The 144,179-nt window shown below is 48.3% G+C and overlaps 1 pseudogene; it reads right to left on the bottom strand.

Annotated features, from left to right (window-relative positions):
- Nucleotides 1–82,410: 82,410 nt before the first annotated feature.
- On the bottom strand, nucleotides 82,411–84,305 carry LOC147729757 (uncharacterized; annotated as a pseudogene).
- Between the last annotated feature and the right edge of the window lie 59,874 nt (nucleotides 84,306–144,179).

Raw genomic sequence — 144,179 nt, forward strand, 5'->3', positions numbered from 1 at the left:
CTTTATTATGTTGCGTATTTCTTTGTGTTGCTTGCTAAATTCCATAATTATTCTAAATTCTTGTTGTTTAGGTGACAAAAGGAGGGCCTGTTGTTCCTTCTCAGTGCTAACTTTTTTATGATTGCCCTGTATCAGATCTAAGCGTTCTGTTGTCTTGGATTTAGTAATGGCCCTTTCAATGGTTTTGGAAGAATAACCTCTTTCCAGAAAAATTGGTGAAATGGGGCATTCCCCAAACATTACTGAATGCGCTAATTGCTTTACATACAGATACCTGGGTTAAAATAAGAGTCACCTCGAGATGGTCATCCACTAACAAAATCTATACCAACAGAGGACTAAAGCAAGGATGCATTCTTGCACCTCTACTATTCAATCTATATCTTGCAGACCTCCCTGAAGGGCTGTCCCGCTGTCGAGCCTTTCCACCAAGAATTGGCCCTATAAAAATCCAAGCCCTGCAATATGTGGATGACACCATTCTTCTCGATCAAACCCAGGTGGGTCTGCAAAGACTGTTTGACTCCCTCGCTTCGTACTGTAACATCAATACATTAGAGATCAATGCCACCAAGACCAAAGTAATGACAATATCCTCTTCGAAAACAAAAAAGAGTACTTGGTTTATTGAGGGGAAAGCATTGGAATCAGTCACTGCATATAAATATCTGGGTGTTTGGATAGACCATAAAGGGAGGCCGACCACGCATATCACTGCAATGCAGGGTGCAGCTCGAAGCCTTGAGGGAGCCTTCATAAGAACAAAGAGACCCCTCAGGACTTTGCCCCACTGATAAAACTGATAGGTGCCAAATTTCTTCCCACAATATCTTTTGGCGCTATAACCTATACAGATAAAATGACCAATTGGTTAGATAGAGCTCAATCATCATGCTTCCGCAGAGTTTTCCGACTGCCAAACTCGACCTCTCACGCCCAAATCTGAAATGAATTTTCTCTATCTTCCCAGCACTGGATCATGAGTGCAAGATTCATTGTTTACAGCCTAAAAACGCAACTAGCCCGCTCCAACACTTTAAAGAGTTGTATATGGTCATTGCTTAGTAATCCCGCCACATCATGGAGCAAATATTTGACCTTTTGCCTGGAAACCTTAAAGGCTAACGATATATGGTCAATTTCACTGCCCATAGAGGCAAAAATCAAACTTTTAACTAAACAAGCAAACATTCTTTCCTACGACCACGATGCAAAATTAATACTAAAACTCTTCCATGGCAGTTGGGCCTCTAAACTCTACGCCCCAAAAATATTGCAGCTTTATCTCTCATTGTCTATGAAACCATATGTAAAACATCAATTAATGAGACTACGTTTTGGCCTAATCCCATTGACGCCATATAAGTTCGGCCAAGGATATAAGAAGGCCGCTTCCACCAAATGCCACTTTTGCAACCAGGAGGAGGAAAACCTGATTCACATTTTGTGCATTTGCAGATGCTTACTAGCCCAAAGAACTTTCTGGCTCCGCCCGAATTGGATTTTTCTCAACATCAGGACATGCCAAGAAGCATTGGAAGCATGTATGAGGGGCGATTCACCCCAGATGGCCACTCGCTTTGTAAAATTTATATCTGAAATCAACCTTTTGCTACCACCAGATGATCAAGAATGAACTCTAGTCTCTGAAAATCTATCTCTTCTCTTTTATCTTATGTATCTAGTGTTTTTATTAGAATTGACTTGTGTATCTCACTAAACCTTTTAACCACGACTGTGCAATTGCAATGCTTTTAATTAATTGTGCAAATAACATTTTACCTTACCTTACCTCTTTTCAGAAATCTTTTCTTGCTTTCCACCTGAGCCTGCTTGAGAGTAACTGGATCGCTATTTACTCTGTCGAGTCTCAGCATTTTTCCATAGGGGATGCTGTGGATTAAATGCCTTGGATATGAGCTGCTGGCATGTAGGGTCGCATTGCCTGCTGTTTCCTTCTAATAAAGCTTTGTTTCTATCTTGTTGTCTTTTATATACACCTGCATGTCTAGAAATGTACTGAGTCTGTACTGACCGTGGCAGTGAAGTGTAAATTCAATGTGATCTCATTAATGCTATCAATGAATTCCTGAGCTTCCTGTTGTGTACACTTCCATATTACAAAGAGATCATCCCACCTGGCCATGTGAAGACATGCATAGCTGAGGAGAAGCTGACTGCCATGGCTACACCTCTGGTTTGCTTACACAGCATATTATTAAACATAAATACATTATTGTCCAAACAGAATGACACCATTTCAGCTAACATTTGACTATGTTGTTTCTGTGGATCCGGTCTTCTGCACAAATAATGTTTGAGTGCATTTAATCCATCACAAAGTGTTATGCTTGTAAAGCGAGCTCACATCAAGTGCTATTAAAAGATAGTTGCTTTGCCAAGTACAGTCATTCAGCTTGTTTAGAAAGTCATTGGTGTCCCACACGTATGATGGTAAAGTTTGGACAAACCCTTGTAGAAAATAGTCAATAGATGTGTGCTCTAAAAATCCATTACGGGCTGATATGATTTGCCCCTTCCTGGCGGGTGCTGAGAATCTTTATGGATTTTTGGGCTAAAGTAGATTGACGGAGTCACTGGGTGATTGTTTTCAAAAAGTTATATTCTTCATTAGTTAACAGTATATATATATCCACAGCAATCACCAGTTTTCCTTAAAAAACCGGACATTGACATTGCAGACTCAGATAGGATTAGGATTTCGACAGCATCCCCTGCCTTTTTCACACCTTATATAATATATATAGACATGTTAATTTCAATGGCCCAGTGTCCGTCTGTGCACCAAATGCATGCCACTGTGGCAGTAACTATAGGCCGTGCTGCATTGCCTAATGTCCTTGTTAGGGTTCCAGGGTAAGTTTCAATGCCTGTGTCCCTAGGGCACTATCTCGACGTCAGTGTCCATGTATCTCACTGTCAGTGACCTATGTCATTGATCACAGGTCAGAACCCCAGTGTTGTGTCCCCAGCGTCAGTGCCTTTGTGTTAGTGTCCTTGTGTCATCTTAATGTCTTACTGTTGTGTCTAAGCACCAGTATCTTAGGATCGGTGTCCTAGCATCACTGCTTCAATCTCTCCATGTCACTGCCCCATGCCAGTGTCACAGCATTATTGATGCGCTCCCTGTCACTGCTCCAGTGTCGCTGTTGCCAAGTCAATGTTGGCAATGCTGTGCCAGTGTTCCAGTGTCTATGTCCTGGTGTCAGTGTCCTTCAGTCAATGTTGCCATATAATTGTTAAGTGCTGTTGGGTCAGTGTCCTAGTGTCAGTGATGGTGCCCCTGTGTCAATATCCTTCAGTCAATGTTTATCAGCCATGTTCATTTTCCAGTGTCACAATCCCCATGTCACCATCCCTGTTGAGTGTTCTAGTGTCTGTGTCTCAGTCGCAATGTCCGTACCTCTATGTCAGTGTCTCCATGTCAGTGCCCTTGATTCAGCTCCCCCTGTCGGTATTCAGATCAGGACACTAATGTCTTTTTCCATCAGTCAGCGTCCCTTCGTCAGTGTCTCTGTGCTGTGTGATTGTTCCAGAACTGTGTCCTAGTGCTCCTGTCTCAGTATCAGTATCCTTATAAACCAGCGTCCCTGTGTCAGCGTGCCAATAAAAGTCCTCCATACCAATAATTCATAATGGTAAAGCGCATAGATATCACCTCTTAAGGTTTCAAGGCGCTGAGGGCCGCCAGGGAGACTAAGTGAGCTACTGCCCAGAGTCACATGATGATGATGAGCCGGGCTCCGAGTGGTTCGAACCGCGAGCCCCGAGCTCCGGAGTCAGCAGCTCTGGCCGCTGCGCCACACCTCTCCCACCCATATCAATGTCCCTGTATTAGTGCAGGCGGCCCATGTTAGTGTTCTAGTGTAACTCTTCCCATGTCAGTACTGGTGCCCTTGCTCGGTGCCCCCTCTGCCAGGCCAGTCTGAGTGCCATTTACCGGTGCCCCTGAGTCAAATCAATGTCCATTTGTTAGCATCCTACCGTCAGCGCCCTTTTGTCACTGTGCCCACATTAATGTCCCCATGCCAGTGTTGGGCTCCTGTGGTAGTGTTGAAATGGCAGTGTTAGTGTACCCTTGTTGTTGGGCCATTGTTATATTTGGTGCCTCTGAGTCAGTTTCTTAATATCAATGTCTGCCCCCTGTGTCAGTGGACCAACCACAGGCCAAAGTAAGAGTTGTGCAGAGCAAAATTCTTGTGTGGAATTCTGCTCTGCACGATTATAAATGGGTCAGTACCCCCACTCTCCGATTTTATTAGCCAAAAAATAGGGCCAGATAAACCGCATTGAGGAAGGGCTCCAGTTCCCACCCCTGGCACCTGGGCCCATCCTGACCATTTGCAAGGTAGGGGGAGCATATAATGTTCCTCCCACCTGGCAACATCGTCCCTTTTCCTCAACCAAGCTCCATAGCCACCCACCTGCACCTCCTTCCTTACACACATTCACCACACAATCCACATACTTGGAGCAGATAGTAAATGTGTGTGTTAAACCCCATACAATTGGGAATTTCACGCAGAATTGCACCGGGCAAATCTAGGTCTGCACTGTTATTCTCTGTTTTGTGGGGTTTCAATCATAACAGGAGGAAGAGTGTGGGAATATCAAATGGTAACAAATTCTGGCCGCCTGGAATTTCCACACATATTTCCTCCTCACTCGTAACCAGGTTCATGACGTTCCACGATATCACTGTTTCTTTATAACCTTCTTACCCTGCGCTGAGTCCACTTCAAAGCACTAAGGAGACAGAAGAGGTGTAAAGGTTAAGGAAACACATGGAAGAGAGATCAGAGATCAGAGATCTGTTGATCTAAAAATGGACCAGGGGTGATAAGTGTTTCACGAAGATAATGTTAAACATTTGTGAAATTATATTTTTCCTAGAAGCCCGTTCGAAAAAGGGAGAGTTGGCAATTCAAATATGTATTTCATAAATGTATACATTATAAGAAATCTTAATGCATTATGAGTAGCCCCCACACCAGGCTAATTTTTGTAGGTGACCAGGCAGGAACAGTTTTACTTGTCATTTGGCAATTAAAGAAAAGGTTTGAAGTAGGCCTGGATGGCGAACTCCGCGGAGCATTGTTTTTTCCTCGCTCCTTCTTGCCAACGTTACGTTGACGAGTGCAAGCGAGGAAAAACCAACGCTAGACGCCCTCCCAGCGCAATTTCTCAATGCAGGCGGTCGCGGATGGTCGCAGCTGCTCGCATTGAGAAACCTCAGTTCGCGTGGAGGAAGCTGCCGCTCCAGTAGAACATATACTCGAGCAGCAGAAAGTAGCAGTGCCCTCTTGCGCTGCACAGGGTGCCGTTCGCGCTTATTTTACAGCGCGGGACAAACACCCAGCGCTAAAAATCAGCTCGAGCGACACAACCGAATGCACCCCTTATAGTGCTGCGCAGTTTTTGGGTCACTTCAGACTCCACCAGGTCTAGTTTGAAGTTCATTTCACAATGCACAATGTGTTTAAGCTTGCTAGTTGAACATACTCAGAGGGTTTTGAAGAAATCTTTTGACCATAACTTGCAGCCCTTTCTGCTGCTAGTCGTATTTAGGGCGTGAAAGCAATATCGTATGCGTGCCTAGTCCAACCAGATCCTTTGTGGGTTTGTCCCTGAAAGGGAACACTCAAATACAGGAGACGTGGAGAGCAGACGTGGAGAGCAGAGACATTCTACAGTTCTTCACACTTTCATCTTGGGCACTGCCAGTAGTACTGAAGCCTTTCCATATGTTCCCCACATTCAAGGCCAGGATATCTTTAGGGCAATGTTGTTGGGATGACCTGCGGCATTGCTTGTAGTCTGCCCCCTGTTCAATTCACAGCAACAGAGGAGTTCACTGCAAAGCTAGAGTCTACCCCTGGTTCTTGACACTAGTGTGATGTCCTGTGTCCTGTCCAATCTTTCCTCTTGCAAACGCACGGACCTTTGCCAAAGTAAAATATGAACTGTCTCCTGCACCAGATTATATGCAGAAATGTGGCAGTGGGTGGCTGCCCAGCCACTGAAAGTGCTGAGCTACATTTCAATAATTGGAGGAAACAAACCATGACTTAACTGTTCTTCTCTTGTCAATATATTTGGGGAGGTTAGTGGGCAGTTGGGCAGTTGCATGGGGACCCCACCTGTTAGCACTTGCCAGCTTCATGTGGACACTGCCACTTTGTCAACTCTGCTGTGTACTGGCACATGTGGACTTAGCAGTGTGACAGTTGCCCTTGCTGTATTTTGATCTGACTATCCTGCAGCTCTTTCTGTCTCTTCAAGAGCTAACCTTGACCGCACCTTGAGGTGCTCTGGCTAACAAGATTTATGTCCCTCCCTGTGTCTCTGACTGCTCCCCGCTTCCTAACAACCACTCAGTTCTATGAAAAAAACCCTTGTGCACTGCTCTATCTGCATGCAACCATCTTAAAATAATTTTTTTTTTTATTTCAATTTTTTTTTATTGAAAATAAATTTTGACATATACAAAAAAGCAACCAACAGGTGTCTCAATTCTTGGCATTTTCGACAAATGTGTACTGTTTGGCTTACAGTGGAGCACGAGAGAGAAGAAAAGGAGAGAGAAAGAAGAGTCGGGGGGGTTCTTACTGCCTCAGATGGGCGTCAAGGGCTTCCCACATGTCTCCTCTGGCTGTGTGGTTCGCCGCCTGGTGGTTGGCGGTGATGTTGTCTGCCCCCCGTAGGAATGTTACCCAGTTGAACCAGAGTTTGAAAGTGGCTTTGCTAGTGTTTTTCCAGTTCCCCAGGATTGTTTTAACGACTGCTGTCAGCAGTACATCGACTAGTTCGCGGTTCTCCTTGGATTCAAGCTGGGGGGCTAGGAAGGCCATGGCTATGCCTGCTAGGCCACGTTGTGTTTGGCAACCTGTGATCGTGTCTATGAGGTTGTAGACTTTGTTCCAGAAGGTTTTGACTTTGGTGCAATCGTATAGCATGTGAGCTAGGTCTCCCCTTTCCTTGTGGCAGTTCCAGCAGGTGCCGCTTTCGCCCGCACCCACTGTTTCTAGCTTCGCTAGTGTCCAGTGTAGCCTGTGTAGTATCCAGTATTTTGTTTGGGCTAGTTGTGGGGTTACCTTGTTCTTGGATGCCGATGTCCATAGTCTGGCCCTCTCGTCATCGTTTAGTGGTCTCTGTATTACCCCTTCCCAGAAGTTATTGTTTTGTTGTTTAGAGTAGTGGTGCGTGGTGTGATGAGTTTGTAAATATGCGCTGTTTGGTGGCCTGTCTTGTTTAGATTCTGTGAGTACTGTATGATGGTGGGTTTGTGTTTTGAGAGGTTTGCTTTGGTGATGGCCACTTTGATTCTGAGGAATTCCTAGAATTTTTTGCTTGGTAATTTGTGCGTCTGCTGCAGTGCTTCGAAAGTGAGTGGGTTGCTTCCCACCTCTAGTTGGGCCGGCACCGTGATGCCTCTGCTGTACCATTCTTTGTTGTCTAGAGTCTTCCCTTTGTACGTTACATTGGGGTTGTGCCATATTGATTCCCATTTGGAACCTTTGATGCTGACTTCTAGTTCTCTGTCTATTCTTAGTAGCGCCGTTTTTGTGTTACGGAGTATCGCGTTTTTTGCTTCTGGGTGTCTATTGGCCGTTAGTGCCATGATCGGGTCCGACCCCTCCAGGATGCCTCTTTCCAGGTCGAGCCAGACCGGCACATACTCTGGTGTAGGGGCGACCCAATGTATTCCCTGTTTGGCAAGGCATGCCATTTGGAAGGCCTTGTAGTTCGTAGGATTTAGTCCTCCTTGTTCTTTCTTTAATCTGAGCTTTGCTAGGCTGATTCTGGCCTTTCCCCACCCGCCCCCCAGAGGAACGTATTGATTGCTTTATCTATATGTTTGTGAAAGTCTGTGGTTAGGGTGAGTGGCAGCATGCTCAGCAAGTAATTTAGCATTGGTGTGACCATCATCTTGACCGTCTCGATTCTGCCCCACCAGCTAATGAATTTGGGGCCCCATGTCTCTAGCTTGGTCTTGATATTTTTCAGCATTGCCTCCTCGTTGTGATCTAAGGTAGATCTAAGGTCCCTTCCGAAGAGGAGGCCCAGATATTTCAGGGGTTTTGTTTGCCACGCCAATCCAGACGCTCCTAGGACTGTCCTAGTTGTATGGCAGTTCATAGGCTTGCATTCGGATTTGTCCCGGTTAAGTTTATATCCTGAGACATGCGCATACTCCTCGATTGTTTGTACCAGGGCTTCTATTGATTCTTCTGGGTTGCAGGTGGTGATCAGGATGTCGTCAGCGTACGCCGCCAGTTTGAAGGCCTGTCCTTCTACTCGCACTCCTGTTATTCGCGGGTTAATCCTGATCATGTGGAGGAGCGGCTCTAGTGCTAGCAGGAATAGTCCCGGTGATAGTGGACATCCCTGCCTAGTCCCTCTCCCTAGGGTGAATGTTTCAGACGTGGATGCGTTGACCACCACTCGTGCACGGGGATTTTTGTATAGTGACATGATCATGCCTCTATATTTCTCCCCTAGCCCGAATTTGCGCATACATTGGTCGAGGAATGGCCACGAGACTCTGTCGAAGGCCTTTTCCGCGTCAAGCGCAATCATAACTACCTTCTCCATGCTGTTTGGGGTGCGGTTTATTAGGTGACAGAGTAATCTGGTGTTGTCTTGTGAGAGTCTGTTTTTCAGGTAGCCCACTTGCGATTTGTGTATGAGAAGGGGGAGATATGTGTTTAGCCTTGCAGCCATTACTTTAGCGTAGATTTTACAGTCAACGTTTATTAAAGAGATTGGCCGGTAGTTTTGCGGGAACTGAGGGTCCTTTCCCTCTTTGGGGATGACAATAATGTTTGCCTCCGCCATTGAGTTGGTCATGCTGCCCCTCTTCACGCACGTCTGGAAGACTCTAACCATTGTATCTTTTAGCAGTGGTTGGAACTGTTTATAGAATGTCGCCGTGAATCCGTCCGGCCCCGGGGCTTTGTTTGCTTTCAGAGAGTCTATCGCCATACCGACTTCCGCTCTGGTTATTTTTTGCTCTAGCGCCTCTCTCTGTTCGTTGCTAAGTTTGGGCAGGTCTAGTTTGTCCAGCAAGCTTGCCCCACCGTCCGCTCCTAGTGATGAGTCTGCTGTGTACAGTTCCTTGTAGAAACCCCTGAACGTTTCAAGGATTTGCTTGTTTACCATGTGTGTTTTGTTATTTTTGTCCGTAATTGCTGCGACCGAGTGCTGCCTTTGTTTGGCTTTTAGGTATCTTCGGTGTCTTTTGTGTCATTAAATGTTAGATATTCTTTAATAGCCTCTTCTATTTCGGTGACATTTGTAGGGTTTTCTAGTATGTCGCTGTTGAGGCGCCAGCTACGGCTTGGTGTTTCATTATGTTTCCCGCTTATGGAGAGGGAGATGTGAGCATGATCTGAGATTGTTATGGGGCCTATTTCCGTTGTGTGTGGCTGACATGAGAATATAGTATATTCTGCTATAAGAGCTGTGTGGGTTCGAATAGAATGTGTATTCTCTGGCGCTGGGGTGTTGTAGTCTCCACGGGTCTGACAGTGCTAGTTTGGCACATAGGTTTTTGAGTGTGTTCTGTTCTTGTGTTGTATGGCTTGGTCTATGTGGGTGTCTGTCTGTGGCATTGTCCATAGCTTGGTTCATGTGTCCAACTGTGATTAGCAGTTCCCCAGTGGGATGTTGCTGAGCTCGCTTTCTATCTCTTCCCAGAATTTTTTGTCTGTAGCGTTCGGTCCATAGATGTTTGCTATGTGCATGGTCTCCTCCCCTCTTTTGATGCATGTGAGTAGCCTTCTGCCCTTTGTATCAGCTTGGTGGTCGTGGGCCCTAAACTTTGCTCTCTTGCTAATGCTAGTGATCACTCCCCCCTTCTTATTCACAGCTGGTGAGCATACTACCTTGCTTATCCAGTTTGCCTTGAGCCGGTTTTCGTCCTCTGTGGAGACTCTGGTCTCTTGGAGGACGTATATGTCTGCTTTTAGCTTCTTTAAATATTCTAATGCCTTCCGTCGCTTGACGGGGTGGTTGAGGCCTTTGACGTTCAGGGATACGATCTTGATGTCTGCGGCTATTTGTGCTAAGCCCTGTGTGGCTGGTGTGGTCATGGTTCTGTGGGTACATCGCTGCTTTCTGAGCTGGTGCTTAGGTTGGTGCATCGTTCCAGGTGTGGGACCGCAGATGCATCCTCCCACCTCGAGTATTCAAGCCCCCCCGGGGTGTGTCTGGGATTGGGGATGTGTGCCGGGACAAGAAAAAGAAGGAAAAAGAGAATAAGTAACTCCACACGTATGTGATTGTCTGTCCTGCATGGCCTCCCCCCCGGCCCTCTACTACCCCACACCCCGCCCCCCTGTCAACGTATTGTAGATGTGCAACAGCAACGGTCCTCCCCACCCGCCCCCTCGGGTTCTTTAGTCCCCCTGCCCCCTTATGTGCTGTGCGTTAGTTAAAAGGATATTCTTTGTAGATCACTGGGGCCTGGCCATCAGTGATTCCATCGTGAGGATTGCATAATACTGTAGGTAGTAGTCTCTAGTTGAGAGTTCAAAAGATAATAAGATAGTTCAGAGTACAGTGTTCGTTGAGGTGGATATGTTGTTAAGAGCGTTGTGCCCTTGCACTGCTGCAGAGAGGTTTGGTGCTGATCAGATCTCTGGTGTGTTGCTTCTGCTGGTCTTGAGGTAGGTATTTGTTTGTAATTGTCCATAGCGCCCCTGCGCTTGACGTATTGAGGTAGATGTTGTTCAGGTAATCGGGTTTGTGTCTGAGTCTCTCATAGACGCCCTGCTTCTGCATTTTCCCCAGTTTCCGGGCCATCAGATGATGCCCTTCTTTTTGCTGTGCTTGGGCTAGTTTGTTCCATCTCCCCTGGCTCCGGTTCTTGGAGGTATCTGCGTAGCTCGGCAGGGTCGTCGAAAGTGCGCGTGCCTCTTCTGTCAGTTATCTTCATTTTTGCTGGTCTTGCAAAGCTGCACGTGATCCTGGTTTTCTTCAGTGTGTCTCTCAGTGCCAGGAAGCCTTTCCTGGTTTCTATTGTTCCTTTCGAGAAGTCTTGGGTGATAATTATTTTTTGACCATTCCATTTGAGTGTTTGGCCTTTCCTCGCAAAGGCGAAAATGGCATCGGTGTGATTTGCTCGCAGGGGCGTGCAGATGATTGTACTTGGTCCTTTCATGTGCTGCTGCTTCATGGCCGGTACCCTGTATGCTTTATCTATCTCGAAAGCTCTTTCGAAATTGAGGCCTGTCAGTTTGGGGATTAGGGTTTCAAGCAATGCTGCACACGACCCTGCGGCCTCTTCCTCATCTTCTAGCACCCCCAGGATCCTGATGTTTCCTTTTCTGTTTCTGTCCTCCTGTTCCGCTAGCATCCTCTGCATGTCACTAGATATCTTGGAGATATAGCGTACGTCTCTGTCTGTGGTGACTGCTTTGTCCTCTATGTCGCTTATTCTTCTCTCCGCCACTCCTACTCTGCTGGCGATTCTGTTCTGGTCTACACGTATTGCAGTGAGTTCTAGCTGGACGTTATCCATAGAGTTCTTGGTGGCCTTGGCCAGGTCGTTGGCTTCCGTTATTTTTTGAGGAGCATGTCCATTGCTGCATCAGTATTGTTCTTTATTTTGATTGGCGAGTCTACCAGGTCTTTCCTTATTTTTTTGTTGTCGCTGGCCACTTTGTCTTCTCTGCCGGATATCCTGTCAAAACCTCTTCTTTCCAGGTAGATGGACAGCCTGTCCTTCTTTTGTTGGTCTACCTGTTGGATTCCGTGTTGTGGGCTGATGTTTGTCGGTCTTATATCTTTGTCTTTTGTGCTGCCCCCAAAGGCGAACCTGCTTGGCCACCTCACTGTCCTTGTTCTTGTTTTCCCAGACGCCAGGACTTCTGCTGCTCGCGGTTATTCTTTTTCTGCTGCTGCAGCTGTGTTGGGTGGGAGTGTGGCTGATATGCCTGGCTCCCTGCTTGTTGGTTTTGGGAATGGCTATGTATTTGCCGCTGCTAGGTGTATGTGGATGCCTTGCCACACGCTCGTTTGTCGTTTGTTTGTTTGTTGTTTGTCGCTTGGTGTTTTGTCTTCTCCGCCTGTTCGCTATTTGCGCCACTCCTGCTTTCCGTGTATGGCCACCACCAGGCTACTTGCTTGGTGCTTGGTTGTTTGTTCGGAATGCTGCTACTTCGGGTCTGCCCCCTCAGAGCGTACTTCCTTTTGTGCTTGTTGTGCTGTATGGGCGATATGCCTTCTGCTTCCTGGTTCCTGGTTCCTTATAGCTCTGCTCTTCGACTTGGCCTGGTCACTCTGACTCTGTGTTCCCAGGGTGCGCGTCCTTTAGCTTGTTGTTGTTGTTTTTACATGGCTATTCGTCCTCCCCTGCCTCTCCTAAGATGGCCTCCGGTGATGACGACGAACTTCGTAGTGGCGCTCGTGTGCTCCTTGGTCCTTTGCCTATTAGTTTTATTCACTTTGTTTACGTAGATTGGCACAGAGGGGGGGCCTGGTTTATGCAAAGCGCCCCTTCCTTCCTTGCGGATCTCCCCCTGTGTGCTTGTGCCGCCGTGTGCCCCACTTAAGATGGCCGCCGCCGTTTTGTCCGCTTATTTCCGTTTTGTGGGTGCGGGTTCGGGTCTAGAGCATCTTTCAGGGTCTAACGTTCGCTGGTATGCCCAAAACGAGGGATTTGGCCCTGCGTGTCTGCGCTTTTATTTGGTTTTGCTCTCAGTCTCTTTATTCGCTCCATCTGCCGTCACCTTGTGAGCTCGTTCTACCCCACTTAAGATGGCCGCCGTCCTTGTACCCTTGTTTTCGGTGTACGGGTGCAGGTCTTGAGCCTCTTTCGGGGTCTAGCGTTTGCCGGTGTTCCCAAAAAAACGGGGGCTTTGGCACTGCTTACCTGCGCTTTTGTTCTGTCTCGCTTTCTGTCACTTTTTTTTTTCCGCTTCGTCTACTGCTCCTGTTGGAGTGCAACAGCTAAAATGGCCGCCCTCTGGGCTCGTAAGATTCGGTTTCGCTTTCTCCTGTAGCGGAGTTTTATTTTGCTTGCTTTGCTTGCCTGCGGGGATGTTGCTTCTCAAGATTTCTGCCCCTTCCGCCTCGCCTTACCTCCGCTCTTGCTTCCAGCGTCGGCGGATTCAGACAGTGTCTGGTGTCGGTGTCGCGGTGGCTAGCCTTGTTCCCTTCTCTCCTTCTCAGTGCTCCGCCATGTTGATCCGCCTTCCTCCTTAGTCCCCTCTGAGAGATCCTTACGTTTCCTTCTCCTTGCTGTTGCTGCGATGGCGCAAGATCTTACTGCCTTCTGCCCCCTATGTTCCCACACCTTCCAATCTGCTTCACGTGGGGATTGGGGCTATTTTCGCTGTGTTGCTCGCCGTTTTCCTCCCAGGGTTACGGAGCTCTGGAACTTAGGCAACCACCTGCGTTGCCACCCAACCCACGCCCCCCCCCCCCCATCTTAAAATAGTTTTAAAGCCATTCCATGATGGCCATCTGTTCATGCTCATGTGCAGCAGCCATTCTGGAGTGGGTTTATTTATGTTTCAAGAAAAATCACTCCAGGGTGCTCACGGCGCATGCACAAAATTATGCAGCAAATATTTTTGAATGGTTTTTCATACAGCAAAAGAAAAAGCATTCCAAGATGGACGCCTTGCAGCCAGATAAATGTGCAGCGGCCATCTTATCATTTGTATACTTGCGTGCCCACATGTTTCGGCCATCTTTTTCTAAACGCTTAAGAAAAACCATTCCTAGATGGGTGCCGTGTATGTGTGTGCATGCACAGCAGGTAGGTTGGAATTATTTTTATAGCTTTAAGAAAACCCATTACAAGATGGCTAGTGTATCCACATGCATACGTTCGGCAGCCACACGGTTACTAAAATAAACAGCATCAGCAAAGTCTTTAGGTGCCATGAGCAAGACCTATTGGTGTAGCAAATCCTTGTTTTTAACTGAGGCAGGGTGATAGGAAACCAGAGAAAATTAGAGGGATTGTCTGAGGTTTTGCATCTGCTCATCACAAATGTATGAATGTCACCCCCCAGGAACAGGCAAAACTGTATTTGTGCCATTGTAGTGTGAAGAAGCAGAGGGATTCTGGCATCATCCATGACTTCTCCTTAAGTGCACATTCTGCGTCTTATTCTACTAATGTTTCTCTGTTGTAAGCTTCGATAATGGGAACAATGAATTTGATTTACAATTTACACCCACAGACATCCAGGAAATAAGGGAACACAGCAATCAAAATAAGTGAGTATTGGCACTCATTTGAATAAGGGTATCTTCTATAATACCAAAAACATGTTTAATAATGCAAGCATTAGGGGCCCAATCCACAAAGTACTTACATGTAGTAAAGTTCTGTAAAGTTCTAAGTGTGCAGTCTCCGTACTTGTGGCCGAATCTCGACATGATGCACTGCAGAGAGTCCGCCATGGGGAGATTCCACCCTGAGTGCAGAGACTTCGCACTCGTAACACGTTAATATTAGGGGTGGGCGGAATTTGCGTAATAGCGTTACGTAAATCTCAGAAAAACAGTAAAAAATCTTCGCGAACACGCAGAAATTCCGCGAACACGCAGAATTGCTTGTTCGCGATACTTTTTTCCTATTCGCATTCGCTGCTTGCGTGCTCGGGGGGAAATATCCTGCAAACACGCATTTTGAGAACACGAACCAGCAAAACATTTCACGAAGTTGCGGAACCAGGTTGACCAGACTAACCAGTCTTGTCGGGACAGTCTCAGTGTTTGAAGAACTGTCCTGGCGCCCTAACACTCGTCTAAAAACGTTTTTTAAGAAAAGGTCGGCTGAACCTGCACATTAATCATAATGTTGTTTAGGTACCGACCCTCTTAGACACGGGACCAAAGTTTACTTCTTTAAACTCTCCTCCTGTGTTGCCTCGCCTAAATCAAGCAGCACGGCAGGAATTCATTAGGTATGAATCAGGGCTGCAGAGCCCATAGGTCAAGGATGGGCCCACCCATAGCCGGACGATGGAGCTCTTCATAAAAGGGCAGGACTCAGGAGGGAATGTGAAACATATATGTATATATATATATATATTCATTCACTAAGGTACGTAGGTAGGGCGACCTGATTTTCGGTACAAAAAACCGGAATGGGCACACACATAGAAATTGGACTAAATGTCCTATTAGATTTCAGGGCATCCTAAATAAGTACATTGGGCCCTATGTGTGTAATATGGGCCTTGGTGATCAGGTACCAGTTTCTTCAAAAAGAGGGTCTTGTGCTCCAGCATATGCAAAGATGCTTTTTTAGTTGCGAAAATTATGCTTTATTAAGAGACAGAAAAGTTCCAGCACACTCTCATCCTTTTGACAGAGAGAATACTTATGCCCAAAATGTATTTGCTAATACACTGAAGCCCTCCCTTAAAGCCCCGTTAATTTACAAGCCCACTCTCCCGTTTGGCTACAAGGCAAGCCCTCCATCCTTTTTCCCACTTCCCAAATCCTTATGGCACTCTTAAACATTGACAGCAGCTTACCTGTTTACCTTGGGTTACCTGTTCCCTTGCTTCTTGATCTACCATCTCTGTTTCCCTCTAAGCCTACCGGTACCTTGGAGAACCCCTTGCCAAGCCTCCCAGTTTAAGTCTCTATTAGAAGGTCTCCGTTAACTATGTGGGCGCCATGGGTGGCGGAATTCATGATTCCTGACAGTATCTTCCTGTGAGCTAAGGAGATCATGTCTATAGAAGGAGCAATAGGTTTCCAGAACCATGATTACAGTTCTATAGGGCATGTTTCCCTGATTCGAGGGCTTAACTCAGATATTTACCACCTGTTCGAAACAGGTGTTGAAGATCTGAGGGGTGGCAAGACAGGCTGTTAGTCTGGGGACAGAGGAGACATCTGGGGCGAGGGGAGGCTGTGCCTTGTCTCCAGCCTAGTGCCAGAGGAGTGGGCAGAGTGGGCAGGGAAGGGGTATGCCTCTGCCCACAGGTCTAGCTCCTCTCTCTGTTAGGGTTTCACACCCGTGTTTATACACCAGAAAGTTCAGGGCTGGAAACACCGACCCACTCAGAACTGTACAGAGCAGAATCCCCTTGAGGGATACCCTGCTCCTGGCAACTAGTGATGGAGTCCTTAATCTCAGAATTTGCCTAAAGCTCACAGTAAAATATAACTGATATTTTCTCGACAATTTTCACTCTTCCCAGCTCTCATAATGGCCCGGGAATAAATGCGCGAAGTCCCTGGCCACCCTTTGGCCTCCAGCCGTGTACACGGCGCTCAGCCGCTGGCTTCTCTGTGCATCTCTCTGGCAGGCCTGTGGGACTTGCATCAAAACTGAACAGAAATGATGAATGCCTTGTGTTAATGTCATCACGATGTGTTAGTGTTACTCACGGGTCTCTCCTACTGTCTCTGACATCCACGGGGTCTGGCTGGAGTGAAACAAAACTACAAGACATAAATAGGATTGACTGGTAAAGATGGCGACTCGTCTTGAGAATGTGGTTCAACTTGGTGATAGGTCGTTTCTTGGCTGGAGAGAAGCGTGGCCTGTGGGCGCAATGCCAGTCACGGCTTTGCCTCACGGTCCCTCCACGCTCAGGCAGGACCAACCCCAGGCATCCGGGCTTTCTTCCTCCTTCTCAGCTTTCCTCGTTTACTTCTCGAACTTTCTCAACGGGCTTCGGTTTGAGGTTTAACAGAAACTCTTGGCTTGTCCTGGCCTTGCCTCACTGAAACAAGGAACGAAGCGTTGCTCAATGGTAGAACCCAGAACCAGCTTCAACGGCTGCTCGGCGGGGGCTGTGGACACCCCCATTTGGCAATGATGGGTCTCCCAGCGATTGTGAGAGCAAGTGGGGGCGAGGGAGATACAGGCAGCACTGGCCCAGCCTAAAATGTTAACTACTGCTGTGCCAATCACAAAGACATGCAAACGCATCTGTTTTTAAAGCACATCAGTAATAAGACCATGTTAACCAGGGAAAATATCCCTCCGTATGAGTGGACTTTGTATATTTAGAGGGAATGAATATGTGGCTATATCTAAAGTTCCTGCATTATGAAACATAGACATGTGGCAAAGTAGCTCTACCTTTTTGTCACGATATGTAGCTGTTTAGAAGTCTGTGCTATGAAATGATACAATTAAATTGAAGAATGTTCTTCCAAATTAGCAGTAAGCCCTCAAACTGGAAGCTGCATAATGCACTCATATTAAGTTCTTCCATTTAAACTAAAATGTACATATATAACAGTCTTTTCACTGGCTTCACTTCATGTGTGGTATGATATGGTATGGAATTGTATATTGTGTCACTTTATAGTATGGCATGGGCTATTATTGTATGGAATGCTATGGTATAGCCTGTTATTGTATAGTATGGTACAATATGATATGGTGTGGACTGCCATTGTATTGTAAGGTATAGTATGACCTGTTATTTTATAGTATGGTATGGTATGTAATGAATGGTTTGTTATAGTGTGAGCAGGTCTACTGGATTTTTGTGGCAAAAGAGGGCTACATTATGCAACAGGTTGAGTAAATCATGCAGCAAGAAAAGACAAATTCTGCAGCATTATGCAGCACATTTTGTAATAGTATCACTTTGTTATTCCGGTTGCACCTCATTAGTAACGTTTGAATACCCAAATATAGCAATAAGCAATAAAAAGGTGAAAAGTCCAGCTTTGCAAAGGGCCTTTCACTAAGCAGCAACATGTGTTGCTGCATTTTTAGTACCTTTTGAACCGTTTGATCTAGAAACAAATTTGTATTTTGATAAAATATGCTGCTTATGCCACAGAAGATGTCTCATGTGGCAAATGTGGTAAATCTATATTTTTGTGAAAATTGCGGTGGAGGCCCAATCGCATATTTCCAGTGGACCTGAGTATAATATGGTACGTTATGGCTTGTTATTGTATAGTATATACGGTGTGAGTATTGTATGGACTGATATTGAGGCATACAACCCATGAAGTGCTAGCAGCATGCATACACATGCATTTTACCAAGCGCTGATATCACCAGTTGGTACAATTTAAAAACATGAAACTTAAGTTGGCTTTCCCAAATTGGAAAGAAGGCAGCTTTACACGGATGAGTCATAAAAACGAACCCTAAGATGAATTCTGGAACATTTTACCTTCTCAAAATATAACAAATTATGTTCCTGTTGTATTATGTGGCTTGGAAAAGACTGGCCGGGGGAAAACTGCAATGTGAAGTTTTGAAAATTCCAGAAAGCAAACAACAAAGCAAAGGGAGTGGCGGGCTCAAGACAAAAAAGCAAAAATTAAGTGGCATAAAAGCAGCCCAAAAAAGAGATACAGTGATATAGGAGGGTGTCAAAAGTACACACAAACAAATAAAATATGCTCACAAAAAAAGTAACACAATTTGACCCAAGCAACGTTGAAGAACTCTAATGAATAAATCACTTGCTCCATACTCCGAGGGGTGTAGTTTCAAGGGGGTATCTGGGGTATTTCAGCCCCCTAAAAAGTGTAGTCTGTAGTAAATAGTTGGGTACAGGTTCTTACAGTCGGCTATGGTTCGGTGTCTGTTGGATTTAACCCTGAATTTTTACTCTCGCCTCTGCTTTAAAACTTGGTTATTTTGAAAACGATGTTGTTTTAAGTACCCCTAACTATCAACACTCCTCTCTCTTTCCACTGCCTCTTACACCTTCCCTTCCACCCCCATTCCTTATTCTCACAACGTATTTTAACAAGATATGCCAGTGTGATTGTTTTGGGAATTTTGAGGCTTCCTTGCACCCCTGCCCCCAATCTTACTGACCAAGCTACTCCCCTACATACTTCAATGGAAATAAAACAAAGACATGGAGGTTAAGTGAAGACGACATGCGCAGGCACGAGCTCACCAATGAACAGGAAAAATATTAATTTTAAAGCCCCTAAATCAGGGGTCTCCAAACCGGTCCTGGAGGGCCGGATCCATTCCAGATTTTTGGGATATCCCCATTGAGATACATGTAGTAATTTTAAAAATCTGGCATGGATCCGGCCCTCCAGGACTGGTTTGGAGACCCCTGCCCTAAATCATAACAAGCGAAAGGGCATTCATGCTGTCTCAGTCGAGACCTAACAAAATAGTACCCTACTGTTCGGAGTTGAAGGAAATAACTTGTTCAATTAAAAGCCAGAGTAAAACAAAAATGCTTCAAGGCTTGGAGAATAGGGAGAGAAGCAATCGGAATCAGGAGCAGGGAATTTAAAGGGACAAGAAAGCCAACTAATCATGAGCAAGGGGATGACCCAAAGCCCTCTCAATGTAGTTTGTAATGCTAGCTGTGGCAGACAGGTAACTGTGTGAGTCTTCAAGCATCAAGTATATTTTGTTAGTTTGATCTTATGCCAATCAGACAATGCAGACCACACATCTAAAAAAAGACATTAATAGTAAAAACAGGAAATAATAATCTTGGAAATTCATTAGAGCAACAAGATAAACAACTAATATTCACATGCTACTAGGTTCCTTCAGTTCAGAAGATGTAGGCCATGGGCAAAATAGGGAAAACATGTACACGTAACACATGTTGGAGTAAATACAGTACATATACCCATAAAACATGCTGAAATTGATACAATACAAAGCTCTTACCCTATTTTAGGTATAATGCTACTTTTGTAAAACAGCCCAACCCAGACTCAGTAAATTCTTTCCCGGGCAATGTTAGCAGCAGAGAGAAAAGTGATTTGACAAAGCAGATTGTGCAATGTTAGCAAACTGTACAAAAATGTTAAAATTCACACGTATTATTTAAAGAGGATTCATGAGGGAAAGAGTTGTGTACTGACCTCAAATGATGCAACACCGACAAAAATTCACACTCTTTGAAATAAAAAGAGCAATAATAGCAGAAGAAATATAGCAAAACCCCCTGATCCACACAATTTTGCAAAAAAACAAGTCACATTGTTAAGAAAGGGAACAGGGAAGCTCTCTGGCTACAACGGACAAAAAAAATTCCAAAGCCCAACAAACCGCCATATTATTGCAATGCTAAATTATATTCATGAAGTCGATGATTTGATAACGCTGCAGGTCTCTAAACACAGGCAGTAGTAGGCAGCGTCTTATGTTAGTAAAAGAGTCACAAAAACAATAATATGCGAGAGTGATAATACATTGAGATTACCAAAAGGGTAAGATTTCCTGCCCCTCCCCACCCGATTAGACCGCACCCATTTAATGAAGGCGGGAACCTGGCCCAACTGGACCTTCAGAGCCCATCTCCTCTCAGATCTACTCTTGATGTCCCTGAAAGCGGCTGAATTAAACCACAATAGTCAACTTCTACTAGGTGCTGCAAGCTGCCTCTCTTACTCAGATCAGTTGAATCCCTGCAGAGTGAGTGCTCTTTTATTAAGCATTTTAATGCTTGTGTCTGTTGGGGCACTGACATGTCTGGGGGGATACCAGGCACAGAGATTCAGGGACGCTTCCAGAACCTGTAAGTTGTCCGTTGGGTTTCCTTGCAGGTGAAGTAGTAATACCTCAATGAACCTGTAGGAGAGTAGGGTCTGCAATCCTATGATCACCCAGATTTTTTGCTTTTGTTTCACTGGTTTACGACTTTCTCTGGCTGTGGGCCTGCCATCAGACCCACAGCCTGGCTGTTCTCTTTCTAAATTACAACATGTACCCTAGGTGCATTTACCAATTGGTACTGGGCCACCTTATCAGACCCTGTAACTCAGGGCATAGGTGTACCCAGGGCTGCCAGGGGCTGCAGCATGTATTATGCCACCCCTGGCTGGCCTCCTAAATTTGACACAACTGGCTGCATGACAGCTGGGGCAAAGTCGTGTAATCACCCTTTGCTGTAGGTGTAGTATACCTATACCTAACCCTAAAATGGACACACAGATTCCTATCAGTCACTCCTATGGCAGGCCTTGACAATCCTGAAGGCAGAGTGCTTGGAATCGTGTGAGATGGTGCTCTGGCATGAGCTGAGCCTGTCTGCAGCTTGCGGAACCAAGTCCTAATAGCTGTTCCATGATATCGCATACCATATACTCTTAAGTGCATTATAATCCTCGCGGTTAAATGCTATCTTTGGTATTGCTTTATCAAAACATGTCGAGTAAGGTGTCATACGAATTGGAATACTAACCCCTCGCCAATTCTGGCGACGGGGTTAGCATTCCACCCTTCTAGAGGGACACGACATGTATGTAACTGTGAATCCCGGTTAAAGTTAACTGAAGCCTCAGCTCCACAAAATGGATGCTGCCACCACAGACACGAGTCTGACCCCCTGCAGCTGGGAGTCCTTCCAGCGAGGGGAGCCTGGACAAAGGGTTTCCTGTCAGGGGCGGTGCTAGCACCGTCCCAGACATGGTTTTGTGTATCCTGGGTAGGCAGGGCTTTACAGGAAGGTGACTGCTGAGTGGCACCCCGGTGCTCACTACGCATAGGCCGGTCTGAACCAGTTCCAGGGGCACACCAGCCCCTGGCCTGGGGAAGTCCGGCATGGCAGAGGGGTGTAGCCACCCCCCTCCTAGTCCCACCCATAGGCAGGACCTAGTCACCGGGTCAGCCCCCTTTTTTAGTATAAAGATGGGAGCGGGCCCCCTGTTCAAATTAGATCATCTTTGGAATCAAGACACGACTTTCTGCGAAAGGACTTCAAGATTTCTTCATCAAGATTCTCCCTTGTGGCTACCGCAGGCACCATCCTAAAGAACACTGCGGTCTGCTGCAAGTCCTTCATCACGAATCCGACGACCCAGCTCGACGAGACCCGGCTTCCCTGGCACCTCTGACCTCTACTCACCTCTACAGCAAAGCTGAGAACCGTGAGTGCGACGAGACCTCGAGGGACCGACGATCGCCAAGACTGCACGACTTCTTTACAAGAAGCCCACCGAGTCTTCCACTGGTGAGTGCTTTGGGGTCCGAGAAGCCCCAACCCTGCGCAGCTCCAGCACCCAAGATCAGCCTCCCTGCATCTCCACGATCTGCGTGGGGCCCTTCTGCTGTTTGCTGTGCACCGCGTTGTTTGGCTACTAGCCGGCTGGCTTGTGGCCTTCTGAACGACGCCCGACGACATCACTGCTTCTGGTCTGGTTGCTCCAGACTGGCCCTTGCTTCCTTCTTTAAGAGAGGCACCCCGGACCCTCCTGGTCCACTCCAGACGCCAGTTTAGGTCCACCGCGTGGGCTTGAATTTGCCAAGGCTTTGTTGCCCAATCCTGGGTCCAGCGACGCCGACAGCTTCTATCTTCGTGGGACAGCTCGATCCTCCTTCCTGGTCGCCGACAACGCCTCCTGGTCCGTGAGATCTCCGAGCACAGCGTCACCCACACGCCTTGTCGAGGTGGCTACCATCCGGTGCCCTCCTGGTGCCCACTGACTACTGGCTAGTAGTCTCGAACTTGGTCCCCTCTGCTTTCAGGTGTCATCTTCCATCGATCCAGGCTTGGATCCACCGAACTTTCTTCACTGGTCGCCTGCCAGCAACTTCTTTCTTCCAGGCTCCTGGTCCGTCAACGAGGATTCCCGACGTCTTTTGAGTCCTATGCAGCTGCAGCCCCTGGGCTAGGTAACTTCGGCATTTCGGTGCCCCAGCATAGCCTCACTATCCAAGGGTCAGAATCTACTTTCGTTTTCTCCCTACCAGGTCGGGTTCGCCCGAGAACACTAACTTTGCAAATTCTAGCTACCATAGACTTTGTCCCGCATCTCGCGTGAGAGTGCACACACTGCACCCGAGTCCCCTAGGCCTCCTATAAGTATTCTGAAGGTTCTATAGTCAAGTCCTAGCGATTCCTAAGCCTATTAGTACTGTACTTACCTGCTAGTAATTTCGCATTCCACTTTTCAAGTATATGGTTTTCCGTGCCCCTCGGGCATTTGTATATACTGTGCTAACTTAAGTATTTTTTGTAAGAGTTTTGGTTGGTGCTTAGTACCCTGTCCTCATAAAGAGTACAGGGCTGTTGTGATTCTTAATAAATAACTGTTTATTTTCATAACACTTGTGTGGTGTCCTTTCACTTGGTGTTCAAGGGGTATATGTGGTATAACAGCTGGCTTAACACGCCCTCTCGAGTCTTTAGCCTTAGACTGCTCGTATCCACGCTACTAGGATAGCTGGTCTATAAGGTTGACTTACAACCAATCATCAATACGGGTTGCTGGACTGATACATAGTGTTCCCTAGAATAGTGAGCACTGCATATCAGGCCACCTTCTCACATTGGTGAGCAGCGGTTGGGATTTGAGCTTGCTGTTGTTTTACCACACGTATCCTAAGAATATCTTGCTGAAAGATCACATAAGTACTGTTAGTACATATAACCAAGCTTAGAATACTCTGAGTTCTACTGAACCAGCTGTTGCAGCTCCTCAAGGCCTAGCACACCTTGGCTGCAACTCTTAGCAAGGGATCAGTAGGGAAACACATAGTGTAGGTAGGTGCATCACTTACACCACACTAGAAACAGTATGTCGGACAAAGGAGGAAACACTGAGTCTCCCCTTGTGTCAGTTGACCCTCCTCAGGTCATCCCTTCAAGATATACTGTGCTTAGCTTCCATGAGTTACGACAAGTATGTACCTCTAGGAAGATTAAGCAAGGGGCTAACCCCACCACCTCCTTTCTGATTGGTCTCCTAGAGACTTATGATGCCAGAAAGGCTGAGAGGACTTCTTAGCCCTTCTACTCCAGAAGGAGGCATGCCTCCCCTTGAGGGAACCAGAGGAGACCCTGACCTCATCCACCTCTCAACTGAGAATGAAGATGTGGAGGAGGATGAGAATGAGGATCCCTCTGGAGATGAGGCAGACAAGGGACAGGTAGAAGTCGTTAGACTAACCAGGTCCAACTTAAGCAAACATGACAGTGGTACTGGGGGACCCCTGGGGCCACTATCAGGTCAGCTTAACATTGGGAATGGACGAGCCAGATCTCTATCAAGAGGCTCTGGCAGATCCCTTCAAACCAATGGCTCTCGCAACTCTTCTCAAAGAGGGATGACATCCCCTCAGAGGAGAGTGTATGAAGCTAAAGAAAGGGCAACCAATCTGAGGATTGAAAGGGAAGAACTTGCCCTGGCCAAAGAAAGGCTTGCCTTTGCTAGAGAGCAACAGTTAAGTGGGGTAGTCCCCACTGGTGGCAGCATTGTACCTAGCAATAGGGAAAGGAGTTTTGATACAAAGCACCTTGGTAAGATAGTGCCCCCCTTTAAACAAGGGGATGACATCCACAAATGGATTACTGCTCTGGAGAGGGCCTGCACTGTGCAGGGTGTTCCCCAGACTCAGTGGGCAGCTATCTTGTGGCTCTCCTTTGAAGGTAAAGGAAGAGACAAGCTCCTCACCACAAGGGTAGAGGATGCTAACAATTACGAAATCTTGAAGAATACACTGGTTGAAGGGTTTGGCCTAACCACTGAGCAGTACAGGGTGCTGTTCAGGGATATCCAGAAAACTCAGTCTCAAGATTGGTCTGACTTTGTAGATTGTGCCACTAAGGCTTTTGAGGGCTGGTTGCTGGGCAGTAAGGTTACTGATTATAAAGGATTGTATAAGTTGATGATGAGAGAACAAATTTTAAACAATTGTCAGAACCAGTTGTTGCATCAGCATCTTGTTGACTCAGATCTGACCTCTCCCCAAGAATTGGGAAAGAAGGCAGACAGATGGGTTAGAACAAGAGTTAAACAGAACCAGGGCCAGAATCAAGGTGGTCAGAAGAAAGCAGACCAGAAGGGTAAAGATTCTAAGGGGGAACAAAATGACCAGAAGTCTTCGACAGGTCCCCAACAACCCAAAGAGGGTGGGGGTCAGGCTCCCCAAAAGAAGAAAGAAGGCCAATCTAAAAGGTGGTGCCAATACTGCAAAAGTAAAACTCACTGGTTTAGTGAGTGCACCAAGAAAGGAGGAGGGCAGACTCCTGCCACTGCAGCCCCTAAGGCACCTGTGCCCCCTAGTACAGTCAGCAGTGGTAGTGCACCTCCCAAGGGTTTAGTAGGGTTAACCCTGGGTTCTGAGGGGTGTGACAACTTAGTTGGTACACTCACTCAGGCTGTCCTTGTCAGTACAGGGGATATGGACATGTCCCCTGACATAAGTCCCAATACTTTGGGCAAATACAGACAGACACCTTTCATAAATGGAAAAATGGCTCAGGCCTATAGGGACACTTGTGCCAGTGTCACAATGGTGACACCTAACTTTGTGGACCCTGGACAGATCATGCCAGGTACAGAATTCCTGGTGACCAATGCAAGCAATGTCACTACCAATCACAGTATGGCAATTGTAGCTTTCTCCTGGGGAGGGGTAACTGGCCAAAAGAAGGTTGTAGTTAGTTCAGACCTCCCAGTGGATTGTTTGTTGGGCAATGATTTGGAGTCATCACAATGGTCAGAAGTGGAGCAGAGGACTCACATGGAAATGTTAGGCTTGCCAGCACATGTGTTTGCTGTGACCAGGTCACAGGTCAGGAAATGCCCCACTGAACAGGTGCTGGATCCTGGAACAATGGACCAGACACCTTCCAAGAAAAAGAGCAGTAGGGTTCAGGCTGTGCCTTCTCCCTTGCCCCAGGTTGAGGATCAAGTCTCAGAGGAGGCTGACCTACAGGAATTGAGGGAAACTGAGCCCAGAGAGTTTGAACTTGATCAAGTTGAATTCTTGGGTTCAGGGGGACCCTCAAGGGAAGACCTGGGGAAGGACCAGTTAGGCTGCCCTTCTCTTGAACCCCTCAGACAGCAGGCTGCTGCTGAGGCTGCTGGGAACGCCACAGGTACCCACAAGGTATACTGGGAAGATGGACTCCTGTACACTGAAGCAAGAGACCCCAAGCCTGGCATGACCAGGAGGCTGGTTGTACCCTTGTCTCAGAGAGGTTTCCTACTTACCTTGGCCCATGAGATTCCCTTAGCAGGTCACTTAGGCCAGACAAAGACTTGGGACAGGCTTGTCTCACACTTTCACTGGCCTCACATGAATGAGGATACCAAGGAGTTTTGTCGCTCCTGTGTCACTTGCCAAGCCAGTGGTAAGTCAGGTGGCACAACAAAGGCCCCCCTTATACCAATGCCTGTGGTGGGGGTGCCCTTTGAAAGAGTGGGGATTGACATTGTTGGTCCAATGGAACCCCAGACAGCATCAGGGCACAAGTTTATACTGGTGGTAGTGGATCATGCCACCAGGTATCCTGAAGCTATTCCACTTAGGACCACTACAGCACCTGTAGTGGCAAGGGCCCTAGTTGGAGTGTTCTCCAGAGTGGGCTTCCCTAAGGAGGTTGTCTCTGACAGAGGTGCAAACTTCATGTCAAGCTACTTAACTGCTATGTGGAAGGAATGTGGTGTCAATTACAAATTCACTACACCCTATCATCCACAATGCAATGGGCTTGTTGAAAGGTTCAACAGGACCCTAAAAGGGATGATTCATGGACTACCTGAAAAGCTCAGGCGTAGATGGGATGTCCTGATTCCCTGCCTTCTGTTTGCTTACAGAGAGGTCCCACAAAAGGGGGTTGGCTACAGCCCTTTCGAACTTTTGTATGGGCATCCTGTGAGAGGCCCCCTGTGTTTGGTGAAGGAAGGATGGGAGAGACCACTCAAAAAGCCTGCAACCAGCATAGTGGACTATGTACTTGGTCTCCGCTCCAGGATGGCTGAGTATATGGAGAAGGCATCTGAAAACCTTAAGGCCAGTCAAGAACTTCAAAAAGCTTGGCATGACCAAAAGGCTGTCCTGACTGTCTATCAGCCTGGACAGAAGGTGTGGGTGTTGGAGCCAGTGGCCCCAGCAGCACTCAAAGACAAATGGTCTGGGCCCCACACAATTCTTGAGCAAAAGGGAGAGGTCACCTACCTGGTGGACCTTGGAACTCCCAGGAGTCCCCACAGGGTACTCCATGTCAACAGGCTCAAAGCATATGTCGACAGGAAGGACATGAGCTTGTTCATGGCCATAGATGAGGGACAGGAGGAAGAGAGTGACCCTCTCCCAGACCTGCTCACTCAGAATCCTGATGATGGGTCAGTAGATGGTGTTGTCTTTTGTGGCAGCCTCTCTGAGCATCAACAGAAAGACTGTAAACAGGTTCTTCAGTCTTTCAGACATATGTTTTCTCTGACACCCAGTCAGACCAATTGGTGTACCCATGAGGTTGACACTGGTGACAGTCTGCCAGTTAAGAGTAAAATCTACAGGCAGCCTGATCATGTTAGAGACTGCATAAAAACTGAAGTGCAGAAAATGTTGGAGTTGGGAGTCATTGAACCCTCAGATAGCCCTTGGGCTAGTCCAGTAGTTCTAGTGCCAAAGCCTCACACCCAGGATGGTAAGAGAGAGATGAGGTTTTGCGTAGACTACAGGGGTCTCAATGCAGTCACTAAGACTGATGCCCACCCAATACCAAGGGCAGATGAGCTGATAGATAGATTGGCTTCTGCCAACTACTTAAGCACATTTGACTTAACAGCTGGGTATTGGCAAATCAGGTTAACTGAGGATGCCAAGCCCAAGACAGCATTTTCAACCCCTGGTGGGCATTATCAATTTGTGGTAATGCCCTTTGGTCTGAAAAATGCACCTGCCACCTTCCAAAGGTTGGTGAATCAAGTCCTTACTGGGCTGGATGACTTCTGTGCAGCATATCTAGATGATATTGCTGTCTTTAGCTCCACCTGGGAGGATCACCTGGTCCACCTGAGGAAAGTGTTAGAGGCTCTGCAAGCAGCAGGCCTCACTATCAAGGCTACCAAGTGCCAGATAGGGCAGACACAGGTTGTGTACCTGGGCCACCTTGTAGGTGGAGGCCAGGTTCAACCACTGGAGAGCAAAATACAGTCAATCAGGGACTGGGCTCCTCCAACCACCCAGACTCAGGTTCGAGCTTTCTTGGGCCTGACTGGATACTACAGAAAGTTTGTCAGGAACGATGGTTCAATTGTGACACCATTAAATGAACTGACAAGTAAGAAAATGCCAAAAAAGGTTCAGTGGACAGCAGGCTGTCAAAAAGCATTCGATGACCTAAAGCAGGCCATGTGCACAGCACCTATCCTTAAGAGTCCAGACTACTCCAAACCATTCATTGTCCAAACAGATGCTTCTGAGTTGGGTGTGGGAGCTGTTCTTTCACAACTGAATTTTGATGGTCAAGACCAGCCCATTGCTTTTATAAGCAGAAGGCTGACCCCCAGAGAGAAGAATTGGTCAGCTATTGAGAGGGAGGCCTTTGCTGTGGTTTGGGCCCTGAAGAAGCTGAGGCCATACTTGTTTGGCACTCACTTCAAGATTCAGACCGACCATAAGCCCCTCTTGTGGCTAAATCAGATGAAGGGTGAAAACCCCAAACTGCTTAGGTGGTCCATTTCCCTACAGGGGATGGACTTTACAGTGGAACATAGACCTGGTACTGATCATGGCAATGCCGATGGGCTCTCCAGATATTTCCACTTAGAACAAGACGACTCACCTGGTCAAGGTTAGCTTATTGTCCCAAAGTTTGGGGGGGGGTCATGTAGGAGAGTAGGGTCTGCAATCCTATGATCACCCAGATTTTTTGCTTTTGTTTCACTGGTTTACGACTTTCTCTGGCTGTGGGCCTGCCAATCAGACCCACAGCCTGGCTGTTCTCTTTCTAAATTACAACATGTACCCTAGGTGCATTTACCAATTGGTACTGGGCCACCTTATCAGACCCTGTAACTCAGGGCATAGGTGTACCCAGGGCTGCCAGGGGCTGCAGCATGTATTATGCCACCCCTGGCTGGCCTCCTAAATTTGACACAACTGGCTGCATGACAGCTGGGGCAAAGTCGTGTAATCACCCTTTGCTGTAGGTGTAGTATACCTATACCTAACCCTAAAATGGACACACAGATTCCTATCAGTCACTCCTATGGCAGGCCTTGACAATCCTGAAGGCAGAGTGCTTGGAATCGTGTGAGATGGTGCTCTGGCATGAGCTGAGCCTGTCTGCAGCTTGCGGAACCAAGTCCTAATAGCTGTTCCATGATATCGCATACCATATACTCTTAAGTGCATTATAATCCTCGCGGTTAAATGCTATCTTTGGTATTGCTTTATCAAAACATGTCGAGTAAGGTGTCATACGAATTGGAATACTAACCCCTCGCCAATTCTGGCGACGGGGTTAGCATTCCACCCTTCAAGAGGGACACGACATGTATGTAACTGTGAACCCCGGTTAAAGTTAACTGAAGCCTCAGCTCCACAAAATGGATGCTGCCACCACAGACACGAGTCTGACCCCCTGCAGCTGGGAGTCCTTCCAGCGAGGGGAGCCTGGACAAAGGGTTTCCTGTCAGGGGCGGTGCTAGCACCGTCCCAGACATGGTTTTGTGTATCCTGGGTAGGCAGGGCTTTACAGGAAGGTGACTGCTGAGTGGCACCCCGGTGCTCACTACGCATAGGCCGGTCTGAACCAGTTCCAGGGGCACACCAGCCCCTGGCCTGGGGAAGTCCGGCATGGCAGAGGGGTGTAACCACCCCCCTCCTAGTCCCACCCATAGGCAGGACCTAGTCACCGGGTCAGCCCCCTTTTTTAGTATAAAGATGGGAGCGGGCCCCCTGTTCAAATTAGATCATCTTTGGAATCAAGACACGACTTTCTGCGAAAGGACTTCAAGATTTCTTCATCAAGATTCTCCCTTGTGGCTAAGGAGTAGTCACCCTGCATCCGCAGGCACCATCCTAAAGAACACTGCGGTCTGCTGCAAGTCCTTCATCACGAATCCGACGACCCAGCTCGACGAGACCCGGCTTCCCTGGCACCTCTGACCTCTACTCACCTCTACAGCAAAGCTGAGAACCGTGAGTGCGACGAGACCTCGAGGGACCGACGATCGCCAAGACTGCACGACTTCTTTACAAGAAGCCCACCGAGTCTTCCACTGGTGAGTGCTTTGGGGTCTGAGAAGCCCCAACCCTGCGCAGCTCCAGCACCCAAGATCAGCCTCCCTGCATCTCCACGATCTGCGTGGGGCCCTTCTGCTGTTTGCTGTGCACCGCGTTGTTTGGCTACTAGCCGGCTGGCTTGTGGCCTTCTGAACGACGCCCGACGACATCACTGCTGCTGGTCTGGTTGCTCCAGACTGGCCCTTGCTTCCTTCTTTAAGAGAGGCACCCCGGACCCTCCTGGTCCACTCCAGACGCCATTTTCGGTCCACCGTGTGGGCTTGAATTTGCCAAGGCTTTGTTGCCCAATCCTGGGTCCAGCGACGCCGACAGCTTCTATCTTCGTGGGACAGCTCGATCCTCCTTCCTGGTCACCGACAACGCCTCCTGGTCCGTGAGATCTCCGAGCACAGCGTCACCCACACGCCTTGTCGAGGTGGCTACCATCCGGTGCCCTCCTGGTGCCCACTGACTACTGGCTAGTAGTCTCGAACTTGGTCCCCTCTGCTTTCAGGTGTCATCTTCCATCAATCCAGGCTTGGATCCACCGAACTTTCTTCACTGGTCGCCTGCCAGCAACTTCTTTCTTCCAGGCTCCTGGTCCGTCAACGAGGATTCCCGACGTCTTTTGAGTCCTATGCAGCTGCAGCCCCTGGGCTAGGTAACTTCGGCATTTCGGTGCCCCAGCATAGCCTCACTATCCAAGGGTCAGAATCTACTTTCGTTTTCTCCCTACCAGGTCGGGTTCGCCCGAGAACACTAACTTTGCAAATTCTAGCTACCATAGACTTTGTCCCGCATCTCGCGTGAGAGTGCACACACTGCACCCGAGTCCCCTAGGCCTCCTATAAGTAATCTGAAGGTTCTATAGTCAAGTCCTAGCGATTCCTAAGCCTATTAGTACTGTACTTACCTGCTAGTAATTTCGCATTCCACTTTTCAAGTATATGGTTTTCCGTGCCCCTCGGGCATTTGTATATACTGTGCTAACTTAAGTATTTTTTGTAAGAGTTTTGGTTGGTGCTTAGTACCCTGTCCTCATAAAGAGTACAGGGCTGTTGTGATTCTTAATAAATAACTGTTTATTTTCATAACACTTGTGTGGTGTCCTTTCACTTGGTGTTTAAGGGGTATATGTGGTATAACAGCTGGCTTAACACGCCCTCTCGAGTCTTTAGCCTTAGACTGCTCGTATCCACGCTACTAGGATAGCTGGTCTATAAGGTTGACTTACAACCAATCATCAATACGGGTTGCTGGACTGATACATAGTGTTCACTAGAATAGTGAGCACTGCATATCAGGCCACCTTCTCACAGAACCTTCATCTGATTTTAACAGACCTGCCCAATAATTCAGCACCCTCTGGCTATGATTTAAAAAACAAATTTGTGAGGCCCAAATCCAGTCTAAGGGCGAAGCTCATTGAGCCTGTGGGCAAGCCCAACCATTTTTTTCCAGAAGGTTGTTTCAATGATTTGCAAGCGCTTGACATATTTTGGCAGCAAAACTTTGCACCCGTAGAGTAAGAGGGAGACTCTTCACATGATATGCCTCTCTCAGCACTTCTACCGACTTATGTCCCAAAGTCGAATTTAATCTCTGGAGCGAACCTTCGATGGCCAAGGCACTTGTGTCTTGCTACAAGACATGTACCCGGAAGTTCCGGTGCAGGCTAAGTAACACACCAAAGTATCTGTATTCCTTAACCACCTCCATTTGGACACCACTCAGCCACCTCCTGAGCTTCGGGGACGCCTCATACCTTTTGAAAAAAACATTACCTTCTTTAAATCATTCCCATTACAGTAATGAGAAAAGGTGTCCATTGCCGCTGCAGCCCCACGGGCATTAGATCGAGTAGCACCGTGTTGTCACATAGAACAGCTATGGGTTCTGTCCCTAATTTAGGAGGACAGACTCTAACCTGCCTTAAACCCTCCAAAGCATCCGCTATATGGATTGAAAGCAGGAGTGGGGACAACATACACCCCTTCCTCAACCATTGGGTGTGCTGATCTTTTTGTACTGGGCCTAAGTTTCACTCTAGTCCAGGAGCCCTCATGCAATTGGACTATCAGACTCAAGACTTCCGGGGGACACTTCAGACCGACCATCTGTTCCCATAAAATGGATCTATTTATGATGTCAAACATTGTAGACAATTCAATCTAAGCTGAATAAATGGGCGGTTTCCGTGAGAGGGCATAATCGTCCAGCAACAAGTTTAACATCACACAGCCCTCCGCCGTTGAGTTCCCTTTCTAAAAGCCCGTTTGAGTCAAGAGTAAAGTTCTAGCTGCACTCACGCAATCCAGAAGGCCTGACAGATGCCTTGCAAAAATGTTACTCATAATATCCAGCAGGGTAATCAGACGATAATTAGATGGCAGTGCCCTGTCGCCCTTTTGGATCAGAGTTACCCTAATACTCCCTTTCCAGCAAATTTTGTCCCCCAATTATTTCTCCAAAGAGTGGAGCCAAGGTCCGTGCTCAGAGAAGAGGGATGCTTTTAATAATATCAGCCGGAAAACCATCAGGCTCTTGCACCCTAGGGTTTGTCAAGCCTTTCATCACTGCTTCGATATCACAAACAGACGAGAATGAGATGCCTCATCGGCCCCCTTCACCTGCGGGCTTACCCGTGAGTAGTAGATTTTTAAGAAATCGCTATTTCAGAATCGCAAATTGGTATGTATGTAAAAATTCGCTTTTTTTTGGCGAATTCTTAGTATTCCTTAATTGCGATTAGCAAATTGCGAATCGCAATTAAGGAATACTTTCCCATTCATTTCTATGGGCCAGGAGGCCCATAGGAATGAATGGGAAGGTATTCTCAATTTTGCAATTCGCAATTTGAAAATCCCAATTTGAGAATAATTTCAAGGGTGCAGGGGTGTCCAAATGACACCCTGTTGCACCCCTGAAATATGCATGGGTGCACATGTGGTGCACATACATGCCCTAAGGGCATGTATGTGCGTCACATGGCACTTTCAAAAATGCTGAAATGTGCATTTTTCAAGGAAATCGCAACTTACCACCAACTAGAACTTGGTGGTAATTTGTGATTCCTTAAGGGCATTTTGCAAATTTTTTGGGCTTCATACATTGCATTTAAGGAATCGCAAAATTTGTGATTCCTTAAATGCAATTGCAAAATTAGGAATCGCAAATTTTGCGATTCCTTATTTTGCACTACATTTTACTTCATACATATCATTTCGCTAATTCGCATTCGCAAAGAATGCGAATTTGCATGATAAATATGGCCCATGATCTCTTTGTGCCAGAAGTTCGCAATCCTGGTGTTTGCAGTAAGTGTACACAGGAGACAACATTTCAATGATTGCTCTCTCGACCACAGACGAATAGCTTCCTTGGTCTCATCTCAGTGCTATGCCGCGCACCTGAATGCTGCAGCGCATATCAGGAAACATAATGGCCCCTTAAACAAGCTTGTGTGAAGCTCGCCTTCCACATTGGCTGCACACGATTTCAACGTCACTGGACTTTTTGGAACACTGGGTAGTATGAAAACTGTAGACAATCCTGCTCAATAGGTTACACGGTCCATGTACTGAGTGATTTTCCAAGTCTGCATAATAAAATCTGTCAATCCTCTGCTCTGTCAAGTAATTGACTAATTACAGTGCAACCTAGCAGACAGCAACGTAAACAACAACAAAAAAGGGCTGGACTACAGTTTATAAAATCGATTGCAAATAGGCGGAGACTGGTGTACTGCAATCTGTATTCTTTGCATAACACGTGCAAGATAATGAAAAGTGCATAGTCATTTGTGGTAAGCAATTAAAACATGAACGAAATGCCTCAACCTCTTGCTCAAAATCTAATTCATTAATACAAACCATATCGGAATAAGCCCCAGCATGTGTTGTCATAGCATGCTTTGCGGACAACTAATACCTTTTAGGCAATATCTTTTAGGAAACAGACCTAAAAGATCTTAAAGGTCTGAGAGGCACAACATGGCTTATCCCCGAGTTCAGCGGCACAATGTGCAAAGGACCAGTGATCAGGAATATGGCTCCAGCATCCCACCCATCAGCTTTGTGCTTCAGTGGGACACTGGATGGGACCAGACGCGGGTGCCATGCTTGCTGTGCCAAGATGCGCCTAATCAATGAGGCCCAACAAGGCTGAAACCGGTTTGTCATGCTTGGATTTGGCATGTCCAAGCGTCCCACACCTAATGATGAGACCCCTGAAGAGGGGCCGCCGAGGCAGGCGGTGCTGAAGGAAGGGTGTCCATCATGGACAGTTTCATGATCCACTCGGAGGTGGTATCGATCAGTCAAAATGTGTGCCCGGGGAAGGTGGGTGAGTAGGATGGTCGCATGGAATTGTGGGATTGCTGTGGCCTGGTTGGAGAATCAATGGTGGGATTGCTTCCAGGTGCGAGGACCAGGGTGAAGGGCAGAGGTCAGGCAGAGATATACTGATCCGCTGGTCAGAACAGGAGACCCCACGTTGTTCCGAGGAAGCCAGTTAGAGAGGTGCATGTGTGAAAGGTGCTGGCTGTGGGGGTGCTCTGGTCCAATGGTGACCTGTTGTGTCGGGTGATCTACGCTCAATAAGGGACATCTAACCCTGACTAGGCCTAGCACGTGGTCCTAGAATAAACTCAGCCAGACACTGGGAATAAAGTTGCTTGGTCGGTCGGCGCGCGTCTCTGAACGCCCTCTCACGTGCTCGACCTCCTTTTTATTATAGGGCGGTCACATGACCAACTTGTCCGTCCCTCCGGACCTCGGGGGCGGACCCTCGGGGACACAACATTCCTCCTAAAACAAGAAAAACAACAAAAACCAAAAACACACTGTACTATCGCAAATATGGTCTGATCGAGCCCACTGTCTCATTCGCATCGGGACCGGTACCTTCAGCGTCTTTCACAAATGCTAACGCATTCAGTTCAAAACCTTGCGGGCACACATATACATTAGAACAGTCTTACGTAAAGTAGTCTCTCAGCCAGCTGGAGGGGGTGGGGTTAGCACGTAGCTGGCGCTGGGACCCTCGCTGAGTCATCGGCTCTGCTCCAGTCTCCACCTCTTGGCTTGGCGCCTCGTTGTCGGCCCCCTCCGGATCTGGGGCCTCATCCAGGGCCTCCGGGTCTCCGCCCACATCCTCACCAGGGACCGGCTGCTCGGCACGTGGCCGGACCTCGTGCTGAGATGTTGATTCACCAGGCGGCACCATTGTTGCAGTTTCGGTTTCTCTGTCGCCTTGCTGGCGCCTTGGCTCGCTACTCGCCGGGTGGTAGAGTTTGAAATGAGATACGTTGCGAGTCACCTTGTCTCGTCCTCGAGTAGCTGTGATGCGGGTGCCCTTCACGCCACTGACTCGCCATGGTCGTCTTTCATAACTGAGTTTGAATTTTCCCCCAGTGGCCCGATTTTTTATGAGCACTAGGTCACCTCTTTTGATATGGGGGGCCACCGCCCTCCGTTTCTTGCTGATCTGATCATAGGCGGCCCGCCTCCTCATTTCTACAGTCTGTTCCTTTATCAGTTCAGGGGCCCACTGGGGATGATGAGGAATGGAGTCCGTTATTACTCGTCCTAGGAGAAGGTGTGCCGGAGCTACCCCCGTTGTGGAGTGAGGGGTCTGGCGGTAGCTACGGAGAAAGGTGAAAATGGCCATCTCCACAGACTGTCCTTTATCATGCGCAATACGGATTACTTTGTTTAAGGTTCTCATGAACCGCTCGGCCTCTCCATTGGCCTGAGGCCACCTTGGGGTGATGCGCCTGTGGCGAATTCCTTGGGATGAGAGATAGTCTGCAAAGTCTTGGCCCTGAAATGGCGGGCCATTGTCCGTTCTGAGTTCTTTCATGGCTCCGTGCGTGGCAATGATTTTCTCTATCTTGGGAATCACACAGTCGGCGCTGGTGCTGGTGATAATTTCGACTTCCGGGTACTTGGAGTGATCATCGATCATCACTAGCGTGTGCCGTCCATCCGGAAGGCTGCCAAAGTCCATGCTGACCCTTTCCCAAGGGCCTCGGGGCCTGGGTTCCACGATTATGGGTGCTTCGCGGGGGCTGTCGCCTGTGGTTTGGCAGGCCGTGCATGTGCGCACAGCAGTTTCCACCATGTCGTCCATTAGCGGAAACCACACCTTTGTCCGCAGCCGGGCCTTTGTTTTAACCATTCCCTGGTGCCCTACATGCGCCAGCTGAACTACTCGGCTCGTCAAAGCCGTCGGGATCACCAGACGATGCCCTCGCAGGAGGCACCCTGCCTCGTCTTCGTTCAGTTCAGCCCTCACGTGGTACAGACTGTCCATGATTTTCTGTGCCTCGGGGGTGAGCACCTTCCAGCTCTCCCTAGCTTTCTGCCAGTTGGCTGTCCGGAGCAGATCTTTGGCCCGCTGTATGCAGGCGTCCTGAGCCGTGGCGCTCACCACCTCTTCCAGGGATATGGGGCGCGGGCATGATCTGGCCACGACCCATCGCACATAGGCCTCCGTCTCTTCAGCTTCCTCCATCTCCTCTGGGGTGGCCGCCCGGGGGTGTCGTGACAGATAGTCCGCCGGATTCTTTGCCCCTGGCTGGTACTCAATGGCACAGTTGTACTCCTGTAATTGCAAAATCCACTTTTCTATTCTGGGGGGTGGTTTGGATGAGGTACCTGAGAACAGCGACAGCAGTGGCTTGTGGTCTGTTACTACTGTGAAGGGCTTCCCGTATACATACAGGTGGAAGTGTCGGCATCCCCAATGAATCGCGATGGCTTCCTTTTCAATTTGGGAGTACCTTTGTTCGGTGTCCGTGAGGGACCGGCTGGCAAAAGCGACGGGGGCCCAGTCTATCTCGTCTCGGGCTCTCTGCATCAGGACGGCCCCCAATCCCGCCGGTCCAGCATCTACTGCAATAAGAGTGAAATGTCTGGGGTCAAAAAACGCCAGCGTGGTGTTGCTGGACAGCGCACTCTTGATGGCTTGGAATGCTCTTTCCTGCTCCGGTCCCCAGTTCCATGGTGTGGAATCTTTGGTTAGCTCACGCAGAGGGAGGGTCAGGTTAGCTAGGTCTCTTATGAAGCGACCACAGTAGTTCACCATCCCGAGGAAGCTTCGGACTTCCGTGACAGTCGTGGGCGGAGGTGCATCTTTTATGTCTTTGACCTTGTCCGGATCAGGATTAACGCCATCGGCCGAGAATACGTAGCCGAAGAACCCCAGCTTGGTCTGAAGGAACTCGCATTTTTCTCGGTGCAGAGTAAGTCCAGCGCTGCGGAGCCTGCGGAACACCTGTGCCAAGCGTTGGTTGTGCTCAGGGATTGTCCTTGCGTGCACCATGATGTCGTCACTGACATTGATCACCCCCGGTATGCCAGCAATGAGCTCTTGGATGACATTCTGGAATACCTCGGCAGCACTGGAGATCCCGAAACTCAGTCTGGTGTACCTGCGCAGTCCGATGTGAGTGGAGAACGTCGTGATGTTCCGGGACTCTTTATCCAGCACGAGCTGATGGTACCCCGCTCTGAGGTCCAACTTGGAAAACCACCGGGCCCCAGCCATCTCTCCGATCAGGTCGTCGATCGTGGGGGTGATGTGTCTTTCCCTTTTGATGGCCGCATTGGGGAGGCGCATGTCCACGCATATCCGGACCGCTCCCGGCTGCTTGGGTTTTCGAGTGACCACGATGGGCGATACCCAGGGAGTGGGTCCGGACACCTTCTCAATGATGCCCGCTGTTTCCAACTTCTGTAGCTCTTCTTCAACCAGGGGCCTCAGATGAAATGCGACCCGCCGGTGTCGCAGGGCCACCGGTTGGACAGTGGGGTCCACATGCAGGTGTATTTCCCGACCCTTGAATCGGCCAATCCCTTCAAACAGGTCCGAAAAGTCTGCGATCAGTTGCTGCACTGACTCCTCGTGCACCCCAAACGCAAAAGAGACCACTCCCAGGTCTTCTGCCGTCCGGCAACTCAGGAGCATACCTTGGCCTTCCTCCGACACAAAGATGTTGGCACGCGTGATCTTATCTCCGTGCCGGACTGCTGCTTTGAACTTTCCTCGAATACGGAGGGGCACATCCTGGCCATAGGCAAAAACGGTGATCGGAGTGGGGCGGAGGCTGGGTGGAGTAGCCATGTCTCCATAGAGGGACGCACTCATCAGGTTTATTGAGGCGCCCGTGTCCACCGTCGCCATGATGTCCTGATCAGCCACTTGTATTGCGCACTGTGGTAGTGTCATTGTGCGTCGGGTGGCTGTGCCGATCATGTGTACCTTGTGTGGGGACCTTTCCTCCTCGTCGTCGTCCATGTCACTGTTGCTGGGTCCTCCTTCCGCGCCTTCAGGCTCCGCCACCGCGTGTACTGTCTGGCGGGGCTTGCTGAACTTTTTGGATCGACACACCTTTTCAAAATGGTTCATTTTCCCGCACCCGGAGCATATCTTGCCCCGTGCTGGACATTCTGGCGCCGGGTGTCTCGGGCCTCCGCAGTAACCACATGATTGCGCCGAGGCTCCGCCCTGCGGAGTTGTTGTTCTCTTCACCCATTTGGGCTGTGGGCGGACCTGCAGTTTGTTCACCGGTTCCACTTTCATATTGGCCTGCAGAGCTGCTTCCATGTGGGCTGCCCTGGCCTTGGACAGCTCCTTCGTGCGGCCCAGCGTGAGAATGTCTGGGAGGGGTTTCCCGGACTCCTCTAGAATTCTCTCGCGCAGTTTAGCAGAAGCGCAGCCCTGAATGATCTGGCCTCTGATTTCCTCCGTGACATCCTGAAATCCACACGTTAGTGCCAGTTTCTTCAACCGAGAGTGATAGGCGTCCAGCGATTCTTCTGGCAGTTGCCGCGCTTGCCTGAAGATGAACCGTTCATAGTCTTGGTTGGCCATGGGTTCAAAATGCGCATTGAGCGCGTTTATGAGCGTGTGGTGGGTTTTGGGAGTTGCTTCCGTGAGGGTGCGGGCGATGGAATGAATGTCCTTGCCACCAAGATGGAGGATCATGGCACGCTTCTGCTCCTTGTGGACCTTGGTGGCCTCAAAGAATATGAATAGCCTGTCCACCCATTCTTTCCACTTCGGTGCGAGAGTGGACGGCGCACCTTCCACCACGAACGGCTCAATGGGCGGAATGTTGGCCATCGCTTTGGACGCCCGGGAGGATGTCCGTGGGCAGCCGGGATGTGATCCAGCGGCAGCCGGAGCGCCGGACGCACTTCGCGCGACCAATCAGACTCCTGTGCGCCGCAGAGAGAAGCAGGCCAGCGCTGCTCACCTGAGGAGAGCCAGGGATCAGAGTGTTTCCTCCAGGCAGGCAGAGCGGGGGGGGGTGTGTGGTGGCAAGGCACGAGCACCGCGGACACGTGGTAGTGCCCGCAGCCGCCTCACCCCAACAGGGACACACACACGCACCCCGAGCGGGGAATCGATCACCACCCTCGTCGCCAATTGTTGTGTCGGGTGATCTACGCTCAATAAGGGACATCTAACCCTGACTAGGCCTAGCACGTGGTCCTAGAATAAACTCAGCCAGACACTGGGAATAAAGTTGCTTGGTCGGTCGGCGCGCGTCTCTGAACGCCCTCTCACGTGCTCGACCTCCTTTTTATTATAGGGCGGTCACATGACCAACTTGTCCGTCCCTCCGGACCTCGGGGGCGGACCCTCGGGGACACAACAGTGACCTTAGATAACCCGTATTGGTTTCCATGAGCGTCCTTCTTGTTCAGGCTATCTTTTCACACCAGTGCCTTTACCCCCTTTCTATGGCGTTGCTTCACGGAGGGCGACAGGGCGGACACTGCACCAAAGCCACAGAAGTGTTCCCTTCCGGCACCAGGGCCGCGAGCTGCTGCTGAGTGAGGCTCCGGCCCGCTGTGGCGAAGAACGGGCTGGGGCATTACGTTCAGGACTGTATGCAGGGCTCTGGTGGGATGGTGGGACTTTGCCCTGGCTCTGCGGGGGAGGGTAAGTCTCATGGTAGAGCTCCCAGGAGGGGGATGTTGGAAGGGCGTCGCCAAGTCAAGAGCCAGATATACAGGAAGGAAGAGTGGACAGGGCGTCAGGTGAGATGATGGGCAGAGTCAAGCTGAAGGGTGGGAAGGGTGACTGTGGCAGAAGGGCTGTGGTGCATTGAGGTATGGGCAGAGCTGCAGGAGGGGCTTTACCCTGGCTGTGCAGGGGGAAGCGGAAGTCTATGGTAGAGCTCTCAGGAGGGACATGTTGGAATGACATCACCAAGTCAAGAACCAGAGCTGGTACAGGGCGACGGGGTGGGCATGGAGTCCGATGAGAGGATGGGCAGAGTCAAGCTGAAGGTTGGGAGGTTGTGACCGTGGCAGACGGGCGGCCGGGTGTTGTGGGACATGGGAGGCGCTGAAGGAACACCTGAAGCAAGATGGCCACCGGGAGGGCCTGGTTGTGAGCAGAGCAGTGCCAGCAGGGAAGGAAGGGCTCCTGCCTCTGAGATGGAGATGAGGTGCAGGAGAGGCCAGTCCACTTCAAGGTGACACTAACGACCCCTCCAATGCCACCAGCATTGTGTGGAGGGCGGACTCGGGGGCGATATGAGCGGGAGGCGGCAGCGAGCAGTGGGATCTGAGTGCAGAGGTGTCGGCCTAGCCTAGACTGGGTGGAAGCTGGGGAACGGGACAAGGGGGCACCATAGTGTGGTTTTTCTGTTACTGGGGGACAGGCAAGGTATGCCACAACTTCCTCACTTCCCTTTGTGGTGAGAACACAGAGAAACATTCCGCTCAACTCACACGAGTCTGTTTGAATGAGTTTGACAGCTCAGGTCACTCTGCAGGCGCATGTACGCCAGGTTTGCAGATGTAGCTGAGGTCTCCTTGAACATACAATAGCCTTGCATTTGGCACAGCTCAGTTCTCCCTGAACTCTCACACATCTCCCCAATCAGCACAGACAGCTGAGGTCTTACTGAGCTCACACAAGTCTTCCTCATTGACACAAATAGGCCCCCCTGTGAACTCACACGTGTCTCACACGTGTCTCCTGGACAGTCACAGACAGATGAGCTCGCCTTGTACTCACAATTGTGTGCCCAATTAGCACAGTTTAAGTCTCTGAGAACTCACACATATCCCCGCAGTTGGCAGTGCACGGACTGCTTCGGTCTCCCTGAACTCACACACATCTTCCTGTTTGGCACAAATAGCTCTGATCTTCTTGAACACAGCCACATCCCCATGATTGGCAGACAGCTTAGGTCTCCCTGAACTCGCAAGAGTCTACCCTGCTGGCATATGCAGCCCTGTCCTTTCTAAACTCACTCTAGCCTTCTCCATTGGCACACACTCTCTAGGTCTTCCTGGAGTCACACAAGACTTCCTGCTAGATGCAGGCAGCCCAGATGTTTTTGGACTTATGTTCCTTCTCATATGGCCAAATGATGTATTATCCCCAAATACCCTAAAGTGTAAAACACCAACCTGGTGGTTTTTGTATGCCCTTGGTCATGGCGTGCAATTAGAACGTATTTATTGTTATTGTCAACATGATCATACAAATGAAAGTTTAACGTCAAAAACTTGTAAAACACAATACCAACTTTGAAACCAACACCAATCAATTGCAGGGTATATTGAGACCAGAAAGATAGCGACATTATAGGTGTGATTCTTGAACTTCCTAATGCCATGTAGGTCTATCAGAAAAAAATCAGATTCCTCCAAAATTAGCTGACTGCCTTATTGCTAAGTAACAAAATATATTTTACACAAAGCGCCAGTGTGTAAATAACAGGTAGTATTTTTAGTTACTCAAAACAAATGGAACTATTGTGTAAAAGTTAGAGGTGTGAAAACTTGAGTTATTGTTCTTATTTGACATTTGACAATTTAAAAATTGTAAATATCTTAAGAGTGGCTTTTTTTAAAAATCGGACACTGACCGCCTGCATGTTTTGACGAGATTAAATCGTCACAGGGGTCCCGATCTTCATTTCTCCACCGGTGCAGCCGAGCACAGCGCTCTCGCCGGCTGGGTAAAGTGGAACCTCCATCTTGGGGGGAGGCAGGGTAGCGCTCCAGCTCCTGGACGCATCCCACCCTCCTCCCACCCCCTGCAAGACACGGATATAAAGAAGGGACTCTCCCGTCCGCGCAGCGGACGGGCGCAGCGGGCGCGCCGATGGCGCACCGAAGGCGCGCCTAAGGCAAGCCCGTCTACAAGGACTGACCTTGTCCCAATTAGTTTAAGGCCCAACGCATAAAGCTGGTCACACACTAGACCTGATTTTTTCAAATCATCCTTGCATAACGATCTCTCCTTCTCTTCCCCTTACATGGTCTGACCACTTTCTTATCCCCTTTCATATTGACAGACCTCCCCTTCCCCTTACCTTTTCCCTCAACAGAGACAGTGGTCGCAAATGGGCCAAGGTTACCTGTGAGGCTATTGATTCTCGATTTCAGTTCCACTTTAATCAGACGGAGGATCTGGACAAGGAAACGGCAAGATACAACTCTGTCCTTACCTCAGCACTTGATTCCATTGCTCCTCTTGCTCCCTTGGCGTCTGCCAGATCTCGTCCATCGGCTCACTGGTTCACCCCTCTGCTACGCGAGGAAAAAAGCAAATGCAAAAGGCTGGAACGCATTTGGCGTCAGAAGTATGATCCAGTGGCTAAACTGGCTTACAAATCTGCTCTAAATAAATTTCAAATGCTCAAACGTTCCTCCATGAGATCATATTTCTCTAGCCTTATTCAACAGGCGCAGAACTCGTCTAAAAACCTCTTCTCGATTGTGAAAGATTTTGTTTCTCCTTTGGCCATAAAAACCCAATGCAGCCCTACTCAAGATCTTTGCAATGGTCTCTCTGATTTTTTTCAGGACAAAATTACAAAACTTGCCTCCTCATTTGTCTCTGTCTCGCCCAACCCAATTCCAGATTCTTCTCACATCACTCAATGCTCCTTTAATTCCTTTAGTGAATTATCTTATGATTCTGCCCTATCACTTCTTCAGCAAGTCAAGTCTGGCTCACCCTTAGACCCTGTTCCTGCTAAAGTGATGGGCATTCTTGCCCCAGTTTTAATTTATCCCCTCCTCTCCATCTGGAACTCCTCCCTGACCCAGGGTAATTTTCCTTCGGCTTGGAAACAAGCTAGGCTTCTTCCTATCCTTAAGAAACCCAACGCTGATCCCTTCCAATTTTGCAGTTACCGACCCATCTCGCTTCTGCCCAAGCCAGCCAAGGTACTGGAGAAAGTTGTTCAGAAACAACTGGCCCAGTTCTTGGAAACAAACAAACTGTTACACGACTCTCAATCTGGGTTTCGAACCGGTTACAGCACCGAGACAGCGTTGCTGGAAGTTTCAGAGTCAATCAGGGAATCAGTGGATAGGGGTGAGGAGGCCATGTTGGCCCTCCTCGACCTATCCGCTGCATTTGACACGGTCTCCCATGTTATTCTTTTATCTCGACTACAACAGATGGGGATTGAGGGCACTGTCCTAGCGTGGCTCAAATCCTTTTTGTCCGGACGGACCCAAAGGGTTTTGTTACATCCATTCCAATCCGAAGACAAACCCCTCTTGTGTGGCGTGCCCCAGGGCTCAGCTTTGAGCCCTTTATTGTTCAACGTTTACTTGGCCCCTCTTGCCAAGGTAGTTGAGTCTTCAGGAGTCAGGGTGGTCTCTTATGCTGATGATACTCAGCTTGTTTTTTCATTTAGAGACCATTCTGACTCCCTTTTCTCCAACTTTCGAAACTGCCTTGGCAACATTTGCACCTGGATGGCTGCTAACCATCTCGCCCTCAATACTGATAAAACAGAGGTCCTCTTTTTCAACCAGAAAACCGCTCCCCCTACAACTCTTTGGTGGCCTACCATTCTTGACCCACCTCCTATACCAGTGCAATCAGCCCGTAACCTGGGCTTTTTATTTGATAACACCTTCTCCGGAAAAACACAGGTCAATAAAGTAGCGGCGGCTTGTTTCAATAAACTGCGCATGATCAGGAAGATTTTTTCCTATCTCCCCCAGTCTTCCCGTAAAACAGTGGTCCAGGCACTCATCACGTCACACCTTGACTATGCCAACAGCCTCTATGCCGGGGCCCCCCAATATCTCATTGATCGACTTCAAACTATACAAAACGCGGCTGCAAGACTCATTGGCAACATCCCCCCCCCGCAACTCGGTCAGAGCTTACCGAGAGGAGCTCCATTGGCTTCCAATAGCCCGTCGCATTGACTTTAAGGTTCTGATCCTTGCCTTTAGGGCAATTAATGGCATTGGCCCCGGCTATCTGAGCAAAAGGCTTAAGATAGCCTCTTCAGTAAGGCATTTGAGATCGAATAGTCTACGCCTGATGACTGTCCCTCGTTTCAGACTTACGCGTACTGGTGGCAGAACCTTTACCGTCACGGCCGCTAAGCTTTGGAACAGTCTTCCCCTGGATCTCAGGTTTTCCGAATCCGAACAAGTCTTCCGCCGCAAACTGAAAACATGGCTGTTTTCTAAGCACTAGCCAGCAAAACTCTTGCAGACCTGCTTATGTGACAGATTTTCATGAACTCGGCAACCCCCTCTGTGATAAACTAGTAGTCTTAGCGCCGGGACACCCCCTTTGGAGGTAGCCGTGCGCTCTATAAACTTCTTAAATAATAATAAATTTGTGCATAATACTAGTAATCCAAACAATACCCTGACTGTGATTAAATACCAATATAAGTAGGTATTATGCTAAAAAATGGACTACTTTTTATCTTTCTACATTTTTCTTCGGGGACCAAACTCCCAGAATCAACAGTGCTCCCAAACTTCCCTTGCAAGCCAGGGGCAATTTGTACCTTGTATTTACACCCCAACTCTGTTACACTTCACAAGTGCACTGTTCCCCAGTGCCCTTAATATCACCACCATTGTAAAAGTTCTACACCAGTGACTGACCTTGGCGTCCTTTGAGTATGACTTGTTTAAGGACAAATTCTGCTCTGCAGTGCACTATTGGCCCTGTTTTTACAACATTTAGGGGCCGATTCTGATTCGGTAAAATCCCTTACAAATAGCTGTACGGTGCATATTTCCCGTACAAATCATACCCGTAAACGTTCCCATACGTAAAATGAAGTACGATTCTTATTCAAAGCAGATCTCCGTGCGAACCGTACAAAACACCGTACAACAAGAAAATACGTGCAAATTGTATCCGGAACACGCATTACGCAATGTCTGTACTTAAGCAAGTAGCAGTTTCCGTACCAGCAAGTACGATTCGTCTCTGCGACACTCTGTACTGTAGTGTAGTTCCTAGTTTCCCACTAGGCCCTGCGCATTGGAATAACATAAACAGTAGTATCGACGTGGAACTGCTTATATTCCAGGCCTCCACTGACTATGCTAAACTTAATTGGGTTGTGTTACCAACTAGCTCAGAGGTCACTGGAAACTTTCTTCTCTGCATAGGAAGTGATCAGCTTCCTGGCACAGACAAGAAGGGATTCAGTTTTCCAACAACCGTGCAACATGACAACTTTGCTCCTCAGATCAAGAGTCGATCTCTAGGGTCGTGTGAAACAATAGACATAGATTTCACTCAGTCAGTCTAGTGCAGTTTACTTTCACAGATGTAGAGAATAGAGAGACGGGCGTGTATCAATAAAGGTTAACATTTATTGAACAGTCTTTCTTCTCATACAAGAGAAATGTATTGCCACAATTGCAATAACTGTTATTATGAAAAGTACGTACAGTAAGATAAGTATTGCGAAATAGAACTGTAAAAGCATTGATATGGTTTCTTAGCCATACAATGGTTTAAAAGTAATAAAACATATATACAGTCATATATACATTAGGCTAACATACTCAACTGGTGCTTCTAACTAAGCCTACCCCAGTGTGCCTGACCTAAGCCTAACACGTGAGAAGGGGAGTAAGTAAGTAGCTTTAAGTTAAGTTGGTTTTGCCAAGGTTTGTTTCAAGAATTCTCGTCTAAGGGTTTAGTCAACACCATACCTCTGAATAGAATGATGGAGGATTGGTATCTCCTTCAGGGGTCTCTCTCGATATCCCAGTCACCCGCGAGGGTAAACCGGAAGCGCCGGGACTGGATTTCTCTGCACGAGAAAGGCAGCGGCTTCTCTTCAGCGCGTCGAGGAAGGAGGGGTGACAGCGTCCGCGGGCAGCTTGAATCGGCTGGATGTCTTCGCAGAGGACGGCTGCTCGGCTCCTTAAGCGTACTGCACCATAGTTCGCGCTGTAGCGGCGATAATGGTAATCAGCAGCTTCACCACCACAGGATAGCAGGCTGCAGCGACAGAGTGCTAGTTTTACCAACACAGGGTCATGCAGGCAGCCAGCATCAGCAACAGTAGCTTGCAGCTCACAGCTCACATTGCTTAAGGCAACGTTGGTAATATTTATACCTGACAGGTGCCGGGTTTGACGCAAGTTTGCTGGACATAAGACGTCAATTAAAGATGTCACTAGGAAGTGACAGTTATCAGTTGCTCATTAGAGTTCCATTACTAATCAAAACATAGCAAGCGGGGATTTCCAGGTTTGCTAAGTTTTTAACGTGTTGAAGAACTCGGAGTGTTATCTAGGAATATCAGATAGTGACTTCTGCTCTGTCATTGCACTAATTGGTCGCAAAGGAAGTAGCAGAGAGTCATGCTGGAATGTGGCTCTGTTCGTGTGAGGCCAGAGATGACTTTTCAGAAAATCGCACTTTGAACGGTTATGCCAATATAGGGAATAAATGGATTTATAGCCGAATAGGGGCATAAGGTCACAGTATCGATCAGGAACCTAGATAAGCACGCAACACCCACTCCACGTTTTCATGTCCATCAAAATTACTAAAACTAAGCAATAAGATGCATGTGTAACATTGCCCACCCCAAAATACATAAATGCATACGAAATAGGCGTACTTGTAATACATGGAATTTAGGTACTGTACGTTTTTTAAAGCATAGTAACCATTCAAAAAATTATTGCATATGAAATCAATGAACGATTATGCATAAAGAATTACACATGAAGTATCTCTGACAGAAGAAATGCGAGATAAATCATCACATAAAAATGCATTGTAATAGCATGTGTGCTAGAGGCTGGTGTTATGTTGTTATGTCTCCAGATGTGTTTAGAAATAGAAGTGTGAAGCTTCTGTTCTCTAAGAATAGTTTTTACGTTAAGCAAAGAATTGTTCGTGCCAAAAAAGGTCAATATTAGAAAAAATTGTCCAATTCAAAGAAAATAGATTTCCAAAGCTCCTGGCAGTTTTTGTTGATCAAAACTGAAGGCCGAATTCAGAGTTCATGGGAACGCTGTGTGTCGGAAAGCTTCTCAAAAGTTATTGTTTCTCTATGGGTGAGAACATCGTATCAGACAGGCTCGCAAAGAATTGGTCTACAAAATCAGGTGATAGTTCAACCAAATTAGATAGCGCTGTAACTTGGCAGGTGTGAGAATGATTGCTGTTATCGAAGGCAGGACCAGCAATGCTCACAGAACGTTGTACCTGGATGATGTTGCTTTTGTCACTCGCTCCACTGTTACCACTTGGCTGTAGTACAGGAGTCTCCACGAATGCCGTCATCAGGATTGGTAGCCGCTGGGGACAACACAATGCGTGAGCCGTTATTGGACTGAGCAAAGTATCGACGTCCATTGGTACTGCTGATGGAAGTGAAAGACAGATGTCCAACACGCATTCATCGCCGCAAAGCATACACCGTAGCACAGGTAAAATGCAATTTTGCCATATCGGTCTGAATGAAAGGAACCAGGTCATGTTTAGATCTCTCAGCCTGGCCAATCCGAGGACGTTAGTTATCCTGTCCCTGTAGCGCATTGCTAGGATTGTCTCTTCCATTCCCATGGGAGCTATGTCTGAGCCGAGGCTTGCCATAACGTAGCAGGAGGGTCAAAAATAGAATCCCTGCAACGAGTCCCAAAAATAGTGGTGTGCCGCCAAAAATGGAGTGCACAAAATTAGGAAAGATTCCCAAAATTGCCTGGAAGGGTGTTAGCAGTCCCGTAAAGACTGTCTTAAATATGCCTGGGATGCTTGTTGCACTAGACATGTTAAGGAGTTGGCTGAACATTTCCACGAAATGCACGGGGCAATTTGTTGATAAAAGGTCATGGACTTCAGTAGCCGTCCTTGCGACTAGAAGATCATACGTCTCTTTAGATGACGTTATAGGCACTGTTGTCTGTAAAAGCACAGATTTCATTTTGCTTAATGTATCAATTCGTATAGAATAGAGATTCAGACGAGGCCAGAGGGGAGTCACTATGTCTGGAGGCCCGCTCGGGAACAATGCTTGCATACAACATTTGACCATGGACGTTACTTGTACTAGATAACTTTTCCCTGGCGCGAGGCCACAACACCTGTGATCCGTTCTAAGAATGTAACTCCCGTTTGCGAGAGAGAGAAGGGCTCTATCTGAGTTGCAGGTGTGACTAGCTGGTGGCATGAAAGGTTGTTTGAATTTCCATCACATGCTCCGTGTAAATTAATACCCTGACACAAAAGTATACCGCTTAGTGAGCGTTTACAGTTGTCACCACTAAGAAATACATTTTTGTCGCTGTCACTATAGCAAGAATGAGTGTATGGTAATTTCCATATAGATTTAACATATCCTTTACCCAATTGTTCATATTGGCCAGCAGGTATGTACTCAAGGCATTTATGAAATCGGAAAGTTGTTATCGGAATTGTGATAATTCCGTGTATTATCCATTCAATGACAGGACTCTCTGACATTGTCAATGATAATCTCTCGAGTTTCTCGATGCTCAGGATTGTATAGTCTGCTCCTTTTTGTGCCAAACTGATCTGTTTATCAGTAAGGTTAAAACTGGAAAATAATGACGTTGTGTTGATTAAACGCCAAGGCACATAGCCTGAACGAAGATTTTGCAGCGTCCAGCCTAGTTCTATAATAGAGCGTAATTGAGACTGGCCATGTTGTAACATTAGCAAATCTCTGTCTATCACATCAAAGGCAGAGGATACAATATTGTCCAAAGAATATATTCTGGAAGACAGAGTCATTAACCCATTGTCTACCACAGAAAGTGATTTCTCCAAATTAATACGATCAATTTCTCGTATTTTTTCAGCAGTTTCAATTTGCTTTACTTTCCAAGCCTCGTCGTAAGCAGCATAGATACTGGTCGCTATGAAACGCTTTTGACGCTGTTTGCGTGGTCCAAGAATGAAATCGCGCAAATCAGCACCATCTTTTAATAAAGACAAGTGTTGCTTAATTTCAGCCAGTGTGGACGAAGTTAGCCATTCTAGGCAGAGTTTCCCTACACTGTATGTTGTTATAATCCCTGGATGTTGTCTCTGGGAATATCTTGAGTCTAATCTGGTCATTTTTAAACCCTGTGTTTTATTCAGGAATCTATTTTGACAGCTATTTGTGTCTGTAGGCCAGATTAACCACTTTTTCCAATCAGGATGTGTTCTGTTGAAATTTAAAATATGTGACACGTCTAACTCAATATCAGCGGTTGCATTTTCAGGTATTGGCTTTGGTATAGACGGTGTTTTAAGGTCTTTGATCTTAGCTAGGCCAAGACAAGATGTTTGGTGTATTGTGTCATTTAAAAATAACATTTGTTCAGGTATCATGCAGGTTCTAAACAGTGCTTCTATGCCTTGCACCTGCCAATCTTTTGTACCCCAAATTGTTTTCGTTTCAATATTATTTTTCCAATAATCAAAACCAAATGTCATCATTTTGTCATAAAATGCTTCTGAATATATCAATTTAGAATTTGTCAGCATTGTTTTCATTCCTGTTTTATCTAACAATTTGTAATAAAACGTTTCTGCATCACTGGTGTTAAACTCTGAGAAGTATTTGAATTTCTCAAAAAATGCTTTAGAACTGCTTTTAGGTGGTGTTGAACAATGTTCCCATTGATTATACATAAAAACATTTCTAGGCTGTGCAGATTTATGCAAGTAATGATCCCCATAATGGGTGTAACAGAATAACTGCTCATAACTAGATGAACCTTGTAAATAATCATGATCTGTGAATCTAGCTGACATTACTAAATCAGACATCATGTCATTAATACTGTTAAAGTCCCAATCATCAGAGAATGTACTTGGTGCCATAAAGTCACTTAAGGAAACCTTTAGTTGATGAGGATACTTCAGGATTTCGACCGGACCATAGATCTCATAGTCTGTTTTCTCCCATACTACCCCACCAGGTATTGGAATTGCTGTGACATTTACTGTTGACAGTTCTCTTTTCTTCACGTGGGATGATCTGTGTGGTTTCAGGACTAGGTTGATGTTCTGACTTGCTGTGTCCATTCAATTGTATTGAACTTTCCTAAAATTAAAACTAAAATTAGGCATAGTAGGAGTATGAATACCCCTGAGATAATCCAATGCTCAATCAACGGTGAATCCAGATATAGTTCTTTGATTTGTTGAAGGAGTCCTGTTGTATTTTCTTTAAAAGACTTTTTTGTTTCTGGCATCACTTCGGGGTCGTTTAAATCTTCAGAGAAGTTGTCGAAGTTGATGAAATAACCAGAGGCAGTTCTGTCAATTGATGGGATTGTTCTTTCAATCTGTCTTTCGGTAGCACTTTCTGATGCCACATCATTGTAGACTGGTGTTGTTTCTTGACGAACTGTTTCAATCTGTGTTTCAAGAGGCACGAGTTCCATGGCATTATTGCATAGTCCTTCATTGTGCACTGCAGGCTGATCGAATGTGATTAGTCTTTCAGTTTGAACCTCTAGGATTGTTGCAAGTTTGGGTATTCTGTTGTTTCTTGGGAGTCCACTGGGCCTACTGTTGATTATAGGCCACATGCTTGTGGTTTTACCAGATCGATGGACACGATTCTGTTCTCCTTTTTACCAGCAAGGGGCGGTAGCACAACTGATCTTGTTCCGGTGACTGCTAAGACAGGTACTGCTTTTCTGTAAGAAGGCCCAAATTCCTTCTTCACCGCGATCTTTTCTCTGACTAGATCCCCAATCTTTGGAATCCAGACAGGCCTTGCTGGGGCTGTTGCGGGTGGTGCCTCGTCAGTGGTACTTGGCTGTTGCTTTAACTTTATGTTGCTTAATGATTTTCTTGTTTCATTCAGTTCCTGTAAAACAGCCAAACGGTCTTTTACATCAAAGTGCGTTTTTTCTTCTTGTACCACTGACATCTGACTATCGAGGTCCTGAACGTTCATTCTAATTCCGAACAATAGTTCGTATGGGCTGAAACCTTTTAGAGAATTTCTTGGCATGTTGTTAAGACTAGTCTGGACACTTATTAAATGTTTGACCCACCCAGCGCCTGAACCTAATACCTTCGCTGTTATAGATTGCTTTATGTCACGTTTTTTTCTTTCTACCACACTATTCCCTTCGGGGTGCGACGGACAAGAATACCGCAACCCAATTCCCATGCTGGCCATGGCCTCCTTATAGGCTCGAGAGCTGAAAGCAGGACCCTGGTCAGAATGGAACGTGGTAATTGCGTATGTGCCGATATTGACTCGCAAATCTTTTATAACCGTTCTAGCGTCAGCCGAGCGCTGGGGGCCTCATTTTTTAAGTGCTTTTCGTCTTAACTATTAATAGGACGCAGGATGGGGTGTAGGCAGCGTTACGCTCTTTCTGACTGGTAGCCGGTAGCAAGGTTCGCTACTGCGATCCCTATTACAGTTTTCACAGTTGTTTGCATATATTTGGTGTTCTACACTCATTCCCGGCCACCAGAATACTGATTGTAATTCAGTCAGTGATTCCTTGATCTCTCTGTGCCTTAGACCCAAACCCATGTGTGCGTCTGCTATTAAAAATATTCTCCTGTTCATGTTTGGAATTACTCTATCCCCCACTCCAGGGATTCGAGCAAAAGGAACGGAGTTTGCATCGATTATGTATGCATAATTGAGTGGATAGTTTACGGGTAGTGCTGCACAGTCGCCTTTTACGGTCGTTTTTACTGCCAGCATGGTTTCCCCGTCTATGTACTTATCTGTACGCTTTTTTGTGGCTACGGAAGCCGGTTTAGTTGCTTCCGCTTTTGCTGTATTAGCCAATGAATTCCCTGCAACGTGAACGCCATCACGTTGAAGACTCTGTGCGTGAATCACGTGAGTCTTTTGTAGTTCTTTGTGTAAAAGAGCTACCTTGTTCCAGAGCTTTTTATGCTTTATTGTGGCACCTGTGTCATCTTTGTAGTCGTTTTCGATCCAACTCTGCAGTTTGTTATTGTAAGAATTGACGCAAAAATGAGAATCGCACACTATAAGTGTGGGGAATTCGCGTTCTGCATTTTCGAGCGCCATCTTTAAAGATCTGATTTCAGTTCTCTGAACCGAACAGTACTTTACTGATTCAGTTTTTGTTATTTTCGGTCTTAATTTACCGCACAGCCAACGACCTTTAATGATCGCACATGCTGCATCGTAGGATTTTCTCTCTACGTTGAAATGCTGTACAAAGCTATCTGTATAGATTATACAGGCGTATTGTGGGAGAGGCAGAATTTCGATTGGCAGAGGATATTCTTCTTCATATTCTAAATCATTCAGTTCTTCAAATTGCGGGGCGAAATAGTATTTCACGTCTTCCGCTCCTAGAGAATCTATGCACTGTATCCATTTCGGATCCAGTGACACTGTAGGCAGGTTTACTGGGCTGAATAGCGCCTCGAAGGCGGATTCCGCTGTAAGGATATTAATCCGTTTGCCGTGTGCTAGTTCTCGTTCATTCGCTAATGCGATTTGCACTGCGTTCACAGTTCTTTCTGTGGGACTGAATGTTTTTTCTGCTTGTGTGTACAAATCAGATTTAATTGAAATAGGTACCTTTTCTCCCTCATTAGAGGTCAGGTACGTGAATCCGCATCTTCCTGGGATGACTCGGATTACAAGATCGATCGTGTTGTCACGTGTATCTAATTTTGTTTTTGCTAACATGTCTGTTTGCAGTGATCTCAAAATTTCTGTGTGTTTTTGAGTCCAATTGATTTGTTGTAAATCAGGTTTTATTAGTTCGTAGAGAGGTTTAACCCTTTCTGCGTAATTTAGAATGTAAGTTCTTCCGAAATTCAGAAAACCTAGTATTGATTGTAAATTCTTCAGCGTTTTTGGAGCTTGGAGTACAGCGCACTTCTCTAAGAAGTTGTCCGCTAGGCTTTTCCCTTCACTTGATAATTCGTACCCTAAAAATAGTACTGTCAGATGGGCAATTCGGGACTTTTTAAAGTTGAATTTGTAACCCTCTGCTGCGAACCCAAGTATAATGGTGTTCACTCTTTTCAAATGAGTATCCAAGTCGTCGTCTGTGAGATAAATATCATCTACGTAAGATAATGCTTCATCATCATAGATTTGTAGTAACTCTGTTACCCTAGCTGAGAATAGTCCTGGGCTGTTCTTGAACCCCTGTGGGAGTCGACAGAATTTTTCCTGTGACCCAAATGCGGAGAAAGCGGTTAAATATCTGCTTTCTGGTGCAATGTTTTGACAAAAGAAACCATTAGATATGTCTAATGTCGTTTTATATTTTTTCCTAACTATGTTATTCATTAGGGCTGCACTATGCGAGTTTTGTACTGCAAAGGTTTTGCAACATGTATTAAGATGTCTGTAGTCCAAAACTAGACGATATGAATTGTCTGGCTTGGAGACAGGAAACAAAGGATTGTTCATTTGAGAGGTGCATGTTTCAATCACCCCCTGGTACTCAAGTTGATCTAAGATCTCCCTGACCTGTTTTTTAGCTTCTTGCTTTATGGGATACTGCCGTTGGGCAGTTGGTTCACTTTTTAGTTGGATTTTGTGAGGCGGTGAATCCTCATCCCATCCTACATGATTTTTATATAATGCAGGTGCCTGGGCTACTGCCCATTTCCTTGCATATGTATATTTTTTGTGAATCGGAATGTGATTCGAGAAGGCAGGCATAATCACTTCTTCGCCACGAGGGCACTCCCTGACAAACTCCGGGGGCCAATCTTTTTCAGCTAACAGAATATCATAGCCTTTTGAGAGCTTATCCCAAAATAGACCCTTAATTTTCCTAGTCTTATCACCCTCTATACGCAATGTTATTTCGTATATTTTATGGGGCTCGCTAAGTCTGGCGTCGGCAGTTTCAACCTGAATGTATTCATTCGTGTCCACTGTCTCCAGATGACTCATCAAGATCTTGCGCGCTATACTGATTTCTGCTGCACTGTCCAACATTGTCAATGCCCACTCCCCGTTTTTCAACTGTGTCCTCAGTATTCTAGGCATGGTTGATTACTCTAATACTGGCTACCTTCTTTGTCTGAAATTGAGATTTCTTATTTTGAGCAGGTTCCTTGTCTTTGGACTTGGTGTGCTCTCCTGGGTCTGACCGTCCTCTTCTTTCCGAATTCTGTGGAAAAGATCGAGAGGGACGTGTATCAATACTTTGATATCTATCAGGTTTTTTTATATTATCCCTATTTCTAAGGTTATATCTTTTCTCAGAGGGCTCCCGCTGGGGAGACTGGCGTTCTCGAGTCGGAGTTCTTTCCCTCCATCGAGGAGACCTTCCTCTGGACTGGAAAACTTTTTCCTTGGGAGTGGATTGTTTATTTCCATCCCAGCTCTTTTTAGGAGTATTTAAATTATTTTTTATAAATAATTTTTCAGGATTTTCGAGCAGTTGGGGCTTTACTGGTTTCCCACCCAAGCTGTCTCTACCTAATTCTTCATAGCACTTTTCTATGATTTTTGCAAGCTCAACAGGATCTTTTATATCTGTTTCCCTCAACTTCTGGCGGATCGCCACAGATGCTGCTTCTCCTTTAATGTTGGCTAATAATATAGCCGTGACCTGCTTGAAGTCTTTCAGTAATTTCATACCTAGATTTAAAGCGGGCTCTGGACCGAATTCATTTTGAATCTGTTTTAGCACTTCTGGTATTACCGCCATAGACGGAACACCGTGTGTTTTTGTGTAAATGGAAGCAAAGACTGTACCCCAAGTGTCGCAGTCCTCCACGTGTGGTGCGATTCCCATAGGAAGGCAGATGGTCAAGATTCTGTGTTTCTCAATAGGGGTAGTATCAGGAAATACTGCCTCTATTTGAGTGATTTTCTGGGCTAACCAGAAAGGAATTTGTTCCCGTTTTACGGGTGTTTTACCAAGACATGACTGTATGTTCTGTGGTGTAATTTTATTTGTGTTCCCCTGATGAGGGGTCAGCTGTGGTGTATTAACAGCTGGCTGGACTGTTGCAGTCCGCATTACATATTGGACTAATTGCCTATGTATTTTTATTAATGTGTTTAGCTGTACTAACAGCTCTTCTCTAGACATTTTTGCAATGTCAGGATGTGGTGTGTAGCTGGCTAGAACCGGCCACGTGGCTCCTGGTCTACCTAGTGGACCGAGCCTAGTTATGTGATCAGTATGTTTTAGGGCGCCATTAAACCAGAGCAGGTGCTCTTGAAATTTAAGTGGAATTTCAATCTCCTCGAAAGGAGCGTACTCTTCCGGAGGTTTCTCTATTTTGTAATAGTGAAACTCTTGTGTTATAGCGTTTACCGCTGGAAAGTTTATCCATGAATAGAATACCTCTGTCTGCCGATACTCGTGAGCCTCTATCACGAAAATTACTGTACCACCTTGAGGTGTCAGTCCGTGTTCTATAAGTTTTAAAGTTATAGATCTTCTTAACTGGACCGGGATGATAATAGCACCCGGGTCTGTGTATTCGGGACCTTGCTGAGTCGCATCTGCTGCGGCCCCAGTGGTGCCGTTGTTTTCTACTGACATTGTATAAATGCAGGTTTTGCAGAGTAGGTCTCCAAGGAGACAAAGATTAGATGCACAATATTTTGGAACACTGTATCCTTCAACGTTGAATAAACCAGAGCTTTACATAGGAATCTCTTCCTACTAAGGTCGGGCGGATTTTAACCTTTCACCCACTCCAGACGTCTATTGGAGTATTTACGGGAGAAAGGGGTGTGAAATATGCACGACTGAGTTACTCTATAAGTCTTGCGTTAGTTTATCGCCTTACCAAACGTTAGGGCGCCATGTAGTGTAGTTCCTAGTTTCCCACTAGGCCCTGCGCATTGGAATAACATAAACAGTAGTATCGACGTGGAACTGCTTATATTCCAGGCCTCCACTGACTATGCTAAACTTAATTGGGTTGTGTTACCAACTAGCTCAGAGGTCACTGGAAACTTTCTTCTCTGCATAGGAAGTGATCAGCTTCCTGGCACAGACAAGAAGGGATTCAGTTTTCCAACAACCGTGCAACATGACAACTTTGCTCCTCAGATCAAGAGTCGATCTCTAGGGTCGTGTGAAACAATAGACATAGATTTCACTCAGTCAGTCTAGTGCAGTTTACTTTCACAGATGTAGAGAATAGAGAGACGGGCGTGTATCAATAAAGGTTAACATTTATTGAACAGTCTTTCTTCTCATACAAGAGAAATGCATTGCCACAATTGCAATAACTGTTATTATGAAAAGTACGTACAGTAAGATAAGTATTGCGAAATAGAACTGTAAAAGCATTGATATGGTTTCTTAGCCATACAATGGTTTAAAAGTAATAAAACATATATACAGTCATATATACATTAGGCTAACATACTCAACTGGTGCTTCTAACTAAGCCTACCCCAGTGTGCCTGACCTAAGCCTAACACGTGAGAAGGGGAGTAAGTAAGTAGCTTTAAGTTAAGTTGGTTTTGCCAAGGTTTGTTTCAAGAATTCTCGTCTAAGGGTTTAGTCAACACCATACCTCTGAATAGAATGATGGAGGATTGGTATCTCCTTCAGGGGTCTCTCTCGATATCCCAGTCACCCGCGAGGGTAAACCGGAAGCGCCGGGACTGGATTTCTCTGCACGAGAAAGGCAGCGGCTTCTCTTCAGCGCGTCGAGGAAGGAGGGGTGACAGCGTCCGCGGGCAGCTGGAATCGGCTGGATGTCTTCGCAGAGGACGGCTGCTCGGCTCCTTAAGCGTACTGCACCATAGTTCGCGCTGTAGCGGCGATAATGGTACTCAGCAGCTTCACCACCACAGGATAGCAGGCTGCAGCGACAGAGTGCTAGTTTTATCAACACAGGGTCATGCAGGCAGCCAGCATCAGCAACAGTAGCTTGCAGCTCACAGCTCACATTGCTTAAGGCAACGTTGGTAATATTTATACCTGACAGGTGCCGGGTTTGACGCAGTTTGCTGGACATAAGACGTCAATTAAAGATGTCACTAGGAAGTGACAGTTATCAGTTGCTCATTAGAGTTCCATTACTAATCAAAACATAGCAAGCGGGGATTTCCAGGTTTGCTAAGTTTTTATCTTGTTGAAGAACTCGGAGTGTTATCTAGGAATATCAGATAGTGACTGCTGCTCTGTCATTGCACTAATTGGTCGCAAAGGAAGTAGCAGAGAGTCATGCTGGAATGTGGCTCTGTTCGTGTGAGGCCAGAGATGACTTTTCAGAAAATCGCACTTTGAACGGTTATGCCAATATAGGGAATAAATGGATTTATAGCCGAATAGGGGCATAAGGTCACAGTATCGATCAGGAACCTAGATAAGCACGCAACAGTACGACCCTTTTTCTACGGGAGCTCAAAACGTCCGTAAAAGCAGAGTCCAACCCGAACCGTATCCCCAGTACGCGACATACACGCCATGAACCCCATCGTCCGTGTCATCCCAGTCCTGTATGCCTGCGACCTGGTGCACAAAAACCGACGATGGCGCATACGGTGAGAACAACGTACCGCAACAATGGAAGTGTACTTGTACGGTGCGTCTTATATGCTTGGGTATAGCACCATTGCAATAGTAATTCGAGCCACGCACACAATGTTGGGGTACGGTGCATTTCACGCGCTCGCGTATGGCACCATTGCAATAGTGATACGATGCGTCACATATGCCATGAATGTTGGGGTACGGTGCGTTTCACGCGCTTGCGTATGGCACCATTGCAATAGTAATACGATGCGCACACAAGCCAGGAATGTTGGGGTACGGTTCATCTCACGCGCTAGCGTACAGCACCCTCACAATAGTTATACGAGGCACACACACGCCATGTGGCTAACAATATGGGGGTGGATGAAGAGGACTCCCAGCAGTGCCCAAACACATGAGGGGTGGGTGCAGAGGACTCCCAGCAGTACCCAGACATATGAGGGGTGAGTGCGGAGGACTCCCAGTAGTGCCCAGATATTTGAGGGGTGGGTGCAGAGGACTCCCAGCAGTGCCCAGACATATGTGGGGTGGGTGCAAAGGACTCCCAGAAGTGGCCAGACATATGAGGGGTGGGTGGATATGACTCCCAGCAGTGGCCAGACATATGGTGGTTGGGTGCAGAGGACTCCCAGCAGTGGCCAGACATAAGAGGGGTTGGTGCAGAGGACTGCCAGCAGTGGCCAGACATATGAGGGGTGGGAGGATATGACTTCCAGCAGTGCCCAGACATATGAGGGGTGGGTGGATATGACTCCCAGCAGTGCCCAGACATATGAGGGGTGGGTGCAGAGGACTCCCAGCAGTACCCAGACATATGAGGGGTGGGTGGGGAGGACTCCCAGCAGTGCCCAGACATATGAGGGGTGGGTGCAGAGGACTCCCAGCACTGCCCCGACATATGAGGGGTGGGTGCAGAGTACTCCCAGCAGTGCCCAGACATATGAGGGGTGGGTGCAAAGGACTCCCAGAAGTGGCCAGACATATGAGGGGTGGTTGGATATGACTCCCAGCAGTGGCCAGACATATGAGGGGTGGGTGCAGAGGACTCCCAGCAGTGGCCCGGCATACGACGGGTGGGTGGATATGACTCCCAGCAGTGGCCAGACATATGAGGGTTGGGAGGATATGACTCCCAGCAGTGCCCAGACATATGAGGGGTGGGTGGATATGACTCCCAGCAGTGGCCAGACATATGGTGGTTGGGTGCAGAGGACTCCCAGCAGTGGCCAGACATAAGAGGGGTTGGTGCAGAGGACTGCCAGCAGTGGCCAGACATATGAGGGGTGGGAGGATATGACTTCCAGCAGTGCCCAGACATATGAGGGGTGGGTGGATATGACTCCCAGCAGTGCCCAGACATATGAGGGGTGGGTGCAGAGGACTCCCAGCAGTACCCAGACATATGAGGGGTGGGTGGGGAGGACTCCCAGCAGTGCCCAGACATATGAGGGGTGGGTGCAGAGGACTCCCAGCACTGCCCCGACATATGAGGGGTGGGTGCAGAGTACTCCCAGCAGTGCCCAGACATATGAGGGGTGGGTGCAAAGGACTCCCAGAAGTGGCCAGACATATGAGGGGTGGTTGGATATGACTCCCAGCAGTGGCCAGACATATGAGGGGTGGGTGCAGAGGACTCCCAGCAGTGGCCCGGCATACGACGGGTGGGTGGATATGACTCCCAGCAGTGGCCAGACATATGAGGGTTGGGAGGATATGACTCCCAGCAGTGCCCAGACATATGAGGGGTAGGTGGATATGACTCCCAGCAGTGCCCAGACATATGAGGGGTGGGTGCAGAGGACTCCCAGCAGTGCCCAGACATATGAGGGGTCGGTGAATATGACTCCCAGCAGTGGCCATACATATGAGAGGTGGGTGGATATGACTCCCAGCAGTGCCCAGACATATGAGCGGTGGGTGCGGAGGACTCCCAGCAGTGCCCGGACATATGAGGGGTGGGTGGATTTGACTCCAAACGGTGGCCAGACATATGAGGGGTGGGTGGATATGACTCCAAGCAGGGCCCAGACATATGAGGGGTGGGTGGATATGACTCCCAGTAGGGGCCAGACATATAAGGGGTGGGTGCAGATAACTCCCAGCAGTGGCCAGACATAGGAGGGGTGGGTGGATATGGCTCCCAGCAGTGGCCAGACATATGAGGTGTGGGTGTAGAGGACTCCCAGCAGTGGCCAACTGTATGGGGGTGGATGCAGAGGACTCCCAGAAGTGCCCAGACATATGGATGGTGGGTGCAGAGGACTCCCAGCAGTGCCCAGACATATGAGGGGTGGGTGCAGAGGACTCCCAGCAGTTCCCATACATATGAGGGGTGGATGCAGAGGACTCCCAGCAGTGGCCACACATATGAGGGGTGGGTGGATATGACTCCCAGCAGTGGCCAGACATATGAGGGGTGGGTGCAGAGGACTCCCAGCAGTGGCCAACAGTATGGGGTGGGTGCAGAGGACTCCCAGCAGTGCCCAGACATATGAGGGGTGGGTGCAGAGGGCTCCCAGCAGTGCCCAGACATATTAGGGTTGGGTGAATATGACTTCCAGCAGTGCTCAGATATAGGGTGGGTATATCATCATCATCATACCACAACTACATGGGGGTATGTGCACATCCCTAACTTGTGACTATAATGATAGTGCCATAGCAACACATCACTTACAGCAGTGTCCCACTCCCTGGAGGATGGATTACTTTCACACACTGCGTGACACACCACATGTGGGTGTGATGTCAAATTCCACATGCATATACACCCATGGAGGCTGCAGGCAAAATACACACCCTACTATCATGACACAATAGTGTATAGTGATGTAACAACCTACCAAACAAAGAGAGCGAAAGGGAACACACACTGTCACGCACATCCCAGGACTGATAATAATGTCCAGGTGGTGGTCACACCACCAAGATGTAGTCTCTCATGGAAGGAATAGGGTTTAAACCCCTTAGATACAATGCACAAAGTTGTGAGTCATGTGCCCAAATACCCTGCATAACAATCCCCAACATCGGGGTAGGCTGTGATTACGCACATACATAGTGGTGAAAAGGGTGAATGTGTCCATGAAGGCATTTGTACATACTCAAAACACAAGTACAGTGATTTGCAAGCATGGCACAGACGAATGAGCAGTAGAAATCTGTGAGCAGGCATGGCCATTGTTGAAGTGAACTGTCACCAACAAAGGAAATGTGCACACATGTCAGCACAACAATTGTGCAACTGTCTGTAGTGAAGATGTCAGGTGCCACAGAGGAAGGAACACTCCTTAGGACAATGTCTCTAGCCAAACTGAACACACACAACCAATGATTAATTGCTGAGACATTGTGATGGCACCCAGAGACCATGGTCCACCTCAAGACCATCAACAAAAAACATCTTTCAGAACCCCAAAACATTACCATGACACCAACTCCAGGCCCCTCATCACCAACATCAAGTACCTGAAAAGCAATAGTGTTGAATGTAAAATAAAAGGCTTTATTCAGCAGGAAAATAAAAGATGTGCAAAAATGAGTCCTTTCTCAAAAAAGGCCAATGGCCAGTCCACACAAATGTCCCGGTAGGGGGACGTTGGGTAAGCCGTCTACCCCTAACTTGCATGCACATGGACTATTTAAGGGGATGTAGACCCTTGGAGGCATCATCGGGGCAGAACCAGGCACCTCAGGGAGAGGAGTGGTAAGGGTAGGTGTGGTGTGTGCAGGGGTGGATGTATCCTCCTCAGTGGTTTGTGCAGCGCCGAAGGTGGACTCATATTCTGCGCTGCACACTGCAGCCATTTTGTCCAGCCCAACCCCTGCACCCGAGGACAATATTGGAGTGGAGGGAGAGGGATGTGAGGGTTGGGCACTGTGACTCTGGCTGCGTGTATGCGGTCTAAGCACAGTCCCTGTGGGTGTGCCAGCAGCCCCCTGCGTGTGCGTGCCAGGAGGTGTGCGCTTCGCCATATGTGGGTGTGTGCTGCCTGTGTCTGTTGGTGTGCGTGATCGTGTCTTCCTGCATGTGCGTTGGACAGGTATGGGAGAGGGAAGTGTGGATGGGTCCCAAGGAAGGGGGGGACAGACCGCTGCAGGAGGGAAACTGCTGCCGTCAGTGATGAGTCCATGGAGTGCATAATCCGGCGTGGTCAGACATCGTTGCTGACATGCCCTCCATGAAAGACAACAACTGTGTCAGTATTTGAGTGTGGGCATGGAGGACATTCAGCATCGATGTATGACCAACCTGCAACTGGCGGAGTAAGTCCATAGACTCCGCACTGAGGGCAGCAGGGGTGACAGGGGCAGGGGCTGCGGTGCCGGGGCTGAAGGAGACATGGGGGACTGCATGGACAGAAGGGATGGGAGCAACTGGGAGGGTGGAGATCGTGCTGGAGGGGGGTACTGACTCGGTGCTGCTGCCCGGTGTTGCTGCCCGGTGTTGCTGCAAATTTCTCCTCCTCCAGGGAGCCAGAATCGGATCCATTGGCGTGATATGATGTTTCGCATCCAATCAGACTGACTGACTTCCCTCCGTGTCACTGGCTCCCCCAGACTCCTCCACGCTGGTGGCACTGTGGCTCTGTCCCTCCTCTTGGTCCATGCACCTGTCTCCTCCTGTTTCTGGTGATGATGCTGTGGGCAAGGAGAAGAAACTTAAATGCATCAGTCACCTGTACACATCTGACACATGAGCACAAAAATAGTAGGTCACACTGCAAATCATGCCATGCAGCATGAGTAACAGCCAGATAACTCTGCACATATTTGAACCTTGTACTGCCCAGTTGGTATAGACACAATGCAACTTGGACACAATGATCCAAAGAACACACCAGCCCACAACTTGAATGAGAATTACACAGAGAAGCTAAGGTGTGTTTACAGGAGAGCGGATCAATACATGAAGTGATGCCACCTCAGTTCACAAAGAAAGAAACAGTAGTGGTGTCCCTCAGGGCAAACTAACCCACCTCACTCCCCAAGGTGACACCACACTCAGAGCCCTGTAAGTACATTGTGCAAAAAATAAATGTAAATAAATGTTGGTATCTTGGGACTCACCATACTTAAAGTTTACACAATCAACATGTATTGAATGTGGTAATTCGCCATCTTGTGAAGAGAACACGTATGTGCCTGCATGAAAGATGTCTCACAAGGAAATGCACACTAAAAAACATTTACACATTTATTGAAAAAGCTGGCACCCTTTAAGATAAAACACTGTCAGAAACAAATGGCGTTGCAGATTGTCCATATACATGGTCCAACGTAGGTCTTGATGTCTTGACACTCATTAGTTTGTATAATTGACAACAAAGGAGTTTTAAGACCTCAAGACCACTGTGGGGACATGTATATGGAGATCAAAGCACACCATTAATCGCTAACACTGGCCTCTTTGAAAAGGTGCCAGCTTCTTTCAAGAAAGTGGAAATGTCGTTTTGTGTGCACTACCTTGTGCGACATCTATCATGCAGGCACATAAGTGTCATTTACACAATTCGTCATATTAACACATTCTAAACATGAACAACTTTTAACAAGTTTTGTGAGTGCCAAGGTACAATCATTTATGTGACACAACTTCAAATATTTCAGTCCTCACATGGGCATCCATTCCCTGATGACACAGTTGCTTGCACATAAAACCTACTGGCTGTCATGTGGAGTGGCACACATGTCCCAACTCTGGACAAGGCTTAAGCTATTGGGCCAGCAATTGTGAAGAAAAAAATCATTGCTGCATTGTGGACACACTGTTATCCCCAGGCAAAATGTCAATACTGAAGTGTGCATACTAAAACAAAACAGCGTTGCATCTGAACTACATACATGTGGCAACAATGTATGAGCCTGAATCATGTCTGGAACAAAATGACATAGGCTGCCAAGCCCCAACTGAAATCACTGGCCACCATCACAGGGGCAGTGCATGGTGAATCATTGTTCAGCCAATTCTCACCCACAGGTCAGACCTGGCAAGGCTAAATCAGGCAGGCCCATGTATTCCTCTCCGCACAACACCCCCATACCTCAGTCAATGTGATTGATTCAGCTCAAGAAGTGAGACCTATGAATCGGGGTAACAAAAACTGTGCAGCAACAATTCCAAAAGTAACCCAAGCTCACCTTGTGAGGCTGGCAATACATATTTGTGACAAACAACCATCAACAGATTGTTGTGAATAGTCACACAGGCACTGCCCAGTGTGAGTACGCATAAGCCAAATGTTGTATCCCTGTCCAGTGGACACATCTAGCAGACACAGGAAAAATACAAACTATGCCAGGGACCAATGCTACAGAGGCAGACCCATGCTGAACCCACATAGAATGGGCACAGTGTTGGATGACACACATGATTAGGAGGCCAGGGTGTCTCAGGGGACTGTAGTGGGCACACTGATCCGTAGGTGTGGAATGAGCTGACTGTACGGCACTATGTCATGGCACTATGAATATCTCCCACTGATGTACATCATGTCTGAGGACACAACATGGGTCAGGCATGCTGCAAGGGTGTGCAGTTGAAACCTCACACTCCTATGTTGAGACTCATCATCAGTGCCAACAAATATGAAGCCCAAACACAGTGCACAGGTCATGTCACAGGCAAGGTCCCAACACATGTCACAGACCACCCTCCCACATGATGCGGAAATCAATGTGCAGTCTTATTTGCTTGCACCCTAGATGAACATGTGCAAATGTGATTACATACAGACCAGGAGGCACATGTTAAGGATGGGAAGGGATGAAAAGGAGCACCAGGTAACTATGTGGAACCGAAAAGGCACTGCACATATAACCGGTCTGAGCAGACACCCCAACTGTGGGAGTGTAGCCAGGCTTCAGAGCACTACAAAAAGCAGGTGACACACAACACAACAAACAGCCATATACCTACTCCCTCCTTGCTGCAGTCTCTCCTGCAACTGCCCATCGAGGTCTGGAAACATCACCGCCAGGACACGGAGCATGTGTGGGGTCAGGCGACGGCGTCCACCATGCCGGTGTGGAGGTGACAGCTTCAGCTGGACCCGGGCGATACGCCGGGTCCAGCACCGGATGTCCTTCCACCTCTTCTGCACGTTTCGCAGGCGACGGCGAGGTCCCCCCGCCGACCTGACGGCACTGACAATGTCCCGCCAGATTTCCCTCTTCTCGTAGGCAGTTACCTGTCAGGAAGACACAGTGAGACAACATCAGTACACCTTCTCCATGTCCCAGAGACACACACTTGCACCTTTTGATAATGTGAATAGGGCATAGGATGCTGACAGGAATTGCATCATTGTTCATGTGAATTTGGCCTGCGTGAAAGCCCCAATGCACTACATGGCACTGAAGGCCAAGCGATGGCGTAAGGGGTGCAACACACTCACTGATCATGGCACACACTGGGCAGTACATGCAACTGCATGGTGTGTGACAGCACGTGCCAAGCAGTCACATTTCCCACTCCACTGAAAAACCCTCAGCAGACCATACAGACACACCCTAGCACATATCACTCGCCTGTCACTGACAACAAGCGGATACAACCCCCACTTTGCACATGTGACAGTTGGCTGTGGGGTGTCACAGGTGTTGTGCTAGCTTTTTCAAGTCAGGCACACAGCACTGCTTACTTGTCACATCAGATGGGGAGAGCTGCTGCATACGCCATGCAACAGTGTTGCAACACATCACATACACACTCACCCAAATGACAAGGCACATTCACACACACCAGTGTCCATGAGGTTGTACACATCATTTGGACAATCTCACCACAGGTCGACTCAACTCATGAACATCTGTGAGTACAGTCACCTGTCACTCTGGGGGGACCACTGTTCCACCTCAGGACATTTGGAAATAAAGACACCAAGGTCTGGCAAGGCTGAATGTGTCATTCACTATGCAGTGAATGTCACACTAAGCACAATGCAAGTGAGGAGTGAAAACACATGAAATACATCATGCCCTGTATGAGAGACATCACAATGTACACCCCTTGGGACTCACTCCAAACCACATTGCATGTCTGTCCCACATGGATACAATGCCTGCTGTGACACTCACACAACAGGTGCACAGTCTAAGGTAGTGTAGTCAGCACTCACCTGCTCCTCTGGTCTCCCATACAGCTTGCTGTACCGTGGTAGGAGGCTGTCCAGCAGGGCCTGGTTCTCCTCCTCTGTGAAGGCTGGGGCTCTTTCCACAGTACGTGCCATTGTAGCCAGAGGATGCAGAGACAGCAGCAGTGTGGTCCACTCCAATGTTGTGCAGGCAAGTGCCCTCTCAGGGGTTCTTGCTGCCTTAAATCAGTGTTGCTGAGGGGCATTCAGTTCGAGGAGTACATAGTGATAGGTCAGATTCGTTCGCTTCAGCTCAACAATCATTTTGCAACATTGTATTTTTTGGGCCAACTGGCTTTTGCAGGTCACCTGTTGGACACATAGCTACTCAAAAATCAGTATCCATGACACCCAGGATGCATTCAGGGCCTACTACTAGTCCCCTTATTAATTTTGAAATCCACACACATGTACGGTACGTTTAACGCGCTCGCGTATGGCACCATTACAATAGTGATACGATACGATTGACTTTAATATCAGACTGATTAAAGTTATTTGAACATATGGATAGTTTTAGTATTTCATATTTGTAAATGTTTTAGCTGCTTTTATTGTAAGATTTTAATTAATCAAACAAATAAAATAAATTTGAATTTGAATTTGATACGATGCGCACACACGCCCGGAAAGTAGTGGTACTGTGCATTTCACATGGTGCGTTTCACACGCTGATGTGAATGTAGGGGTACGGTGCGTTTCACACGCTGATGTGAATGCAGGGGTACAGAGCGTTTCGCACGGTGCGTTTCACACACTGATGTGAATGCAGGGGTACGGTGCGTTTCACATGCTGATGTGAATGCAGGGGTATGGTGCGTTTCACACCTGATGTGAATGCAGGGATACGGTGCATTTCACACGCTGATGTGAATGCAGGGGTACAGTGAGTTTTACACACTGATGTGAATGCAGGGGTACGGTGCGTTTCACACGCTGATGTAAATTCAGGGGTACGGTGAGTTTTACACACTGATGTGAATGCAGGGGTACGGTGCGTTTCACACGCTGATGTGAATGCAGGGGTACGGTGCGTTTCACACGCTGATGTGAATGCAGGGGTACGGTGAGTTTTACACACTGATGTGAATGCAGGGGTACGGTGCGTTTCACACGCTGATGTGAATGCAGGGGTACGGTGAGTTTTACACACTTATGTGAATGCAGGGGTACGGTGCGTTTCACACGCTGATGTGAATGCAGGTGTACGGTGCGTTTCACACGCTGATGTGAATGCAGGGGTACGGTGCGTTTCACACGCTGATGTGAATGCAGGGGTATAGTGCGTTTCACACGCTGATGTGAATGCAGGGGTATGTGCATTTCACACACTGATGTGAATGCAGGGGTATGGTGCGTTTCACACGCTGATGTGAATTCAGGGGTATGGTGCATTTCACATGCTAATGTGAATGCAGGGGTACGGTGCGTTTCACACGCTGATGTGAATGCAGGGGTATAGTGCATTTCATACGCTGATGTGAATGCAGGGGTACCGTGCATTTCACACGCTGATGTAAATGCAGGGGTACGGTGCAGTTCACACGCTGATGTGAATGCAGGAGTACGGTGCAGTTCACACACTCACGTATGGCACCATTACAATAGTGATACGAGGTGCACACACGGCAGGGATGTAGGAGTACGGTTTGCACAAGGATGTCTATCAAGTACTTGTCATTGCATACTTTCATGTGCAGGCCCTAGGTGTGGCAGCCAGTGATATAACACAGGGCATCTTATCTTGTTGCATAGTCAATGTGTGATGACCTGTGGACACATGGCATGTGTGATGGGGCACTATGTGGCACACATCAGCGTCCTATGTGTATCATTAGGCAGATTTTGTGAGGCACAGCAACACTGGGATGGCACAGTCATCACTACCAGCACCTGTCTCCTGATGCCAGGGACTGGGGCACTTTGTCAACTGAAATGTCACGCTCAGCATGACCCTATATGACTAACAGCTAGATTCACCAAGCGAAATGCGCTCACAAAAGGGCCAGTTTCTGAGAATCTGGCCCTTTGCGAGTGCAATTTTTGCATTTGGGATTCATCATCCCAAATGCAAAAATCGCTAATAAAGAATTCGCAAATTTGCGAGGATTAGCATTTAAGGAATCTCTATTAGAGATTCCTTAAATGCTATTCATGAAACATTAAAAAATTGCAAATTCGCAATTTAGGACCGCTATTTACCACAAAGTCAAACCTTGTGGTAAATAGCGAAAACTTAGAAAAATGCATTTAAATACATTGCTCTAAGTTGCATGTTACACACACACATGTCCTTTGGACATGTGTGTGCACAACATCAGTGTAAATTCACATTTCTGGGGTGCTACAGGGTGTCCTTTGGACACCCCTGCACCCTTGAAATCGCAATTTCATTTTGTGAATCGCTATTTGCGATTAGCAAATTGCGAGTGTCTTCCCATTCAGGAATGAATGGTGAGATATTCTTTAATTGCGACTCGCAATTTGCGAGTCGCAATTAAGGAATAATTAGAAATCGCTATTTCTTGAATGATTTCTCGATGAATAGCATTTTGCTATTCCTTAATAGCGAATCGGTAAATTTCGCTATTAAGGAATCACAAAATGTGTTCTTCATGAATCTAGGTGCAAGTCAGGTGTGTGTCATGTGTAACATTGAACTTGCTGTTTGTGTTCCATAGACTGCATCTGCTGTAGGTGCATCTAACATGGGTCTGTGTTGAGATGGTAATGGTTTCACATATACGCATACCATGCCACATGTGCATTCCCACGGCTGTTGGGTCTGATGGCATCAGACATCATATTTCCCTAGGCATACATGTCTGTGTCGTGACAATGGCTGTGTTGTTTTGTTGTCACGTGTACACCTTCATCCCAATGTGTTTGATATGTACATTTGACATTACATGTGACGTGTGCGTGTGCCTTGCAGTCAGCTGTCTGGATGGAATGACAACCTTCCACTGCAGGTATTGTGACGTGTGCCACTCCAGTGATATCTCGGGCTGTTCACTCAGACCGGCCCAGCATGTCATTTCAGGGCATGTCATGTTTATTTGTCAATCAACAGGTGTATCTGGCTTTTCTTAGGAGTGCCAGCAAGCAGGCATATGTGTCCTGGCTGTATTGCACACGCCAGACTCCATAGTGACCTGTTGTCTAGTAGCAGTTTTGCATGTGCTATGTACATTGCCATTGATGTTGGCTGACTGTTAATCTACATTATTCCCAAAAATGTCCTGCAGGGCACCACCTCTACCAAGGCCATTCCCAGACTTGGCTACCATGAGGAAACGTGCCTGCATCCGACGTTACAGATTCACTCAACAGTTGATTCAGGAGTTGACGAACAAGCTGGCACCACATCTCCAACCGCAACACAGGTATCCTACTGAGCTGACCTCGAAGATAAAGGTGATGGCAGCCCTCCATTTATTTGCTACAGGTACGTTTCAATTAACCATTGCTGATGTAGGTGTAATGTCAGAAATGATGTTCAGCCGTGTCCTACGTGACGTTTTGTCAGCCATGTTGGAGCACATTGATGAATTCATCAAATTTCCTACTCCTGTAGAGTTGAGCGATGCCAAGGGTGATTTCTATGCCCTGGGAGGAATGCCACATGTCATTGGGTCCATTGATGGGACACATGTGGCTTTGGTACCACCACAGGCCCAGGAGCTGGCATACTGCAACCGTAAACATTATCATTCAATAAATGCCCTTGTGGTGTGTCTTGCTAACATGCTGATTTCCCACGTTTGTGCACGTTTTCCATGATCGGCACACGATGCATTCATCATGAGGCATAGCAGGGTTCCTCAAATGATGCTGCAGCTGCGCAACGAGCGGGCATGTTTTGTTGGTGAGTTAACTCTGATTGTCCTGTGTGTTTCAGTATCTTTTGCTCTGACGGCATCTCCTGACCCACTTATTTACATGATTTATCTATGTAGGGGACTCGGGATATCCCAACATGCCATGGCTAATGACACCTCTCCGCAACCCAAGAACAGCAACAGATCAGCGGTACAATAATGCACATGGGCAGACCAGGCGAGTGATTGAGAGGACGATTGGCCTCCTGAAGAGCCGATTCCGGTGCCTCGATAAGACCAGCGGATCCCTCCCATATGCACTGGACAAGGTCTGTAAGATCTTCATCGTGTGCTGCATGCTGCACAACATGGTAGTTGAGAAGGCAGTGCCACTCATCCTGGATTCTGAGGAGCAGGAACATCCACCTGTTGAGGATCAAGGGCTTGGTCACGATGCAAGTGATGAGGAGGAGGATGATATCCGAAGTCAGCTCATACGCAACTTCTTCTCATAATTGTGAGTCACTGAGAATGAGTGGGCAAGCTTGCAGCATTGAGTGGCATGTGTTGCAATGTGTGTGACCAGCTGACTGTATTGAAAGTGACTTTGATGTGTGTTCTGATGTGTCCCTAATTGCTCTACCTCCCCCTTGTGTTTTTGGTATAGTGCTGATGTAATGCCACACAGTAATGTGCAATGACTTTCCTTGAAATTTGCATGTGTCCTACATTGTTCCTGTTTCATAACTGCCCATGTTATTTGCAAAGATTTTTACCGGTGAACTCTTGTGTGTCTGTCATTCCCAGGTTGCTGTGCCTGTTGTCTGTTCGTCTCATCTTAGTCCTCCTACTATTTCTTATGATGATTGCAACGTGGGCTGAATCAGCGTTCCATACACGGACATGTGTAAATGGCAGTTCGGGTAAGAGATCCAAACAGGCTTTGGTGTTGGTATGGTTTGGGAATGTGTGGGAACTGTTTCTGTGCATGTTATAGTACCATGCATACATGTCTCATCACCATGGATAAACTTACATATTGCACAACTCCCATGACATGCCAGTCACCCTTCTTGACAGTCATCTGTAGTGGAGTGTGGACTCTGGTGAAGGCATCAATGTGTGTAAACCTTGCCCCTGACACATTGCGGATACCACGGGTTGACATTGTGTGGGACATCACAACAACAGGCTCTATGGGGAATTGCAGCCTCGCTGTGTGCAGCAGGATGTGTTTGGCTCATCCACTTAATCTTGTGTGCCAGTGCATTTGGATTTCCAACAACCATGTTGTGAAGGTGTTGGCCAGCATATGTCCCACATGTTTTGTCAACTGTCCTGTGAGTCTGTTCGTATGGATGCATTGCCCTTTGTGCCAGTATGTCATGTTACTGTCACATCACTTCCTCAGGGCCGGTGGAGAACACTGCTTTTCAAGCCTTCTCGGTAAGTTGATGTGAAATTTCTATTCCCATGAAGCCAAGTACATTGCGCTGATGACTTCACAACGTTGCGCTGTAGCAAATGTAAACACTTCCGTGGCACCACTCGGGTGCCGTTAATTTCAGGATTCTCTTGTGGCGTGCTGCATATCCTGTTCACGGTAGGGGTGCTTTTGTGCCATCGCTCCTCATTACTCTCTGTTGAGTTCACGCAAAGCAGCTTGTTCTTTTTGGCATTTCAAAGCCCAGTTGGACGAGCCGATGACTGGCTCTTGTGGGGCTTCCTTGTATTTACCAAATTACCTCCCTCATTGGAGGAGCTTCTTAAGGCTCTTGTGGGGGATGTGTAATTTCCCTTCTTGACCCCAGTTCAAGTTCAAGTTCAAGCATTTATATAGCGCACTACTCCGCCAGAGGGTCTCAAGGCGCTTGGGGAGGGGGTTCATTATTTATCGAATAGCCAGGTATTAAGTTCCTTTCTGAAGGAGATGTGGTTCTGTGTAATGCGGAGGTGAGTGGGGAGTGAGTTCCAAGTCTTGGCCGCCAGGTAGGAGAAGGATCTACCTCCCATGGTGGATTTTTGGATACGCTGGACTGCGGCGAGGCCTTGGTTGGAGGATCTTAGTCGTCGGGTGGGTGTGTAGAAGGATAGTCGAGTGTTGAGGCATTTGGGCCCTAGTTTGTAGAGGGCCTTGTGTGCGTGGGTAAGGAGACGGAATGTTAATTTCTTGTTGACGGGAAGCCAGTGGAGGTCTTACAGGTGGCCGGTAATGTGATCTTGGCGAGGGATGTCCAGAATGAGTCTCGCTGATGCGTTTTGGATGCGCTGGAGTTTTTTGGGTGATTTTTCTGTAGTTCCGGCGTAGAGGGTGTTTCCGTAGTCTAGTCGACTCGTAACCAGTGCGTGGGTGACAATCCTTCTTGTCTCGGCGGGGATCCAATGGAAGATTTTTTTGAGCATACGAAGTACGTTGAAGCAGGAGGATAAGACGGCGTTGACTTGTTTGGTCATCGAGAGTGAGGAGTCTAGGATGAAGCCAAGGTTACGTGCGTGGTCTGTGGGTATGGGTGCTGAGCCCAGATCCGAAGGCCACCATGAGTTGTCCCAGGCAGAGGGGGATGATCCTAGGATGAGCACTTCCGTTTTGTCTGAGTTAAGTTTAAGGCGGCTGTTTTTCATCCATACGGCTACTTCTTTCATGCCTTCGTGAAGATTGGTTTTGGCGGTGTTGGGGTCTTTGTTATGTTATGTTATGTTATTTATTATTTGTTAAGCGCACATACGCCCGGAGGCTTCTTGGCGCTGAAGAGAATCAAACATAACAGTACATAAAAGACACAAATCACTATTTACAATAAGCCTGTGAAAAAAGAATAGTTTTGAAAGGTGAGGGAAAGGATCAGCTGGGTGTCATCAGCGTAGGAGATGATGTTGAGGTTGTGTTGACGCGCGATGGAAGCGAGTGGACTCATGTAAACGTTGAAGGGGGTGGGACTGAGTGATGATCCTTGCGGTACACCGCAGATGACTTTGGTGGGCTCTGATCTGAATGGGGGGAGTCGGACTCTCTAAGTTCTCCCAGCTAGGAACGAGATTATCCAGTCCAAGGCTTTTCCTTGTATGCCGATGTTGCTGAGGCGTTGTATGAGGGTGCTGTGACAGACAGTGTCGAAGGCGGCGGAGAGGTCGAGTAGAATGAGGGGCACTGTTTCTCCGTTGTCCAGTAGTGTTCGGATGTCGTCTGTTGCTGCGATGAGGGAGGTTTCGGTGCTGTGTTTGGCTCGAAAGCCGGACTGTGAGGGATCGAGGGAGTTGTTGGATTCGAGGAAGGCGGCGAGTTGGCTATTGACGGCTTTCTCAATGACTTTGGCCGGGAATGGGAGGAGGGATATGGGGCGGTAGTTTTTAAGTTCCGAGGGGTCTGCTGTGGGTTTCTTCAGGAGGGCGCTGACTTCGGCATGTTTCCAGCTTTCTAGGAAGGTAGCAGATTTGAAGGAGCAGTTGATGACATTACGGAGATGGGGTGCGATAATGGAGTCTGCTTTGTTGAAGATGTGGTGGGGATAAGGGTCGGTTGGCGAGCCAGAGTGGATGGAATTCATTAGGCGGATGGTGTCTTCAGTGGTGATTGGGTTCCAGGCGCTGAGGTTGTTAGAGGGCAGTTTAGGTTCTGGGGGGGTGGAGAGGATTGTTCGTTGGAGCTGTTTTTGAAGCTGTTATATATGTCAGCAATTTTGTTGTAGAAGAAGGAGGATAACGAATCACAGAGGTTTTGGGAGGGAGTGATGTCGTTTGAGGCTGCGGTGGGGTTGGTGAATTCTTTGACAATGTTGAATAGTTCCTTGCTGTTGTGGGCGTTGTTGTCGAGTCGATTCTTGAATGCTGATTTCTTGGTGGATCGAATCAGCTGGTGGTGTTTGCGGGTGGCTGCCTTGAAGGTGTTCATGTTGTCGGTGGTTGGGTTTTTTCTCCATGTTTTCTCGAGAGTACGGCATAGCTTCTTGGATTTCTTAAGGTCATCGTTGAACCACGGGGCCTTTTTGCTGACTTGTTTGGTGTGATGGTTTTTCAAGGGTGCTAATTCGTCAGCGCTGTGAGTGATCCATTGTTTGAATTTGGTGGCCGCTTGGTTGCGGTCCGATGAGAGGTCTGGTGGGTTTTGGTTGAGCGATGTGAGGAGTTGGTCGGTGGTGATTTTGTTCCATTTTCTTCGGGGAATAGGTTGTGGGGGGTTGTGGGTCGAGGTGGTTTTGTAGCTGAAGTGAACACAACTGTGGTACGTCCTATGGAGAGCTGTGGTGTGATCAAAGGAGATGTGTTTGCTGGAGGTGAAGATTGGGTCGAGCGTGTGTCCGGCTAAATGGGTGGGGGTGTCAACAAGTTGTTTGAGGCCGAGATTGGTCAGGTTGTCGAGAAGGGTGGTGGTGTTGCTGTTGTTTTTCTTTTCCAGGTGGAAGTTGAGGTCTCCTAGTAGAATGTAGTTCTCGGAGGCGAGGGCATGTGGGCTGATGAAGTCAGTGATGTCTTCGCTGAATTGTTTATGGGTTCCTGGAGGCCTGTAGATGAGGGTGCCTCTGAGTGTGGTCCTAGGGTCGGTGTGGATCTGGAAGTGGAGGTATTCTGCGGTTGTAAGGATATCGTCGGAGCTAGTCGTGATTTTGATGGTGTTCTTGTGGACGATGGCGATGCCACCTCCTGTTTGGCCGGTGCGGTCTTTTTGGATGATTTTGTAGTTGTCCGGGATGGCTATGGCGATGTTGGGTGTTGATGATGCGTTCATCCATGTTTCAGTAAGGAAGGCGACGTCCGGTGATGTAGTGTCGAGTAGATCCCAGAGTTCAGTGGCGTGTCTGTGGACCGAGCGGGTGTTTAGCAGGATGCACTTCAGATGGTTAGAGTCGGAGCTGTGTCTGGGGTAACTACGGATTGTTGGCTTTGTGTGAGTCGCGCTGCAGTGCATTTGGATTTCTGTTTATTGGACCTTATTCATACGCTGTGATTTTCTGGATTACCGCATGGCTTTAATTGCCTTGAAGCAGCCTGCAGAGCGTTATACCCCCTTCATGTCGCTGCAATAATCTGCTACCTTTTATGTGTCTTCTGTGATCCCTGTGCTAGTTGCACAATCCTTGAAATAGGATCATAATATTGGCCATTTCTTTTGCAACTCGTACAACATAATATTTGGTGTGTTATGGTGTTTCATCACCTTTCCATGTGCTATTAATTCATGTGGATTGTTCATCTCTGTTTTCACAGCAGGGGCTTGTAGAGCTCGCCCTGAAGTAAGCTCAAATTTCCCTGTTAAGTGGCCTGTTAAGACTTTTTTGGGTATGTTCATAACTGCTGGATAAATACATGTAAACGTATGGAACAGCCTTCTTTGTAGTGCGCAGTAATGTTCTTGTTCGATCCTCAGATCTACTAGCACTTTCATTACTGTGATCCCAACTAGGATACAGTGGCTGTTGTTTTTGTTTACAGGTGTAACTGTTACAGTATAGGTCCTGTGGTATTCAGTGATTCAGTGACAAAAAGTGTTGAATCCTTATGCTTGTTTGTCTTTGTTTCAGATCACCCTCCCTGCTGTTCCCTTCCTTTCCTTCCCTCGCCTGATCACCCTTTTGAGTCTGTTATTTCTACTCAGACCAATGGGCTATTGGGAGATGGACCACTTTGAGCATCACACGTTTCTGAGGATTCAAGGCCCTGACAGTCACAGGCAGTCCTGTGCACATTGTTTCACCAGCAGTACAAGTAAACTCATTAGATGACTGTTCATTTCTTCAGAGCAATGGCACTGGCCAAGGACATTGGCTCATGCAGCATGGTCTCAACACATACTTGATCCGTTTGTGTAGTAAATATGTGCACCACAGTACAATGTGCCTCATCACTGTCACCGCAGATCTCTTGCCACTTTGCATGCGTCATCTATGGCATAATTGACAAAGATTGTGCATATGGGAGTATGTGTACTTTGCCAACATGCATGCAGTTATTCATGGCTAATGATCCCTATTGTGCATGAAGTACTTGGTTGTGTTTGTATTTGTGCAGGTTGCTCACCACAACGGGCAGGCAACACCTGCTGACGCTGTGTGTCCTGGGCGCAGCTTGGCCTTTTGGTGCCTGATTCTGTGCCCGTCATTTTTGGTGATTGTTCATCCATTTTCTTTGAGTGACCCATGAGTAACCAGACACTTCCTCCTTTCTATACACCTGTTACACTGTGCCTTTCTAACCTCCTTGTCTTTTTGTGCTACTTTTTGCCTGGTGTCTCACCCCTTCCGCTGTCATGTTCTCCCTCTCTCCCTCCACCCATTCTTAATGCAGGCAGCAGCTTGTCTGTGCCACTGTTGCACCACCTCCGTGCCAAAGGCAGGACCGTCAGCGCCCGTCAGCACCTGCAACGTGCACAGTGCAAGACCCTCTGGTCCTTGCATGACCCACGTAACACAACAGACTCATGCTCCAACCACCCTCCAAACAATGAACACCAGACAATCAACCACCTGCTATCAGGCAACCCCTAAGCGCACACACGACAGCTTCACATGCTGTGTGTGCAACTCCTACTGCCCATACCGCATTGCCCCGCCTAACAAAACCATGTCCGTTCAACCAGGTCATGTGCCTCCTACTGCACACCCGCTCCATCCACCAGCACGCCATTGGACTCAGTTACCTCCACAGCACAACAGCCCCACACATCGCTTTCATTATAGTAACCTGGTTGAACGCATCCTCAGCACACAACTTCAACATTGCCATCACAGACGGATACAAGTTCACCCGCATGAACCGCACCAACAATCCAGGAGGATGAATTGCAATCCATTCTGAAGTTCACCCTCAGAGTCATATACAACAACAAGGACACACTGAGCATTGTCAAGCACCTGCACTTCAGGTTTCACACCAACCCCCTAACCACCCTCCGTCTAACAATCATCTACAGATCTCCAGGCCTATACCCACAATTCCGCTAAGCCATCAACAACTACATAAGCAAGCAGGCCTTCACCTACACAGACTACATGTAGCAGGGGGACAGCAACTTCTGGATGGAGGACAACCACACCACCATCCTTCATTGGTACATCAACTTTTGCATCCAGTTCTCCGACAAGCAACACACAGCCCCACACTCCGCTACAGATCCCACTAAGATGCTTGACCTAAGTCACCACAGATGAGCTGTGTGGCACCCTCGCCCAGGACAATCCAACCAACGCCACCGTCACAACCTGCAACCTCACACACTGGATCAGTGACTGATCCAACACTCTTGCGACATTGGCGGACTTTCCTGTGAAGCACAACAACAGTTAAGCCACCTGGTAAAAGGCAGACCGACTGGACTTATACAGGTCTAGCCGAACTCTTGTGCGAACATTGCTAAACAAACAACCATCAGTTACCTTTCAGCCCTGAAACCCGCCACACACAGACATCACCACATCATCAGCACGGACAAAAGGACATCATTCAGGTAGGGCATAGGCACCAACACATACAACATAAAGGAGCTCATCTGCATCATGAGTGAACTATCTAACCCCAGCTCTCCATCCAAAAGACATCCAACTCTTGTAAGGCCAAGGGGTCCCCTTGCAACATTCTACCATTGCAAGCTCGTGGACGCAAACAACGGTCTCGCCACACTGAGGCAGACAGCGCTATTATCCACAGGACATACCCCCCTCAGGTCCTGGACTTCCGTCAGCAGCAAAGACACCACCCGGCTCATGTACACAATCCACTCCGGGTCTTCATCAGGACCCTTCCCACACAACATCCCAATTACTGCATACCCCATCCTTGGAGCCCACCTACGGCACGTCATGAATATCTCCTTTGAGTATGCCGCATTCCATGGGATTTGGAGGCATGCAGAGACCCAGGCCCTTCTTTAACATTGGACGGCAGTACCGCAGGATCGCCTGTAACTTAACCCGGTTTCCCTACCCGGAAATTGTCATGAATAAGACAGTCAACGAGCAACTGACCATCTCCCTCCAAGGAAACACCTCCAGGAAACCCGCCCCAGTCCATCTTCCACAGTAATCACCCCACTCCAACAGCCCTCATTGCCACCACCAACGATATCTTGGACCCTGATCAACAATGGTGAGACCACCACCCTCACCCCCTCGACCTCTCAACAGCATTCTACACCATGTGCTACCACACTGTCAGATCACACATCTCCAACACTGGGATCCAGAGGAGGGCCAGGATGAAATCGCCAAGTACCTCACCAGCAAGGCCCAGGGAGTCTGCTTCCCTTCTTCAGCACGTAGTACACTGGAGTCATTGTGGCCATGCCCCAGGGCTCATCTCTCAGTGTAACAATCTACAATGTCTCCATGACCCCCCTCTCCACCATCACATGCGCACACAACCTCATCATCATGTCCTATGCCATTGACACCCAGCTACTCCTCATCCTCACCAAAGACCCAGCCACTCCCAGATCCAACCTTCAAGAAAGCATGAGGTCCGTTGACGAATGGATGAACATCAGCCACCTGAGGCTGGACTTGGACAAGACTTAGGTCATCATCTGAGGAATGTCCCCTTATGGCTGGGACAACTCCTTGTGTCACATCGGCCTGGGCAGCGTACCAACACATAGTGGCCATGCACGCAAGCAGGTGTTCATCGTACACTCCTCGCTCACAATAACCATGCAACTCAACACCATATCTACCTCATGCTGCAACTCCCTCCGCATGCTGCAAATGATCTTCACATAGATCCACTGCTAGGCAAGACAGACAGTCACCCAGGTCCACGACACCAGCCGGCTCAACTACGGCAACGCCCTCTATGCAGAAACAACAACCAGACTCCAGGAGGACTTGTGCACATCCAGGTTGCACCCGCACACCTCATCCTCAACATCCCCTGCCTCAACCACATGACGGTCCACCTGAGATACCTACAATAGGTTCACTGTCAACTGCAGGATCACCTTCATTCTCCTCAGCCACACTCAGGAGGCACTCCACAACCTCAGCCCCAAAGACAAACATGGACGTCTCTCATCCAACACCCCATTGCCTCAACTCCGTCCAGCCAACCTTGCCCTGGGTACCATTGATCACATTCACAGTACAACTGCATGTGGGAGATAGTTCTCCCACATCACCAAACAGACCTGGTACTCCCTCTCGGGGCACTTCCACATGACACATGACCTCTACGCCTTAATAAAACTCTTCCAAAACTGTCTGTCCGAGCAGTATGGCAAGCTCCCCCCCCCAGCAGCTTTAAACCATCACGGGTGAGTATTGCACTCCATGTATGTATTTGATGATACATTGTGACCTATGTGTGTCCTCGACCAGACTCAGATCCCATTGTATGGATGGCTTGAGTTTGTTCCACACTCGGGCATACTTTGACGTATCCCCACACATATGTTGTTGACTCATGCAAAATGACTGCAACATCAATTTTCCTTGTGATTGTTTTGTTTATTTATCTGTCTTGTGCGTGAATCGTGAGTAAGTGATAGGTGCTGTACAAAAATGTCAACAGAGTCCAAACCCCTGTGCTTGGCATCATTGTTCAGACTGCAACCAGCAAGTCCATTTGGGAGAGTAGGACAGTCAATGAGGTGATGCTGTTGCACACAAGATCAAGGTGCCAGACCAGGTGACCTGGGAAATGCACATGGCCCACTGCCTCAGACTGTCTTTTCCGTAGACGACCTACCATTCTTGGGGGACCCTCATATGCAGGCCTTGATGATGCATGGGACGCTCCGTCGGATGATTCCTCCTTCTCCTCCTTCCCTATGCCTCTTGGTGGTCTTCGCCTAGAAGTGTCTTGCCTGGTGACACAGGGAGGGTGCTCCATGTCTGCAATCCGACGGAGTGAATGGCTTATGTCCCTTTGCACCGCCATGAGCTCAGCCAGTCTTGCCTCCATCCCTTCTTGGTGTTCTTGTTGACTGGCGTGTTGCTCGACCTGCAGGTTTTTGATCTCTGTGAGGGTCCCCACTACCTGGCTGAACTCCCTGGTGTCGCGCCGGTATGCCTCCATGATGTTGCATAGTTGAGACATACCGGGCCCTAGAGCTGGCTGGTCAGGTTCTCGCCTCTGCCTGCCGCCACTCCCACCACCCCTGCCCACACGAGCCTGGCCTGCCGTTGTGAGCACATCGGGTCGAGGGGACCCCTGAGGAATGGCAGTGGTGGTATTGTCTGCCACCTCTTGGGTGACCGGCGAACCTTGTCCCTCATTGTTAGACTGGCTCAGTTGTTGACTGTGGACAGGGCTCCGAGATGTCTGCTGGGATGTGGCAGGAATGGTTGTGGTGGTTGGCGCAGATGTTCCTTTTTTTTTTTTTTAAATATCTTTATTCAACATTTTTTACACTTTTTCTTTCCCACCCCCCTTGTGACGGACAGGTAACCACATTAACGTCATGAACATTACATTGGATTTTCCATAATTATATAACCATTATAGATCGTTTTTCAACATACAATTACCAGAATCACATGGAGCAAACTAAGAGCAAAATCATAAATACATTGCAAAATCACTAAATAATTAATTTTGTAAGGCCCGCCATTGTTTGAGAGGAGTCCAGATTTTCAGACCCCTTTTGCGGCACTGTCTACCTTTCCGTTTGTAAATGGCTACCTCGATATCATGTACAGCTATCAGCTTAGCTAGCCACTGTTGAAATAAAGGTGCTGATGGATCGAGCCAAGCGGAGGCTATACATAGTCGCAAGACGGCCATAGCGACAAATATAAATCCATGGGCACTCCCAAGGTTGTCTGGATCGTCTGCCCCAAGTACGATTGCCTCATTTGACAGAGTAACCTCTCTACGGAGAACGGATGTTAAGAACCTCTCCATTTCTTGTATTAGAGGTGATAGTGCAGGGCAAGAGGCGAAAATATGAATGGAATCAGCTTTAAGTAAATTACATCTTGGGCAGCAGGTCCCTTTACCAGTTCCGCACTTCACGATCTTGTCAGGTGTGTAGTAAAGAAAAACAGGTTTTGTTAAATTGTGCCTGAAGGTTAGTGGAGATAAGGATAGTTTGAGCTAGCTGGTAGGTGTATAAGAATCTTTCATTTGAGATCTCAAGTTTACTTTGCCACTTTGTTGCCGTTTTATCTAAGTCATCCGGGAATATTGCCATCAGTGACGCATAAACTCCGCCAATAGTGTGGTTCTTAGATATATTATTGCGTATAGCCAGCACTTTAATAAAGTTTTCTACACATGCGGGGAGGGCTCACAGGGTGCAAAGACGGATTGTCGGACGGACGCTACACCCCTGGTGCTGCAGCCAGGTAACCTCCAATTTTGGTGAGGGGTGGTGTTGGAGGGAGATTTATTACAGGGCAGAAGGGGTCAGGGGGGTGGGCGCAACGGCTCAGAAGCCTGCGTTGGGATGATCGTGAGAGTGAGCTAGGGACAAAGGAGCACCTTCATTTGTACTGGGGTATGCAGGAACCCTTGTTCTAAAAATAGAGAAAACAGATATGTGAGCCGTGGAAACTGAAGCTGAAAGGTTAACAGTTTTATTAACCCCTTCCATGCTAATGACAAGGTCAACTCGTCATGGGCTTTACCTGCCCTGTGCTTATGACGAGTTGACCTTGTCACGATCCTATACGATTCAAGGATCTTCAGCACCCAGGGGGAAAACGCCTAGCAGCCAAGGTGTTAAGAAGATGCAACTTCTAGAAACATTAATATAAAGGCATAAAAATCACATTAGTTCTGTATCCAGTGTTCCGCATTCACTGGTAGCCACGTGGATTTAGATTTCAGTACTGAACATTGCATTCACTTAATACAAGCTTTCAAACTGCTAGAGAAAAAGGGTCTAAAACCTTAAAGACATCTTTATCATTTGTAGCAAAGTACATTAAAAAGCAAGGTACATGTTATTTTGGAAATACTCACATCTGCCTATAAGTGAGAAGTCCTACAATTATAAGTTAAACACTTCAAATATTATGAGGAAAAAGCAAGGTTAACAGAATATATAGCAAAGGGTACATTTCAAATGTAACATTTCATAAGACAGAATATAACATAAATCATCAAAATTAAAGTACATGTACTAATACAAGGGTTCTCAAGTAACCCTTGGGAAGAACTCACTTACGAGGAGTAATTCAAATAGGTCTTTGTGAACCTCCCTTTTATACTCTTTAAGATGGTGAGGGGTCTACGGTAACGTCATCTTGCGCCACCTCGTGCTATTTATTCTTACTGCGTCATTTATGGTCTGTTCCGTACCCTTCCCATCCATATGTTCAAAAAGCAGCTCTTTCCCGCAAACATGGTACTTTATGCTAGGCCAAAAGTCATGCCTTGTTGACTTGAGGCTTACCGTAAATTAGCTTTAGTATAACAGAAAAAGCGCCTTACAGTACATATTATGTGAGGATGCACCATCTGTACATCCTGTTACCCCGCCCATCACAGCTGCATGGCAGTGCTGAGGGGCTAGGTTCCTCTTTTCTCAAATACAGTTAGAGGATGTGGCCTTCTGTCATGTCAAAAGAATTGGATGCAAGTTGACCTTTAGCACACAAGCTGGGTGGGGGCTACAAGACTGGAGGAAGAAGCCTCGCAGACAAGTGGGGTTGGGTGAAGTCTTGGTCAGACCTGCTTTCTGCTTTCTTAACACAAAATGGCAGTACTACAAAATGGCAGTACTCTGGCCAATCTAACCAAGGCCTATAATGCTGAATAGTAGGGCCTACACAGGGGTTCATGCTAGCTAAGTGATAAGAACGTCCGAAGATATTTATATAGTAAAATCTTTCCCTCTCTCATCCCTCCTCTTGTTCATATTATTGAACAACATTGAACACCATTTGATCCGCAGTTTTAGCCTGTGCCGGGGGTAGTGGCCATGGTGAATCATGAAGGAGCGACTCTTCGGTGTTCAGGGCAGTTCCTAAATCTTCATGTGGTGCCCCTGATATGTCACACATTGTCTCATAACGATGTACCAAGTCTCTCCCCAAGGGAAGTGGTGGGCCACTATGAACCTGGGCCAGGTAGTTACTATCCAGAGGAACCTGTAACGTGGGTGAGTCAGGGATGGTAAGCTCTACTATGTTTAACATTGCTAACTCTTCCACGTCCCCTTGTCCCGTGCGTATTCCTGTGTATTCTCCTGAGTCTTCATAGTTCATCTCAACTACCTTAGACCTCAATCTCTTAATACAATACAGCATAATCTGTGTCCCAAAACACAGCAGCACCAACACACATAATATAGGCTTTATACATTTTAGTACTGCAGATAGCCATGAAGGCACCCAGTCCAAGTTGGACCAATTACGTAAAACATGTGCTTTTGCACCTCCTTCCTCCGGTATCTGTCTCCCCAAATGGTCCAAGTCCTCAATGACCTTTGTAAGTGTTCCGTTATCCGCATCATTGGCCAAAACGAAGACACAGCAGGACGACTTTCCCACTTTTGCGCATCCACCACTATTCATCGCAGTTAGCTGGTCAGGAACATAGTGGTGTTCCAGAACCATGAGTCTCAAAGGTCGTAGTTCTTCGTTCACGGCGTTGAACCCATCACAAGTGTTGTTGACAAGCTGAATCAGCTCGTACCTGGTCACTTGGAGCCAGTGAGCATTAGCTTTGGTCTGGAACAGGGGGAGAACGCCCCCGAAGAAAAGTTCAGCATCGTTGAAGATTCAGAATTCTTGTGGAATGTCCTGAAATGGGCCATGTGAGAAATACTTCTTGACTTTCTTTTTCTGGTGGTGGAGCAGAGTGACATCATCTGTCATTGGGTGGGTATGAATGTGAGAAATGTTTGCTGATGGAACAACCAGATGCAGTTCATGCATCGTTACGATGGAAAAAAGTCCTTGCCATTGGAGAGGCAGCTGCAGGTAGATGTTTTTTCTCCACAGGCCCTATAGATGTCCATGAGGCTAGAAGTGCCGTACTTAAGGTCCGAATTAAAAAGTGTGTTACTGCAATTAGTATTTCGACCCACAGGAACTGTTCCGTTACCTAGGAAGCAAAGGAGAGGAGACTTTAGCTTGTATGCTCTTTTTGGTTTGTATGATGTACCCTCATTGAAGGTGTATCTTCTAGTTTCCTGTGCCCATATCTCAGCACACTCCCTCTCAATATTCTCATTGAAATAATGTTTGTGCTCTTGTCCTACAATTGGGCTACCTAAGGAGGCTGCCTTACATATTAAGTCATGTGGACCATTCCACTTGCTGTTGAAATAAATATTGGCCTTCAGGTGCAGAATTGGTCTCCACTGACAAGGGCATGTGTCATGGGTATGGTTAGCTCGTTGATGTTCGGGTGAGTGGCATTTCGATGGGGGTGTTGGGAAGGTGAAGTACCCTAGTATCTTATAGTGATGTTTCCAAACCTGCATTATGTCGGCAGGTACTTTCATATCACGGTAAACCTCCATTCTCCTTTCAATTTCCAATGTATTAGTGATGACCGTAAATGTTACATACTTGTCATCCCACTCTGTGGTATTTACAAATGCATCATCCACTTTGGCTGAGTAGAGCTGTATCTGACCATGTATTTGGCAAAGAAACAGGTGTAAAAGACATTTGGCTGTGGTCGGTGGGACTTCTTTGGGAAAGATCAATCTATCTGCGCCTACAGCGTGAGGAATGTGTGAACATACAAAGCATGACTCATTTGTGGCCTTCCTTCCAACATCTCTCATGTCTCTGTACCACATGTTGTCTAATAGAACCCTGTGAATCTCATTATCCTCTGCTCTCTCACTAGGGCGCTGGGAGTGGAAATCAGGCATAGAGTGCTGGTCGAAGGTGTAAACAACTGTGTTTTGGAGATTACTGACCCAGTCTGAAATTTGCAAAGCCTGTTCTTCCTTACTTTGGGTACACGATGTATATCTAACTGGCACTTCCTTGCGACCCATTTTATCTCTGATACTTCGTTTATTTTGGCGGGCACGTTTAGGGGTACCTGTCATAGGGGGATTCAAGGTGAGATCAGGTACCAAGTCCCATTCTGTGGGGTCTGCTTGGGGTGAGGAAGGTGTCAAGGTAGGTAGTGCATAGGTGTCATAACTACTGCTGCTGCTTATCCCAGTTTGCTTGTTATCAGGAAGAGTCTTGGGCATGGGGTGCCCTGTGGTTGTGACAGTTTTAAGGTCACTGGTAGCTCTTTTTTCTTTCTCTAATCTCACTGCTAACCAGTGGAATGTGGCTACTGAAGCTACAAACATAACAAATAAAATAATTGCGATAGTACATATCTCTCTCACTGAAAACTTGACATGGAGGGTGGTTCTGTTGCTGCGTCTTGATCCATAGGCCACCATACGATCTCCATACTCTCGTTCTTGGATAGTCAGTTGGTACATAATGCCCTTCTCCCGGTCAATGTGCAAATCTCGGATGGTGCCGGGTGGATCCTCACGTGGCTTCGATGAATCCATTCCTTTTTGGCTATTCGGGCAGCTGTGGGTGAAAAGTCAATTTGCAAGTGTTCGTTGAATTTGAGGTCTCTTCTCTTCTGGACTGCTTCCTTTACAAAGATGTGTGTCCCAAGGCAGATAGGCGGAAGTTCATTAGAAGTAGGACCCTTGTTCTTTGTCTTTGATATCTGAATGGAAAGGAACTTTGAAGCATGCATTAGGGCACATAAATGAACAAACAATTTATCTTTCACAATATCAAGAAGGCCCAGTGTCTTGTTTTAAGTCTGGTGGAGAGAACAACCATATTCATTGATATGTCAGTGACAAGCTGGTGAGGTGTGAGGTGATGATCAGAACTGGGAGTGTTTCTAAGTGTAAACAGAGTAATGGATAGGTAATATAGCCATGTCTTTCCAATTGGGCACTTATCTTACTGATCTTGGCTTTGAACAGGCCGTTGAGGTGCTCACAAATACCATTACTTTGGGGGTGATAGGCTGAAGTCAACTTATGTTTTTTATAGCTGGATTAGGGGAATGCTGTTGACAACATGAGGCATTAATGAACAAAGAGTTGTATATGCTCATATGTATTGGGGATGAACCAGTCTGTCTGCAAAGTTGTGGACATGATATCACGAGGGACATGTGTAGGAAGGTGCAACTAAGTGAGTGCTACTTGCAAAAGCCTTCCTGTCATCGTCTGTCTGTAAATAAATAAATAAATAAAATCTGATGCATCCTGTGTACTCCCCTCTTCTTCCACAACTCCTTTTCCTTAGGTGGGGCACTTTCCCTGTATCTCTCTGAGGTGCAGTTGTGCAATGAGAGCATATTGCTGTGTACTATCAATTGTGTATGGAATTGATGGATCCTTGAATGTGTTGTCGTGGTGACATAAGCAGAAAACCGGAAATACACTAACTCTATCCTCAGCTCCATGTTTGAGTGCTGCAAGTAGTGCCACTAACTCTGCTGCTTGTGCTCAGTAATGTGATGGCAATGCTATCTGCTGTACAATGTCTAGAGAGTCTGAGAATTTATTCTGATGTGCTCTGACTACTGCAGCTCCTGTGTATCTTACTCCTGTCTCTTGATCAATGGTAGAAGAACCATCAACAAAGTAGACTGTACTGTCTGTAAGGCAGAGCAATTGTATCCTGCCGGCACTCTTGCTCTGTGGTGCTACAGAGGAGTATATTTGTCATCAACATATTTTAACAGAGTGCTGCCACATAAGGGGATTCTCCTTTTGTTATGTTATGTTATGTTATTTGGGTTCTTCTATAGCGCAACGGCTACTCCAGTAGGAGTGTCCCGGCGCTTTAGCGAAGAGGTCCTTGAGAAGAGGAAACATAACTGCAGAATAAAAGGAACAGCGAAGTTAACTGGTAAACAGCCAGGTTTTTAATGCCTTTCTGAACGACATCAGACTAGGGGCCTGTCTGAGAGAAATGGGAAGCTCATTCCAGGCGCGCGGGGCCAGGTAATGAAAAGAGCGCCCCCCTTGCCTGGTTCGCTTGATGGACGGAACAACCATTTTAGACAAGGAGGCAGATCGCAAAGTTCTGCTCGGCTTGTGAAGAGCAAGGCGCTTCCTAATGTACCTAGGGCCTGAGTCATGAAGGGCCTTGTAGGTCAGCGTCAGGCTTTTAAAGAGAGCCCTCTTGGCTATAGGAAGCCAGTGCAATTCCTTCAACAAGTCTGAAGCACTAGCTCGTCTAGGGAGTCCATAAATAGCCCTGGCAGCTGAATTTTGGACTACTTGAAGTCTCCTCACAAGATATTTAGGGAGTCCTAGATAGAGGGCATTTGCATAGTCCAAACGCGACCCGACAAGTGCTTGGACAATGACCCTTCGATGGTTCATAGAAATCAAGGGGAGGAATTTCCTGAGCATCCGCAGGATCCCGAAACATTTCCCCGAAAGACAGGATATTTGAGGCCCAAAGGTTAACTCATTGTCAACAATAATACCTAGATTTTTAGCCTTGGTACTTGCATTGACCGGTGGAAACAGGTCTTGTGGCCACCAACTTTTCCAGTTTGGTTCAGAGACACATCCAAAAAAAAGCAGCTCCGATTTATCGGAGTTGCATTTTAAGCCGTGTCTTTTGAACCAATCAAAGACTGCTTCTAGGCAGCCTCTGATGCGGATCCCATCAAACACCTCATTCTTGTCGTATGTGAACAAGAGCTGGGTGTCGTCAGCGTAAGACACGATCTGAGCGCCGAACGACTCCGCAACCTCTGCAAGGGGGCCCAGAAAGATGTTAAAGAGCAGGGGGCTAAGAATAGACCCCTGAGGGACCCCCACTTCCAGAGTTGCCATAGCTGCGGAGTGAGGTGGCGCCCAGATCGTTTGTCGACGGCTAGCTAGAAATGATTTGAGCCAGTTCCACGCCGTTCCCCGGAGACCACAATCCCAGAGTCGAATTAGGAGGGTATCAAGGGGAACGGTGTCGAACGCCGCCGACAGGTCCAACATGACCAACATGGCCTTTCCTCCAGTATCCAAGACCTCTCTGATGGCAGTGGTGACTTCAAGTAGTGCGGTCTCTGTGCTGTAATTCGCACGAAACCCAGATTGAGTGGGGTGCAACAGATTGTTATTCTCGATGAAGTCAGAGATAGATCTGTGCACATGTCTTTCCGCCACCTTTGCCAGAGCAGGGAGGAGAGAAATAGGCCTGTAGTTGGCATGTATGATGGGATCCAAAGCTGTTTTTTTATGAGGGGAAGAATGAGAGCACTCTTCCAAGCCTGAGGGACTACGCCAGAAGACAAAGAGGAATTAAGAATGGAATTGATGGGGCCATTTAGCACAGGGGCTATTTTGTTAAGGCAAGAGACCGGGCAAGGATCTAGAAGAGAGCCCGACTTCAAGCTTGTCAGATGGTCTAATGAGGCAGCAAGGCTCAGCTGCGGGAATTCCCAGAGGGTGGGTTGTGAAGAGGAGAGGGCACCAAGAGCAGCATCCTGAGGCTGTTTTGAGTAAATGGCAAGAGAGGCTTGAATAGATGTTATTTTATCTACAAAATAATGTGCCAGTTCAGTCAGCCAAGGTTCTGAGTGAGACTGAGCAGAGATGCCTAGGGACGGAGAAGTAAAATCCTTGACAATTTTAAAGAGTTCCTTACAGGAGTTTTCAGATTCGTCTATCCGACGTTCAAGATAGGATTTTTTTCCACTCAAAATCATCTTGTGGTAAGATCTAGTTAAGTTTTTAAATTTTTCTTTCTCAAGAGGATTGTAGTCTTTCCTCCAGGCTCTTTCTGCTCTCTTGCAGTTTTGACGGGCTTCTCTAAGCTGAGATGTGAACCAAGGAGCAGAAGGACGTTTGTTTCCGGGTTTAGCGGCTTTCTCAGGCACGAGATCCGCCAGTATAGTCGTGAGCCAGTCAGTGTAATTAGCTAGATCGATTTCCACATTACCTGACAAGGTGCAGGGTGAACATGACATGGCCTGTAGTAGCATCTCATTAGAGAGCAGATGAAAAGGCCTGGAAAGTCGTTTAGCAGAGGTAGTGGGATTTGGTCTAGGGGGAGGGGTACTTAATAGGAAAAAGGAGATTAAGTAATGATCCGACCATAATACTGGCTGAGGAGCAAGTACATTAATAGGGACGGTGGAAAAAACTTGGTCCAGAGTATGGCCCTTATTATGCGTGGGATCATGAATGAAAGGTGTAAGTCCTAATGCTGTTGTGACCTCCATGAGTTTCATTGTGTCAGGATTTGTGGCCTCATCCATGTGTATGTTTAGGTCGCCTAAAAGTAAACAATGTTCTGATTTAAGACATGGGACAGAAAGTGCTACCTGTAATTCATCCAGGAAAGAACCTAAGGGACCGGGAGTTCTATATACGAGAATGCCGGTACATGCCTGGTGGGGAGACAAATGAAGTGTGAAGCCGAGCGCCTCGGTGTCCTGAATATTGTCTATCGGGAAGGTAGTGCAGTGTAGCTGGTTGTTAACTATGATAGCCACACCACCCCCGCGCCCAGATGTTCTGTCCCTCCTGATAATGGAATAGTTCGGTGGGATGGCGTTGACTAAGTCAGGGGCCGAGGTATCACTAAGCCAAGTCTCTGTGAGAAAGAGGCAGGATATATTAGAGTTATCGAGCAAATTCCAAATATCTAGCGCATGACAGCCTAGGGAACGTGTGTTAAGGAGTAGGCAGGTGGTAGTGATAGGTTGATGGATCAAAATCGGCTTGTTGTGTATAGGAAAGCGCCAACCGCACTCAGTGCAACCTTTCCTACGGGCGCGGCAACCAGGAAAGACAGAGTGGCAGCGACCTACCGGAGGACGCATATTTAAGAGGGTTTCTGAGGAGTAAGAGAAACACATAGCTCAAGCCGAGAAGAGTAAGGCACCAACCAAAGGTAAATGCCAGCCAGCCGTCCTGCCCCATCTGCTGCCGGAACGCTGACGGGCGCAGACGGGCTGACTCTGGCGTGACACCGGCGCTGAGGAGGCGCGTCCGCAAACGCGACCGCTAGCGCGGAGAACGACCGTTTCCTTAAGTACAGGAGACTGGAGCGCTCTCACTGCTCTCGCCCCCTCACCCAATATGGCCGCCGTAGAATCTGTTTGCTCTGCACCTCGATCTTCAGCCCTAAAGTCGGCTGGGATCGTCAAAACAAGGCGAAAATGGTGCCAAGTGGGTGCAAGGTGTGCTGAGTGCAAGCAGTGTGAAAATTCAACAATTTAGAAGTAAAATTCTGCGATTTTTAAAAGTACAAAAACGTTGCATGCAGTAGCTCTAAATTGCTCCTAGCGTGTTCTGATGACAGACAAAGTGTTGGCAAGGCTCTAGCCATTAACACGGAGGTGTAGCTGACTCGCACAACCACAGCCCAAAGACCTGACTGCTGCTCGCCGGACCCGCTTCGCGGGTCCCGCATCGCCCTTGAGGATTGCAACAACACACTGCTCTGGACCTAGCGCTGAAGCGCTGTGAAGAGGGAAGGTGAGGGCTGAAACGGCGACAGGGCTGCGAGCGTGAAAACCGGGACTCCGTTTCCCAGGAGTCCCTGTATGACCACTCACCATCACCTGGTCCGCTCTACCTGCCTGGCCGCCCGTCCCCTGATCGCGAAGGAACTAAAACTGGGCTCTGCCTGTGACTCTGCAGGATTCTCCTATTGCTGCCATTAACACGGAGGTGTAGCTGACTCGCACAACCACAGCCCAAGGACCTGACTGCTGCTCGCCGGACCCGCTTCACGGGTCCCGCATCGCCCTTGAGGATTGCAACAACCAACTGCTCTGGACCTAGCGCTGAAGCGCTGTGAAGAGGGAAGGTGAGGGCTGAAACGGCGACAGGGCTGCGAGCGTGAAAACAGGGACTCCGATGCCATGTGGCCCCAATATAGAGGGCGAACTCTTATCTAAATTAGAGATCATGGTTAGGTCTCTTCTACTCCCCTTATTTGAGAGAACGAGGATGATCAGTGCAAAGCTAGATAAACTAGGTGACCAATTAAAAGGAAATAAAGCTGTTCTGGCAGAACTAGTAAAAACACAGGTCACAACGAGTACTGGAGGTCCCGCTGTGACTTGTATCCTGACTACAGAACAACCCTCAACTAGTACCTCCAATGTGAATACTGGGACTATAACGGGGAAAAAAAAGTGGTGGGTAAATCCTCAAAAACTTTGCCCACTAAAGAACAATCCACCCAACCAGTAAAAGGCCATCCGAAACAAAGGGAGTCCGCAACCGCTGAAGAGAAAAGGGTATCCTTGAACAACACCACATCTAATAAAAATAGATTAGAGAACCAGAACGGGGAACAGCCCACACAGCGATCCTATAGGCACACGCTCAGAAAAGTAGACCTACCACCTGAATCTGCCCCCTTTACTATTATTATGACAGGAGTACCCAAATTAGCAGAAGGGGTGAGGGAAAACCATCATGCCCTAAAATATAAAACAATCCATTGGCTAGAACAAAATAGACCACTCCCTGCCCATGTAGATGGAGAAATCCTAACCGTGAGGCGCGCAAACTGGGTGGGATCACGACCAAAGGACAGGAAAGGGGACGTAGTAATTGTAAATTTTAAGGACCACAGAACCGTGAGATGCATTGGAGATTGGTAGGAGGCAAGAGAGGGGGAACCCATCTCCACCCACTATGTTAGTTATTTCTATCCAAGAGACCCATCATCCTACCAAAAAGCTAACTCTGTAAGAAGGAACCCCTTTCAATGGAAAGAAGTGGGCCACCAACCTCTTTTCCAAAACCCTCACAATCACCCAAGTTGGCCACTATCGTATAGGGGGTTTAAAAATAACAGCTTCCCAGCACAACAGGGATTTAACCATCCCACCTTTAATCACTTCTCAATGCTCTATGGGTTAGATGAAGTGGACTGACTCATCCCGACCACAAATGGGGGTGAGGGCCCTTTATCAAACTTATTCCCCCAGAAACTACTAATATAAGAGGTGCTGATATAATGGAGGATGATACAAATAAGGAAATGATGGCATACGATCACCAGCATGTAGCTTTTAATCTGGCACCCCTGGAACTGGGAGAAACCCTGAATCTAGAGAACACACTAGGCACTAAAATAGGCTTCCCAAGGGAGAAGAGGCAACTGATAGTAGATAGTTCTCCCCTAGAGGAGGCTCCCCCAAGTGAGGTATTGCATGCACATAAAGGTGGAATGGTATCACTCTTGTTTTGGAATATAGCGGGACTTCGCACAAAGATTGAGGATGATAGTGCCATAAATTTTGTTAAAGAATATGGGGTTACCTGCTTACAGGAGACTTGGGCTACCTCGGAACAACACTTGATGGGCTATAAAACGTATTTTTCCCCAGCAATAGCAGCTACTCATGGAAGGGCAAAGGGCGGTCTGACCACTTTCATAGCAAATACCATATCTGGGCTGAAAGTTACGGTCCTCCAAATAGAACCAAATTATCAACTACTAAGCCTCTCATTTAGGAAGAAGGAGACTGTTCTCCTGGTAAATTTTTACGACAATTTAACTGGTACTGAGGCTGTAAAAATAATTGGTGAGCTCAGTCAAAAACTCGGCAAATTGATAAATCAAATGAAACTCACGGGCATACCGAGTATTATCGGGGGGGGGGGGGATTTTAATCAGCACCCTTGTCCTAAAATTAATACCAATATCTGTGGTTTAGCGGATAATCAAGATGAGCAAATTGTCCACTTTAACCACTCTATGGTAGGAGACTATTTAAACGAAACTCTACCCGAATTAGGCCTAGTGAAAACAAATGAGGTAAAAAATTCACAGGGAGGATTGGATCCAACTTATTTAGGGAGAGGGTGTGAGCCGACTATAAATTACATCCTAGCCACCGCTACATCGGTAAGCAAATTTAATGAATTTAGAGTATTAGTAAACTCCCTAAGTGATCATGCGGCTCTGGGTGTGAATCTATCTTTAGAACAGGGCCAGCTCTCACACCAGCTCATAATGACTGTTCTTGCCCAGAATAATTTACATCTTTCCAAAATGAATGGTTACGCTCTGGGCTGGGAAAAGATAGATCCAGCAGAATTAACAGCCAAGGTGGTATGTGCGGTTTATCCGGCCATATCGAAATGCCTAGATACTGACATAGGGGAAGAGGAGGTTCTCCAAAACTTCGATTTAATTCTGGAAAATGTGAAAAAAGTCTAACTGTAAATAAGAAAGGGAACAGGGATATAAAAAAAGGATGGTTTAACCATAAATGTAAATTGGCCCACAAAAACCTAAAAAGAGCACTTTCTAATAGACCTAGAAATAAGGAAGAAATAAAGATGCTGAGAAGGTCCTATAGATTAGCCTGTAAGGAAAGAAAATTAGAACTGAAACAAGCCTTGTGGAACCAACTACATGAAAGTTCCCTGAATAAAAACAGCGAGACATTCTGGAAAGTGATAAGAGCCCCGTTTCTAGCAGACAAAAAAAAACAACCATCAATAGAGGTGGCTATAGAGGGACCTGCATGGGTGAATCATTTAAAAAAAATCTTTGGTAACAACCCAGAATCAGATCTTGCAGGGGGGACAAATAGCAATAGTAACACCCAACAGCTAAACTCTCTTCCAATCCCATTAGTATTTACATTAACTGAAGTTATTGATGCAGTAACGGCTAGTAAAAGTGGGAAAGCCCCTAGCCCAGATGGGGTACCAGTGGACTTTTTTAAATACAAATTAGATTTGTGGGCCCCAATCCTAAAAAGGGTATTTGATTCCGCTATGAAGTGTGGGCTACCTAAATCCTGGACCCAATCTATTATGGTCCCCATCTTTAAGAAGGGTGAAAGACAGGATGTCACCTGTTACCGTCCAATCTCACTCCTGGATTCGCTGGGGAAAGTCCTGGGCAGAGTGGTTCTCCAGCGTTTACAGGAGTGGGTTGAGGACGGGGAGATTCTTTCCAACATCCAGTTTGGCTTCCGAGAGGGTTTCGGAACAACAGAGCAAGCCCTAAATCTGTCATTAATGATGGGGGAAATATGTCTCAGCAAAGCGGGGCAGGTTATATATGGTCTATGTCGACCTGTCCGCACCGTTTGATTGCGTTTCCCATTCAAAACTATGGTCTATCCTCACTGAGATGGGGATAGATCCGGCCCTCGTAACCTTCCTGAGAGAGCTTTACTCAAACGCCTCTGCTAGAGTACGTTTTGGAGTAAACGGCGAACTATCTAATTCGTTCGCGGTGGAGCGTGGTGTTAGGCAGGGTTGTGTCCTGGCTCCCTTTCTCTTCTCCCTCTACACAAATGGCCTTGAGGTTGAGATGTTGAGGGGGGGTCAGGACCTTCCTCGAGTAAGAAATCGGCTAATTCCCGCTTTATTATATGCGGATGATGCCGTGATTCTCGCACGAACACCGCGTGAATTACAGAAGGCACTAGATAGGTACGCAAGGTTTATGGGCAGTTTGGACCTGCGCATAAAAGTAAAAAAGACCTACGTCATGGTGGCAGGAACTAAGAAAAAGGGGGAAAAGGTATCTTCCTTGACTACGAAAGGATTGAAACAACTGCCCAATATCCATATCTTTGCATTATGATGGATGAAAAGATAAACTGGAAACCAGCCATAGAAGCTCGAAAGCACCAGTTCCTACGAGCAATCGCTGCTCTTAAAACTTTTTCACAAAAACTAGGAAAGAGACCACCAGTATAACTGCTCCATATCTACAAAGCAAAATGTCAATCTACCGCACTATATGGGGCAGGACTTTGGGGACACAAAAACACTAAATCCCTACAGGTTGCACAGAATACCTTTCTAAGATTCCTGTTGGTAGTCCCCAGACGTGCATCTACCTATGCCTGCCCTATGGAGCTAGGCATTCCGCATATAGCGGACCTGGCAAAAATACAACCGCTCTTGCTCTGGCGACGTATCTGGACCACAATGAAAAATACCCTATCCAAACAGATAGTAACAGATTGTATGTCACTGGACTATGTGGGAAAAATTTAGTGGCTCATGTACGTAAAGAACTTCCTCACAGATTTGGGGCTTAGTAAATATTATTCTGCCCCGGAACTAATTGGTGAAATATCCAGAAAAGATCTAAAAAAAGGGCACTGAACCATGTGGAAGAGTTACGAATTTGCACTGAGGCGAGAAAATCTTCGGTCCAACACTCCATCGCAGTTATGACCACCCTGGAGATTGAGCCATACCTGACATATGTCCAGTCACAATTCGAGCGCTTCCTATTGACAAGGTTTAGAATGAATATTTTTCATAGACTGGTGGCATTTCCGATAAAAAACAGTTGGGAAGAGTGTTTAATAGTGTGCCCATGTGATGACACATTAGAACAATCCACCATGCACACCTTTCTGTTTTGTAAATTTTACTCTGCACACCGTAAACTTTGGCTAATCCCACTCTTAAGGAAAACGGGTCTAAGAAGATGTCGCCCCGCCATGTTGCGTTTGCAATTTATTGAATCAGAAATAGTTTGTAAATATATAGCGACTTTTTTAAAATGTATTTTTAAACATAGAGTAAATCTTTGACCAAAACCCTGTTGTATATTTTAGGAAAAACGTGAGAAACTGAAAAATTGTTCGATAGGTCTAAATTTCTTTTTAAAAACTCTTTAATACCAAAATCGAATTAGGGGAAAGATGATCTTTTTATGTTGTAAAAATAATAACTTGTTGACTGTATATGTTATGATATATTTGCTGAAATTCTTTTATGTTTTTTTATGTACCTTGAAAACCGAATAAAGATTTACTTACTTACTTACTTGCTGCCACATAAGAAGTTTGACAAATCATCTTTGACAGCTCTGTTGAACACACTGGGGGACTCACAGTACTTTTGATGTAACCTTTTATATGTGAACTGCCTATTTCAAAAATGAAAATCCGTATAAATACTGGCTGTCAGCGTGCAATGGGACACTAAAGAGGCCATCCTCAGGACTACGATCGAAAACTACGGTATAACTTGAGGAATTTTTGTTTGACAGCCATCATTCTGGTCGGTGGTATATCAGGAATGGAGAAAGTCATTGGGTCGTTCTCACTGAAATATATTCTCATATTTAATTTGTCCATGAGATCACGTCCCAAGATATTTACTGGGGACTCTGTTGTGTAAAGTAGACGCTGTTGAATACATTTACCTCCTGTTTCTATTGGTACTGGCTCGGTGAAAGGGACCCTTGTTATTGCCCCAGAGAAATCTAGTGTGTTTGTGCTCTGGTTGGAGATGGGCAGTGCCCCCTCCTTGATACAGGAGAATAAAGCACCTGTGTCAATCAAGAAACTATACATGTTTTTGTTAATCATGACATGCACAACTGGGTCCTCTCTAATGTTTGTGAGACATGACAACAAGGGACACACTAGAGTTACCTGTGGGCTGTCCTAACATGAATATCCTCCAGCCTGGTACTGCTGGGTGGTGCCCTGTGAAACCGAATTGATGGTGGGCAGTTCTGTAGCTCCCTGTGATACAAGAGCTTGAGTCTGGGGCACCATTTGGTACACAGGCATGTGTTGCTGAGGTAGCTGTGGTTGTATGTGATGTGTTGTTACCTGTGTGTTACCTCCTAGTACATTTAAGGCACCTTGTGAAAAATTAGTGACAGCAGCCATTTCACTCACTGGTGTGGCTACCATAACTGCGTCAAGAGCCTCACTTTCCTTTAATTTTTGCTGTACTAATTTCGCAGCTGTGTTCTCAATAGCTAATTGCCTTGTTTGTGACATTAGATATCCGATGTCTGAGTCATCGGAAACTTCCGGCGCAGTTCGTTCCATAGCGCTGATCTTATTTTATTGAAAGGATCACCATCTAATTCTGAATTAGTGGTGGAAAATCTTGTGTCGATGCGTAAAAACATGTCCTCTGCATCCTCTCCAATCAGGGAGGTGAGCAGACTTTTCACATCCCAAATAGCCAATGACACACCTGTAGTGTTATTTTCAAAGGCTTGTATCCACTTTCCCGCACCCTCTGTGAGGGGTGGGAGTTCATTTTTCATATTTTCTTTGTCCGTTAGGTACCAAGTGACCGAGATGGGGGGGTCATTGACCTCTTCGGACAGCAGGGGCAGCTGGTGTGTTACCCCTGTGGGTCTTGTGTGACAATACCTGTGTGCGTATTTCTGCCAGACCCTTAGGCATTGGCGCATGTAGGTGTAGTTCCAATCGTCATCTCCTGCCTCCTGCAAGATACATTCTTCAGCAGTAGCCATTTCCTCTGGCTCAAAAGATCCTTCTCGGGGCCAGACATTCCTTTGAGGTGCATTAGCTTCTGTCCAGTGTTGGACAGGCCACATGAAGGGCTTGCTCCCTCCCCGCACGACCAGGCCCGAGCCCGGCCCCTCAGGTGTTACACGCAACCACTACCCGTTTCCCGTCTCCTATGGGACCCCTGCCCCTGAACATCTCCACCTCATGGGCCCGATCCCCTACCGGCCCTCTCGCCCGGCCTGGGCGCCATCTTGGACACAGCACCACGAGGCCGCGTGGCCTCCGATCGACCCTAACCCTGGGCCTGGCCAGGCCCCGACATCCCGGCACCACCATCCACCCAGGAGGTGAGCGGACTACTTGGCAGGTCAATGGGAGAGAGAGGTGTCGATGGCTCTCCCCCGCCAAGTGCCGATCGCCCCCAGCTCCCCCAGGCGCTGGCTCCACCCCCCTGCTGGGTGTCTGGACTCCCTCATCCCGGACCTCCCGACCTCCAAGTGCGAGGGTCCGGACATCAAAGGGCACCAGACCTATAACTGGGGCAGCTCCAGAGCAGGAAGGCAGTTGTATCCTGGAGTCGAGAGACGCAGTGAAGAACTCATCCTTGACGGACTACTGGCGTTGCCGTAGCCCTGCCCTGCGAACTATCGTCCTGCCTGCTGGCGCTGCCGCAACCTTCTGAAACCTTCATCGTCGTCGGGACCTGCTGGCGTGGCCGCGGACCGTTTGTAATCACCACCTTCATCGGGACCTGCTGGCTCCGCCGCGGCCCGATCATCTGAACGCCGAGCTCGAGGATTGTGAGCTATTTCATCTACCAGATTGGTAACAAGACTGTCCCGCTACCCTTTTCCCAACCCAGAGACCAGAACCGAGGGGACCCCTGAGTCCAGACCTCCTTGTACCATTGTACCGTACTTAAAGAATTGCTTATAAAGTATCGTTGAACCTTATCCTGTGTGGTGTACGTCTGTGGGGGGGAAGTTACTTGTCTGTACGATCACTGGAGATGGCTCTCCCCGGAGACCTCTCCCTCTATCCTCGGCCGACCCTCCCGGTCCGTCTAACATTGGTGGCCAGCGGCGCGATCCGAATCACCGCATAATCGTAAAGAGAGTAGCTCACCCCACGACGAAATCACAATGACAACCAAAGAAAGCGGATCCACCGAGAAATTCCAGATGGAGAAATTGGAAGAATACAGCCATCGTGAGTTGAAACAATTCTGCATTGAACTAGGTATCGCTACCACCGGTCTAAGTACTAAAGACGATTTCAAGCACGCCATTGAGTCTTGGGCAGAAACCGGGGCCGTCAGACCCCCGGACCAAAATGTCGCAGCAGCAGAAAAAGACACCACGGCTCCCGAGGAGCGAAGAACGGGTCTCTCGCAAGACGAGATCCAAGAACGAGAAAGAACCCGACTACATGAACTAGAAATGGCCCGGCTCAAAATGGATGGCGAACTCAAGTTAGCCGAACAAAAACTGAACCTGGAACATCTGCGGCTCCGAGAAGAACGGGAAGAGAAACAGAGACAAAGAGAGCTCGAGGAGAAGAGACTGGCGTATGAACATGAGCGCAAACTAGCTGAGATAGACTTACGCAAGCAGAACAAAGAATTAGGGGTGCCCGAGCAACCGCGCACCCCAGGGGCAACAGAAAAAAAGGTACACATCCCCAAGGATGTCGTTCGAGAATATTTCCGAGAGGACGACATACAGCAATGGTTCAAGGCCTACGAGATCGCTATGACCTCCCACCGGATCGATCGAAGCGACTGGGGAGCCGGTCTATGGGGGAGGTTCCTCAATGAGGGCCGCGATGCCCTGCTACAGCTCCCAGACCATCTGATGACCTCCTATGACCACATGAAAGCTGCCCTCCTCACCCGCTATGGGCTCACACCCGAAATGTACCGCCAGAGGTTCCGAGACTGCACCCGGATCCCGGGTACGACTTGGGTGGAATACGTGAACTATTTCAGCCGGGCCTTCGAGGGTTGGATCAAGGGAAGCAACGTAACGACTTACGAACAACTCTTCAATCTCATGGTATGGGAGCATCTATCAAACAACTGCTTCGTCGAGCTCAGGCAACACCTCCTCGACAGTAAATTGACTGATCCACGGCAGCTCGCCGCCGAGGCTGACCGGTGGGAAATCACCCGAGTGGGCCGAAATGGGTCCTATGAACAGAACCGGAACCACCACGGTCAGCACCGTCCCCGAGGAGGAGGAGGGGGCCAAGGACGAGGAAGAGACAACGCTCCGGCCGCCCCCGCTACCAGCACCCCACCCCCGGCCAACCGGGGCAACACCCCGGTGCGGCCGGGATACAGAGCCAATGTCACGTGTCACCGATGCCAGCGAGTCGGCCACTACGCAAACGACCCAAATTGTCCACAGAGCCAGACTCCGAGACCCCGCCAGATGGCTGCCGCCGCCCTGGGGGAAGAACAAATCTCCGAAGAACATGAAGAATGTGAGCAAGAACACCAAGAATGGGAGCCAGCCGCCATGGTTCTAGCATGCCTAGGGGGAAGAGACATGGTCCCGCGGGTCCCCCTACCCGCCAACACCCGGAAGTACAGTCAATGGGTGAACATTAATGGACGCCGGGCTGAAGCCCTACGTGACACCGGGGCCAGTGTAACCGCCGTCCGCTGTCACCTGGTGACCCCAGACAGATCCTGCCAAACATTCTCTGCCCTGTCCGTTCAGCCGACAATTCGGAGAGTCTATGTCGGATGGCCTGCGTCCCCTTCGAGTGGGGAGGAGTCTCCGGCATGTTGAAAGTGACGGTCCGAGATGACGCCCCCGTAGACTGTCTCCTGGGGAATGACCTTGAGAGTTCCCCGTGGGCCGCCGTAGAAAGGAGAGAGCACCTGGGGATGTTGGGCATCCCGGACTGGGCGTGCGTAACCACCCGGTCCATGGCCGCCCGTGCCATCCCCCGACCCGAAGAACCTGAATGGCCGGCACCTCCTCCCCCGGTCGCTCCAGTAGAAGACACCGACCGTGCCGTCCCCCCAGAACAAACTCCCGAGGGGCTCGTTCAGCCTCAGGACCTTCCCGGCCTGGATCAGTGGCGTCAAGAGGGGGGGCCCACCCAGGAACAGTTTCGCCAAGAGCAGAAGACCTGTCCCTCCCTTGAGGGACTCCGCCATCAAGCCCTCGCTCAGAGCGCAGGGGATACCTCCGGAACCCATTGGGTCTATTGGGACAATGACCTGTTGTACAGCGAACAGAGAATCGCGGAGTTAGGGGCCAGTCGAGTGCTAGTGGTACCCCTCCGCTTTAGAGACTTCTTGCTAAACCTGGCCCACGATGTCCCCCTGGCTGGCCACCTGGGTCAGGATAAAACCTACAGTCGCCTGGTCACCCACTTTTTCTGGCCCAAGATGAGGAACGATGTACTCCAGCACTGCCGATCTTGCCCCACGTGCCAAGCCAGTGGGAAGAGCGGCCGCAAGCTGAAAGCCCCCTGCAACCTTTTCCAGTGGTCACCACCCCGTTCGAGAGGGTGGGGATAGACATTGTGGGGCCCCTAGACCCCCGTACAGCACAAGGACATCGGTTCATCCTGGTACTGGTGGACCACGCCACCCGCTACCCTGAGGCTGTTCCCCTGCGAACTGTGACAGCCCCAGTAGTCGGCCGGGCCCTGATGGGGATCTTCTCCCGTGTGGGCTTCCCCCGAGAAGTCGTCAGCGACCGAGGCACAAACTTTATTTCAAAATACATGAAGTCCCTCTGGCAACAGTGTGGGGTCACCTACCGATTCACGACCCCCTATCACCCTCAAGGAAACGGGCTCGTTGAGTGGTTCAACCGCACGCTCAAAGGGATGATTGGGGGGTTGGAAGAGCCCCTCCGTCGCCAGTGGGGTGTGCTACTGCCGTGCCTCCTCTTTGCCTACCGAGAAGTTCCCCAGAAGTCCCTCGGCTTCAGCCCGTTTGAACTCTTGTATGGACACCCGGTACGAGGGCCGCTCAGCCTAGTCAAAGAAGGCTGGGAAATGCCCCCTCTAAAGAACCCTCCAGATGTTTTCAAGTACCTCCTAACCCTCCGCAACCAGACCCGACGATTCAGAGAGATGGCAAAAGCAAACTTGGAGGCCAGTCAGGAGGACATGAAAAGGTGGTACGATCAAAATGCCTCCTCCATCGAATTTGAACCCGGCCAACAAGTGTGGGTAATGTCCCCCACCGAACCATGCGCCCTGCAAGACAAGTGGACGGGGCCCTTCAAAGTAATCGAGCGCAAGAGCCCTGTCACCTATCTCATTGATATGGAATCTTCACGGAACCCTCTCCGGGTCCTCCACGCTAATAGGCTGAAACCCCATTTTGTGCGTTCAGAACTCAGCCTCCTGATGGCAACAGACAATGGAGCCGAGGAGGACTCCAAACCCCTCCCTGACCTCCTACGGACTCGGGAGAAGGACGGCTCCGTGGACGGGGTCCGACTCTCGGAGGCCCTCACCCTGGAACAGCGCCAAGGATACCGAGACCTCCTGCTGCAGTTCGCCACCCTGTTCTCCCTCACCCCAGGGGTCACCCCCTGGTGCGTACACGACGTGGACACTGGGGACAGTCCCCCTATCCGCCACCGGGCCTACCGCGTACCAGATCGGGTACGGGCCTGCATCCAAGAGGAGGTGGCCAGGATGCTCACGCTCGGGGTCATCGAGCCCTCCGACAGCCCATGGGCCAGCCCAGTAGTACTGGTCCCCAAAGCGGCCGCCCCCGGCGCCACGCCGGAACTCCGGTTCTGCGTCGACTACCGGGGCTTGAATGCGGTCACCAGAACAGACGCACATCCCATCCCCCGGGCAGATGAACTAATCGACCGCATGGGAGCTGCCCGCTACCTCAGTATCTTCGACCTGACGGCGGGCTACTGGCAGATCGGTCTCACACCCCGGGCCCAAGAACGATCTGCATTCTCCACCCCTGATGGCCACTATCACTTCAAGGTCATGCCATTCGGCATGAAGAATGCCCCAGCAACGTTTCAGCGGCTAGTTAACCAGGTCCTGGCGGGGCTTGAAGAATTCAGCGCCGCCTACCTGGACGATATCGCTGTGTACAGCCACCACTGGTCCGACCACCTCCACCACCTCCGAGAGGTGCTACAGGCCCTCCAACGAGCTGGCCTCACGATCAAGGCCAGCAAATGCCAAATTGGCCAGGGGTCCGTGACCTATCTCGGGCACCAGGTGGGAAGCGGTCTGGTGGCCCCTCTGCAACTCAAGATCGCTGCCATCCAGTCTTGGCAGCCCCCCTTCACCCAGACCGAGGTCCGCGCCTTTTTGGGACTCACAGGCTACTACCGGCGGTTCGTGCGAGACTATGGCAGCATTGTGGGGCCCCTCACGGAACTCACATCCAAAAACCAACCAAAGAAGGTCAACTGGACCCCAGACTGTCAAGCGGCCTTCGAGAAGCTGAAGGCCGCCATGTGCTCCGCCCCTGTGCTCCAGGCCCCCGACTACAGTCGGGAATTTATCGTCCAGACGGATGCCTCCGACCATGGCATTGGGGCAGTCCTTTCACAGTTGAACCCCGAAGGACTTGACCAGCCAGTGGCTTTCATCAGCAGGCGACTCCTGGCCCGAGAACAACGCTGGAGCACCATCGAGAGGGAGGCCTTCGCCGTGGTGTGGGCCCTCAAAAAGCTCCGGTCCTATCTCTTCGGCACCCACTTCCGGGTACAGACCGATCACCGGCCCCTGCAGTGGCTAATGCAGATGCGGGGGGAAAACCCGAAACTACTACGTTGGTCCATCTCCCTGCAGGGGAGGGACTTCACTGTGGAACATCGACCCGGGCAAGACCACGCCAACGCAGATGGCCTGTCACGCTTTTTCCGCCTCGACGAGGAGAGTCCCCAAGAGGATGGGTGACTCTCCCCGCCTTCAGCTGGGGGGGACGCATGTTGGACAGGCCACATGAAGGGCTTGCTCCCTCCCCGCACGACCAGGCCCGAGCCCGGCCCCTCAGGTGTTACACGCAACCACTACCCGTTTCCCGTCTCCTATGGGACCCCTGCCCCTGAACATCTCCACCTCATGGGCCCGATCCCCTACCGGCCCTCTCGCCCGGCCTGGGCGCCATCTTGGACACAGCACCACGAGGCCGCGTGGCCTCCGATCGACCCTAACCCTGGGCCTGGCCAGGCCCTGACATCCCGGCACCACCATCCACCCAGGAGGTGAGCGGACTACTTGGCAGGTCAATGGGAGAGAGAGGTGTCGATGGCTCTCCCCCGCCAAGTGCCGATCGCCCCCAGCTCCCCCAGGCGCTGGCTCCACCCCCCTGCTGGGTGTCTGGACTCCCTCATCCCGGACCTCCCGACCTCCAAGTGCGAGGGTCCGGACATCAAAGGGCGCCAGACCTATAACTGGGGCAGCTCCAAAGCAGGAAGGCAGTTGTATCCTGGAGTCGAGAGACGCAGTGAAGAACTCATCCTTGACGGACTACTGGCGTTGCCGTAGCCCTGCCCTGCGAACTATCGTCCTGCCTGCTGGCGCTGCCGCAACCTTCTGAAACCTTCATCGTCGTCGGGACCTGCTGGCGTGGCCGCGGACCGTTTGTAATCACCACCTTCATCGGGACCTGCTGGCTCCGCCGCGGCCCGATCATCTGAACGCCGAGCTCGAGGATTGTGAGCTATTTCATCTACCAGATTGGTAACAAGACTGTCCCGCTACCCTTTTCCCAACCCAGAGACCAGAACCGAGGGGACCCCTGAGTCCAGACCTCCTTGTACCATTGTACCGTACTTAAAGAATTGCTTATAAAGTATCGTTGAACCTTATCCTGTGTGGTGTACGTCTGTGGGGGGGAAGTTACTTGTCTGTACGATCACTGGAGACGGCTCTCCCCGGAGACCTCTCCCTCTATCCTCGGCCGACCCTCCCGGTCCGTCTAACACCAGCCTGCCAAGTTATCTGAGAATGGATCGACATAATAGTCCGACCCTTCTCCAAGTACTACTATCTAAATTGGCGTCAGACCGTTGGTCAATGGCGGTCTTGGCCTGTTAAGGGCACTGTGGTGCAGTCCTCTAGATCTGGCTGTGCGCAGGCGTGCTGTACCTGATACATCATATTTTTGTGGGATGTCCTCAGGTCGCCCTTCGTTACCTAACACTATAACATTTTCTATCTCTGTTCTTTTCTGTTTATTCCACCTATTTTCTGCTCTTTCAAGCACATTTGACAGGTTAAAATTGTCTAGGTCTAGCTGTGGTGTTTCTAGCCTACGTGGTGTAACTACTGGAGGTGATGCCTGCGGTATGAGCATAGGTGGTGGTGTCACCTGAGTGTTATAATTAACGACTGTAGACAGAGCTTGGGATACACTTAAGTAGTTGGCTGTGAGAGAAGCTGCTGTGTTGCTCTGTGGTGGGGCTGCACTTTGGGCTTCCTGATGTATGTCTATCCATGGCACTTGCTGTGGGATGATAGTTGGGACCCCACCACTGTGGGACCCTACTAGGCTTGCAGCACCCACTAATTCATTGAGTGCTTGTTGTTGCTTCTTTTTAAATTGGCCCAAGCCACCCATCAGTTCGGTCATTCTATCCTCTACCCTGCCTACGTGTAATGACAGTTGCTGGAGTGTTGCTGTATTGCCAGTGGACCTTCTCTAGTACTGTTCATATGACATGTCCCCTTCTTCTCTACCAGTTCTTTGGTATGAGTCGTGCTCTGTCCTCTTCCTGCTAATGTCTCCCTCAGTTACTACCTCAGAGGGATACTCTTTCCTGTCCCTATTTTCTTCATTAAACTATAGCAGGTGTTCTTCCTTTCGCTTGGGACCAGTGTTAAGGGGCTGCCACTCATTCCAGTGTGTCTGTGTATTGTAATGTTGCTGTCTAGGGGATCGGAATGGGCCATAATGTCTTGTTCTTGTTCTTGATGGATTATGTTCCTCAGTGACGGATGTGGGGGCTGGGCGGTCGAGTCTTGGGAGTGAAGTCTGGGAGCTGTACTTTGAACCGTCAGAGGCCCCATTACTCTCTTGATCCTCTTCCTGCTGGGGGCCTGCTGAGTTGGATGCATGTGTAATTTTTACTGTAAATAGCGTGTCAATTTGACCTGGTATTCCTGACGTGGCACCGTGCATCACCGGGCCTTGGGAAGTTAGGGATATCTGGCCCTGTGTACTCTCTGGTCTACTGTCTCGTAAATCCTCTGAGATGTCTGGGACTGAGACATCGTCATGGCCTATGGCTGCCTGGTCACTTGATAAGTGTTCTAGGTCGGTCTTGATAACCTGTCCTGGATACATGCCATCTGCATCATAGGCTGGTGAATTTGCTGTGGGTGTTGGCATTATTCTTCTTCTGCCTTGTGTGCAGAAAGACCCTGGTCTGACCATGCGTCAATTGAATTTTGCATTCAGGCACCTAGGAAGAGAACTCATGCTACCGATAACACCCCTGGCCTCTTCAGACAGTGGAAGAGAGTCACCACAGATGGCTTCGAAGCCTCTTTTGTATAGCCACAGATATTAGAATCTGACAAAATTGAAGATGCGCTTGCCAAGTACAACTCGGCAGTTTCTAGTGCCGTGGACCAGTTAGCCCCTTTGAAATCCTTCCCCAGTGTGCCAAGGCTCCCCAGAAACCCTGGTATTCCCCCCTACTTCGTACGCAGAAACAAATTTGTAGGAAGTATGAAAAACGATGGCGTCTAACTCATGAGGAGGAGGATAAAGTCCGGTTTCATGAGGCCCTGGCCGATTACCATGGGAAAATTAGGGCAGCACGTAAAGATCACATAGCCCTACAATTAGCTCAGGCCAAAAATGACCCCAAGGTGCTATATCGCATCTAAAAGTCCTTTACGGACCCTAAGGCATGCGAGAACCCGATGGTCCCCACACAAAAACTGTGCGATGATATTGGCACCTTTTTTATACAAAAAATTGAGACCATCTACGAGAAAATTGTTCAATTGGGGGAGCAATCTTCCACCACCATGATTCCCGCAAAATCAGGGCAGGTAGTCAATCAACTGCTGGGAAGCTTTCCCACGGTGACACAGGTGGAGACTGAGTCATTGATCCACTTAGTAAAATCTGGATCACCTCAGGATCATATGCCGGCAAAAATCACCACTTCTCTTGCCAGCCACCGGTCCCCCTCCATTGCACATTTCCTAAATCTCTCCCTGCGAGAAGGTTTGGTCCCTTTGGAATGGAAAGCAGCACAGGTTATGCCTATCCGTAAAAACACCAAGGCCCCGCTAACTGAGTTTTCCAATCTCCATCCCATTTCTCTCCTCCCTTTCCTGGGCAAGCTTTTGGAGAAGCATATAAATACACATCTTTCTAACCATGTCGAACGGACTGGCAGCCTTGATTCATCTCAATCAGGCTTTTGCCCTAAACACAGCACAGAATCAGCCCTTCTAGAAGTAACCAATAACATCAGGATGACCCTGAACAGAGGCCACTCCATGATTCTGGTGCTGCTGGATCTGTCCACGAGGTTCAACACGGTTTCCCATAAGATCTTGCTCAGGAGATTGGTGGAGATCGGACTCAGAGATTTGGCCCTTCAGTGGTTGACGAGTTTTCTTTCTTCTCGCTCCCAGGCGGTTAACCTTGGCTCATATCGATCAGCCGCAACAGAACTGTCCAAGGGAGTACCACAGGGCTCCTGTTTGAGTCCGACTTTGTTTAACCTCTATGGGGCTCCCTTGGCCAATCTGTTGCGGAACAGTGGGTTTATCCCTGTTTTTTATGCGGATGATGCCCAACTGCTTTTTCCATTTGTAAAGTTTACTCCATCAGTGCAGGCCACCTTCTCCTTGGGAATGAGAAACATCTCTCAGTGGATGAGGAGTAACTTTCTTCAGTGCATTGTGGGGAAGACGTAAATCATGCTTTTCGGTGAAGCTCAACTACTGTGGACCCCCGATTGGTGGCCCTCAGACCTAGGCACTCCCCCTGCCCCAAAAACCTGTGTGAAAAACGGAGGTGTTCGCCTTGAACAAACCCTCACTATTTAAGAGCATGCTGCTCAGACAGCCGGCTCGTGCTTCCATGTGTTGGATCTACTGCGTCATATCCTTCCTCTGCTCCCTGATTCATTTAGGAAGACGATAACCCAGGTGCTTATAATAAGCCGCCTGGATTATTGCAATAGCCTTCTGCTGTCTGCCAACACGGCCGCCCTTAACAGACTACAGGTTGTCCAGAACACGGCGGCTCGTCTGATTCTGAATGCACCACCAAGAACGGCCTCTCAGCCTCTGCTTTACCAGCTTTACTGGCTCCCGATGCAGAAGCGTGTACAGTTCAAGGTTTACTGTGCCATTCTCAAGGCCTTGTCCAATTCCGTCCCTTGCTATCTGGCAGATAAATTTATCCCCTACACACCACGTCGGCTTCTCCGCTCAGAATCCAAACACCTCCGCACAGTGCCTAGAATCAAACGAGCCAGACAAGGTGGGAAGGCCCTACCTCTTTTGGGCCCCTGGCACTGGAACAAGCTCCCTGTGCAACTAAGACAATGCACGGAACATCTTCACTTCAGGAAACAGCTTAAGACCTTTCTGTTTACCTCCAATCCGTAGCTGTTAGTTTATCCCTCACACGCCCTCACGCAGCCCGTCTAAAGCACAGAGATACCCCTTCGGGGGTCGATTCTGGCACTTTATAAATAAATAAATAACTAAAATAAAATAAATGCTAAGTGCCAGATGAGGGCAGAGTCAGGTTGTGTACTTGGGCCACCTTGTAGGTGGAGGCCAAGTTCAACCATTGCAGAGCAAAATCCAGACCATAATGGACTGGGTTGTTCCCAGACTCAGGTCAGAGCTTTCTTGGGCCTGACTGGGTACTATAGAAGCTTTTTCAAGGGTATGGATCCATTGTGACACCCCTAAATGACTTAACTTTGAAAAGAATGCCTAAGAAAATTCAGTGGACAGTAAGCTGTCCAAAGGCATTTGATGACCTGAAGCAGGCCATGTGCACTGCACCAATTCTGCAAAGTCCTAACTACTCCAAAGAATTCATTGTCCAAACAGATGCATCTGAGTTGGGGGTAGGGGCTGTGCTGTCACAATTGAATGATGAAGGTCAGGACCTGATAGTAGCTTTTATTAGCAGAAGGCTAACCCCTAGAGAGAAACGTTGGACAGCTATTGAGAGGGAGGCCTTTGCTGTGGTTTTGGCTCTGAAGAAGCTGAGGCCATACTTGTTTGGCACTCACTTCACTGTTCAGACAGACCATAAGCCCCTCTTATGGCTAAAACAGATGAAGGGTGAAAACCCCAAACTTTTGAGGTGGTCCATTTCCCTACAGGGAATGGACTATACAGTGGAACATAGACCTGGGAGTAACCATGCCAACGCAGATGGACTCTCCAGATATTTCCACTTAGAACATTAAGACTCAACTGGTCAAGGTTAGTTTAATGTCCCTGCGTTGGGGGCGGGGGTAGGAGATTAGGATCTGCTTACTAAGGTTACCCCCACTTTTTGCTGTGTTTCACTGATTTATCAACTTTAGTCTGGCTGGAGCCCTGCTAACCACAGGACCTCAGCCTTGCTGCTTCCTCTCTAAATTGATTGTATGTACATTAGGTACACTCCAGATTGGTTACTGGGTTACCCTTGTGAGTCCCTAGTATATGGTACCTTAGGTACCAAGGGCATAGGTACCCCAGAGGCCTACCAGCGGCTGAAGCATGTATTATGCCACCCTAGGGAAGCCTTCCAAAATGGCACCAGTGGTCTGCTATTGCAGCCTGGGTAAGGTGGTACTTGTATCCCTTACTTAGATATAGTATACCTATATCTACCTATTGTTGGACAGGCCACATGAAGGGCCGCTCTCCCCCGGCCCGACCAGGCCCGAGCCCGGTCACGCAGGTACCACACACCACCATTACACGTCCTCCGTCCCCTCAGGGACCCCTACCCTCGAACATGTCGACCTCGTGGGCCCGATCCACTGCCGGCCTGCGCGCCCATCCTGGGCGCCATCTTGGACACTCCACCACGAGGCCGCCTGGCCCCCGATCGACCTCAACCCTGGGCCTGGCCAGGCCTCAGACATCCCGGCACCACCATCCACCCAGGAGGTGAGCGGGCTACTTGGCAAGTCAATGGGGGAAAGAGGTGTCGATGGCTCTCCCCCGCCAAGTGCCGCTCGCCCATCGCCTCCCGGGCGCTGGCTCCACCCCCCTGCTGGGTGTCTGGACTCCCTCATCCCGGACCTCCCGACCTCCAAGTGCGAGGGTCCGGACATCAAAGAACACCAGCCCTATAACTGGGGCAGCTCCAGAGCAGGAAGGCAGTTGTATCTTGGAGTCGAGAGACGCAGAGAAGAACTCATCCTTGACGGACTACTGGCGCTGCCATAAGCTCTGTCTCGTGCACCATCGTCTTGCCTGCTGGCGCTGCCGCAACCTTCGTAACCTTCATATCCTTCATCGTCGTCGGGACCTGCTGGCGTGGCCGCGGACCGTTTGTAACCATCATCTTCATCGGGACCTGCTGGCTCCGCCGCGGACCGTCGTTTCCTTCGTCCATCTCGGGACCTGCTGGCTCCGCCGCGGCCCGATCATCTAGAACGCCGAGCTCGAGGATTGAGAGCTATTTCCATCTTTTTGGTAACAAGACTGTCCCGCTACCCCTTTTCCCAAACCAGAGACCAGAATCGAGGGGACCCCTGAGTCCAGACCTCCTTGTACCATTCCATCGTAAACTTAAAGAATTGCCTATAAAGTCTAGTTGAACTTTAACCTTGTGTGGTGTCCGTCTGTGGGGGGGAAGTTACTTGTCTGTACGATCGCTGGAGACGGCTCTCCCCGGAGACCTCTCCCCTTATCCTCGGCCGACCCTCCCGGTCCGTCTAACACCTATATATACAGACACATAAAAAACCTATAAGTCACTCCTATGGCAGGCCTTGACAATCCTGAAGGCAGAGAGCTTGGTTTTGTGTGAGAGGGTGCCCAAGCATGAGCTGAGCCCCTCTGCAGCTTTCGGAATTCCTTCCTAATGGCTGTTCTGTGATACAGCCTTACCATATACTTTTAAGTGCATTATAACCTCGCGGTTAATGCCAACTTTGGAATGGCTACATCAAAACGTGTCGTGTTTGGTGTCAAACACTTTGGAATACTACCCCCCGCCAGTTCTGGCGGTGGGGGTAGCATTCCACCCTTCTAGAGGGAGAAGTCATGTGCACAACTACTTACCCGGTAATAGTTAAACAGAGCCCCAGCATCACAAAATAGATGCTGCTGCCACAGACACGAGTCTGACCTCCTGCTGCTAGATGAAACTCCAGCAGGGGAGGCTTGGACAATAGGTTTCCTGTCCAGGGAGGTGTAACCACCTCCCCAGACAGGCTTTATTGTATTGGGGCAGGGTGTGTGCATTCAGTGAATGCTTTTCAGACACTGCCTGGGGCACACAAGGTGTCCCTGTGCATATCCCAGTTCAACCCAGTTGCAGGGGCGCTCATCCCCTGCTCTGGCGTGAAACTGGACAAAGGGGAAGGGGTGTAACCACCCCCTCCCCAGGTCCTCCCATAGGTGGGACCTTAGAGTTAGTCCAACCCCTAAACTCAGTATAAGTATAGGAACCCAGTGCCTAGGACTTCAGATTACCCTGGACGAAACTCTGCAACATATATCTTGGACCTTCAACATTCTATATCGACTAGAAGACTGAAGAAATCTCCCTTGGGGTCGAGGAGTGACTCCCCTGTTAAAACAAGCACCAAAGAAGCATCTTGCCGGTCTGCATTTTCGAGGCTCCCGCCGGATCCCAAAGAATCTGTGACACAGGACATGGACTTCCAGATATCTCCAAGGCTGACATGAGTCTCCAGTAAAGCTGAGACCTGTAGCCATCATGAGAGACGTGGGACCAAAACTTCTGGACTTCCAGCACATTTGCTGGAGCATCGACTTCCCGAGCTTTCCCGGAGTTGTGCATTGGGCTACGTATAGTTCAAGCCCTGAGCACCCTTTACACCAAAGCTTGTTCCGTGTTCCGTTGGCCGGCTTCCTGCGTTCTTGCTCGAGACCCTTCACGATCCCTGGTCCGTTGACTGGTGGGTCCTCATGAAGGTATCTCTTTTGTTCTTGAGCTTCCCTGGTTGCTCCAGATGTGCCCTGACTCCCCTCCAAAGGGTGAGTTCCTCGGACCTTGCTGGTCTGCTCCTAAGTCAATCTTTGCATTCTGTGTGGGTTGCTGTGGCCAAGGCTTGTTGGGTCCAATCCGGATACCGATGCTGCAGCACTCGACATCTGATGTGGGACAGCTCGAATCCAGCTCCTGGTTGTTGTCGACACCTCCTGGACCTCGTGGCTGAAGAGTCAAGCTTCACCTGCATCACCTGAAATCACCCGACATCGGCTGGCATCTTCTTGTTGCCTTCCTGGTCACTGGCTAGTGACCCAGACTCTGTTCCCTCTGCTTTCAGGTTCTTCAGATTTCCGATCCACCCTTGGATCCATCCGGATACTCTTCATCTGGTCTCCTGCAGCACTTCTTTGCAGCTTTCCATAGGAAACGACGACGAAACCCAATACGAAAAGACACTTATGCACCCGGCTTCCCTGGGTGAGGTAACACGAGTACTTTGGTGCTCCGTGGGTCTTGACTCTCGAAGTGTCCAGTACTGAAGGGGTTTGTTCCTAGTCCACTCCTAAGTGTCCTTATTCTTTAAAAATCTAACCGCAACTTTCTCCATAGAAGTCAATGGTGATTCGCGGATGTGTTTTGACACTGCACGCGTCTCCCATGGATCTCCTGCATCCCTACCTTGGGTGGTTCCTGGTTGCCCCAGCAGTTCTAAAGGCCATTGGCCTTGTTTCTATGTCCCTCGTGGTTCTTATACCATTTTCTTAGTATATGGTATAAAGATGAAAGCCACCGAGAATTAAACCCAGATATTTTGACTGGGTGTGAGTGTTTGATTGATTCAGATGCTCCGTCCATCACCACCCCCTTTTGTACCGCTTTTGGCCACCATAAGTGTGGCAGGGTATGCTCAGACGTGAGTCCCTTGCTCACTTTGCCACTGGATTCAAGCAAGCCGGGCTGAAGACGGCTGGAATACCAGAAACCGGTCCTCGGAAACTTGTTTCCGGTCCAGGGAAGACATGGCTTGGCTGTTCAGGCTGGACTGTTCCCATGAGGCACAGGGTCAGACTGATTTGCATATGGCCATGTCTGAACTGGGGTGGCAGAGTGGGCTAAAGAACGGTGATGGATTAAACCCAGATATTTTGACTGGGTGTGAGTGTTTGATTGATTCAGATGCTCCGTCCATCACCACCCCCTTTTGTACAACGTGAAATTGGAAGATGGCAGATGGTGGAACAAAAGCAATGTCTTAGTTACATCAAGATGGTGTGTCTGGGTAACATGGGTCTGAAGGCGATCATGGAGAGGAGCACCTTGAGGCAAGGGCCCATGTACCATCTGCCAGGATAACTGGGATGCCAACCACGTTCCAAGAGTATGTTAAGCATTAATTCAAAGGTAATTGGGTGGTTGTTTTCATTTTCTTTGCTATGCTAAAGAGTTTAATAATCACAAGCTTATGGTGTTTTTATACATGTCAAAGAAAAGATTCCTGGGTTGAAAGTTCATTGTTTTTGAATTTTCCATTGTTTATTGTACGGGGGGAAGATATGTTGGGTTGCATTGCTTCTGCTCTCGGCTACTCCTGTGGTCGCGGGTTAAGGCATGAGTGGATTATTGAGTGGGTGGTGTCGGGAGTTACAGTTGTTGAAGAAAGAGGTGGCCGCATCTTGTCCTGCTAGCTCAATAAAAACATACCCTGATGTCCTGATCTTTCCAACAAGCGATATCATGTGAAAGATATCACTTTCAAGAGAGGAGATCAAGTCCTAGTTCAACAATATAGAAAATTAAAATCTGATGCTACTTTTGAGGCTGAGTCCTTTATTGTCACAACCACAAAGGACACGTGGTGACTGCCCAACGTCCTGCGAAGTCTCTTACAAGAAATTCTTTTCACTTCAGATATGTTGCTCATCACTCACCAAAAATCGGTGTAACCCTAGAGACTGGGGTGCAGACAGACAGATATCGATCCTGCAACTGCTATTGTTTCCCCCTCACCTATGTGGATCACTGACACTTCGACTGCCAGCTCCCGGTTTCCAGTTACCCGATCAGGACGTGCTATTCAAGCGCCACAAAGGCTCATTGAAGAGTTATAAGTGCATAGGTATTATCAATTATTTATGCATTCATTTTTTCATTTATTTATTTATTTACTGTAAAAAGTTGTTTTACTGTAAAAAGTTGTAACTTGTTATTTAGCAAAGGGGGAGATGTAGTGTTGTGTAAATAAAGAATGACGGAACGCTATTGGTTCCTGGTGGACTCCTTAATCGGTGACATAAATATTGGAGGGTAATCAAGTGAATACAGGTTTAGAACGTTGAGTTCTTGCCTACACACTGAATAATAAAGATGTGCTTATCTACTTTTTGTGTGTGGCTTGGTCATTGGCAAATACCCAAGCTGGGTAGGCAGCTAAAATTGTGTTGAATTTTCTAGGGGAGAAAGCAAAGTACTTTCTTTATTTATGTAAATGGTTTGCTTCAGTGTAACACCTAGAACAGTGTGTGATCATTGCATATGCATCTGTAAGTGTGTTTGTTAGGACAAATGGGATCCATTTTTGGGAAGCGGGACTTTTTCTAACCGACCTAGCTCCTCCCATAGGTACCAGACCTGCTGGTCCCCCATCCTCGGCAGAAAAAAAGCAAGACAACTTTCAGTCCAGGTTTTAGTCTATTGAAGCCAGCTGTAGCCACTGACTCTTGCCTTCCCGCCCAGTACTACCTTATCAGGGTCGGATTGGGATCACAATTCGGCTAGGGCACTCCCCCAAAAAGTGGCCCACTTTCCCGGATCGTCCCTTTTATGGATCACCATCTGGTTAGTCTCCTTAGACTAATTGTTTTGAGAAAGGTTTGGAAAATTAAATATTTTAATGCTTCTAGAACCATTGAGATTGGCATAACTAGAATCTCTGCATACTGGCGAGGAGAAATAAAATAGCCTGGGGCCACAACACTTGATCTGGCTAGGGTTGCCACATGGACGGTACCAAATAGAAGAAAATCATCCCAAGGCCGGTATTTTTTCATCTGACAGGTATGTACTATGAGTAGTAAATGTAAGGCGAAAGCACTTCAAAATGTGTTCTAAAGCTGTGACTGATAGTTTAAAAAAGAAAAGCTGAAAAAATACGTTTGATCCAGTTACAGTGTACAAGATTATGCTAATACATTATACAAGATTAAATTCAATTTTAGAGTCGAGCCTGTGAGGGCATGCCCTAGCTATTGTTTACAAAAAGGGCTTGGAGCCCGGGCATTGCTTACTATTTGTGCATTTGATGTCAGTCTTCTTTACAGGCTCCCTAATTGGCCAGACCAGGCCAAACATAATTTCTGGTAATTTCTGTGGAGTAGGGACTGAGGTACAGATTGATTCAAGTTAATATATACCCATCTGCTGCTCACAACTGATTGAGATACTATTTCTCTCCCCATCCAACTTCCCCTCCCTGCTGCTCCCTCCATATCTTTTGCACTTTTTTCTTGCTTTTCACATTTTCAACACGGTCCAAGGCGGAGAGAGGTTTTTTTTTAGGTTTCAGTTGCGGCTCTGGACTTGAAAATATATACGAAAACTAGGGAATAGTGTTATTCTTAAACAGTGAAAAGAAGTCCACTAGCAACTTTCTCTCATGTTTCCCCAGCGGTATAAACACTATAAGTGAGTACTGCTGGGGCACTCATATTTCTGGTTTAGCAATATCCCTGGACTGCTCAAGGCTGCAGAGAACAGACTCTGAAAATGTGCTGGTGAAGCCCCCACTCTGTGCCCCAATGTCTTCTTTATAAATGCAAAGGGGTGATGTGTTATGTATTTGTTTTATACAGTGCCACCCCTTGACCTTCTAAGTGCCTCGATGTAGCCACAAATGTGCGTTGTGACTAAACAATGAGAAATCTGGATACACGTCAACACTCCCTTACCATTCTCTGATGTTTTCCATGCCTGAATGCTCTTGAAACCAGCAATCCTAAAAACATAATACATTTTTGTAAAAAACCTGCACCCCACTTTTCAAGAAGTACAAATTGCACAGACCTTTCACAAGCAAGGAATACCCCTCCTTTGCATCAAATATCTTATAATAAAAACACACTGGTTCGGGAAGCCCTTCTGTGGCTGCCTAACACCCTTTCTCTCTGACAGCAGAGACGTCTCTAATAATTACTATTTAGGAAGCTTGTCCTACAGGAGCTCATGGTTTACAGGTGACTCATTTCATGATATAATACTCTATTCAGCTTTACCAGTTACCTATAATCAGGGGCCCAACGGGTTTTGCCACATGTGTGCACTTGCTTTATGTTTCGCTGACATCTTACTGTACTGCATTGTTCATTTAACTCTTGTTAATGTTCTTTTACAGCACTGGCACTGTTCAACTCAGCGCTTTCTGTACTTCTATTGACACACATTTTGTGCAGTGCTTCTGGTCTGACCTTAATGCCATATCCAGTCTTTAAGCCACGCACGCGCTCCCCCCCCCCCCCCCCCCCCCTAACAAGGACTAAAAGACACTGGGGCTGAGTTGACAACACCTGGCTGCCAGGAAGGCCGCTTATCTTACCCCCTCCCAGCCCACCATAGCCTGAGGTGAGAATGGCACATAGGCTACAAATCACCCCCGCGCATATTAACACCCTCCCCAGTGCCCCCATAACCTGAAGACCATGGCCCAGCAGGGTATGACACTGCTTCTGGACAGGCAGGGGGCCGAGGCGAGAATGCCCTAAAGGCCAGAACAACACCAGGCCTCCCGTCTCAAATCACAGCAGGTCAGGAGATAGCGTGATGCTGGCGCCTCTTTAGAGTGCCGTGGCCTGTCGGGGATTAGGGAAGACTAAATCTCTTGGGCCAGTTTACAGAGCCTCCAAAAAAAAGGCCAACAAGTGCCCCTAGAGCACCGGCCCATCGGCCAATGCCCGAGTGCCCGCCTTCCCAATCCGAGCCTGTACCTTATCCCCCCCCCCTCCATCCCCTCCTCGAAGACCAGACCCAGGCTTTTGTTAGTGCAGCGCAGGCGTCATTAGTGACGTCACCGCATGGGGCCTGCACCGCGCCCCGCTCCTATTGGTTTGCTTTGCAAAGAACATTCTAACTGCGGCGGTGCCAGCCGTATTTAGTTGAAAATAATACTGCACATGCAAGCAGGCCAGGGAATACTCAACAGCACTGCAGCCCTGCGGAGGGGGTCGCGTGAACTTGCCCAGCAAGACGGTGAACCTTTGGCTGACGAAGGTGCCGTCCAATCAGTGTACACCATCCCTGGGCCCAGGAAAGAAAGAAGGTGAGCTAAGGCAGTAATTCTAATAAAAAAAATCGATGTACGAGTCACTGTAATCTGCTCCCTCTCTCAGTAAGAACTGCTGCGCCACCAAGCGGCAGTTGACACTCAGTGGAGAGGTCACTTCCACTTCACACCGTCTGCTCAAGTCTTATGCATTATTTAATGAATGCACCCTGTCCCCCGCTCTGGTAGCTCCGTCTGCAAGCAGGTAATGTCTCCGCTCAGAGAACACTCAAAGGCCGCCAAAGGTCCTCACTTATGCAGCCTGCGCTCCCTGACTACTGTTGCATTCCTGCTCAGATACGGATGGACGAGTGAAAGAAGAATGCAGGGCTCGTGTCAAGGGTAGACGCCGTCTACCCACTATTTTCAGAGGGGGGGGGGGGGGGGGGGGGGGGGGCGGTAGACGCGGTCTACCCCGCCAAGAGGTTGGGGCCCACAGAAATATGCTGAACTGGTCATGTAATTTTCCGGACACGGGACACTTTCCGCAGCGGCTACACTTTCTGCTTTTGTTCTCAGCAGCAAGGTGCAGGGGGAGAGAAGGCTTATCAGATTACAGCTTCGCCCATAACAAAAGCGGAAGTTAAGGGACCATCAGGTCTCTTTTTGCTGGAGTATCCCGGCTGGGTCACATTTTAACCCTTCCAGGTATTTAACAATGAAATGCTTTTGTCTTTGTTCGGTCCCTGTTTATATGAGATATGCATACACTGTAAGAATGTCAGATGTGTTGGTCGCCCCAGTATTCACACAAATAACAATTTAAATATCACTAATTTGTTTTATTTCTTTATAAGCGCTTTAGCAATACTCATTCCTCTGCTGGTGGTCAGAGTGCTTTACATCACAGGTACAGATTATACATTGACAATAAATCAGGTGTGTACATCAAGATAAAGTGCGTGTAACATAAAACAGTGAGGGTTGTGAGGGGTAGGAGCCACATGCCCTGGCATCAGCGCTGTAACTAAGGCAGACTGACTGGCCTACTGACATTCTGCACGCACAAGTGGTCTCTTCTTACAGCAACACCCTTTTCAAGGTAACATTTCCAACTTTATTTTATTTGTGTAGAGAGTAGTTTCACTCTCTTTGTGTAACCTCTTCCAGATCATCTTCCCTGAAGCTACAGGATTATCTCATGGGCAAATTTCTAAATGTTTCTTATTGCTCTGCACCCTTTTGTTCGCACAAGCAGTTTATTCATATTTATTTTCGAACAACAATATTGCTTGCACAAAATACCAAAATGTACAGTCTAACATGTACAATTTCAAACCTAAGTGGCGATAACCAGGTCACAAGAAAGGCAAACGAAATATACCCAAATATCCCACCAAGTGAACTATTCACAAGCATACATTCTACATCCATAGTGTGCACGGGGCCAGGAGGGCTAGCCATGCAAGAATGTGTCTGGCACAACAATTAAGCTCAAGAACAGTGCAAGAATCACGAGGCCTCAGCCCAGGGACCTGGCTGCAACCCTTAAAGGGAGTTTGAGGGGTGGTGGAGGTGAAAGGTTTGTTGGTAGGCATGTTCTGTAAATGTTTGACGTACTTTACTTTTATTTGGCTGGGCTCAAAAGAAATTAAAACCATGAAAGGCATAAAAGGTGTGATAATAATCTTTTTGTTAAGGTGATTTGCACGGTGTGGGAAGTGTGAAGAACACTGCAAGAATCACGAGGCCTCAGTCCACGGACATGGCTGCAGCCTTCCAGGGTAGTTTGAGGGTCAGTGGGGGTGAAAGGCTTGTTGGCAGGCATGTCCTGGTACATGATGTCCTTGCTTGTGAGTGGTTAGTCTGTAGAGTGAGACAGTGAGTTGATGTCACATTGGGGCACCTCACTGCAGGGAGTATGCAGTGCATTCCTAGAGAAGGGTGAAAAGTGGGGGTGGGTCCGGCCGGAAATCCCTCCCAGTATGGACAGAGGAGAGAGATGGAGTGTTGGCGGTTTCGAGGCCTGCCTGGAGAGGGCTGAGGAGGGCAGGTGATTTCAGGAGACTGTAGACCAGAAGGGGGGCAGGGAAGCCCTGTAGGATAGAGCAGGAAAGAGGGGTGAGTCTATGTGTAGAAAGCAGAAGAGAGGAACAAGTGTGCAGGCCTGTGGGAGGGAGGGGATCAGAAAGGCGTGTAAGATGGGGAGTTGTCAGGCATAGCGCAAAGGCCCGAAGGAAAGTAGGGGACAACCAGGCGAGAACTTGACATGGGGGAGGGGAGTCATGATAAGGACTGAGGGGGAGGAGGCCTCAAGTAGATATCAGAAGAGATGGGAACACGCTGCAGAAGACAGTGAGTTTACAGGGCTTAGAGACATCAGAAGGGGTGGGGGGTTAGAGCTTGCCTAGATAGTGGCTGAGCGCAAGAGGGGAAGTGCGCAGTTCTGTGTAGACAGCAGGATGGAGGGAGGTGTTAGGGTGTTTGCAGGTCTGGTGGAGGGAACAGAGGGGGTATGGGGAGGTAAGGGCCCACTGTGGAGGAAGTGGGTGGAGCAGGGGGAAATTGGGTGTGGCCTCTGACAAATATTTGAGCACCAGGACTTCATATTTTACAAATTAAGCACTGCCTTCATGCCTACATTCCGGGCCACTGGAATTATGCAGTGGGGAGCACCAAATTGTGCGACAGAATTGACTAAATTTTGCAGCAAGGAAAGGCAAATTATGCAACATAAGTTGGCACATGTTTTTTATAGTATTACTTCCCTATTTTGACATTTATATACATGGTAATACGATCTGGGGAAAGATTTCATCTCATTACTACTAGTTTATCAACCAAATAGAGAAATGAGCAACTGAAAATGAAAAGTCACCACATTTTTAGTAACTTTTGATCTGAGTAAGATTTTTTAAATACAAACTGTTAATTGTGCAGCTGATGATAGATTATATAGCAAATTCTGCAAAACTATAATTATGCAAAAAAGTTGCAGCCGCAAAATTGCATAATTCCAGTAGCCCAGGCTATATTAAAAGGATTACAATTTATGAACTGCAAGTAACAAAAGGATCACTTCCTTAAAAACAGTTACCCACTTGTCCATTTACATAAAATACAATTCTGTCATCTGCGTGTTACATAATGTGTTTTGCACGAGACATAGAAAGCCTCTATGCTACTTTGATTCAAAACTAGGACTAGGTAAAACACAGATCTCTCCAGCAAATACGTTATTCTCCAGAGTTATTTTACCATTATTATTATTTCCAGAGATTTAGCTGGCACACAAAAATCTTTGCAGCAGTGCCTTAACCCCATAAAGTATTTTAAAATATAGACATTGCAACCAATTAAGCAGGACAGATTTACTGCCACATTTCTCCTTGTTGCCAATTTCTTTGTGGCAGGGTTTAAAAAAAATACGTATACGTTGAGGCCCAGATTTTGCATCGGGTTTGCGTCAATAGTTTGGCACAATACCAATGGAAAATCTAATTTGGTAAATATTGGAATGCTCTCAAATGTACTAATGATAGGCCTGCTAAACAAATGTGATGTCTTTAGATCTGATGTCACTTCCTGTGAGGACATGGATTGTGATGCCACTTTCTGTGATGCCACATGATGTCACACACAGTGATGTCACTTCCTGTGATGTCATGCGCAGTGATGTCACACCCATTCTGCCTGATGTGGTGAGCCCCCACACTTATTTGGGACTCGAGCCCTGGAAGAATGGATGGATGAGTGAAAGGAAGGGTAGATGGTTGGCTGGATGAAAGGATGGATGGATGAGTGAACGGGTGAATGGATGAACTGATGAGAGAAATGGTGGAGGGATGGATAAGTGAATGAAAAAATGAGTGTAAGTGTAAATGGGTGAATGATGAGTGAATGGATGGATCAAAGGGTGGATGGATGAGGGAAAATATGGATGGCTGAGTGAAAGGGTTGATGGAAGACTGAGTGAAAGTGAGGATGGATGGAGTGAATGAGTGGATGGATGGATAAAAAGGGTGAATTGATGAGTGAAAGGGTGGATGGATGATTGAAAGGGTGGTTGGATGATTGAGAGTATAGGATGGATGGATAAATGAAAGGAGTGATGGATAAGTGAAAAGATGGATATGTTTGATAGATAGGTTTGAAGAGGGATGTATAGGTCTGGGTATGGATTGCAGATGGATGGTTGGACGGATGGAATAGTGACAGACGGAATCTTGGATGAATGAGTGAATGGATGACAGATTATAAAGATTAAATGGTGGACATCTGTGGGTGGATGGATGGATGAAAGGATTGATGTATAGATGCTTGGATGGAAGAGACAAACAGGCTAATTTGGGGAGAGTCACAATGATGTCCTTCACTTGCTTGGTGCCATAGGAGCTTTGGTTCAAAGGCTCCCAATCAGCCCCGCGGCTGTGCCCTCCCAAAACACAGAGCCACAGGAATGACCATTTTTCACGCTACTCGTGTTTTAAAAGCGGTGGGTCGAACTGTCTCACGGGAATTGTGCGCCAAATACAGCACGCTGCGCACTTGTGGTGACTTGGGTGCACGCAGGCTATTGGGAACAGTGGTTGTGGTGCTGAAATCACCATTTTCCCAACTTTCAGGGACAAGCAGAGGTTTGTCCGAAAACCAAACATTTTTACACAGTTTTGGCATTTTTCTGGGACATAGCCTATTTTTGCTATTGTTTGTGCTTTCAACCTCCTTCCAGTTAATGGTATAAATGGATATGAAAGCTATAATGGATCCTGGAAAGCTATACATTTTTGAAAAGTAGACAAAATTCTGAATTCAGCCAGGGGTAATTTGCGTAGATCCTTTATGGTTTCTATATAGAAACTAACAGGTGAATATAGGAAACATTGAAAATTAGTTGAAAAAAACAGAAAAAAACAGCCATTTGTGTCAACGTTTTAACCTGTAACTTCTTCTAATTATGACAGCTGTTTGCAATATACCGTAACATCTGCTGGACCTTTCTGGTTGTGGGGATATATAGGACTTGTTGGTTCACCAAGAACCTGACGAACCCTGAGCCAATAACTGAGCAGGGTCTTGTAAAGGTTTTTTATTATGTCCCAGGTATATAGCAATTAATTTGGAAAAATATATACATGGAAAAATCGGTATCAAAGACACCTATATATTTCTGAAATTGGAACAAAATATAGAGTTTAGAAACAGTACATTTTTGCACATTTCCCAAATTGGGAGTACCCATACTAGCATGAGAATTATAGGTCCTTTTTCAAAATGACTTATTTTTTGCACATAGTCTTTCATTTGGAAGGCAGAATGCATCAAAAGTCGATAGGTAATAACAGTTACTCAACGATTCTGTGTTACCCTAAGTCTCCCGATAAAAATGGTACCTCACTTTGGTGGGTAGGCCTAGTGCTCTTGACAGGAAACGGCCCAAAACGCAACGTGGACACACCACAATTCCACTGTGAAAACTGACCCTTTTTTTGCAAAGTGCCTTGCTGTAGATTTTGAACCCTAGCTCTGCCCGCATCTAGGGAAACCTAGCAAACCTATAAATATTTGAAAAAATTAGAAACACAAGGAAATCCAGGATGGGGTGACTTGTCTGGCTCTCACCAGGTTCTGTTACCCAGAATCCTTTGCAAAATTCCATCCACCCCGCAAAATGGGGAATGCGGGATGGATGGAATTTTGTGGATTCACACAGATTCCAGAACTCTCCACCAAGTTCTGTGAAAGGAGAACCACAAAAGGCATATATAAAATATATGTATTTATTACTAAACACTCTTTACTAACCTCTTTATGAGATTAGAAAACAAGAAACACAATATCAACACATTAGAATATAAGTAAGTAGCACAATATACAATGGGCCCTAGGGGGAGACCAAACCATATATTAAGAAAGTGGTTTGAGAACCACGACTTGAGTAGACACAGTGCCTAGAGCAAAGGTACTCACAAAATTTCTCTCGGGGGCCAAATTTACAGTGTGGTTTGTGGCCGAGGGCCGCACTGGTGGGGGCGGGGTCAGTGGGGGAGGGGGCGGGTCTAGAGCAAAATAAAAACTGTGACCATGAGGTTGAACATAGGCACCTGCAGCGGACGCCTTCGTCCACTGAGCCACCAGACCGGCACACACACATTTCTCTCTCTCTCTCTCTCTCTCTCTCACACCCTCGGTCACCCTCAATCTGACTGTCTCTCTCTCTCTCTGTCTCACTCCCTCTCTCTCTCTCACCCTCTGCTACCCTCACTCTGTCTCTCTCTCTCTCTCCCTCCCTCCCTCTGTCTGTCTCCGTCTGGCTCACTCCCTCCCTCCCTCTGTCTCTGTCTCCCTCTGTCTGTCACCCTCTTTCAACCTAGCTCTGTCTCTCTCCCTGTCTCCCTCTCTCTGTCTCCTTCCCTCTCTCTCCGTCTCCCTCCCTCTGTCTCCGTCTCCCTCCCTCTGTCTCCGTCTCCCTCCCTCTGTCTCCGTTTCCCTCCCTCTGTCTCCGTCTCCCTCCCTCTGTCTCCGTATCCCTCCCTCTGTCTCCGTCTCCTTCCCTCTGTCTCCTTCCCTCCCTCTGTCTCCCTCCCTCTGTCTCCCTCCCTCTGTCTCCCTCCCTCTGTCTCCCTCCCTCTGTCTCCCTCTCTCTGTCTCCATCTCTCTGTCTCCCGCTCTCTGTCTCCCTCTCTCTGTCTGCCTCTTTCTTACTCTCCTTCCCTCTGTCTGCTTCCCTCCGTCTCCCTCCCTCTGTCACCCTCTTTAACCTCCCTCTGTCTCTCTCCCTCTGTCTCCCACCCTCTGTCTCCCACCCTCTGTCTCCCACCCTCTGTCTCCCACCCTCTGTCTCCCTCTCCCTCCCTCTGGCTCAGTCTCCCTCTGGCTCAGTCTCCCTCCCTCTGTCTCCCTCCCTCTGTCTGACTCCCTCTGTCTGACTCCCTCTGTCTGACTCCCTCTGTCTCTCTCCCTCTGTCTCTCTCCCTCTGTCTCCCACCCTCTGTCTCCCGCTCCCTCCCTCTGTCTCCCGCTCCCTCCCTCTGTCTCCCTCTCCCTCCCTTTGTCTCCCTCCCTCTGTCTCCCTCCCTCTGTCTCACTCTCTCTCACTCCCTCTGTCTTACTCTCCTTCCCTCTGTCTGCTTCCCTCTGTCTGCTTCCCTCTGTCTCCCTCCCTCTGTCACCCTCTTTAACCTCCCTCTGTCTCCCACCCTCTGTCTCCCTCTCCCTCTTTCTATCTCCCTTCCTCTGTCCCCCTCCCTCTGTCTCCCTCCCTCTGTCTTCCTCCCTCTCTCTCTCCGTCTCCCTCCCTCTCTGTCTCCCCCTCCCCCTCTCTCCCCCCCCTCCCTCCCTCTCCCCCTCCCTCTCTGTTTCCATTTACAGACTTCTGGCTAGTAAACCTTTATGTAAAGACAGTACACTTCTAAATGATAGCCATTCAGGAAGTGATCCAGTATTGAAGGTGATAGGAGAGGGACTTCACGACCACCACTGATTTAAATGATGCATATTTTCACATTGCAGTGCATTCATTTGTCAGTTTTATCTTCTTTTTGTGGCAAGCGAACATATCCCCAATTTAGTCTTGCGTTGCGGAAAATGTCAACTACATGGGTGTTTACAAATTGTTTGATAGTGGTTGCGGCACATTTACATTGTGAAAGTGCCCATGTATATCGTAAGTCCATAATTACATGGCTGGTGTAAGAGAGCACAGCTCAAAAATGCCATTACTGGCTCAAAAACGTTGCTACTCAATCTTGGATTTAATACCACGGTCAAAAAGTCACATCTGCATTCCTAGCAAATACCGAATTTTCTGGATGTAACTCTCAATTGAACTATGGAAAAGTTTTAAACTTAAACCAAGCGACTATGGTTGTTTCTACTTTACTACATGTCACAATCTCTAACAGTGAGAAAAGTAAGAAACGTAATAGTAATGCTGGTGGCTCTAAATGCTCATTTTTAAATGAATTCCTTGCTGGAATCATTGGCACAGCAGAGTTTAGAAGCAACTGGAATCTAGAAAGACCTAGTGTTGTAGCACGGAGTAAGGTACAGTCTAAAATTATTAAACAGTAAGAATGTGATGCTGAGCAGAGTTTTGCAGACCCACATTCACTAGTAACTCTGTCTCCCTCCCTCTGCCTCTCTCCCCTCTGCCTCTCTCCCCCCTCCCTCCCGCTCCCTCCCTCTGTCACCTCACCTGGCGTGCGTGTGTGTCAGCCAGGGCTGAGGCAGCTTGCCGGCTGCACCCGAGTACTTCACCACAGGTCTTTAATAGACCACTTACTTGTTAATGAGGCTTTGTTGTATTTTGCCTCTTTTTAGCGCCCCTGAATCTCCACTCTGACCTTCACTGAAATCACTGAAATAGCCCGGCCCCCACAGAGTGCTGCTGCAACCACAGTGTTTGTGGACACTCTTTACATTTTAAAAAAAAAAAAACACACACGGTGAAAGGGTCCGTCAATCCCCGCCCAGCACGAGGGCACAGCTCGGCAGAAAGAGGCCCTGGCACCGGGCGCTTTCAAAGGCTCCACTGAGAGGCCCTCAGCGCCCCACGGGGCTGCTGCCAGCCGAGGCTCTCAGAAAAACAAACACAGCTTTTGGAGGGCGATGCGAATCATTTAATGTGCGTCTCGCTCGCTTCTCTAACACTCACTGCAAAGCAATAATCGTGCACACGGCAGGGTGGCCAGGGGTTCCACACACAGTGGGTATTACAAATGTCTGTATGGTCCGCGGGCCGCAGCGGAAGGCTTGCCGGGCCGCCGCTGGCCCGCGGGCCGTACTATGAGTACCCCTGGCCTAGAGCATGTAGAATCGATGGGACCCCAAGGAACCACCCAAGGTAGTGACACAGGGAACCCACTGGGGACACGTGCAGGGTGAGAACACAGCCACACGCTTCGTACAGTCCAATGGGAAAGTCATGCTTAGAACTTGAAAGATTAGGGACACTTCGGAGAGGACTTGGAGGAAACCCTTTTAGACTTAGAAGGTTCTAAGGCCAACACCCATGTGAACACCAGAGTACTTGTGTTACCTCACCCAGGTAGTCCAAAGCACAGCCTCAGGGATTGCCAAGAAGCATATGCTGCTGCAAATGATCACTGTGTCCAGGGGTTCAGGTTGCACGGTCCCCACAAGGGCTTTGGATCTCAGGTTTGCTGAGAGCACGGATCAGCCTTGGGGAAGCTTGGAAACCCACCTCCTGTGTTGCAAAGTCTTCGGAGTCCTTCAGGTGCTACATAGTTGCAAACCGGACAGATGCGTCTTTGGTGCCTGACTTGTAGGGGAGTTACTCCTTTACTCCAAGGGAGATTCTTCGGTCGTCCAACAAAGTGTAGATAGTTGAAGTTCTGGGATTCTGTAGCAGAGTTTTGTCCAGGTAAATCTAAAGTCCTGTAGTCAGGGGTTCCTACTTTATACCCAAGGAAGGGGTGGGACAAACTCTGGGGACCCACCTATGGGAGGGTCAGGACAGAGGGGTGGTTACACCCATGTCCTTTGTCCAGTTTTGCGCCAGAGCAGGGGCTGGTAGTCCATGCAACCTATTTGAGCTGGACTATGCACAGGGTCGAATCATACCTCCCCCGCCAGGACTGGCGGGGTAGGTATGATTCCAAGGTGTTTGACACCAAACACGACATGTTTCCTTGCAGGAACCTCTCTGTAGGCAAATAGAAGGCAAGGCAAAAGTATGCTCCATCTGCGCCTAAGCTTTTCTGGGAGACCTTTGATCATGCCCTTGAGGGTTTTGTTGAACCTTTCAACTAACCCAGTGCATTGTGGGTGATGAGGGGTGGTAAATGAATCATTTCCTCCACACTCCTTCCACATAGCAGTCAAGTAACTAGACATGAAGTTTGCATCTCTGTCTGATACCACCTCCTTAGGGAAACCCACTCTGGAAAATATTCCCAGGAGGGCCCTTGCCACCACTGGTGCTGTGGTGGTTCTAAGGGGAATTGCTTCTGGGTACCTAGTGGCATGGTCCACCACCACCAGGATATATCTGTGCCCAGATGGTGTCTGAGGATCCATGTGACCAACTATATCAATCCCAACCTTCTCAAAGGGAACCCCCACCACAGGTAGTAGTATCGGGGAGGTCTTTGTTGTATCGCTTGCCTTACCACTGGCTTGACAGGTGACACAGGAGCAACAACACTCCTTTGTGTCTTCAGACATATGAGGCCAATGAAAGTGAGGGACAAGCCTGTCCCAAGTCTTGTTTTGGCCTAGGTGACCTGCTAAAGGGATATCTGTGCTAGTGTCAATAGGAAGCCCCTAAACTTCAGAGGTATAACCAACCTCCTGGTGGCACCAGGCTTGGGGTCTCTACTCTCTGAGTAAAGGAGTCCATCATCCCAGTAGATCCTATGGGACCCCCTAGCACTCCCATTAGCCTCAACAACAGCTTGTTGTCTTAGGGGTTCAAGAGAGAGGCAACTAAACTGCTCCTGACTCAGATCTGCCTTGGAAGGTCCCCCTGTTCCCAAGAACTGAATCAGATCAGGTTAAAGCTCATCTGGGACACTTCCTTCTTCAGGCCTAGGGTCATCTCCCTCAAGAGACTGATCTCAGGGCCGGCCCTAGGCATGTGCAAACTGTGCACCTGCACAGGGCCGCCAAACCCCAGGGGCCGCCACGACGAGGATCAGATCAGAAGGCTCACTGGCGGCCCCCTGGCAGGATTTGGCAGCCTCCCGGCTTCGATTATTTTTGAGGATATCTCGCGCTTCCCCTGTCTCTCTCTCCATCCCTCAGCACGTGTTGTTGTTTTGGGGGGGGGGGGCGGTGGGGGGGGGCCAGTCTCCAGTAGTTGAAGGGGGCCCCTCAGCTGAGCCCTCCGGTAGAGAGCTGTGTCTCTCTCTCTCTCTAAAGCAGCTGCTGCTGTCTGCAGCCTGCTCCTCGCGCTGCTGACCTTTGACTGAAGAGAAACAAAGTATCAACTTCCATTGTTTCTCTTCAGTCAAAGCCACTAGTCAGGCCCGGAAAGAGGAGGGGGTGGGGGCCCTAAGATAGTGCATTCTCCTCAGGGCACTATTCCTTTGAGAAGGGAGGAGGCCAGGGCTGTGAGGGGTGAGGGGTTGTCAGGGTTTGGGGGCCTACATGGGCTGGGGACCTCTTAATGTGATTGTGGCACCCTTAAAAAAACTGCTTCCCTGCCTCACCTACAAGTTATCTAAAGACAGCATTACAATGTTGAAGCTGGCTCTGTTTCCACATCAGCATTTTAAAAGCATGCTTACATTTTCTGGATGATTTTAGCCGACTCGACTACGCATGTCTAACTTGCGAAAGTGAAAGCGATTTGCACACCCCTCTTGAGTGGGCCTCGGTAAATGTGGAGAGCTGGCATGCTGGCATGTGGCGAAGACGCAGTGTTCTGCTATGTGATTGTGCACAGGTTGGCCCATGGTGAATTATAATTATTAGAAAGAACGCTCCAGATGCAGAAGCGCTTCCTCAGCCACCAAGTTTGGGACAAGGAACGAGACAGTGAGTAAGTGTATTTTTATTGTTGAAAGGTGAAACAGAGGTCTCGGTGGAATGGGATAACGGGCCTGCAAGTAAGGGAAGATTATCTGATCTCTGTTCAGACAGCCTGTAGGTCCTTTCTCCAACATACGTGCCTGTGTAATATAGTTTGTAATCACTGTGACATTTTTAGGAACTTTTATACATAATAGAAACTGTGTTTTCCGACAAGTCATGGTTCTTTTAAACAAAATACAATTTTCATTGCTTGCTTTATCGTAGTCCATTTCACGCTCACCCTGACATCTGTTTAAGTCCTCCAAGTCATTTGTTATTCTCTCGGTGTACCAAGTCAACCTTCCCTCTGAGTTCGGTAAGCTGAGTTACAGTGACAATCGTTATGTACAGCACATAGAGGTGTCAAAATGGCATTTGTACAAACATTAATTTTATTGTGAGAGAAAAGCATCCTCATTAAAACATGAATGCATGTGAGGGTGATGTGCTCTCTGCCCACCCTTGTTTGGCCGATATATTGTTGGTAGTTCTTAGTATTTAGTGTGTATCCTTGGCTTGGAATGGTGGCACTTTCCTTGTATAGCCAGAGTACATATGGATACTGGATGAAAACTGCAAACTGATAGTAGAGCACCTGCCATGCATTTACTAAAAATAAAAAGCTTCTCTATTGGGTCAAAATTATTTTGTTTGAAGAAAGTGATCAGCTTACGTTTTGGAGTCCAGGCGGAGGGGGAGAAGGGTGCAAGGCAGAGGGGAGAAGGGTGCAAGGCAGAGGGGAGAAGGGCGGAAGGCAGAGAGGAGAAGGGCGCAAGGCAGAGAGGAGAAGGGTGCAAGGCAGAGGGGAGAAAGGTGGAAGGCAGAGAGGAGAAGGGTGCAAGGCAGAGAGGAGAAGGGTGCAAGGCAGAGAGGAGAAGGGTGCACGTCAGAGAGGAGAAGGGTGCAAGGCAGAGAGGAGAAGGGTGCAAGGCAGAAAGGAGAAGGGCGCAAGGCAGAGAGGAGAAGGGTGCACGGCAGAGAGGAGAAGGGTGCACGGCAGAGGGGAGAAAGGTGGAAGGGAGAGAGGAGAAGGATGCAAGGTAGAGAAGGGTGCAAAGTAGAGAAGGGAGCAAGGTGGAGGGGAGAAGGGTGCAAGGCAGAGGGGAGAAGGGTGCAAGGCAGAGAGTAGAAAGGGTGCACGGTAGAGAAGGGTGCAAGGCAGAGGGGAGAAGGTTGCAAGGCAGAGGGTAGAAGGTTGCAAGGCAGAGAGGAGAAGGGTGCAAGGCAGAGAGGAGAAGGGTGCAAGGCAGAGGGGAGTAGGATGCAAGGCAGAGAGGAGAAGGGTGCAAGGCGGAGGGGAGAAGGGTGCAAGGCAGAGGGGAGAAGGGTGCAAGGCAGAGAGGAGAAGGGTGCAAGGCAGAGGGGAGAAGGTGCAAGGCAGAGGGGAGAAGGGTGCAATGCAGAGAGGAGAAGGGTGCAAAGCAAAGGGGAGAAGGGTGCAAGGCAGAGGGGAGAAGGGTGCAAGGCAGAGAGGAGAAGGGTGCAAGGAAGAGGGGAGAAGGGTGCAAGGCAGAGAGGAGAAGGGTGCAAGGCAGAGGGGAGAAGGGCGCAAGGCAGAGAGGAGAAGGGCGCAAGGCAGAGAGGAGAAGGGTGCAAGGAAGAGGGGAGAATGGTGCAACGGGGAGGGGGAGAAGGGTGCAAGGCGGAGGGGAGAAAGGTGCAAGGTGGAGAGGAGAAGGGTGCCACGGGGAGGGGAGAAGGGTGCAAGGCAGAGAGGAGAAGGGTGCAAGGCAGAGAGGAGAAGGGTGCACGGTAGAGAAGGCTGTAAGGCAGAGAGGAGAAGGGTGCAAGGCAGAGGGGAGAAGGGTGCAAGGCAGAGGGGAGAAGGGTGCAAGGCAGAGGGGAGAAGGGTGCAAGGCAGAGGGGAGAAGGGTGCAAGGCAGAGGGGAGAAGGGTGCAAGGCAGAGGGGAGAAGGGTGCAAGGCAGATGGGAGAAGGGTGCAAGGCAGAGGGGAGAAGGGTGCAAGGCAGAGAGGAGAAGGGTGCAAGGCAGAGGGGAGAAGGGTGCAAGGCAGAGGGGAGAATGGTGCAAGGTAGAAAAGGGTGCAAGGCGGAGGTGGAGAAGGGTGCAAGGGGGAGAAGGGTGCAAGGGGAGGGCGAGAAGGGTGCTGCAAGGCAGAGGGGAGAAGGGTGCAAGGCAGAGGGGAGAAGGGTGCAAGGCAGAGAGGAGAAGGGTGCAAGGCAGAGGGGAGAAGGGTGCAAGGCAGAGGGGAGAATGGTGCAAGGTAGAAAAGGGTGCAAGGCGGAGGTGGAGAAGGGTGCAAGGGGGAGGGGGAGAAGGGTGCAAGGGAGAGGGCGAGAAGGGTGCTGCAAGGCAGAGGGGAGAAGGGTGCAAGGGGGATGGAGATGAAGTTAAACATGTGCCCCCCCGGAAACATTTCTGCGGATGCCCATGGAACGCACACTACTTTGTGAGAGAGATTGGGAGAGAGTGGAGAGAGAGAGAGTGGAGAGAGAGTGTGGAGAGAGAGAGTAGAGAGCGAGAGTAGGGAGCGAGAGTAGAGAGAGAGAGTGGAGAGAGAGTGAGGGTGGAGAGAGAGGGTGGAGAGAGAGAGTGGAGAGAGAGTGGAGAAAGAGTGGAGTGAGGCAGTGGAGAGAGAGTATAGAGAGAGTGGAGAGAGAGAGTAGCGAGAGAGTAGAGAGAGAGAGTCAGTGGAGAGAGAGTGGAGAGAGAGTAGAGAGAGTGGAGAGAAAGTCAGTGGAGAGAGAGTAGAGAGAGAGTGGAGAGAGAGAGTGGAGAGAGAGAGTGGAGAGAGAGTAGAGAGAGAGAGTGGAGGGAGAGAGGGTGGAGAGAGAGAGTGGAGAGAGAGCGTGGATAGAGAGTAGAGAGAGAGAGAGTAGAGAGAGAGTAGAGAGAGAGAGAGTGGAGAGAGAGTGGAGCTAGACAGTGGAGAGAGAGAGAGTGGAGAGAGCATGGAGACAGTGGAGAGAGTGAGCAAGAGAGTGGAGAGAGAGAGTGGAGGGAGACAGTGGAGAGAGAGTGGAGAGAGAGTGGAGAGAAAGACAGTGGAGAGAGAGTAGAGAGAGAGTGGAGAGAGAGTAGAGAGAGAGAGAGTAGAGGGAGAGAGAGTGGAGGGAGAGAGAGTGGAGGGAGAGAGAGTGGAGGGAGTGAGAGTGGAGAGAGGGAGTGGAGAGAGAGTAGAGAGAGAGAGTGGAGAAAGAGTAGAGAGAGAGAGAGAGTGGAGAGAAAGTGGAGCTAGACAGTGGATAGAGAGTGGAGAGAGAGAGAGAAAGTGGTGAGAGAGACAGTGAAGAGAGAGAGAGAGTGGAGAGAGAGAGAGAGAGAGAGAGAGAGAGAGAGAGGAGGGAGTGGAGCTAGACAGAGGAGAGAGAGAGAGAGAGTGGAGAGAGAGAGTGGAGAGTGGAGAGAGAGAGTGGAGAGAGAGAGAGAGAGGAGAGAGAGAGAGGAGATAGAGAGTGGAGAGACAGTGGAGAGACAGTGGAGACAGTGGAGAGAGTGAGCAAGAAAGTGGAGAGAGAGAGTGGAGGGAGACAGTGGAGAGAGAGTGGAGAGAGAGTGGAGAGAAATACAGTGGAGAGAGAGTAGAGAGAGAGTGGAGAGAGAGTAGAGAGAGAGAGAGTGGAGGGAGAGAGAGTGGAGGGAGAGAGAGTGGAGGGAGAGAGAGTGGAGGGAGTGAGAGTGGAGAGAGAGAGTGGAGAGAGAGTAGAGAGAGAGAGAGTGGAGAAAGAGTAGAGAGAGAGGGTGGAGAGAAAGTGGAGCTAGACAGTGGATAGAGAGTGGAGAGAGAGAGAGAAAGTGGTGAGAGAGACAGTGAAGAGAGAGAGAGAGTGGAGAGAGAGAGAGAGAGAGAGAGAGAGAGAGAGAGAGAGAGAGAGAGAGAGAGAGTGGAGGGAGTGGCGCTAGACAGAGGAGAGAGAGAGAGTGGAGAGAGAGACAGTGGAGAGAGAGAGTAGAGAGAGAGAGTGGAGAGAGAGAGAGGAGAGAGAGAGAGAGGAGATAGAGAGTGGAGAGAGAGTGGAGGGAGACAGTGGAGGAGAGAGATAGAAGGGAGAGAGAGTGGAGAGAGAGAGTGGAGAGTGGAGAGAGAGAGAAGAGAGAGAGGAGAGAGAGTGCATAGAGAGTGGAGAGAGCGTGGAGGGAGAGTGGAGGGAGAGAGTGGAGGGAGACAGTGGAGGAGACAGTGCATAGAGAGAGTGTGGAGAGAGTAGAGAGAGAGTGGAGAGGGAGTGGAGAGAGAGTAGAAAGAGGGTGGAGAGAGTAGATAGAGGGTGGAAAGAGAGTGAGACAGAGAGTGAGAGAGAGAGTGAGAATGGAGTGAGAGAGTGGAGAGAGAGAGGGAGAGAGAGAGCGGAGAGAAAGAGAGAGTGGAGAGAGAGTGTGAAGGGAGAGAGGGTGGAGAGAGTGGAGAGAGAGTGGGGAGAAAGTGGGGGGAGAGTGGAGAGAGAGTAGAGAGAGTGGAGGGAGACAGTGGAGGGAGATAGTGGAGAGAGAGTGGAGAGAGAGTAGAGAGAGAGAAAGTGGAGAGAGAGACAGTGGAGAGAGAGTGGAGAGACAGTGGAGATGGAGTGGACAGAGTTGAGAGAGAGAATGGAGAGAGAGAGAGAGTTGAGAGAGAGAGAGACTGACTGACTGACTGACTCAGAGACTGAATACTGACTGACTGAGAGACTGACTGGCTAGGAAACTGACAGAGAGAGAGAGCAAGATTGGCTGACTAAGAGAGTGACTGATTGACTAACAGAGAGAGAGAGACTGATTGAGAGTGAGACTGACTGGCAGAGAGAGAGACTGACTGAGGTAGAGAGATACTGACTGACTGAGGTAGAGAGATACTGACTGACAGAGAGACAGAGAGAGAGGCAGAGACTGACTGACTGAGAGAGATAGACTGATTGACTGCGAGAGAGATTGACTGACTGAGAGAGACTGACTGACTGAGAGACTGACAGAGAGAGAGAGACTGACTGAGAGGGGGACTGACAGGGAGAGAGAGAGAGAGACTCACTGAGGTAGAGAGAGAATGACTGACTGAGAGAGACTGACTGACTGGGAGAGAGAGAGACTGACTGGGAGAGACCGAGACTGGCTGACAGAGAGAGAGACTAAGAGAGAGAGAGAGAGACTGGGAGACTTACTGGCTGAGAGAGAGACTGTCAGAGAGAGATAGACTGACAGAGAGAGAGACTGACAGAGAGAGAGACTGACTGAGAGAGATATTGACTGACAGAGACTGACAGAGAGAGAGACTGACTGACAGAGAGAACAGAAACTAAAGAGGGCCCATGGAGCTTTGTTTACTTTTCTGTTGTCTCCATTTCTTGCTCTTTCCATAACACCTCAAGCAGTAAATAAGAGGCCGTCGAAAGTCCAAGGTTAGACACGCCTGTGATGTCACTGGGTGCGAAAGGGAGTGACATGTCGCTTTTGTCACCCATAACATTTTGGCGAATCGATGTCCATGAGGGTCCGGATCCCCTCTTCCGGGGCCCCCACCTACGCTCCCTGCACAGGGCCACCATGAGCCTAGAGCCGGCCCTGCTGATCTGTACTCTTATCCAGGGAGGGAAGACACTGCCTTACCCCTACTGCTCCTCTTCTTGGAAGGTGCTTGGTCCATCCTTCCAGGATCCAAGACCTGTTCAGTGTTAGATATTTTTTGCATGTGACCTAGTCATAGCAAACACATCTACAGGTATTCCCAGCCTTTCTCCATGAGTCCTGAGTTCCACTTCAGCCCAAGCTGAGATTTCCAAACCATTGTCCAACAAGCATTCGGTTCGGTTCAAAATCTTTATTCGATTCATACAATGAATCATAAAAGTACAAAGTTAAAAAGCATGATACACAATTTAAAATGAACCACTATAGTTATACATTTAAAAAAAGTAATTGAAAGTTATTTTTTAAATGACCATTTGTCACTTATCAGGATATAAGAACAATTGATAGTGGGACCCACATTTTGTCCCCTACTATTAGCAAGTAATTTTACACACAATGTTAATTACAAATCATACAGCATATATACACATTCCCATGGCAGAATACAGGTCTATGGCTAAATTATCCGTAGCGTTTCCTGATCTGAAGTGATACTCTTATGAAGTTTAACATGGCACAACAAACTTCAACAGATGATAGCGATAACAGATAGTCGTAACCTTCTTTATAAGTACATGGCTGCCGCCCCTTCAGGATGGGTTTAATAAATCTAATCCTTGGCTCCTGATAAAGAGAACAGAAGAGGACAAGGTGTATGGTGCTTTGGTTAACTCTGTTATTGCAAGGAAAAGGGGGCAGCCTCTCACACCATCCCCCTTGTTTGGTAAAAGCAAACAAAAAATGAAGAATATCTAGCCTAAACCTTGTAAGATAAAACCGCCATTGCGTATTGGTTGTAAAAGTTAAATAGAACTGATGCTGAGACTTGACATGAACAGTTACATCACCCAGGCATGGTGTGTTTAAAAATTTCCAATAACTTGCTTTTATTTGGGCTTTTATGTTTCCCAGAATTTTTTTCGGGTCATTATAAAGATGACCCAGACCTATCTTGTGCAACATATTGCTGACATATGGCAACCAAGGGATCTGCTTTGCATTGTCTAGGGTCATACAGTCATGAAGAATTTCTTTGGTGAGCTGGAGCTCGTTGGATAACCATATTTTTCCCCACAATAATAGGGGCGACAAACGAACAATATCAGTCACATTGGTCATACCCATTTCACTGTGGCAAAAACTGTTTGACGAGGCAGATGGGATCGATAAAACCCGCTTTAGGAATTTATTTTCCATCACCTGTATTACAGCGGGGTTTTCAGTCCCCCATACCCCAGCCCCGTAAGTGGCCACAGATAAACATTTTGATATATAGAGGGTTTTGAGGTGCGCAACGGGTTTTTGGCCCAACTTACTGCAAAAACGGAAAAGGCCCTCTATGGACCGGCTGGCACTCTGAGCTCGGGCCTTCAATAATGGGGCCCAACTTAGTTTATTATTAAACAGATTTCCAAGGTAATTAAAATTGTCCACCTTTTCAATGGTAAGGTTATTCACTACACATTTCCTGATTTTCGACCCTTTTGGACCACAGGCCATTATAAAGGATTTTGTAAAATTAACCTTCAGGTCAAGGTCCAGCATGAAGGTATAAAAAGCGTCTAAACACACCTGCATACTATTTCCTGTGAGAGTCATTAAAACAGTATCATCTGCATAAGAGAGCATAGGAATGCTCTTACCATTTACTTTTGGGAAATCGCAACAGTGGTCCAGCAAGTACTTTTCTAATCCGTTTGTGTATACTAAAAACAGAAAAGGTGCCAAAATGCATCCTTGACGCACCCCCTCGGTTGATGGAATGGAATTTGTCATTTCCCCTCCAGGTCCAAACCTTATGGACACGGTTGTGGCTGCGTGTAGTCTACGGAGTAGTGTGACCAGGGGTTCCTCAAAGCCCATGTCATTCATCATCTGCCACAGCTTATTTCTGCAAACAGTGTCAAAGGCACTTGACAAGTCCATGAAGGCAAGGTATATTGCAGACTTCCTTGCCTTCATGTACTTGCCAATAATTAGTGCCAAATTCAGACACTGCTCGACTGTGCCCTTTCCTCTCCTGAAACCGTACTGGGAATTCACAATTAGGCCAGCAGAATCTGCCCATGTCTCTAGTCTGGCCAAAACAACCCTTCCCAGTATTTTACATGATGCATCTATTAAGGATATAGGGCGGTAGCATCGGGGATCACACCTATCGCCCTTCTTAAAAATCGGCACCACCACTGCCTCCTTCCAGGATACAGGAATACGTCCAACAACAGCAGCCTTAAACACATTTAATAACACAGGAGCCCATACCTCAATATTGTGTTTAAAAAAGTCCAAAGGGACAGCGTCAGGGCCTGGGGCTTTTAATGATATGCCTTTCCTTAGAGCTTCCTCAACCTCTTCCAATGTAAGCGAAGAGCTAAGGGCCAAAGCTGTAGATGGAATCACCAAATCCCCTGTGTTATCCAGTGTTTCCATAGTTTGTAGGGATTTTGGATAAAAAATGTTGCCATAGTGGGATTCCCATGATTCACTAGTGACCTGCATCACTATGGATTCCTTGGCATCACTCTTAAATAAGGGGCGGTTTAATACCTCCCAGAAGAGCCTGCTATCTTTTAGCTCAGAGGCCTTCTCTAGATCTTCCCAGGCACGGTTTTTTAAGTCCTGCTTCCTCTTTGCAATAGCCTCCTTATAGGCCCTTCTACTTGTTCTTATCAATTCTCTGTTCCTTAGTTTTTGTTGTAGGGCCACTCTTAAGGATTTATGTGAGGCGGAGCACACAGAATCGAACTATCTAAAGCCCCTTTGACCCTTTAGACTTTCTCTCCCCGCTGGTTTTCTAAGGTGCTCAGCCACATACCCACATAGTTTTTCGAAACTCTCAATGACCTTTTCAGGATCAGATACCGGGAGTAAACACAATTCAATTTCGGTTTTACAGGTGTCAAGGATCTCTGCCTCTAGGCCAGCCGCATCTATTTTCCCCCACTTCAGGGTGATGCCCTGATTCTTGTTATATTTTATGGGGTGTTCCCAAACCGGCAGTTTTTTACTTGCAGGAATACACAAAGACAGCATTAAAGGATTATGGTCACTTGCAGCATTTGCTACTACCTCAAGCCTATTAACATATTGGAGAAAACTGCTAGACACAAATACAAAATCAATAGTGCTCATCACACCTCTTGTTCCCTGAAAGGTTGGTATTGGTAGTGAAGTTGAGGCAACCCAGGGTTCCACCATACATAAGTCATTTAAAACGATGATATTATTTAAGGCGTCTCCCTGGGGCGTGTGCTTAAAATGCATTAAAGGCTGTTCGTTCAGATCTTCTAAACCACACACATTTGAACCACCAAATCTACACATCGAACAATTAAAGTCACCAACCCAGATAACAGACAGTAGAGGTCGTTCACTACGCGCCTTACATATTGCTTCCTCCAAACTCTGAATTTTCGATACATCATTCCCATCAAAAACATTGTGGTACCAATTGATCAACAACAAAGGCTCAGGGAACAGGTTTTCCAACAAGAGCAACTGATACCAGGGAGTATCTACTATCTTGGAAGTTGTCAAATTCTGCAGTTTAATAGATAGTGCTGTCATTATCCCACCCCTAGCCCTCCCAGCTGGTGAGGGAACCACCAGAACATTAAAAGATTGAAAACCCTCAATGTCCTGAGCCGTCCGGCTCCACGTCTCCTGTAGGCACAGAATATCCTGGCTACCTACATAATCCAGCCAGGCTTCATCCTCCAGTCTGCCCGCAAGACCTGCGATATTCCACGAAATTAAGCGCAGTCTAGATTCCCCTAAATTTTCCCCCATAAATTCTGTTGGAGTTACACAGTCTTGCCCTGACGAAGATGATTTAATCTCACATCCTGGGTCACCATTGTCCTCAATGTTCAGAGGGCTAGTAGATTGAGCATCACGGTCAGCGGCAGCTACCACTGAATTATCCTTCTGCGTTTCACCCATATTTCCCCCCATAGCCAGATGTGACACAAGTGAAGCATTTTCCTTATACCTGGCTGGTGGTCAGTCTAAACCCTCCATTCCCATTAATGGGTCAAAACGGTTTCTCAGGGGAATGTTATTTTGCGTCCACCCTAAATATTCCTCTCCCTGAAATCTTATTTTTGGTTGATTATAAGGTACTTGGATAGGATTGCTAATGCTTGGCGGTCTCATAAGGCATCCATCATCCTGGTACCACAAACCAGGATAATTTCGGGGAGGACGAGGTGCAGCATTACTCTGTGTCCAACCAAAATGGCTGTTGCCTCGAACTCTTGACTCAGGGTGGCAGAAGTTAGGGGGAACATGATACAAATTGGGGTAAATATATTCTAAGCCTATACATTGGATATCTCCCATCCTGGCAAACCTTGCTTTATTGCAAATCATATCCTTGACCCAAGTATCCCTAAAATTGATAAGGATACAATCCCCCTCTAAGTCCTTCTTACTTGGCCCAACCCAGGGCACCCTTCGCACACTTAATATTTTTGTAGCCGCAGCTGATGGAAGTGGTCTATTGTTATTAAGCCAAAATTTTACCTTGTTTAATAAATCCTCTCCTGTTTCATATTTGTTTGTTGCAGCTACCGGAACACCTGTCAAAATTGCCATATAGGGGGCCGAGTCAGGGGGTATATTCACACAGATTGGTTTAGTTAGGGGGGCTGTCTTACCAGGGGCTGATGGTCTACTCAATGGAGTTTGATTACCTCCGGGTGTGACCGCTGAAGCTGGGCTTGATGTTGATGCTATAGCTGTAACAGTCTTTAACTGAGTGCCCGCAATAGCTGGCAATGTGGGTTTGGTCAAGGCTGTTTGTACGGGGCTTCCCTTGGAGACCATGGATACACTGTGCTGTGTTTGTATAATTTGATTTTGTTTTTTTTTGGGCCCCCTTCTTTGTTGTGATACGATTCCCCACGGGCTCAGGAGGTTTACTATTTACAGCCAGAGTCTCCAACGAGTGTGTGTTGGCTGATATTAAGTGCTCTAGTTGATTCAGTTTTAAGTTGATAATTTGTGTTCTTTCTATGAGGGGAGTCAAAAGGCTTTTTACCAGCTTCTCTACATTAACCAAGAGCTCCTCATGTTTAATATTTTGGCAACAATGAATCCACTGACCGAACTCCCCTGACAAAGTTCCCCTTTGTCTGGGTAGTTTAGAGCAGACCCTTGAAGCAGATGTTTTGGCCAATTTAGTTCTACTTCCCTTATTATGACCCCCCCCTCTCTTGCGTTTACCAGATTTGTTAACTACCGGGTCGGAGTCCAGGACACCTGATTGTGGGGGGACCGACCCTGATACGGCCGAGTTACAGTGCTGGTTACCTTCCCCAGTAGTATTCGTGAGAACATGATTTTCTAATGGACAGTCCACTACCCCATCCATAGATGTTGATTGGGAATCTGGGATTACTACTAGGTTAGGGCTGGCTTCCAGATCAGAAATTATGCTCTTTTCAGGAATGATTGCAGAGCCAATCTTTCCCAAAGAGGAACGTTTCCCCGTAACTAGGTCTAAAGACAAACGCCTTTCTGTGAGGGCAATTTCTTTATCCAGTATCCCCGTGGCTCGTATAATAAAATCATCTAAAGTTCCTTTGGCTGTACCACTACTTGACCTTACCGTTACCTGCCTACCCTTCCCTGATCGTAAGGACATCATGTGGGGTTACAATATATAGACAGTTTCCAAAGTGAAACAGTTCAGGCTAATCAAACAGTGAGCTTTCGCAAAGAAAGTGGATTGAATACCTAAATAAGACCTCTAATTACAATAACATACTCCAAGTCCTTGAGTCCGACACGAAAGAGGAAGGGCCCGGCCCGTCCTTATACATCCTTGGACGGCCTTAGACGGCCCGCCCTTTGCCCGGGCTTCGCCCCGGGCGCTCCCGCGCAGCGGTAGACGATGTCAAAGTTATAGAGAGGGTGACGCGCTGGGGGCGGGGCTTGCAGGGAGAGCGGGCCAGGTGTGCACTATTGGCCAGGCAGGGACTCCTGGTAGTTGGAGTCCCTGCAGTCGCTCGCAGCCCTGCAGCTCTTCCCCTTCGCTCCACACCAGCTCCAAAACCAGTGTCCTATGGAGCCCAGCAGTCCTCGCACACGAAGCGGGACCCGCGCAGCAGGTCCGGCGAGGGGTAGAATCCAAAACAGCAGCAAGCTCTCAGGGCGAGAGTCCAGATCACAGAGCCACGCAGGATGAAGGGCGATCCTGAAACACAAAGCGTCCCAGGCTTGGGGTCTCTACTCTCTGAGTAAAGGAGTCCATCATCCCAGTAGATCCTATGGGACCCACTAGCACTCCCATTAGCCTCAACAACAGCCTGTTGTCTTAGAGGTTCAAGAGAGACGCAGCTAAACTGCTCCTGACTCAGATCTGCCTTGGAAGGTCCCCCTGTTCCCAAGAACGGAATCCGATCAGGTTAAAGCTCATCTGGGACACTTCCTTCTTCAGGCCTAGGATCACCTCCCTCAAGAGACTGATCTGTACTCTTATCCAGGGAGGGAAGACACTGCCTTACCCCTACTGCTCCTCCTCTTGGAAGGTGCTTGGTCCATCCTTCCAGGATCCAAGACCTGTTCAGTGTTAGATATTTTTGCATGTGACCTAGTCATAGCAAACACATCTACAGGTATTCCCAGCTTTTCTCCATGAGTCCTGAGTTCCACTTCAGCCCAAGCTGAGATTTCCAAACCATTGTCCAACAAGCATTCAACAGGGAGGTCTGTGTGAGAAAGTGCTATCTTTCTTGCGTGGTATGCCTCCCACTTTTTGCTGAATTGCTGATGTGCTTTGACTGAGTGTGCCCTGGGCTCCTGTCAACCAGGTGCCCAGGGCCTGTGTTCCTTCCCTAAAACTGTGTTGAAACTAAAACCCAATTGGCATCTCTAGTCACCTGTCAGCCCCTGGTAAATGGTACCTTAGGTACCCAGGGCATTGTGACTAGAGAAGGCCCCTAAGGGCTGCAGCACTTATTGTGCCACCCTTAGGGGCCCTGTACCCTGACACACACACACTACCTTTGTTGGCTGAGTGTCTTGGTGCAGAACTAAACAAAGAGTCAACATGGCACACATCCCTGTGTGGCATGCCCACAACCACACTGCCCTGGCATCCATCAGTCACCCCTCTAGCTGGGTGCACTATGGCAGTGGTGTGGGCACAGGTACATGAGCCCTGTGCACCTACAGTACCCAGGGCCATTCCTGGGCACTGTAAGTGCAGTTCTGCCATTAAGAGTATATGGTGCGGAGGAGCCAAGATGACTTCCGGGACGGACGCCTAGTCCCTCGGCTCCGAAGATCATCTCCTCCTGCGCTCATATCCTGCCGGCGATCCTGCACTGAAACGGCGTATTGAGGAAAATGACAACTTCCGACGACCCACGGAGAAATCCTGAGGCTCGCGCCTATTCGCAAGCGGGAGAAACATCCAGCTACAGTTTGCGGCCCGCAGCAGCCCTGTGACCGGGGCCTCGAGTAGATATCGAGGCCGGCCACCAAGTGAATAACAACGGGCGCCTGCGACTGAGAGGGGCCGGTCGGATCATTTCTGGCGAGAAACGGCCGACTTTCGAAACGCATATCCTGCTGGACTGAAGGTACGAATCCAAGGCGTGCCTGGCGATTTGCTTGGGGTGAATTGCACGATCGCAGGAGCTTTGATTGTTTGCTGCTGAGAAACTGCTTGCGCATTGTCCCGCTATTGGCGGGCGGATCCCGAATTTTTGCTTATTTAACATCGAGCAGGGCCGCTTCTTCATTGATAGTTGCTTATCGCACCATATTGGCTTTGTCGGCCACTAATGCGGTACACAGGTATCTGATGCCCCTCTGTGTGTAAACTGGCCCGAATCAGTGTGTCCCTGCCAATGAACACAACGGGCACGACCGAGTGCAGCCTCGAGGAGACTGTGCCACAAAGGGATCGTGGACGTATGGAGCAGGGAGGCATGATCGAGGGGGAGCACGGAAGAGACCGGTACTTTGGGGGTCTTATGGCAGCTATTGTCGCCCTTTGCCACAACATGGAGAAATCTGTTCGAACCCTGGCCAGCAAGATGGATGATATCGTGTATGCACTGGGGCGATCGGAAATAGCTGGTCAGCAAGTACATAGCGGCATGCCTCACTCTATGCCCGTCTACAACAAGATGGCGGCCCTATGCGACACTGACGGATTTGAGACCCCTAGCTTCGAAACGTTCCTTGCTGAGGATACTGCATGCCCGGGACGACGTGTAGTCTTCGGATTGGAATCGCGACGGGAGTGCTCGCCCCAAGTCATGCTTCCCGTTACCCGGGGGCCGCTCCAGCTGTTGTTGGACATTGAGACTTTCCTCCCTGGCCCAGCTCCGCTGTATATCATGTGGAAGGTGTACTTTTGGTCCTGGCCGGGATCACTGGATCGGTGTGAAAAGGGTATGGCCGAGGTCTGGTTGGATCAAATTGACGCTTTTGGGCTGCTGTTTACGCCCGCTTGGGACACTCTGGTAAGCAGTGGCAGAAAACATAAGACGGGACAGGGATGAACGCTGCCTACTACAGACTGACAGTTTCTTCGTTGCTGACCGAGATAGATGTGCGACGTGCTGATTTCCCTGATTGCGCAATATGCCGAATTTGTGCTATGAAAATTGTTTGCTAGTAATGGTTTTTGATACCGGACTTTACACCCTGTGCTGTTATTGAAACTACGGGAGGGAGATGCCGGGAGACTGGTGGAGGGCTCCTCCCCGCTTCCCACTACTTTCATTGTAGTTATAGATTAGGACCTTTTTCTTATCTTCTATACTTCGGGACTCCTTTTTTTGGGGCGACAGGCACACTGCTAGGGGGGGTAGGCCGTAGCCAGCTGCAGGGGTGCAGGGCGGGGGGTTGAAGGGGGTTTTTGTTTATTTCTTTTTGTTCTATGGGCCTTCTATTCTTTCTTCTTTTTTTCTTATGAGCTATATAGTGGATTGACTCCCCGTTTATTGAAGTTTAAATGGTGTGTACTACTGTTTATTCAGATGCTTCCTTCTATGAGGATAGTGGTGGTATTGGTGTAACAAACTAAACGTGTACTTATTTCTCCTGATCCTTAGATGCTGGAATCAATGTTCTGATTTAAATTGTCCTGATACCACTTATCCTTACGAACTAAAATTCGAAATTTGACCTTAGTAAATCTGTAATTAATCCTCTGTACACTGACGTATTGCTATGTACTGTATTGCCAAGCCCTCAGGCTTTTTGTTGGGCTCTGTGTACAACCGTTATAAATAAAGGTCTTCCAAAAATAAAAAAAAATAAAAAAGAGTATATGGGGCTGGGAGGTTGTCATTACGAACTCCACAGCACCATGATGGCTTCACTGAAGACAGAGAAGTTTGATATCAAACTTCTCAGCACATTAAACCCACACTTATGCCAGTGTGGGATTTAATGCCAAATGCACGACAGAGGGCAACTTAGAGTTGCCCCCTGAACATAACCTACAATCCACATCTTGTCTGAGAGCCTGCCTAAGCTGCCACACACCAGACATGTTGCTGGACCCCTGGGTAGAGAGCCATACGCTCTCCTGGGCCTGCAACAATGCACCTCCTGGGCGAGGTGCTAGGTCTCCTCCCCCAGGATGGCCAGGGGAAGCTTCAAAGACATGCCACCTTTCAGCAACTGGCCCCCACCGGTTCTGACCCCCACTCTGGTGGGAAGACTGGCGGGCAATCCTACGTGAGGAAAGGGGGTGTGCCAACCTGTGCCTACTCCACCCCTCAGGTGGGAGAGGCGAGGTGAAGCACAACTCCAGGCTCCAGCCATCTTGAGGATGGGGAGTCCTGCCCAATCAGAGATAGGCTCCTGCCCCCCTCCCACAGGAGAGGAGCAATATAGGGGGTGTACTCACCCCAGGACAGGGACCTATTTTCCCTGCCTTTTCCCTACTCGTAACACCCCTATATTTAGTATTTAGGGGCACCCCGAACATTCCTTCCTCGGATCCCAATTTGAAAACAAGAAAGAAGATCAAGAAAAAGAAGACCTGCCGTGCAGCTGCTAATAAGAGGACGACACCAAAAGACTTAGCCCCAGCCCTACAGGCCTGTTGATCCTTGAACCTGCTCCTGCTAAATCCCGGCGTCTCCTGCTGACAGCAACCTTGAAAACCCCGGAGGACCTGCCTGCCATGAACCTCTTAAAGATTGGGACTCCCATGAGCAGTGGTTCTACTCAAACAGCAATATCCCTGGTGCCAGTCAGGAACCGCGAATCCAGCGCACTCTGCATCCGCTGAGCCCGGCCTGTGCCTGTGTGGACAAAGACCCTGAGGACGTCCCCCCAGTGATTGTGACCTGGAATCCAGTGGCGAAGGACCCTCCTCGATGACCCAGACGACACCTGCAGCCTCACAGCAAGGGACCCCTCCAACTGTGACCAGCAGAGGGTAAGATTTCCCAACGTCAAAAGACACCCCTGCACCCAGTGCCCCACGGCCCCCTGTGCCCAATCCCTGGGTGCCTACCTATCCTCCAAGATCCCAACTTATCCCTCGAAGTGCTGGTCGCTCCTGAAGAATCTCCATCCCCGAGCCTTCAGCCTTTGTTCACCTTCCAAGTTCTCCACTGAATAACATTGTGTGCCCAACGGCTCAAAAGCACCCTGCACCCAGCCGCCCGAGTGCGCCTGGCAGTGCAACCTTGGTCCTAACCTACTTCCCCATTTGCCCTGAGCAAGTGACCAGGAGCCCAGCTCCCACAGCCGCGTGGCTTGCTTGCCAGCAGCCACCAACCGAAGGCCCCCTGCCTCTTATTGGACAACATTGGGCCTAACTACCTCTGCACCCTGCTGCCCTTGTGCCGCTGAGGGTGTACCAACTGTGTTACCTGATCCTGGGAGACCCCTGAGTCTATGCCCAGAACCTTAACTCTGCCAGTCGAGTAATTACCCAAAAACCGATAACTCACTTTTCTTCCTTTTCACTTGA

The sequence above is a fragment of the Lissotriton vulgaris genome, chromosome 2_1, assembly GCF_964263255.1.
Source record: "Lissotriton vulgaris chromosome 2_1, aLisVul1.2, whole genome shotgun sequence".
Taxonomy (NCBI): domain Eukaryota; kingdom Metazoa; phylum Chordata; class Amphibia; order Caudata; family Salamandridae; genus Lissotriton; species Lissotriton vulgaris.